The 144,179-nt window shown below is 41.0% G+C and overlaps 3 protein-coding genes across 12 annotated transcripts in view; 2 read left to right on the top strand and 1 right to left on the bottom strand.

Annotated features, from left to right (window-relative positions):
• dyrk1b (dual-specificity tyrosine-(Y)-phosphorylation regulated kinase 1B) overlaps positions 1–42,717 on the top strand; it is a 103,383-nt gene extending 60,666 nt beyond the window's left edge. For 2 of the 3 annotated variants that reach the window (XM_070966141.1, XM_070966140.1), the window contains exons 2-13: positions 14,448–14,614; positions 23,775–23,894; positions 25,900–26,088; positions 26,883–27,030; positions 29,202–29,351; positions 32,086–32,222; positions 34,134–34,280; positions 34,956–35,096; positions 35,526–35,646; positions 37,505–37,687; positions 39,050–39,153; positions 40,809–42,717. In XM_070966141.1, the coding sequence (XP_070822242.1) occupies positions 14,546–14,614; positions 23,775–23,894; positions 25,900–26,088; positions 26,883–27,030; positions 29,202–29,351; positions 32,086–32,222; positions 34,134–34,280; positions 34,956–35,096; positions 35,526–35,646; positions 37,505–37,687; positions 39,050–39,153; positions 40,809–41,324 (2,025 nt within the window). In that variant the 5' untranslated portion in view covers positions 14,448–14,545 and the 3' untranslated portion in view covers positions 41,325–42,717. Of the gene's footprint in view, positions 1–14,447; positions 14,615–23,774; positions 23,895–25,899; positions 26,089–26,882; positions 27,031–29,201; positions 29,352–32,085; positions 32,223–34,133; positions 34,281–34,955; positions 35,097–35,525; positions 35,647–37,504; positions 37,688–39,049; positions 39,154–39,894; positions 40,591–40,808 lie in introns of those variants that run through there. The other variant, XM_070966142.1, reaches the window with a different exon arrangement.
• A 9,384-nt stretch (positions 42,718–52,101) lies between these two features.
• On the top strand, positions 52,102–97,539 carry ppox (protoporphyrinogen oxidase). Of its 4 annotated transcripts, none has more exons than XM_070966149.1 (13): positions 52,102–52,202; positions 62,619–62,705; positions 63,827–63,961; positions 79,467–79,582; positions 89,048–89,180; positions 89,418–89,562; positions 90,257–90,450; positions 91,048–91,108; positions 91,557–91,675; positions 92,086–92,199; positions 96,563–96,712; positions 96,921–96,963; positions 97,043–97,538. In XM_070966149.1, the coding sequence occupies exons 1-13, from the start codon at positions 52,194–52,196 to the stop codon at positions 97,174–97,176; spliced, it is 1,440 nt and encodes a 479-aa protein (XP_070822250.1). In that variant the 5' UTR covers positions 52,102–52,193; the 3' UTR covers positions 97,177–97,538. The 4 variants fall into 4 exon arrangements, with proteins under 4 accessions (XP_070822250.1, XP_070822248.1, XP_070822249.1 ...); XM_070966147.1 differs by lacking the exon at positions 52,102–52,202 and adding an exon at positions 61,516–61,617 and having other exon boundaries at positions 97,043–97,539; XM_070966148.1 differs by lacking the exon at positions 52,102–52,202 and adding an exon at positions 61,516–61,617 and having other exon boundaries at positions 91,048–91,102; positions 91,551–91,675; positions 97,043–97,182.
• rbm42 (RNA binding motif protein 42) lies at positions 96,235–133,920 on the bottom strand. Of its 5 annotated transcripts, none has more exons than XM_070966154.1 (12): positions 133,758–133,920; positions 132,818–132,874; positions 120,181–120,316; positions 119,894–119,963; positions 111,982–112,044; positions 106,854–107,008; positions 102,986–103,156; positions 101,538–101,672; positions 99,998–100,115; positions 99,452–99,549; positions 98,837–98,933; positions 96,235–98,687 (listed from the first exon to the last, which is right to left on the bottom strand). In XM_070966154.1, exons 2-12 carry the CDS (start codon positions 132,871–132,873, stop codon positions 98,575–98,577), a joined length of 1,212 nt encoding a protein of 403 aa, XP_070822255.1. In that variant the 5' UTR covers position 132,874; positions 133,758–133,920; the 3' UTR covers positions 96,235–98,574. The 5 variants fall into 5 exon arrangements, with proteins under 5 accessions (XP_070822255.1, XP_070822254.1, XP_070822256.1 ...); XM_070966153.1 differs by lacking the exon at positions 133,758–133,920 and adding an exon at positions 133,176–133,525; XM_070966155.1 differs by lacking the exon at positions 133,758–133,920 and adding an exon at positions 133,387–133,484.
• Between the last annotated feature and the right edge of the window lie 10,259 nt (positions 133,921–144,179).

Raw genomic sequence — 144,179 nt, 5'->3', positions numbered from 1 at the left:
CAGGAATTCTGTGATCCACAGACAGAGGGAGGTTCCAAGTTGTAGTGTCTGTTAAGTTTGTTGATGAGTTGGCTGGGGCTGATGGAGTTAAATGCCGAGCTAAAGTCAACAAACAGCATCAATCAAAATAGATATGTGTTGGCGCATTCAATGTGGCTGAGGGCCATGTAGAGGGTGATGTAGATGATGTCGTCTGTGGATCTGTTGGACCTGTAGGCGGACTGATGTTGATCATAGACAGGTGGGATGTGGGCTTTGACATGCTGTAACTCCAGTCTCTCCATACATTTCATGATCACCGGTGTCAGGGCCACAGGCCAGTAATCATTCAACCCTGTGATGGCAGAGGATTTGGACACAGGGATTATAGTTGCAGTTTTCAGGCAGGTGGGGACTGTGGCTTACTGCAGCGAACAGTTAAAGATGTTAATGAATACTGCAGCAAGCTGATGAGCTGTGATTTCAGCATCCTCCCTAGTACTCCATCTGGTCCTGGTGCTTTCCTGGTGTTGATGCCACAGAGGACTCGCAGTACTCAATGTTGTTGGATGGTGGGGGGCTGGTCATGCTCTGATGTCAGCTGTGTGTCCTCTGCCTGTCCGTTGTCCTCTTCAAAGTGGGAGAAAAAGGTGTTAAGCTGGTCCCTTGACCTCAGTGCTGAATCCCTGGCCTGAAGTAGTCCTCTGATATTGGCATTAAACCAGGGTTTTTGGTTGGGAAATATTTTCACCTGTTTCCTTGATGTTGCTTTATCCATGCAGAAACTGATGTATGACAGCACAGAGGAGCTCTCCTTTGGTGTCCTCAAAACAGTCCTGCAATTTGTACTGTGGCTTAGACGTGCAGATGAGGGGCTTGTAAGCTGGTGTCAGGAACAGGGAAAGATGGTCTGAGTGTCCAAGGTGGGGGGAGTGGTGGGCTCTGTAGGCTCCAGAGATGTTGGTGTGGACCTTGACTAGTGTTCTTGTACAGGGTTGGGTTGCAGTGGCAGCAGGCTAAGCACTGTGTTCTAGACATCCCTCTCCCCACCAATATTTTGCAACCATTTGTGGCATGTCAATAGGTGAGGGTTGGAAGATAGGTCAACTAGTAAACTGAAAGCTTCGCCTTCCATCTCAGCTCCCTTTTCACCACAACAGTCTGGTATAATGCCAAAGTTATTACTGATGATGCCGCACCAATCTGTCTGTTCATCTCAACTGCTGCATTTTGCTGTCACTCTTGATCCCTAAATACTTTAACTCCTTCACTTGGGGCAGCAAGTCACTCTCAACCCAGAGGGAGAAGTCGGCCATTTTCCCCCGGGAAACCATGGCCTCAGACATGGAGGTGCTGACTCTCATTCCAGCTGCTTCACACTTTGTTGCGAATTGTTTGCAGGCTGAAGGTCACTGTCTAATGAAGCCAACAGAACCATGTCATCTGTAAAAAGCAGAAACTCAGTTCTGATCTTCCCAAACCAGACATTCTCCTCACCACAAATCTGCCTTGACATCCTGTCCATGACTTTCATAAAACAGTATCAGACACACACACAGACACACACCTACATCTCTGGTCTCTTAATGCACACACACCTGCTTGTTCCACTCTGACTCTTTCTGTTTCTCTTTCCGTCTGCTCTGTTACTTTCTTCGTCAGCAGTATATTTTATGAAGTTGCCCAAAAAACACAGCTCATGTATTTGTATTTCTGGAGAGGGTTTGTTGTTATTGACACTCTCTCCTCAGGCTATTGAAAATGATCCAAACAAACACGGTGCACTGACAAGCTTTCTGTAAAGGGGAAATTGTCCGCTAGTTACTCAATCAAGGTGGCGTCATTGTCGCAACAGATAAAAGGTTAAAATGAAACATGCTAAAATCGGCCGTTAATATACCTGGGTGGCCCACCCAATTAAAGTCTGTGTGGAAAACGCTGCACTCCATATAAGGCAATACAATTCAACAACACTGCAAAGCCTCCAAAACGTCTATAGGACTGAGTATGGATTTACTGGAGCACTGCATTGGCTCTGTTGGTTATAGCTAAATAACTGGCAACTTAATTGTATGTCGGAGTCTAATAAGGATAATCCGTTTATCAACAGTGTCAATTACCTAGTTTGTCCACCTGACAGCAGTTTATTTTTACACTGTAAAATAACCAGCTCACTACATGTCTTTGCCACAGTTCTTAAATAATCACATTTAAGGACTGAGGGCTCTATTTTCGATTCTGGCGCGGCGCAAAGTCAGGTCCACTTCACCGATGGGGTGTGGCGGCACAGACTTTGGTATTTTCGTGCACTGCGCCGCCGGCGCATCTACTCCCCCTTCTTATGTCAGTCCCACCCAGCGGCACAACTGGGAAAGAGGGAGGGGAGAAGGCGTGGAGTGGGTTTGACACAGCCGAGTCAAATTTTCACCAATCACAGCAGCTCCTCGCCTCACCTTTAAAAACGCCACTGGCGAGGCGCATGGCAAGTTTCAAGGATGACTGAGCCCGCGCAGGAAAGTGTCCGACGCCCAAACTTCTCCCAGGAGGAGACTGACGTCACTCATGTCTAAATATGAGGTCCTTAGATGGTAAATCCTCGGCCTCCTCCTCCCCCTCCTCCTCATCCTCCTCAAAGCAATGATGTACTCCATCTTTGTAGATAACGTTAAGCATTACAATGCTAACATTTGTATTTGGAATGAAATGACGTGGGTAATAGCGGACAATGATCATCACTTACGTTTTTTTTCCATGTGTCTGTCTCTCTGTCTCTCGAGTGGTCTGAGATAGATGCAGTATATATGCTCTGTAGGATGCCACAGCTGTTTCTGGTTGGCACAGCGACGTTAATTGATTAGTTTGCATCCCTGTTTTACCTGTGTACATTCGGTCAGGGTGAGTGACCATTGCGCTTGTGATGTAGTCAGATGAGATACTGATCAAAATATATAAATATAGGTCTGACTGTATGTGCTGACTCAGATAGTTACATTGAATTGTGGCTGTTGCTAATTATTGACCGCAGTGTGCGTTCGATGACTGACCGAGCACTGCTGAAAACACAGTTAAAACCACGCTGCCGTCTTGTTGAAGGTGTGATATATGGCGTCATCAACCACATTTTCAGTGGATAGCTGTTATCACCTAGCAGCCACCCATCCAGAGGGGTGTCCCCCCTGAAAGACTGTAGGGATGCTAGAATTCGCCAGGATGAATGAGTCATGTGCCGACCCGGGGAAATAGGCATACACGTTTATCACCAGGCAATTTGAGTCACAGATCACCAGACATCCCTGTTTCACCCGTGTACATTCGGGCAGGTTGAGTGACCATTAAGCATGCCGAACACGCTTGCGATGTGGTCAGATGAGATACTGATCAAAATATATAAATTTAGGTCTGACTGTATGTGCTGACTCAGATAGTTGCATTGAATCGTGGCTGTTACTAATTATTGATCGCAGTGAAATGCCAGACACTGTGGAAACCTGCCTGTGAGGTATTGGTGACGTGAGTGCACGACTCCGCCGGTTTACGAAAATCCACTTGTCCAGTGGTGCGCCACTGGTGCACAGAGTTGACCAGGTCTGGGGTGGCAAGCTTTCAGCGCACTTTTGCTGCCAGCGTGGACCGACATGGAACGAAAATCCAAATCCGTCGGCTACGCCGCAGCACCCATCCTGGTGTACCTCTGTGTGCCTTGGTTTACCAAAATACTAAGTGCGCCGTGCGCCTGCCTGCGCTGCACGAAAATACCACTGTGTGGGGTGCGCAGCCTGCGCTGTGCCGGTGGCGGAATTGAAAATAGAGCCCAATATATATTTTTGAATATGATGTGTTTATGTTGAAAAAACTAATACTGTCTAACCTTATTGTGTAATATTTATTTATATATTGTGAACATAAATCCACAGACAGCATCCACAGGTGATGTCTCAAGCTCATGCTCTTGTTCACAATATGTGAACTTCTTTTTCATGTTTTCATTTGAGTCTTCTATTGGTCCAGTACCTGCCTTTCAGGGTATATGGATGTGTGTGACTGCTGTGCATTGTATGTTATTTAACTGTCAAATAATTATCAACCTCAAACATTAAGTATGGGCTGGCTCAGATGTACTGTACTATTTATGCATTACCACTAGGACCTGGTAATCATAGCTTGACCGATACTGGATTTTGGGTCGATGTCGACACCAGCATATGTATATAAACTGAACTTGAGCTAGAACCAAACTAATTTGCATTGTTTGTTTAATATAAATAGCTTAGTGTTCACTGACAAGGTCTGTCAAGTACCTGCATGGTATAGGCAGCTAGTTAACATAGCAAATGAGTATGAGAAGCATGGATTACATGACGGTTGTCACAGGAAAGTAAAAAGTGAGAATATTGTGTATACTTTCCAGCACTGCATCTCACCAATTTCGTAACGATGTAAAATGAAGTCAACACTTAACAAACTCATGTATTTGACAAACTAGTTAGCAACTTGACAGTGAAGACACCACTCCATCCCACCGCCTGTTCAGTTGCGATGCTTATTCTACTGCAGACAGTGCTGAGAGTACTGTAGCAGTGCCCCTCATTTGCCATCATGCATTGTGCTGAGTAATTTGTTTCATTTGTTGTTTTATATTCAAGAATGCAAGTGTTGCTTTTTGTTTGTACACTGTTGCCCATAAAGTTGGAATAATTTTGTTTTCAGACACAATCCTCTGTTTATTCCTATTTAAATGCACTAGTCATCACTTTTGACCAGGTGCAATGATTACATTATGTGTCCCAATTACCCATGTGAAATTAATTAATGCATAGCATTTGTTTGGTGCTATAAAATACAAGATACTTGGTGTATTGTCTGTTTCCTGCCTAAAGCCTGTATGCAATAGGTCCACGTTTTCAGAATTGTCTGAAATACTTTTCAACCAAATTTGACACAAAACCTTCTTCAGCTACGCCTCGTCCAATGCCACTGGCGGTATGCCAGAGTGTGCTTGCACTCCAACAGGGTGAACACAAACAAGGTGATATTGCTGATTTGCTTGGAATATCCCAGGATGCGGTCTGTAAAATTGTCAAAGTTCATAGAGGAGGGTCATTTGAGGCCATGAAAATCTCCAGGAAGACCACGACTGACTACCAGAAGAGGTGATCGGCAACTGCTTGGAAAATGCCATCGTCTGTGAAGAAGACACCATGGCACCAATTTCCTGCCAAACTGTAAATCAAAGGTTGCTTCAGCATTGTTACCAAGACGAGTGACCAAGTGTCCACACCTAAATGTTCAACACAGAGTCGGTCGACTTCGTTAGGCTAGGGAGCATAAAGGATTACAGCTTGAGTATTGGCGACATGTTAGCTTTACAGAGACAGCCGTTATATCCTTAACCATGCAGATGGAAGACAATGGGTTCGGTGATTGCATGGTGAAAACCTTCACAATGACTGCATCCAGAAACCACTCAAGCTGGTTTCAGCTCAGTGATGGTATGAGCCAGTATTCATTATGGAGGAAAGACACCATTGGTTGTGCTGGATGGAAACGTCAACACCTTTGTGCACAGGGACATCCTGGAGGACCATTGCTTCCCACACGCAAGACTCTATGGGAACAACTTTTGTCTACAAGACAACAGTGCTAGAGCACATAGGGCAGCTGTTTCCCTGATATGAACCCTATTGAGCATGCCTGGGATGGCTTAGACCGAGCCATCAAAGAGCCCAGGCTCTGACTGAAGAGTGGGATGCCCTGCCCACCGACAACATCAACAAGCTTGCGGACAGTATGCCACGACGTCTGCACTGATCCTTGTCAGGGGTGGCCATACTTGATATTAGTGACTGTGTAACATTTGTAAGAGTAATATTGGACATTCATAAGCATGAAATCATCATGAATATTTGTTTCCTGTTAAACTGACCAAGGCTGAAGCCTTAATCCTATTGTTTCAATACCCAAATGTTGTTTTAGCCTGACTACAGTTTGTAAAGGTTAATTGTGATTTAGTTTTCATTGTGATATGTTTGGAAGAGATTGATTAATAAAGTTTTCAGAAGATATACACTGTATCTGTCAAGAATAAATCACATTGTCACAATCATTTCATCGAAAGAGGTAAAAAGAATATTTTATTCCAAATTTATGTGCACACTGTATTTGTAATGTGTCTGATAAGAACATTGTGGTTAAGATGGTAGCTGTCATTTTTGTGCTGGTTTATAGATGCAACCATTAGTGAGCTGACTCTTGTTCCCAGCTGAATTTGGCATTATGTTTGAGCTTGTACCTTATGTTGAAAGTCATGGTATGGTTGACATTGCTGAGAGCTGCTTCTTTTGCAGAATACTCTGCTGGACAAAATATGTGACTGTATTATGTACAGAATAAAAAATTATAGGAACTAAAATAACTGGTAACAATACTTGGTACAAAGTAAAGCTGTGGTTTAGTTTTGCTGTTGCTGCTGTTTGGTTTTTTTTGTTGTTGTTGTTTTTTTTTTTGTCATGCCAAAAATTGGGAAAAAATTGATTTTGACCTGATGGTGTTGCCAGAAAAAAGTCAGGCAATTACTTAAGATATTCCAATTCATCTGTAGAGGGACATGAATGTCTTGACCAAATTTCATGGTAATCCCTGCAACTGTTGATAGTCTATCTTTGTAGACCTTAGTTTTGAATTAGGTGGTCTTGACTGTTTCTGTGCATGAGTGATTATTTTGCTGTGAAAGTGAAATCATTGTTATTATTTAATATTTAGCATTTTTGTCATTTTTCTTCTTTGTCTGGAGTTTAAAATGTATTGAAGAGCACTGGCCTGTGTGGAATGAGACTTGGGCCAAGGTAAACTTCAAATATGGCTGAACAATATTTCAGCATGTTTTCAGATTATATGTTTTTTGTCAAAGTGTGTGTGTTGTCCAGTCAGGTCAATTAGTTTTATATAACAGCAACAATATGCATCCAAACATACATATACACTTAGCACTAAACACATTTTTTAAACATGTTCACACACGGTGGTTTGAATCACCTTGACAGCTTCTTCGAAAGAATCCTTTTGCTTTGTGTTTTTTGTGTTGGTTAGTTATCTTCAAAACTAAGTGTAACTGGACCAGCCATGGTAGTGGGTGGGGCATGAAGCCTAAACCAACCTAAAGGTAGCTTTAAACTGACATTGTTGACATATGCCTGGAGGGGATCTGTTAAACATTTGTCCATAGTTTTCAAAGTACAACCCCAACTCCAAAACAGTTGGGACACTGTATATCACATAACGCAGAAAGTGATAACTTGCTAATCCTTTCTGATATATACTCAACAGTAAACAGTACAAAGACAATATATGGAATGTTTTACCTCATCAACTTGCTTTTGGTAAGTAAGTGATTATTCTGAATTTGATGCAGCAGGATATTTCAAACAAGTTGGAACAGAGTCAGCAGAAGAAATTTGTGGAATGCTTCAAAAACACCTATTTGGAGCATTCCACAGGTAAACAGGTTCATTAGTAACAGATGATAGTGTTGTCAATGGGTATGAAAGGGGCATCCTCGAAAGGCGCAGTCATTCACAAGCAAAGCTGGGGCAAGCTTCACCACTTTGTGAAAAACATGATTGTGTAAAGGATATTACTGCATGGGCGGGGGAACATTACATAAAACCATGTAGTTTTTATACTGTACTTTTCATGGAATTGTAATCATGAGTTTAGCAAATAATACAACATTGAATTGTTGATTTGAATTTCTAAATGAGTCTGAAATTCCAGCCCTCTGTATTCGCTTATATCAAACAAAATGAAAGTATCAAACTAATGTTCTCAGCACTGTGTCTTTTGTCAAACTTGGTCTTTACTTGATATTGAAACTGCTCAGACTTAAAGTTGTCTCTGTCTCAGCTTCAATGGTCTTGACTACAGTTGTGTTTAAACAGATTTGTGTGTACACACTGTTGGTAAAGATACCTTTTTCCACGGCAGCATTGTACGACTGTTGGTTTACTCTGATGCTCAGGTACAAACACAGTTAGCTTAGCATCCATCATCTAGCAGGAAGCATTAGTTTCTGCCTGTTCTATGTTTTGCTGGGCTTCCTGGAGTGACACCTCACTGTTACCATAAGTATTGTTTCATCATTGTGTACCAACCCAACACTAATGATGAGATGAAACAGTTGGCATAACTGAGACATACTGAGCACTCATCTGATTGAAGCCAGGAAGGAGGAATGATTGGACAGAAGGAAATATGGATGAAACATGGATAAAAAGAAGAGAGAACCAATTCAGAGGTAGAGAGGTTTGAAAAAGCAGGAAGGATGAGGAAAGAAAGGGGAGGGCGATAGTGGTTGGTAGGGTGGGTTGGGTTGCTAGGGTAGAGTGTGTCAGACTGCGGCTGCAGAGAGCCAGGCCTGCTATTGGAAGCTACTTGCTTAGCAGGAGAGAGGTGGAAGAGGAGGGAGAGAAGTAGCTAATGAGTATTGTGGGCTGGTTGCTGAGACAGCACTAGGTTTATTTATAGAGTGCTGGCCAGCCTGCCCTTAGATACAAACAGCGAATCAGCTGACAGAAAAAGAGGGCGAACAACCAATGGCAGTTTAAGTAGGGGGATGCCAGATTGAGGAAGTGCTGTGCGTGCCTCTCAGTCTCTTAAAGAGACAATGCTGATTTTTCACTACTAGGCAGATGTTCTCCCTCTCCAGCACTGTTATGTCTGTAGACAGGCCAGGACCCAGAGCACTACGACATTCCCAGTGACAATGCTTGCTTGAAATTTTGTTTTACTAAGCTTTGTACAACAGTACTTGATAGTGAAACAATACTTGAAACTGAAATGATTCAGATTCAATACGAGATCCCTAAGAAATATGAAATTATGATCCCATCTTTCGGGTACTTTTCAGTCAGTTGAAGGCTGGTGTGGCTGGTCGGCTGGTTTCACATGAACTATATAATTAAAACAAGAGGGCAGAGGAGAAATGTGGACATACAGTATGCTGTTGCAAAAATGTGTAAGTGTGTATAAAATACATTTAGAATGAAATCTTAGCTATTCATTTTTATACATATCAGGGCAAATCCATGGTTATGTTTATTGGGTAACATGTTAATATAATATGTATCTGCCTTACACAATGTTGGCTAAATTTGTAGTGGGAGTGTGCCTTATTTTACTGGCTCTTCTGTCTGATGCTATAGAACCACTTAAATAGAAAGTATACAAAACTATAGATCCATTTTAGAAGTGATATGTAGCTAGTATCCCTATGTCATTTAGTGATTTATTTTTAAAAAGCATCAGAATAAGACCTCCAAACAAATGTAGTGCAATACATTTGTGATTTTGGAACTATGCTTGGCATGCTGTTTACACTGCTTATCTCATACAGGTTAGCCCCTCATCATCATCCTACCAGCTAACTAGCCAGCTAGCTTATTTGCTAACCTATTGCCTTTTGTACTCCTTGGAGAGGTCTTGGTGTCTGTCACTGACGTGTAGTGGCATTGCTTCTCTCCCAGTTAAAGCTGAGGCTCACATCAGGGAAGAATGCACAAGCACATGCCCTTTAACTATAGACATACAATCCTCTGATTGGGCTATTTTGCCAGTACTTCCACTCAGTGGAGATTCAGACAAATTATGCATTTCATCCTCTCCACTGGCAGCACATTTGACTTACCAGAAGTACTGAACATTCTAATACAGTTTTTAACAAAAAGTATTGGAAAAGAACCAAAATTTTCGTACAACCATGCAACACTACACACAACAGAACTCAAGTATGCACACTGTTCAATATAAAGGTTAAAATTGGCTGAATGTTTCTTAAGGTCAGAAGTAGGGCCTCATTCAATAGAGATCAATTGAAAATGTCAGGGAGTCACTGGGTAGGATAACTGTCTACACTGTGTATGGTGGATAATAGTGCTGGGGAACTGATAATTACAAAAAATATTTTTTCATGTGCACTGATAACATTTGTCCTGGATTATGTAGTAAACTCTTTTTCTTTGGAATAGAAAGCAGTAGTACTGGCCTTGTCTGTCTGTCTGTGTTCAGTTCTCAGTACCAGTGGCGGCTCCTGACAAATTTCTCAGGGGGAGGCAACTGTTGCGATGATGGCTAAGGTGACCCGTTCAATGGGCAAAATAATATTAAATAAATGTCAGATAGCTAACTTTACAGTGTTACATTGTATTGTTTAATTTGGTTTTCCTGTTCAAACAAAATATGGCAACACCAGACATGAATTGTACATACTGTACAGTATTTTTGTATAGCTATATCAAGTTAAATGTCAAGTGTTAAGTGATCAATTACCCTCCATCTATTGTCTATACCCGACTATCCCTTTTCAGGGTTGCAGGGGGGCTGGAGCCCATCCCAGCTGTCAACGAGCGAGAGGCAGGGTACACCCTAAACCGGTCACCAGCCGATTGCAGGGCAGTGATCAATAACCCTCTCACTGAAATCAGGCATGTTCCTGACAAGTTTTCTCTCCATGGAAAGCAAGGCCAATGTTACAGTTGCTAGCCACGTCGATCTTGCAGTCTCCTGAGTCCTGACACGTGTGCGCACTGTGTGTATCGTCCGAGCACGCATCTGTGCATATGACGAAATCACGTTGGGGCAAGCCCTCCGGGGGCCAATAGAAATGAATTGTATGGTCCAAAATTTGAAAAATAGAATCTCACCATGTAAGTCTATGAGAGCGCCTGGGGCGATTTTCAATCTGACTGAAATCACCCCAAGGGGGCGGGGCTTCTGGTTTGGAAAGTGATATTCAGGCTGCTGAATGTCACAGCAATATTCAGGCTGCTGATTGGACAATAATGTTAAGACTTAGACTGGCAAAATAAACTCTTTTCTTTCTCTTTTTCTCGTGTGGCTTAAGGAGGGCAGTGCACGCCCACTATGGGCCAGCAGCCCCTGCTCAGTACTCAAGTAGCTTGAAAATTAATTTCTGTGGTTTGGAGTTCCTAGTTTAGTTTTTGTTTTTTTACTTTAATCTAATTGAATTAGGAAGCGTGGCACAGTGGTGCAGCAGGTAGTGCGCGTGCCTCACAGCAAGAAGGTCTGTGATCCCCGGGTCGGGTGGGGGCCTTTCTGTATGAAGTTTGCAAACTTCACACAGAAAGGAAATGCAATTGCATGTTCTTCCCATGCATGCGTGGGTTCTCTCCGGGCACTCCGGCTTCCTCCCACAGACCAAAAACGTGCTCATTAGGTTAATTGGTCACTCTTAATTGTCCTTAGGTCTGAGTTTGTGCGTGAACGGTTGTATGTCTTTGTATGTTGCCCTGCAGTCAGCTGGCGACCAGTTCAGGGTGTACCCCACCTTCCGCCCAATAACAGCTGGGATAGGCTCCAGCCCCCCTGCAACCCTGAAAGGGATGGTCGGGTATAGACAATGGATGGATGGAATTAGGAAGCTTCATTGTTTTCTGATGTGCCCTCCGACCATCCATATTACAATTGCTGAATGCTGCTTCACAGTAAAAGCTTATATATGTGTGTGTGTGTGTGTGTGTGTGTGTGTGTGTGTGTGTGTGTATATATATATAGAGAGAGAGAGAGAGAGAGAAAGAAAGAGAGAGATAGTATTTTTAAACTGTTGTGTTATATCTGCAGTCAGCAGATTGGTGACATTTGCTACTTAATTTACATAAGTTGGTCCAAGTGTTTTTCACAACATGGGTTCTCCATCATTCTTGGTGGGTAAAAAAAAATACTTGTGAGGTTTTTTTACATGCATTGCTATCAACAGCCAAACAGTATTTCTCATTTCACATATTATGCCATAGCCTTCTTTCATTATTGCTGCCTCATTCTTGACATAAAACTTGAGCGTTACATTAATTTGAGGTTTAGTGATCCGGATGTCAATAGTGATTCATTTGCATGTGCACATTTTGAGGCTCTCCATATGGATTTGTATGTAAGAGGAAGGAAGAAGCAGACGTGTTGCTTCCACGTCTTGCTTTTGCTTGGTCTTTTGATTTTGTCCAGTTACTGGCTTAATCAGGAGCAGATTGGCTTAAATGATAACTTTTTTCAGCAGAGGTTGTCAGTGACACTACAGATGAAGCCCATGTGCTGGTAACACAAACTCCAAAAGGTCCAGATAATAGACTGTTGGGTTATTCTTACAGTATTTGTAGAAGTTCATTACAGTGCTGACTGCATCTGTTTGCAAATGTGATCCAATTTCCAATAACTCCAGAGCTTTGTGAAGTCCAAAAGACAAAATGTTGGAAATGAAAGTATTAATTTCCAGAATTGCAATTTTTATTTAATGAAATGTTTCATTTCAATTATTTTTTTGTTTATCCCTTTTGTTAATGCCTATTGCCCAACCACACGAATATCCACAGCTGGAGCCTGAAAAAGATTACAGAGGCAAGGGCTTGCCTAAGTTATCTGACGATATACCTCAAAAAAGTTATATCTTATTCAACACTTAACAACACATCATTGTTGCTTTGTTAGGCAGTAACTAATCAACTAGTCAAGGCCACACTGCATCCCTTGTTGTGTTACCTGCTCTAATATAGTATAGAGCAGCAATTGAGGCAGAAATGCAAAATGCATCACTTTGAAGCTGAACTGTACATGAGCCTGAGTCTACTTTTATCACTAACAGCTTTAACAGTCTGAACCCTCAGACCAGTGACCTTCAACTACTAGTACATGGGCCACATTCAGCCCACCAAAGTTTCCCATCCAACCCACATAACATTAATTAATGCAGAAAATACGTGCATCTAATGTTACTCACCAGTGGAAAAGGCCCAGTCCATCCAGATCCATCCAGTGTTCGTTGATTAACTTTCCAAACCCAGCCTGGCCTTTCCCTGGAGCCAACCACAGCGCAGTGGCCAGGCTATGAGATGTAACCTTGAGGTAACCCTGGAAGTGTTGGAGTATGGAGTCAAGAGGCATTACTTGGTTTTATTTTTGTTGGCCAGCTGTTGTATTGAGTCTCTGTTGTTGAGATAAAGGCTCTTTCATTGGTAGTTGAACTGTGCATTTTGTATTGTGCCCAGAGAGTATTTTCTAGTTAAGTATCTAGTTATCATTATGCATTTCCCATGTTTTAGTAGACTGTTCATACTGATATAGGCTAATGGAAATAACATAAATTTTGTTTGAAAGTGAAAACCTATTAAACAAAATAATTAAACAATTATAAGCTTGTTAGTTCTACTTTTTTCTTTTTTATAGAGACTAGGGATGCACCGATCCGCTTTTTTCAATTCCGATACCAATATCTAAGGTTTAGTAATCAGACGATACTGATCCGATACAGATTCAGAAAAACAGCTCTGAATTACCTAAAAAAATGGTATGTTTCATTGTGTGGAAAAGACTGGGAGCATTCTTTTGTGCATCAGACTTGACTTAAATATTTCTTTCCTGATTTTTTTTTTCCTTAAACAAACAGATATAAATGTGCTGAGTTATTTATTTTATTTCTGTGCACAACAATCTTAAACAAATAGCTTCTCTAGCTTGGTCAAACAACATGTAAAAAATATATATATAACAAGTGTAACTGCTTCAGTTAGTGCAATTAGGAATATAAAAGGAATATAAAGTGTGCAACAATCTGTCTCCCACTTGCAACGGCATCACTCACAGCGCTGTGATAGAAGTCCCTCGTTGACAATCAGTTGCATTGTATGTGCAATGCAGCCTAAACTACACACTCTCATGCTGTCCATCGCCTTTCGCATGTTGCTGGCATTGTCCCTCAGAATCACATGGACTTTACTCAGTGCACATCAGACACTTCCTTCAGGGTAGCTGCGATCACGTCGCTGGTGTGTGACCCACAAAAGTTTGTGGCATTGAGCATTGCACTGTGTGGCACGTAACTCTCATCCAGCCAGCATGCAGTTAAACTTAAAAGTGAGACGGGACATCCTCTCTGTGATTTTTGTTGCCTGCACACTATTCGGTTTAAATTTTTCACCAATTTTACTGCGCAGGTATTGCAAGTAGCCATCGAGTTTGTGGGCTGAGGTAGTGTGAAAAACGTTCCAGATAGCCGATCCTTTAACTCGTTCTATTTTGAAAACAATGCAGTCTACTCACAGATATTCATATTGTTATAAACCTCAAAAAAACAGTTTCAGTTGCGCTCTTACTTGAAATTATTTTTTCAATAGTTTTAGAGGCCTCTCTAGAGGTAACACAAATGCACAAATCTGACATTGATGTGTTTAAAATGTTTGGTTCATTTTGGAACTTGGTAATGAATAACTTTTGTTGATAGTGCAGTATGTATGACCAATTTGGAAAGTCATGACTGTCATCAGTGACTGTGGTGTGATGGTCATGTGTCATCTGATTTTGTGGCGCAAAAAAAACAAAGCAGCAGTAGCAGTGTTGTATCACAAATAGAGGAAAAGAAAGTGAGTAGAATGTTGGGGTCTCTCTCTCTAATAATCTCTCTCTCTCCCCAGGTGTAAGCAGCTCAGGATGTCCGCCCACCTCCTCCTCCTCCTCCTCCTCCTCCTCCTCCTCCTCCACTGCCCAGGGCTTCTCCCTCGCTGAGCCAGCCATGACCAGCCAGCACACACATACACACCCCTCCTTCAGCTCCATCCACTCCATGGCCGAGCAGCAGCAGGTAAAACAGACAGACAGACAGACAGACAGACAGACAGACAGACGCACGCACGCGCACACACACATACATGCTTTGGCACAGGTGTCACCTGAAGAGATTTTGGGTCAGAGATCCAGTGACTTATTGAAGAGATGACAAATGCAAGAAAATAAAAATCTGTGATTATGACAGCTATGACAAAATGCCATTCACTGTGGAGACAAGGGGATGCCTTTATCAACCATAGTATTCAGAAGAAGAATTTTTACAGATGGCGACGGAAAGGGCTGTCTCACAACAAGGTAAAGCAGTAAAAATAGTCATAATATACTGTACATCTGACCCTGAACATTGATTATTTTAGATTGTTGCCCATATTTCTGTCTGCTTCTCCAAATTGAGGGTGTGCTGACCTCCATTTACTGGAGGCAATACTCTGACTATGCATAAGTACCTCATGCAACCCCACTTCCAAAAACCTGCACTATCCCTTTGATGGTGCTTTCAGACAATGAGTGATCACAGCTCACAATGTCAGTTGTCTATTTTCAACTGGCAGCAACAGGGTGAAATGCTGCCACCATGGCTCAATCCTACCTGTCTGTGCAATACAGGCTGCGACTATTTATTATCTACCCTGCATAATCTCATTTCTCAGCTAAACAGTGAGGGTTGTAATTTAAAACAGAGGACATGGTTAGCAGTATGAAAAATTAATGCAGCAAGTTTTGCTAACTATTATCATGAATTCTCCCAGCCCTGATAATCAGACTCTGAAACTGATGTTGCACCAATACAGTTTTTCCTTGTTGATCTTTTCTGCTGTCAGCTGGTTAAGAGGTCTATTAGTCAGGGAACTCTGAGGTGGTTTCAGTGGTTGCCATGGTCACATAAGAAGTGTGGTGACAAGTTGGAAAAAGTTGAACCATCAGAAACTCTGAATACAATGGCATAGAACTATGCAAATTCTCAAGAGCACCAGCCACCCTCCCTAGCCATGCTGCTACTGCTCCCACTGACCTTGGCGGCATTGGTTATGTTTGCACTGAAAATATGGAGGTGGTGGGGGGAACCAATTGCTCTCTGATAGCACCTTTACACATACGCACACATGTAACAGCTACAGGAATTTCTGACCCTTTTGTCCCCTGTGTTTTTGGTTTTCTCACTAGAGTTGCATGCACACATGCACATGCAAAGAAATCCCTGCCATGTGTAATTATGGTTGTAAAGCTATGATTGGACAGCTGCTGTTTGGAGTAGGGGTTTAGTGATCAGCTCATTCTTACACATTACCAAACAGACACTGACAGCTTTTCATCTTTCTCTGAAAATCATAGCAAACAGCAGCCAATAACCTTTCAGCTTGACATCAGTGAGGTTAAAAATGGTCTATCAGTGTGACATTTCATAAGTCAGTGCACTGAGGGAATGTTTTTTAAACATACTTAAGAATTAGTGCTGTACATCCTATAGAAAATTGCAGTGCAGAGATTGCTCAGCCAAGAATATCCACACTCCTCACCTAGACTCATGAAAGTAGTCACAAGGAGCACTGTGAAGAGTGTTGAAGCTGACTGCCCTGCCTCCTGCACAGGAGGTACAGCTGCAACAGTTAGAGCTCATTTCAAATGCAGAGGGGTGCAACTGTGGGTTTTTTTCTGGAATGCCTATGGCAGAGCTGTGCTTCCTTTATCAAGGTGTTGCACTGCTACTTGGGAAGGTCCATGCCATGGTCCAGGAAAGAAGCTAACTGTAATACCTCAAGTTTGAAAGGAGCAAGGCCAGTTTTCATCTGGGTGCAGGGCAGACTTATGTTCTTGTGGGGTTGGGAGATTGGACAAATATATCAGCTACCTGCAGTTGCCAGTTGTTGTTATTGTTATTTACTTTTGGGGCAATTTTTGTCATTTTATTTTTCCATGATCTGCAGAAGATAAACTAGTGATAGCCAACTTTTTGTGTTTGTGCCGGTTTACTATAATTATTATTGTTTATTCATTTTATTCATTTTCTGGTACAACAGCTCAAATTGCCAAATTGAGCTGTTGTACCAGAATGAGCTAGAATCATGAAACTAAGATAAGATAAGATAGACTTTATTTATCCCACAATGGGGGAAATTCACATGTTACAGCAGCTACAAGACAGAGTGCAAGAAGTCAGAGGACAAGAAGACAAAAAATATTGCACAAATGTTATATACCCTATTGTAATTTACAATATATACGTACATACACACTTAGGTAATCTAAAAAAGATGATTGCACATGAAAACTGAGAGATGTTATGAGGTTATCAGTATAACTTGCATTTGAGTGGATGTTATTGTGCACTGTTATACAGTCTGATGGCTGTGGGCAGGAATTAAAGAAAGAAAGATATCCTTTATTTGTCATGCCACACAGTACATGCAACACATATGCCATGCTTGGTGAAATTCTTCTTCGCTTTTGACCCATCCTTGGTCAGTCCTTCTTCCGCGGCAGACCAGGAGTGGTAGGCTGCCAGCCAACTCGTGTCCAGGGACCCAGTTTCTTTATCGTCACCATTGGTCAGGTGGTGATCTTCATGCCTGTTTTTTAGAGGGGGGTTTCATTTTATGGATCCCCCAGGTGAGCACGGGAGAACATGCAAACTCCACACACAAAGGCCCCTTTCCTCGAGATAAGGGCAGCAGGCACCGAAGGCATGGTGGAGGACACGCCCTCAGCGCCCACAGCGCCCCAGGTGGGAATCGAACCTTCTAGCTGTGAGGCGACAGTGTTGCCTCCGTACCACTGTGCCACTGCAGTAGCGCTCCTTCCTGCACTGGGGATGTAAAAGTCTTTTGCTGAAGGAGCTGCTCAGGGTCCTCACAGTGTGGTGCAGAGGGTGGGAGGAGTTGTCCATGATGAATGTCAGCTTAGCTAACATCCTTCTGTCCACCACCTCCTAGGCCCAACAACTTGAAATGATGTGCAAGTGCTTCCCAAGAATCAATCGGTCAGATGATGGCACTGCATTAAGGCCCAAAAATAATATTTTGGAAAAGCCACAGCCCTCATACCTTAAAGCTCCAGTAGGTAAGATCGAGAAGAGAGCAGACTTAGCCTGAAAATTTGAACCAACACAAGTTTCACGTCACTCCCCCTCCCTCTCCGCTGCACTCATGCCCTGCCTCCAAGCTGTCCTCCCTGCAGCGTTTGCACGGCTGCTGTGACCGCGACCAAAGACACTGCCTGATCTGCAAGTGAATATGTGTTATATAAGTTGTTTGTCTGTTTTAAAATTACAAACAAATTCATCTAACTCAGGTAATATCCTCCTGATATGTCAGCTGGGTGTTAACATTATTGTCAGTTCATAAAGAGTAGGCATATAGACCACCAAAGTTACATTACATTACTGTTGTGAATAGTCAACATTGCTGGCCAACAAATAAGCTGATATAGATCTTTTTGACATGAACAGTAATCTATGGCAATATGTACTTGGTAAAAAAAAAAGAAGACAAAGGAAAATAAAAACACTTATTTCAGTATTTCATGTTTGGAGAGAAGAGAAACGTTCGTGGATATTTCCTAATAACCACTAAACCATGTAGGACAACATAAGCTGTGAGAGCATGGATGACGCTACACATAAATATTATGAGGACAAATACCAAAACGAGACTGTCTGGAAACTTTATAAATGTATTTTCTGCCGTTTTCTAACTAAAGAAGACAACCAGCAACGTTAGCCTTAGCATGAAAAACTAACTCTGCCCAGCCGCTACATCACAGTCACTAACATACTGTACGCGCTGCGGAGTGTTACTGTATCAATTACCGTATTAGCTTTATGGTTATTTCCCCCCGAAAATCAAAATAGAAATCAAGCAGTGGTAAATACCTGTCAAGCAGAAATGTGGCCAACTTGGAATCAGTTTTAAACCCTTTCAGGTCATGTTGCTCTGAAAAGCTACTCCGATATTTACCCCTGTTTTATCTTGGGCTTGATCGAGTTCTTTCTTTTTGCCTGTTTGTCCTCTGCGGTCATCGTCTTTATTGTTGTCCTAGCCGTATATGCTGTTGTTGGCAGCGGCGGTATGGGCAGTTTCTCCTCTGCGGGTGCTCCGCCCTACCTTTCACTAGCCTCCTGACGCCGCTTACAGAGCTGTTTGACTGAGCTGCAGCCGGCAGCATGAGCGGAGGGGGGCGGCAGTTTGCAGTGCATGTGTGAGTAGTGGTTGACAGATGTCAGACACTCCATCAGACACTCCTCTGGCTCTGATTGGTTGTTTTGTCTTGGTCGCGATGGATTCTTGCAAATCGCAGTAGGAGCAGTAGGTGGGACCAATGGAGCAATTTTATTTCACAGATTACATGTTTCATGTACTGCTGTCTGGGCATAGGGACAGTTTTAGCAAATATGACAAAAAAATACTTACATGTTCCCTTCTGGAGCTTTAAGTCTGACTGGCTTGAAATTGGACACACAAGCCCAGCTGAACGTGTTCTTACAAAAAAGGCTCATGGACCAAAAAAGTTTGCCATGATGGATTTCCCACTGTTTTGTTTTTTTGAAAAACAGTAATAAATAAAAAAGCAATTTAATTTAAATTAACTGATTAATTTATCCAGTCATCATAAATCTTTGTAAATGTTTGGGAATAGGCCTACCAAAGAATTTTGAGCCCAACCCATAGGGGGTGCCATTAAGACCGGAAAGGTGTACTTGAAAACCCAGTGTACAGAATTTCATCAGTTTAGGTGTACATGCTTTGGGGGGTAAGTAGTGAAAATCTGATGTGCCCTATTGATTGGTATTGATTGGCATGGCCTATCACATATTTGCACATAACTTGAGATAGCTTAGGGGAGCTACCTCAGATGCAGAACTTAATAAAGCTTAGACTCTTATTCACAACTAAAAAGATCATGTTTACCATGGGTTAGTAAAATAGGCTACAGTGATGCAGTCTCAGTATTGGATTGTGATGGTGGAGCAAAGCTCTGTTTACCTCAGTCAGTCAGTGCTCATTCCAACCGTCACCTCTCCTCACAAGATTTGGCAGTGATTAAGAAAATAAGATGATAGCTGCACATGGCCTTCAAGATGCTTTGTGCAGAAAGCTGCAGGTAATCTCACTGTGCTTGAAAGACTGAGGAGCTGTGACTCTCTCACAGTCTGATGAGCAGATTATGGTGTTTCAGGCAACCAGATCTAACAAACATGCCAACCTTAACTTATGTGAGAAAGGAATGCGAGTCCTTGTGTGTACTCAGCAGCTCATGACTCAAGTCCATCCTCACTGTGGCTCAGCACAGACTGGACTTTGTTCTTTGCCCCTATCTTTAAATCCTTCTCCACACCCTTCAGTGTGAGCAGTGTGAATTGTCAAAATTTATTATTTCAAATGTGGGGAAAAAAGCAGCATTGAAAGGGTTGCATGACTCACAAAAACAGTTTCTTTTGTCCCCTAATTATTGTTTTTTGTTATGTGTTTTTTTTTTTTTTTACCGGGGCAATCTGTTGAAGCCTGACATCTTTAAGTCAATGTCAGCGTTAAAAGCTAGGTGTGAAAATATTCCAACTCTCCTGCTACTTCTCTGATGTTTGCCCTCTCTTGCTCGTCTCACAATTTGGTGAATGAAGAGTTTATTTAAAGTAACCCAGAGTTAGTGATGGTTGTTGGAAGACGAACCAAGAGGTTTTGTTGAGTTTTATTTTATTCTTGTCATATTTGAATGAAGTTTGTTTTAGGATGATAAAATTACTGTTTTTATGAATGGAGTCTGGTGGCTTTGGCAAGAGTGATTTAACGGTTGCTTCTGTTAGACAAAACAGATCTTATTCTTTAACATAGTTCTTAAAAAAAAAACTTCAAAAATTGTTCCCCCCCCCCCCCCCCATTAGTCACCTGGACAAAAAATATGGGAAAATAGTGTACATAATCAGATCATCTGTGACCAGAATTCTTCCAGGACACCAGCACCAACAGGAAATTGCGCATACAACACTTGAAAATGCAATGTCGGTCATTCAGTTCAATTCAATTCAATTCAATTCAATTCAATTCAATTCAATTCAATTCAATTCAGTATACCTTTATAACTCCCGCAAGGGGAAATTCCAACTTATAGCAGCACCAGTAAAAGATAGATTAGATAAAAACAAGTATATACAAAAGAGCGTAATAAAAATAGACATTATCTTAAATTATAAATTGTATTTGCAGACTGTTATGTACAGGATGGACTGCACAGATTTTTGCACCAATTATTGCCCAGATTATTGCACAAGTAATTTACAGATAATTTGCAGATTACTTAGAGCAGTCTTTGTTGTGGAGTCTGACAGGTCAAGCTGAAACGAGTGCATAATTCCACAACACAGTATAGTACATTATTTTATTTATTTATTTTGTAGTGTGTAGGTATGTGGATCTTTTAAAAGACGTTTATATTGAAATAATATACAAGTAGTATGTCTCTTGTATTGACATTCATTCACCTCAAAATAGCACTGGAATGACAAAGTTTAGGTTTTTGCTGCTGATTGAACATTGTTTAGCCTAGAGTCCTTTGTTCCATGGGTTTTCTCTCGAAACATTCAATTTTTTCGACTTTTTTCTCAGTTTTCTCAAAATCCATTTTCAACATCTCATCCAAAATCACTGGTCATCCCAAAACTGAGTCAGGATCATTTACGGACATTGCTATCTTAACTTGTTAACAGAATTTCAATATGTCAATCAGTTTATTAAAATTAGTGATTTTAAAAAGTTTGCAATTAGTCATGAGTGTGATGAGATATCAATGTGAATTTCAAGACACAGGTTCAATAGGTTTTACTTATGTCACGAATCTAAGCTTATTGCGCTCCACCCCAGGTGAGGCCAAAAATGCTATAACTTTGTATCTTGCAATCTGCTGCATGAATTCATACAAAATTTGGTTTGCACGATCACGGGTCAAGACTCAGTCGATGCATAAAATTGGATAATGATTGTTTAAAGTGAGCATGGCTTGTAACAACAAATCTAAATTTCTAGACATTTCACATTCCAAATTTGAAAAACTAAATGTAAATCACACAAAGTTATGTAACACCTATACTGTATCTTCATAAGTATTTGTTCAAATTCTATCAAAATTGATAGAAAATGTTTCAGATTTTGTTACAGTGTTCAGATTGGTCAAATTGTTAAGAATAGAGTTTTAGATTAGGACCCAAGGTGACAGAAACCAAGCACAGACCTAAGAGAGCCATTTAAACAAAATGGTTTAATTCCAACAGAAAATACACAGTACAGGAGTATAACTAACTACAAAAGAAAAACAAAGTCTCAAACACAAAAAGCCCAGAGACAAAAAATCAACTACACTGTGGCAAGCAGGTAGGGAAAAATACAAAACTAGGAACAAACAGGCAACTAGGAACACGGCTAATAACTAACAGACAAACAAGGAACAAGGCTAGGACAGAACTAGGCAAACACACTCTGGAAACAAATAGCTGGGAACAACCGAGACATCTCCGGCATGCTGCTTAAATGGAGAGGGATGATGAGTTGAAAAGTTTCAGGTGCGCCATCTGCCCTGCCTAACAGCCTGGCCATACCTCCACTGCCACTTTTATAAAAGATTGTATCCCTTTTCTAAATTCTTGTGATTTTTGGGGCATTTTGTGATATCCCTCTCTTGTGAGGTTGGTTCCTGGCTCAGGAGCCAGTCGGCAGTGTTGGAGAAGGCATCCTTTCTTGTTAACTGTTTCTTGTTCTTGGGTGTCACGGTGGTATGGTGGCAACACTGTCGCCTCACAGCTAGAAGGTCCCAGTTCGATTCCCACTGTGGGTGCTGGCGGCATGTTCTCCACCATGCCTTCAGAGGGAAAGGGGCCTTTCTGTGTGGAGTTTGCATCTTCTCCCTGTTCACCTGGGGTATCCTCCATTAAAATATATACCCCCTCTAAAAACATGCAAGAAGATCACCACCTGACCAATGGTGACGAAAAGAACTGGGTCCCCGGGCGCGGCTGTCGGCTGGCAGCCCAACCCTAACCCTGCGGAGGAAGGACGGACAATGGATGGGTCAAAAGCAGAGAAATAATTTCATGAAGCATGGTGTGTGCATGTTTGTGCATGTAATGTGTGTGATTAATAAAGTACATTTCTTGTTCTTGTTCTTGTTCTTCTTCTTCTTCTTCTTCTTCTTCTTCTTCTTCTAACCTCTTTGTCTTCTCTTCTTCCTAGGCCTCAACCAGCTAGATACGTTAGGGTTTCATGTTTTATTTGCTCAATCACACACATTTAATTTATCCGCACATTGCATTCTTTACTGAGCAAGCTGAGCTAAATTATTATTATATTTTATCTTAAATTGATAATAATCATGTGATTAGTCTGTCAGCCATTCATCTAAGATTTTCTGTGTAATTTTGGTGAATATTTTAATATTAATATTTTAAGTTGCACTAATGAGAAAAGAACTTCTCGTGTTTCGTCATTTGGCCTTTTCCCCTTTCCGAAGAAGCTCTCCGAAGATGTTTGTTTTTTACTAATTTTTGCTAGTTTGTGGGCTTACTTTTTTATTACTGTATCATGTGAGTGAGAGGAGTGGTTTAATGTGTACAGAGGCACAGGCGGATGCACCTGATTTTCAAAATAAAACTTCTTTCAGACTCTGATGATCAATACTTTTTTTTTTCTAAGTCTCTCCTATGCAGCCTGTTACCAAATGGTCCACGGACTGGTACCGGTCCTTAGCCCGGTGGTTGAGGACCACTGTTGTAGTATGTTTTCAAGTGCTTATTGAGATCATATTGTCGAAGGTTGCCAATTATCTCCCGTGAAAATTTTGGATTTATCTCTCTGCTTAAAGTGCAAAACTGTAAGACGTCAAAACACTCGACAGTGGACTGGCCTAGGGTCAAAATTCTTTCATCTTTTTGATCACTCATGTCATCTGCGTCAATTTTTCCTGTAAAGATCACAAATCAGCCCATAATATGTGTAATGTAGTATATGACTTAAATGTGGAGAATTATTATAATTTGACACAAAATAGGTGAACTGCATGATGTCAGTTTGAATTAATATACATGGAATATACATAGTGTATAAAAATCAGTAATATCATCCTGAAATATCAAAATTTCAATTAATTTAATTCCAATTCCAGACATGTGTATTAAGTGTTGCTGTTTTCTGTAGGTGCTGTCTGATATGACCATACTCCAGCGGAGGATTCCCCCTAGTTTCAGAGACCCTGCCAGTGCCCCTCTAAGGAAACTCTCTGTTGACCTCATCAAAACTTACAAGCACATCAATGAGGTATGTCCCATGAGACAGTGTATACCACACATATTCCCAGACATCTGTTCATGTTTTTTTAAAAACGTTTTAATTACTTTTTCAAGTTTTAAATGTATTTGCCTGTTGTCTACACCGTGGGTGATTTTTGAAGATCCTGAGATCAAACGAAATCTGAGATAAAGCATTATTATTAGTAGGGTTGTCCCGATCCGATCACGTGATCGGAAATTTGGGCCGATCGCGTGACTGCAGACTCTATCGGATCAGACGTTATGTCCCGATCAGGTATCGGATAAATAATATATATACATATGCATATTTATTGTTATCTTTAATCACATTTACAATATATGGGATAGTCCTGTGCATGTGTGGGTTCTCTCCGGGCACTCCGGCTTCCTCCCACAGACCAAAAACATGCTCATTAGGTTGATTGGTAACTCTAAATTGCCCCTAGGTGTGAGTGTGAATGGTGTGTGTATGTGCCCTGCGATCAGCTGGCGATCGGTCCAGGGTGTACCCTGCCTCTCGCCCATTGACAGCCGAGATAGGCTCCGGCCCCCCCGCGACCCCGAAAGGGATAAGCGGCATAGAAAATGGATGGATGGATGAGATAGTGATTAAAAATAAATGAGAATAAAATAGTATTTATTAACTACCAACGTTTACAGGCGCCACAGAACAGCGCATGCGTGGAAAACGGCAGCACGCAGCAGTTTGTTTTGAAGCTTGGGATCTCGAGAGGTGGGAAGGACAAAACTTCTTTTAACACCACAAACTTGATACGACACCTGAATACATTGCACTGCAGTTTACAATACACTGCACTGAGAATATTAGTTAGGAGTGCAGTTCCAAAAAGCACAATACTGGCCTTAGGCTACTTGATAACAGTCACTTTTATTTGCTCATTTGTTTGCATTTGACATTTTGATGCCTATTTTAAGTTAAGCAGCTATTTGTTTTAATACTAGACTACTGAGTCTTTATACCATGGTCTGGGTGAATACTCGATTCTGATTGGCTGCGGGGTGTCCGTTAAAAAGTTCCAGTCAAATAGCCTGATTGTTCTAAATTATTGCGCTGGCTCAAATGCTAGTTGGTAACCGTGGCAACAGAAACTCAGAACATACGTTAACATATGTTGTTTCACAGTTTATTTATCACAACGGCAAGACAGTAGAGGACACACACAAGCGGTAAGAGGTGCACTTGCCCTCTGAAATGATACTTTGTATCACATAACATAACGTTAAGCAATCATCTCACGTCCCTCCCCTGATTAGGCCTAATATAATAGCTGTGGCCGACCGAGCTGCAGGTTCTGTGGCCAGAGCCGGTTACCTTGGCAACGCATCACAACAAGAGATATTAAATAGTCCACTCAGCTGCTTCTTGTGAAAAACTTACGATTTTAACGGTAAAAAACAACATTAACGTATCAATAATTGATTTAATATTTCTTTTCTTTCGTAAGTGACCATGGTATAAGCGGGATAATGCCCTTCGAGGTGTCCATTATCAGAAATGAAAGCGAAGTCCATTCATTCGCGTCAGATGGTTCATGCCTCCGCGTCATCCATTCATTTCTGATAATGGACACCTCGTCGGGCATTATCCCTTATGTAATGTTGCACTATTCCTAATGTGAAGAAAAATTTATTTCTGTGTTCTGTTCTGACTTGAGACTGTAATTCAAGCTACCTCATAGAAGTTTACAATACACTGCACTGCATGCATGCACAATTGTGCATGTGTTATATGTTAATATAAGAGCCATTGGTAAAAAAAATAAGGGACATCCTGGATCTTATTCTTTGCTCTTAATTTGTTTCATAATGTTTTATCAGATCAGCACTCAATATTGGCAGATACTCAAAATCAAATGACTCGGACTCGGGGGCAAAAAAACGTGATCGGGACATCCCTAATTATTAGGCATACATAGCCGTCAGTGGAAAATTTACTCCATAACAGGGTTTACTTCAGGACAATAAAGTTACTACCAACATAAACTCCACAGGTGTACTATACTAAGAAGAAGCGGCGGGCCCAGCAGGTCCCTCCAGAGGACAGCAGCACCAAGAAGGAGAGAAAAGTCTACAATGATGGCTATGATGATGACAACTATGACTACATTGTCAAAAATGGAGAAAAGTGGCTGGACCGCTATGAGATAGACTCGTTGATTGGAAAGGGCTCCTTCGGACAGGTGAGGTTGAGAAAGAAACTTTAATATGAAACTGAATCCACATATATTGCTAGTTTCCAAAATATTCCTCACAGACGATGGTTCCTTATAAATACCAACAGTTTTAGCTGTCTTTAACACTGGAGTACAAAGAATCAACTGTCTCAAAGATTGCCTCTTCAAACGAAACATGTTCTTATGTTTTAATTGATCAATGGGGAAAATGAAGCATGTCTGGAAAAATGACAGTGAATTTCAGTGTATTTGTTAAGTGTTTCAAGTTGCCTACAGTCAGTATCAAGTTGGGAGTCATATCAGTACATTTCTGTGTGCCTTTTAAAGAAACAGTTCAATATTTTGGAACATATTTGCTTTGTTTCTGTGAGTGAGATGAGAGGAGGGTTATCAATCTAATGTCTGTCTGGTAAGCACAAAGTGCGTGTCAGAATGTGTTTAGACTAGCCGAGCAAGCAAGATTAGAAAAGTTCAAAAATACCACAACCAGCAGCTTTAAATCCCACTAGTCAACATGTAACATCTAATTAGTTTTATATGTACATATACAGTAATGTACTAAGAGAAAATTTGTCGTTTTAAAAGGGAGTTCAATTTCTTTCTGGAAGCATTTTTCTGGTTTTCAGGATATATTGAGTGGATTTTACTATTTTTACACATTTACATTATCTCAAAGCAAAATCTATATTACGTACATGTCAAACCAACATTCTGACAGCCTGGGACATTCGGAAACAAAAAACTCTTAGCATATATTTCTATCCTGAATGCAATGGCAGTCTGTTGATGTCTGTTTACAGGTGGTGAAGGCCTATGACCACCATGAGCAGGAATGGGTTGCCATTAAGATCATCAAGAACAAAAAGGCATTTCTAAATCAGGCACAGATTGAACTACGCCTGCTGGAGCTTATGAACAAGCATGACACTGAGATGAAATATTACATTGGTAAGATAAAGCACAGCATACACACACACACACACACACACACACACACACACACACACACACACACACACACACACACACACACACATTTCCTTACAATGAGATGGAAAAGGACAGGGGTATACATGTAAAACCTCATGGATGTTGCTGTTTATGCTACACTTGTAGTCTGCTTACACGGATGTGTTCACACATGGTTTTTGGTACGCAGTGTGTATGGACCTTTATGAACTCGTCGAAGAGTTGTTAGAATGGAATTGTTTGGATGTATAGTTTGTAGAAAAACAAGATATTATTATAATTATGTATTGATCCATTTATACAATGATTGTTTTATGATTAAGTAATGTAGGCATTAAGTTAAATGTGACATAAGTGCCACATAAATTGATATTCCTGTTTATGCATTTCAGCTTCATTATGGAAACGTGTGGGCTGCCATTCAAATTGTGTCATGGAGGAACTTTTCACTTCTTGCTTGACTGACATAGGAGTGTATAGATCCACTGTTGCTCATACACCAGTGGCCAGGCTCCAAAAAATAAAAATAAAATTAAAAATTAAAAATTATATATATATGTGTGTGTGTGTGTGTGTGTGTGTGTGTGTGTGTGTGTGTGTGTGTGTGTGTGTGTGCGTGTGTGTGTGCATCAATTCTTATAGGTACACATAAAGCTTATTTCCCTTCAAAATCAGAAGATGTCCAGCAGTGCTATCAGCTGGACACCAAATATTGATTTGATTTAGATTTCTCTTCTGTCCATTCACTGCATTTTGTTAATTGATGAAAATAAACTGTTGACACTTAGATTTTTGAAAGCATTCTTAGTTTACAGCATTTTTTCACACCTGCCTAAAACTTTTGCACAGTATTCTGTATATATATGTATTTACATATAAATACATATGCACAGTATATGTATGTAGCTAGCTCTGTATTCTCAGTAGCATGTGTCTGTTGTCATCAAGCTACTCCAAACTATTCTGCTCTCATGCAGATTATGCGCAATACTGACAGCTATTGGCAGCTACAGTAACTTGATAAATAGTGATATGGGGCTCTGAATTTAATGAATTGACTGTTTATCAGTCCACAAATCAGAGAAGAATTAGGTTGGAAAATGATTTTTATTTACTGATATTGGTGAAACTGGGCCTAGCGGGGAATGCTGCAGTGCAGCAAGGCTCATTGAACTAACTAGATGATGGCAGCTCCCTCTACTTAGCAGCCATAACTTTAACAACAAAGAGAGCTATGTGTCCATCAGGAAACTCTGTAAATCAACTCATAGTTGAGGCAGAGCAGCCGGAGGACATCAGAGGGGAAAACCAGAAAATATTTTCTACATAAAATATGATTCAGATCAGAGTCTTGTTGGAGCCACACTACATCACCTTGTTACAAAAGTGGTGAGTCTGAAACTGTCTGATATCGAAGGTGTGGGAGCAAGGCATATATAGTCGATCTATGCATGCTTATGTCGATCAGCCAATAGGAGAAAACATGAATGTCAGTCCCCTCATTTGCATAAAGAAATCTAAAAAGGAAATACAGGAATAAATACGTTTGCGCAAATAAATATGGGGAAAATGCAAAGGGATAATGATACAGAAAAGAATATTGATAAATTGAAAAATTAACACATTAATTAATAAAATGTAAAATTATATGGGAAAGTAAATAAATAGGGGAATTAATATTAAGTTAAATAAATTTAAACAGAAATGTAAATGTATCTCACTGTTTTATGAATTGATTAAAGCCTACATTTATTTTTAGTATTTTGATGCATTTAATTGCATATTCATTTATTTATTGAGGCATTTATTTATTTAGTTATTTTTGATTTTAGCAGTCCTCCATGTAAGCCATTACAACTTGCAAATCACTCTATAACCCTGTGTTGTAGAATGCTAAATAAATTAAGCTTGTATCTTGTATAGAGGTATCCAAAGTATTAACAGTATCAAATCTCCCAGTATTGTATTTTTAAATGGCACTTGTGTCTGAAAGTCAAGACTTCAAAAGTGTGCAATTTTCAAAGAAAAACTGACTTTACAAAAATGTACTCTTGCCTGACCTGATTCTTTTCAGTGTATATCTTAACCTTCCTCCTTGTCTCCCATCTGTCTCTCTGTGTGTGTTTGTCTGTCAATTTGTCTCTGTGCAGTCCACCTGAAGCGTCACTTTATGTTTAGGAACCATCTCTGTTTGGTGTTTGAGTTGTTGAGCTACAACCTGTACGATCTGCTGAGGAACACCAACTTCAGAGGAGTCTCCCTCAACCTTACCAGGAAATTTGCACAGCAGCTCTGTACAGGTGTGTGCATGGAAACATTAAGGTCTGATTCAGACTGCACAATATTTTTGTGTGTTCAGATGGTCAGTATGCCAAATTTGGCAATTATAGAGTCATAAATTTTTGCCATGACTTGGCTGAGAGGCATGGTGGACTACAGGTTGGTCCCAGACCAATCATAGTTTGCTACCTTTCACGAACTGTGCAGTGTCATAGGGAAGGAAGTGCTAGGGATCAATTTCTCTTTGTAAGACTTGGTTACAGCCATCTCTGATTTCCTGTTCATCCATTCCATTTCCCTGCAACCAGACGTTACTAAGAAGTGAGCAGCTGAAATGGAGAATTCTGTGCTGGGCACAAGCACATTGGAACCTGTGAGAAGCATTTTAGAATCAGCACATCTATTGTGATGACCGAACATCAGTAACACTGTGTTTTCTTGCTGAAAATAAATCTCAGAGCAGATTTTAAAACACCTGAATGCAATGGCTGCATGGAAAAAAAGATGAGAGTAACATTATGATCCTGTCAGTATTTTCGGATTTTAGACTCTAAACTTTAAACAGCCTCAGAAGTTACAATAGCTATTGAGTTACATACTACACATCTAACTAGTCACAAGTACCTCAGTGAAGTGGCTCATTTTAGTGTTAGACTGCGATATGGGATGACACCCTCAACAACAATCACATTTTGGGTCGAGATTACTTTAGATTCAACTTTATCGTCAGAGTGCAACACAGAGACAACAAAACGAAGTTTAGCATTAACCAGACGTGAAAATAGTCATACAAAAATATAAATACAAGTAGTAGTAGTACAAGCGGCATGAGGTATAAACAGTATGAGGTAGGTGCAGTTAGTGTAAGCAATTTCTATGAAACCATAAAAACATGTGGAACACGGTATGTAAACAAGTGACATGTGCAATAGGTAGTAAGTGGCAGTGCAGTCGGGTGGGGGGGGCTGCTGGTGGACAGAGTTTGGCAGCGTAACAGTTCTGGGGAAGAAGCTGTTCCTATGCCTGTTGGAGTGGGAACAGAGGCTCCTGAAACTTCTACCAGATGGTAGGGGGGCAAACCGTCCATGGTTGGGGTGGGAGCTGTTACTGCTGATGCTGCGTGCCCTTATTAGACACGACTTGCGCTGGAGGTCCTTGATGGCAGTTAGCTGGGCACCAGTGATGTACTGGGCGGTTTTCACCACCCATTGCAGGGTCTTCCGCTCGAAGGCTGTGTTGCTGCTGTGCCATACTGAGATGCATTTGGTTGGATGCTCTCAATCGTACAGCGGTAGAGGTTTACTAGGATTTTACGAGCCAAGTTAACTTTCTTCAGTCCCCTGGTCTTACTGGAGTGTTCTGCCGTTGTGTCCGCTCTGAAGACACGACATCCCTGCAGCTCTATCATGTTGTCTGGAATGGTGTTGTTAAGCCACATTTCACTGAAAATCATGATGTTGCAGTCCATAAACATCCTCTGTGATGTGATCCAAAGTCGCAGTTTGTCCATTTTGTTCGACAGTTGGTTCCGGTCGGCATAGATCAGTCGCTTGGCCTCACTGTCCTGACAATCTCTTGGGGGAGCTGAAGTTTGTCGAATACAATGCTTGTGCATCAAAATCTTAAATCCAAAAGTTGTTGTCTAGTGTAGGAAGCATTCATAAAGCTGTAATGAGTGAACATTACAACATTATAATGAATGAGCAGATTTACTTCTCTATTCAGCCTTTGACATGCCACATGATATGTCTTGTGTTGTATGTCTCAAACGGAGATTTTTCTTGGATATCTAGGAAAATGTCTGGATTTTTCTTAAACCCATTGTCTATTTTTTAAGTGTTTGAAAAAAAAAATGCGCTTAAGAAGTTTGAATTTTTAAGCTAGATGTTGGAAGGTGGCAAATGTGTTGTTAATGTATGAATCAGCAGCTGTTTGAATTTTTTGTCCTTCCACCTTTGTAATATTGTGTCCTTGGAAACTGGACTTACCCCAGTGATTTTCAAAAAATGACATATTTAGACGAAAAGTGAGTGACATTCTTGTTAAGCACCAAATGTATTTATTATCTTACGATTCCTTGTGTACACTCATGAGGCATCCCAGATGCTGTCTCAGTTGTTGTCTACTACAATGGCATAAAACAATAAATTGCTGCACCCAACAGCCATTTTCATTTCCAAATTTTGCTAATTTTGACCTAATTTTGAGAAAATTAGCAAAAGAATTTGAGAGTGAATCTTTGTTTCCGTCCACTGTCACATGCAATTATTGGGTGTTGGTTCACCCAGTAATTGTAATCACTGCATAAGAGGAGGGTGCAACAAGATGATGTAATTAAATCTTCAAATGGAGAAAAGCAATGTAGAAAACACAATGTTTTCTACATTTCTTATTCATTGTTTCAGGTATTAATTTGAGGAACATTACTTCTCATCACTCCAAACAGATCTGATTTTTGCCTGCAGCTAGTTTTCATCTCTACAGTGAATGCAGAGGCTTCAGTGGAAGTCATATGCTTCATGTACATCATTCATTCACATGTCTTTTTCTGTTGCACTTGATTGCAGTTTGCCTTTGTCAATACACAAACTTTTCCACCTCAGCCAAGCATAAAGGTCATATGCTTTGTCATACGTAAATTGAGAATGTGCATAACAAAACAGTGGATAGAACTTTTACAGTCATAGTCATAGTCCCACACCAATTGTAATCAAGTTAGCAATGAAAAAAAGAATTATGTCTTTTTGTCCACAGCGTTATTATTCCTGGCCACTCCAGAGCTGTCAATCATTCACTGCGACCTGAAACCAGAGAACATCCTGCTGTGTAACCCCAAGAGATCTGCCATCAAGATAGTTGACTTTGGATCCTCCTGCCAGCTTGGGCAGAGGGTGAGAAGCATCCACACATGATTTAACACCACACACACGCACGCACGCACGCACGCACGCACGCACGCACGCACGCACGCACGCACACACACACACACGTTGTGTTTATATCACTTGTGGGGACATTACATAGACTTACATTCATTTCCTGGAGCCTTACCCTAACCCTAACCCTAACCCTCTGCTTTCTCCCTACTTTTATTGTCATTTTATCCTTGCTAACCTTTCAACTTCTTTTCTTAAATGATTTTAATTACCTATTATTGATATATTTATTTCACTTACATTAATGCATATATGTGTATAGATTAGATGTGTGAATGTGTGCAGATATGTATGTGTAGGGGTGTTGAAATGTGTATATATGTGGGTGTGTGTGTGTGTGTGTGTGTGTGTGTGTGTGTGTGTGTGTGTGTGTGTGTGTGTGTTTATTTATATAGGTACACATTCTTAAGCATAGTTTTAATTTTCCTCTTTTACACACACACACACACACACACACACACACACACACACACACACACACACATATATATATATATATATATATATATATATATATATATATATATATATATATATATATATATATATATATATATATTATTCTTATTAGTTCTTATTAAAATTTACAAAAGGATTGCTTCCTCATAAAGAGGCACTCACTGCAGCCTGAGCCCTAATTAATCCCTGCTGTTAATAAAATGTGTTTTACAAAACCTTGGGAAATTTGGTGTCATTATTATTGTTATCATTAAAACACCTTTTAGCAAAGAGCAAGCTTCTTTTAGAATTTGTTTTTTTTTTCAAAATGTAAGGTTTTAGACAAAGAACAATAGTATCATGCATGATTTTATTCTTAACCCTGTGTATATATATGTGTGTGTTTTTCTCTTAATTAATGGTTGTTTTTTAGCACTTGCATATATTGTGTGATTTTTAACAGCACTTTTTTGAAAGCACTTATTTTATGTTTTTAGCACTTATGTTTTACTAACCCCTCTTGTTTTATGTCTGACTCCTTACATTCACATCTTAGCACTTATTATTATTTATTCTTTTATTATATTGTACAAAGCTTGCTCTTTTTTAAGTAATGACAGCCTTAAATGTTACAGCAGAGACCCTGGAGAGAGAAGGGGGACTTTGATAAACACACAAACACACATCAAAGATCCTTTGGGCCCCCGAGAGCCCGTGCCCCTCGGAGTGCTCCCCCAAGAGCACTGCGCCCTCATCCAAACCTAACCCTAAACCTAACCATAACCACTATTTGCCTGTTCCTAACCCTGTACCTAATCTAACCTTACCTAACCCGTAACCCTGTCCTCAGTCAGTCTAAAATTTAATGATTTACATTAAGGGGACCTGCATTTTGTCTCCATAAGGGAGGTCAGTCCCCACAATGTGACTGTGTAAACAGATTTTTGTCCCCACAACGTGATAAATACCGGGTCACACACACACACACACACACACACACACACACACACACACACACACACACACACACACACACACACACACACACACACGGAAAGTCAGTGCATCTCTGTGAAAACAAGTTGAAATCAGGTAAGCTTTTGCATGAAGGATTAATATCCTGAATGGTAGTAACAGACTATATCTGACTATTTACACTGCTGCTCTGTGAGGAGAACATGGCTCCTCACGGTGGATAGCTACTGGATAAGCAGGCACCACACCGACAAGTGTCATTTAACTTAATTCAACCTGCAAATGAAATGTGCTGTTAATTATGCAAAATTTGCTCTACAGCACAGGTGAAAAGGTTGGGGCACAAATAGATACAAAGTAAAGCTTCAAGGTGTAATTATCAGTAATTGAACTCTTTACATGTTCACGCAACTTCTTCACTTTGTTCTCTTGTTCATCTTGTTCTCTTCACAGATCTATCAGTACATCCAGAGCAGGTTTTATCGCTCTCCTGAGGTTCTTCTGGGAATGCCGTATGACCTGGCCATCGACATGTGGTCTCTGGGATGCATCCTGGTGGAGATGCACACAGGAGAGCCTCTTTTCAGTGGCTCCAATGAGGTAAAAATACCATGCCACATGCTAGTTAAGTAAGACTGAGCAATGATTCAGTAATATCCTTTCTCAACAGTCACATTTGATTTGCATCGTTTTTAGGCTGTAGTCTGCTGTGTAATTATTCAGGAATCTGAAAGCAGGGTTGTATGCTCTCTCATCAACAGCTCAGATGTGAGCTACAATATAGTTTTGTTTTACATTTATTAATTCAGCTTGTTAAGTGTGTCACAATATCATAGACTTTGTAGAATTGCTGAATATTTGATGTTGATAGTTATAAAAAGCCAATATATTTTCCTTGTTGAAATCGCTTCCCTCTTGCTTCTGCTCTGTTCAGGTTCAGACAAGACCTGTTTAAATAGTGAGAGCATTTGTGCATATGTATGAGCACACACAGGGATTCTTTGTGTCTCCTCCAGTCTTAAAGTCAGTATACTGAAAACTGTATTGTACAACATAGTCACAGTGAGTATATTTGTTTGCAGCCTTAATCCACATGCACTCCATGTACACGAGACAAAGACTGTGTGTGTGTGTGTGTGTGTGTGTGTGTGTGTGTGTGTGTGTGTGTGTGTGTGTGTGTGTGTGTGCGTGTGCGTGTGCGTGCGTGCGTGTGCGTGTGCGTGCGCGTGCGTGCGTGCGTGTATGTGTGTGAATGCATATAATGTGTGTGCATAGGTTGACCAGATGAATAAGATTGTGGAGGTTTTGGGGGTCCCACCCAGCCACATGCTGGATGCAGCTCCTAAAGCTAGGAAGTATTTTGACAAGCTGTCAGATGGTCTCTGGACAGTGAAGAAGAACAAGGACATCAAGAAGGTATTTGATGTCAGATCCATTTACATTTCCCTTAAAAAGTCAACTTCATCTTTAGGCCTGTGTCTTCTAACTCCTGGTGGTAACATGCTATACAACAATTCAATGTGGTATTTCTAGTTATTGTAAACAATATACACACTAATAAACCAGATACAGCTTTTATTTGTGTTTCAAACAATAGTGGGCTATAAGAGAATGACTGAAGTCTGTGTGTGTCTACTCAAGCTGAATCACTTGCTCTGTTACTGCTGCCCAGAGCTTCCAAGTGAAAGTGCAAAGTACCTCATTAAAATATTTGTGTATAGATTTTTTTATGAAAAGCGTAAAGGTTTGTAAAAGACTATGTCAAATGTAAGAACAGTGTTGGAGGATCCTGAATTCAAATTTTCTGTATTTAATCAGTTGTGTCTCTGTTGGTGTGTTTTCCAGGAGTATAAGCCCCCAGCCACACGGCGTCTTCATGAGATTTTGGGTGTTGAGACTGGCGGCCCAGGAGGGCGGAGGGCAGGAGAGCCAGGACATGCCCCCTGTGACTATCTGAAGTTTAAAGGTAAACCAACGCTTTGTATTGATCTGCAGGGATAGTCACTATATTGGTTCACCAAAAATGATTAATTTCTGTTTCTATTTCGAAGATATATTGACATTGATATGAATATAAGCATATATACAGCCAATTCCATATAAATGACTATGAAAATTCCTGTGAATGTCTTGCTATGGCTCAGTAGATAGAGCGGTCATCCACTTATCAAAAGCTCAGTGGTTTGATTCCTGGCCTCGGCAGTTTATGTGTTGAAGTATTATTGGTATTATTGATTAGAATGTACAACACAGAGTTTTCTGAAGGATCTTGTTGGCACATCATACGTAAAAGTAGAAAGATATGATGGAGATGTGGAAGGCTACACCTCATTTCGGCAATAACTGTCCAGAAAGAATAACTATTAACTCTTCGATTGTGTGTGGCAGCAGGAGAGGTGAACAAGATGGTTTAAAATATGTTCACACAGAAGCACACATTTTAAGAATCTGAAACTTTGAAATAAGTTTGAAGGAAGTTTCTAGGTCAAAGTATGTGGTGAAAGTGCCAGTAATGACTGACATCTTAATCCAGTAAAGAGCCACAACTGTTATTGTAGCATAACGTCGCTGTCCGATAAAAAGCATGTATCTCCAAAACTCGTTTTTTTCAGGAGCATGAAAAAAGTGTTTTACTCGTCAATTAACTTACAAATTAAACCCAAAACACAGTAATTAGACACAAGGACTCGAAAAGAAAACCTATAGTTACACGGTGATTAGCAACCCGTTTAGTATTTTAATCGGATTTACGCGCGTTGTTGTGAGTGACATTGGACATACGTGTTTTTTAAATAATGCGTTCCAATGATGTCCGGTCATTTACGAGCCTCGAGTCTCCCATTCATGTCCCACTAAATCCGTAAACTATTGATAGCAGGCTATCCTACATTTCCACATAGCACATTACCCTAATCTAAGATTTTTTTGGTATTCTGTGTTGAAATCAGATTAGTCCATATAGGCGAAGAGTCATCTAATACTGTATTAACGCACATGCATCAGTCTGACTCGGTTCAAGGAAATCACAGAGTTTATCGTCTATCGCTTCACTGCTGCTGACCCTCCTCTCTGCCTCAGCTGCTCTACTGTATTTTACTTTTGCTATTGCACATAGCTCCTCTAACGTGAGAGACATGTCTAGCCTGAAAAGGAGAAAACAGTGCACATAACAGACACATCAGACGTCAATGAATACATCTCGGTCAGTAATCTAACGTAAACAACACTGTCATGGTTATAAAAAGTTTTTGAACGGCATCACTCGATGCAAGGACAACATTAGCCTAGCGTTAGATGCTATAATAAGTCTGCCAAGTACTGACGGTATACAGTCTGTGTTTACGGACATGACAAATCATCTGATATACAGGTAACGCCAGAGGCGGGAGATACGCGCATTGATGGACACTTCTGACACCCAATGGAGATACGTGTTAAATATATGATGTAATAAAACGTCTTTCCATTGGTCACTTGGATCCCCAATGCTACCTGTTGCTGGGGGAGAATGTGAATATTCCTTAGCCAATGGAAAGTCAAAATCGTTAAAAGTGGAGATACGTGTTTTTTATCGGACAGCGACGATAAAGTAAATTTGGTCAAATGCATTATTACCATACGTCAGCAAACAATGTACATGTTGCATACGGTAATGGTAGTTAATGGTGAACCAACTGCTTGAGGTGAGGCAGAAATACTAAATATCTAAACCCAGGAGGGTGCCCCTGGACTCTCTGCTACTTCTGCTTCATGGTGGCATGCTGGCTGCCTATTTTCTGTGCCTACTACAAGATATTATGATCATCATGTTTTTCCTCTTCTAGACCTGATCCTACGCATGCTGGACTATGACCCTAAAAGCCGTATCACGCCATTCTACGCCCTGCAGCACAATTTCTTCAAGAAGACGACCGATGAAGGAACCAACACCAGTTCATCTACATCCACCTCTCCTGCCATGGACCACTCCCACTCAACCTCCACTACTAGCTCTGTTTCTAGCTCTGGTAAAATACACAACATACAGCCTACTCCACACACACACACACACACACACACACACACACACACACACACACACACACACACACTCTCTCTCTCTCTCTCTCTCTCTCTCTCTCTCTCTCTCTCTCTCTCTCTGACTCTTCCCTCTTAATCAAAAGCTCTTTCTATTCTCCTCAAACATAGTGTCAGGCTCCATAAAAATGAATTACCCTCAAAAAGAATCTGTTGTCCTGGATTTTAAATGATTCATTTACCTGACTGGTGTGCAATAATTCAGGCTGCTACAGGGTCACAGGTGCCATGAAAAGGGGAGGTAGAGGGAAATGTGTCTCCTTCGAATGTTAATAACAGTCATGCTGTCCAGTGAAACACCTGAGATGTAAAGGTTGTACTAACTTCCTGCCTCAGAAGCCCAGTTGCTGCCTGTCTACCGGGAGCTTATTCAATACAGTACTATAAATAGTACTGAAAACAGAATGTAGTTGGGTTAAGCCAAACAGGGATGAGGGGATTTCTTTATACCTGAAGGAAGGCAGTTTGATGACCTGCTGCTGCAAAGACCACCAACAGGCTGCCCACCCCTGAAAATGACTATACCCTGGTACAATTCATTTGTGGTGGGTTTATAATGCTATGGTGACCCACCACCGTATCCTGTGTTGATGGATAAATGTCATGTACAAATTCAATAGAAATCAAATAGATTTACCTTCATCACATTGTGATGTAAGATGTTTTATGTCTGATCTGTTTTCAGCTTTCTGAATTTGTTTATGACAGACTACAGCTATGACTGGGCTCCGATCCAATTATCACTTGGTGGGCTCAATGTGACATTTGAGGTTACATAAGAGCTGCAGCGAAGTACAAGCATGACTTGCTGTCAGCAACTGAAAAACACGTTGACTTGACTATTGATTTGATTTTTGATTTGATTATTTCTGGTGGGTCCACACTGTTACTCTGCAGGATGACACATCACACCCAAGCTGTCAAATGAATGAGTTATCTGTCAATCCATACCATATGTGTCCAGTATTACACCTCTTGGTCTGTTTGTAATAAGTGAGTGTGAACACAAAATAGTCCAGAACTAAGCAATATTATTTATTTAATTTGGTCTGAACAAAGAAAACAGAACTTCAGGTGTGACAACCCCTAAGAGAAATCCTTAAAAAAGCAGGAGTGATTCATCCTTGTTCCAGCTGGCACTCTGACTTCTTTACATTTAATGATTAATAGTCAAGGCAGTGTTGAAAATGAAGACAAATCAAATAAAACAAAATTAGTTAACTGTTTTCTGTAAAATATGTCAACTCAATGAACAGTAGTGTGAGTTAAATGTTGTTTTGTTTTATTTCCAGGTGGCTCCAGTGGTTCTTCCAATGACAACCGAAACTACCGCTACAGTAACCGCTACTACAACTCTGCTGTTACACATTCAGACTATGAGATGACCAGCCCTCAGGTACACACAACACTGCATCACTGACAAGCTTTATACACACACACTGGTGTGATGGTTCTGAATCATATCCTATATTACAGAAGTAGGAAACCACTGACCTCGAGGCCATTTTCGATTGTGGGGATGCACTTGCAGTGATGGAGAAGGCCAAACTGGAGCATTATTAACAGATTGAAACATATTAAACTGGATGAGTTGCAAGGACCAATTTACTTGGATAAATGTAATGCTTTGGTGGATTTTGGGATAGGAAGTGTCATGCAGGCAAGTGTTGTGGTGAGTGACCTAATAACTGAGAAACTGAAACCTGATTCAGAAGGAGAATTTGTGACAATGCACCTTGTTGCAGAGCTGCTAGCACTGGATAAAGTAAAATTGTTCTTAAGTGTCAATGTGTCTTACATAGAGACGAAGGGAAAACTTGACTTGGAAACTCAGTGATAGCAAGTGGCTATGTGATTTGGCCTTCGTTGTGGACATTACCAAGTATCTCTGATCTCTGCTCTCAAGTGTTTGAAGTGAAATTAAAGCTTGAAATCTGGAGGTACCCTCCAGCTTTTAAATGGCTGAAGTCACCCCTATCCTTAAAAGCCAGGTCTGAAGCCAGATGACCTCACCAGCTATCTCCAACCTTCCTTCTCCCGGCAAGATCCTGAAAAGAGATGTTGCCTCCCAACTCCATCAGCACAAATCCAACCATGAGCTCTATGAGTACTGGTTCCTGTCATATCTCTCCAACAGGAAAGAGTTTGCCACCATCAGACAGTCCAGTTCCACCCCGGCCCCAGTCAACCAGAACGTGCACCAAGGCTCTGTGCTTGGTCCAGTCATCAATTACCGTGGTCTAAACTTCCACTAACATGCAAATGACCTCAAGCTATATCTCAGCACTAAACTATCCAAGCAGGTTCTCCCACAGCCCCTTATCAATCTTGTCTGCCTGCACAACATAAAAACCTTGATGTCATACAGTCTAGTCAAGCTAAGTGGCAATAAAACTGAACTCATGGTTGTGGCTCCCGGTGCACTCCTTCAGTAGGTTCATTTTCTCCTTGATGCGGATGGCTGCTTCATGTGCGTGTCCCCTTAAGTCTGCAACCTGGGTGTTATTCTGGACTCCACCCTCTCATTCCAGTCATCAAGTCCATCAACAAATTTGCTTTCAATCACCTCAAAAACACCTCCAGGCTCTGGCCATCACTCTCAGATTCTTGGAGAGAGAGTCTTCTATGTGGCAGCCCCCACCCTTTGGAACTACAGCATGATAGCTAATGCAATGGTTAAAAAAAAAAAAAAACCCTCCGCAAAACCCACCTGTTCACCAAGGCTGATGGTCTTAGTTAATGCAGTCTTCCTGGTAATCAGTGCCACTATTATTTTCTGTTCTTGTGCTCTTTGTTTTATCTTCCTCTATAAAACGTCCATGGGTTTCTTGAAATGTGTAACTGGAAGCTATTATTATAATTATTATTTAGTTTCAGGAACTTGTTTCCAAAGCATGTAGAGAACAGTGGAAACAAAAGAAAAAGAGAGACAACAGTATGTGTTATTTTACATTAGGTTTCTTTTTGTTCCTCCATTATAGCAGAGCTGTACTCTCTGTACTGTTAATGTGTCTCACCTCTGTGTTTTTGTCCTGGACTCTCTCCCACTAGGCTCCCTCCCAGCAGCAGATGAGGATGTGGCCAGGCAGTGATGGTGGAGGTGGGGGTCAGGACCCAGCATACACCCAGTTGCTGCTCCACAAGCCAGCTGCCTCCCAACAACACCAGCGCCACTTCCTGGACCCACCACACCACCCCCACCCAACTTACTCCCACCATGGGAATGGTGGGCGTGGCTTGCGGCAGGGTGGACAGACAGGCATCGGTGGAGGGGGGGGCCAGCAGGGATCCTCGCCCCAGATGAGTGACAGCATGGATGTGGGCGTGTCCCTAGGGCTGCACCACCTGGGGGCGGTGTCTTCCATGGAGACCTCTCAGTTTGGCTCTGCCTCCCTGCCCCTCGCTCTGCCAATCGGACTGTCTGCCTTCCGGACTCGGACGGCCCCCACCGCCCCAGGGCCACAAGCCCCGCCCCCTGAGGACTACTACCCTGCCTCCAACAACAATAACCCCGCTGGGGGGGGCAGAGGAAGGCCAGACTCAGATGAGGGGCCAGCCAACTCTTGATAAAACCTGAACCATGCCCTAAAGCCATACAATTTTAACTACAACTACTACAACTACACACATACAGCCAGAGTTCAGAGACAAAGAGGTGAACTTTGTGCTGAAGGAGACAGACTGCAATGAGAGGAGGAGGAGGAGGAAGGAGGGGGGATGCTGGGAAAACTCTCTTTTTATCCTGTTATTGTTTGTTGTCTTTTGTTGCGACTGTAATTGGAAAGGAATGATTGTGACAAGTTTGTTTTTATTAATATTATTATTGTTGTTTAATATTATTTGATTTTTCTTGGGTTTGAGGAGTTGTGTGTTCTACTTGGTAGTTGTTAAAGCCTGGAGAGGAGGAGGAGGATGAAGAGGAAAGAGAGAGGAGCCACGCTTTTCCATCTTACGGCATATTGTGGCTGTAAGTGGAATTAGAGCACATATTCATGTTCATAGTGGTTAGTTGTGACATTAGTATAGTCATATTTACAGCTCCTAGGAATGAGCAGTCTTAGTACACATGCAGACAAACATACACATATATGCATGTGTGTATGTTTGTCTATGTGTGTGTGTGTGTGTATCTATCTATCTATCTATCTATCTATCTATCTATCTATCTATCTATCTATCTATCTATCTATCTATCTATCTATCTATCTATCTATCTATCTATCTATCTATCTATCTATCTATCTATCTAGATAGATACACACACATATATATACTGCTGCATCAAGAAGACAGAAGCTGGTTTCAAAGGGAGAAAGAAAACACCAACATATGATTCAGGACTTCAGGAGTTTGTGTCCTCCCTCTGTTGCTTTCCACTAGGTTGTGACAGAGTATGGAGAGAGGGTGGGAGGTGGAGGGAGGAGAAGGTGACAGGACACTGATGCCTTCCTGGCGCTCATAGGGATCTCCTTATCCTCCTTATCCTCCCTGCGTCCCTGCTCTCTTCCTTCTCTCCTCCTTCTCCTGTTGTGTGTCTCCTCCAGACAGCTCCTCCTCTCTGTGCTGCTAATCACCATGACAACTGGTCCGGATTGCTGCTAAAGATCCAACACAGATCAATAAAGAAATAAAAAGAAATAGAAACAGAAATAAAAAAAAACTTTTTAACCCTTCTGCTTAAGAGAAAAGGATAAAGTAAGAACCACTGCATCTCAATGTATTTATTACTATTTAACATGAAAAAACAAACTGAAAGTAACCCTTTTTTCTGCTCTTCTTTGTTTGGTTGCCTTCTTTCTGCAGGTGAGCTCTGATTGGCTATTGTAACAGTGACAGTAACTGGTGACATGGGAATGCCACCGGTTGTGGGGGCTGGGTGGAGGGGAGGGGTTGGGGCAAAATAAAGTTGGATATATAATAAGAATAAAGAGTATACTTTTGCACACCAAAGTCAAACAAACATCAGATCTCCGCTTTTCTTCCTACTAATCTGATCCATCACCTCATGACTTCATGTCTTATCAGGATGAAGCTCATCCACAGGTCACACAGGATGCTCTGTTGCTCAATTTGTGTCATGCCTTTACCTGCCTGTTGGACCTGTGCAGAGTTTATATTATGGGAAATCACAATATCATATGGAGACCTAGAGTTCAATATTGAATAAATATACAAGTAATCACACGAATAAATACACAAACTATAGTATATCGTGTAACCATGAACCATGATTGGCTCTTATTTTGGTCTGAATGAGCAGACAGTAACTTGCTGTTGTCTTGACTAATAGACAGAAACTGTGGTATCATTAACAGAATTTGGAAAAGAAATTAAAATGAGCTGCAACACACTTACTGTGAAAAGAAGCAGGATGAAAGTACATCATAATAAGATCAGTTTCAAAATGTGTTGGAATAATTCACGATTTCGTCATCATATTTTATGTCTCTTCATATTGTTTCTTTCATATGATCTTATTTGATTTAAAAATGAAACTGAGTGGTCATCATATTTTGAAAAATAGAATGACATTCATCAATCACTGAGTAACTTCAATATGCAAACAAGTGACAATCTGTTGGATTTTGCAACTCCTGTTGTATCTGTTGTCCACTGTTGTCATTATGGAAATCCCACATTTCTGTTTGCAATGACTCCTGTTATGTAGGGTACAACAGCATCAGGTTTACTGGCAAACCACAGGGAGAGCAGTTCATCTTCAAAGCTACAATCCGGAATGCACCAGCAGCATTGTTTATCATAATGGGAGCACAATGAATGTCATTTACAGTAAAAGATAATCCACTGACAGAAAAAGCTAGCTAGCATGGCTTGACTGAGTGATAGTTGCAGAAGTCTATTCAGATAGATTATTATTAATGAAATAACTCTGTCTATCTCTCTATCTCAGATATATCCCAAATATTGTGTGACCCATTTTCCATAAAAGTGTGCCATGTTTCAGTAAGATGCCACTGATCTGAATATTAGTAAGTTGTTGAAAAAAAGTGAAAACTCTGCGTGTGTGCGCGCGCACATGCGTGCATGTGTGTTTTTGCAAGAAAGTCGTACAGTAGATTTTTTTTTCTTTTTTTTTTTTCTCTTTTTTTTTAAAGGTTCTAAGTCATCATTCCTACAGGGTCCTGACAGGGACAAACACACTAAGTTCACAGTGGTCAAGCGAGTCATTTGCTGTTCTAGACTTTCCATATGCCACTATGGTTTTAAAACTGAACTTCTAACAAACAGGGATAGTTTACTACTCTAAAAGCTGCACCTGTGAATGGTAAAGCTGAAGGTTCCAGACTTGTGTTGATGCTTTTAGAGCCTTATTCCATCACTGCAGCTCAGACTAACCTTTGGAAGCTTTGCGATGATAATTTGAAATAGAAGGTTTAGGTAACTTGTCCTTTATAAGAAAATAATCCACACACTGCTAAGATTCCTGTAAATTCTAAATGCAACATTTTGTTCAGATTTACTTTGTCTGGCATCAGCTACTGTACTTCTCCTCCTTGTTCTCTCTGCTCTTCTCCACCCCTCCTACATATGATAAAGAAACAAATTAAGAGACACAAAACAACGACAAACAATGTGCCATTTTGTGCTACTTTGTGGTTGTTTTGCATAACATTATTAGTAGTTGTTTTATGCCTTTTTTTGGGCGTGCATCTCCTTATGGCCATATTGCGTATCTGCAGTCGTTTTGTGTCTCTATGGTCATTTTGTGTCTCTTAATAGTTGATTGTGGCACTTTGTGGTTGCTTTGTGTCTCTTTGTGATTGGCCCACGTGTCCCCTCACCCCTTGGACCCCTGAACCTGTGTCCAATAGGTCCTTTCAGGAATCCATCTATGGCCTCAGCCTTAGTTTTAATATGTGGTATGTTTTATCTCATTAAATATCACATTGATGCCACAATTACTGTATCACAATTTCATCTCATGTCATATTAAGGACTTATGGTTCTGGTGATATTGCTTATAGAGAAGAACTCCTCTTCTTTACCATGAACACACTCAGAGCTGATTATGGTTTGTTAACTGAGACAGTTGGCACCCAGCTCCACCATTGTTGGGCTTAGTGAAGCCAGGTAACCAAAACAGAGATGGATTAAGTTGAACTTGCTCTGTGATGCAACATACATGATGTAAGCATATTTGGCAGTGGCATCTGCTCACACCAGATTTCAGGCAATATTGCCTCTTTTAAATTGTAAAAGCCAGCCAGTTTCATTAAAAGTTAATACTACCATGGATGCATTATAAAAACACATACATCCATGGGCAAAGAAATTCTCATTGATGAATTCAGTTGGAAATAACTGTTTTTTTTAGTAATTGATTGGGTAAATAGTCTGTACAGAGCCAGCTACCGGCTTAGGGGAGTGAGGGCAAATGTAGGACTGTCTGGATAACATTTGATAGAGAATGGAGATGACACACCATGTTTTTAGTGGACGTGCTATCTGACCATCTTATTGTAACAAGCACTAAGAGATCTTTTGTGGCTTGTTGGCAAAGACCCACACTCAGATCTCTCCAAATAAATAAAAGTCCTGCACCACCGATCCAGTACAGTGGATCTTCCTCAGAACTGTTTTCCTCAAAAAATATTTGGAAAAATGGCAAAAGCAATGGATGGGAAAGATGATGGTGTTCTAGTAACTTAAAGTATGAAAGAGCGGAATGTGTAACAACATGCACAGGAAAAAGCAGATCTTGGGAAACAGTGTAATTTAAGTTCAGAGGCTATGTTGAGATGAAAAATGAGAACAGGAAACTGATGAAATGTTTTGCTTCACTCACTTCTGATTCTGAACCTTATTAAATTAATGTCAGTTGCTCTTTGTTCACATTTTGGGGAGAAATTCAGATGACTGTTACTTTTTTTTTGGTTCATTTCAGTATTTTTGAAGTTGTGAAATATTCCTTTAGCATGCCTCCATGGGGGTGACAGCCATGGCCAGAGGCATTATGTTTTTCTATCCCATTCTCATGTATATGATATCTTGATAATGCCTTGAGAGAATCTCTTCAAATTTGGTACAAATATTCACTTGGACTCAAGAATAGAACATTTGTGGTGACCAAAGGTCAAGGTCACTGTGCATCAGAAACGATCCGTGACATTCATTTGTAAAGTGCATGAAATAAAACATTTAAACACCTACACACATTCATAAATAAGCGGAGGCACACAATTTTATGACATTGTTTGCTATTTTAATGAATGAATGTATTTAAACATTAATCCAATCAAAAATGACAAAGAACTAGACATTTCGTTAAGTCACATACAAGTTTAGTATCTTAGAATCAAGGATGAACTGAGTTTGGGGGTCAAAGGCCACTGTGACCACACAAAACACGTTTTTGACCATAATGCAAGAATTTCAATTTCAATTCAATTTTATTTGTATAGCGCCAAAAGTTGTCTCAGGACACTTTCTATATAGAGCTGGTACAGGCCAAGCTCTTTTATCTACAGAGAACCAACAATTCCCTCATGAGCAAGCACTTGGCGACAGTGGCGAGGAAAAAGAGAGAGAGAGAGAGACAGACAGAGAGAGACAGACAGAAATGCAGTCAGAGAGAGAGAGACAGAGAGACAGACAGAAATGCAGTCAGAGTAACAGTGACAGTGGATGTAATAACAGTAGTAGCAGTTGCAGTGGATGTCAGGCAGGGCCAAGGCAGGAAACGTAGTTATAATCCACAATCCAGATTCAGCCACTGTCCATGGGAACCTGCGAGACGACAAAGCACAGAGACTCTGGGGAAGGAGCTAAGTTAGTAACATGCCATGGTAGGACATGAAAGTGTGCAGATGGAGAGAAAGACAGAGGAGCTTGTTGTATCTTTGGAGGTCCCCCGACAGTCTAATCCTATAGCAGCATAACTACGGGCTGGTCCAGGACAAGCCTGAGCCAGCCCTAACTATAAGCTTTATCAAAACGGAAAGTTTTAAGCCTACTCTTAAATCTAGAGACAGTGTCTGTCTCCCGGACAAAGACTGAAAGATGGTTCCACAGGAGAGGAGCTTGATAGCTAAATGCTCTGACTCCTGTTCTGCTTTTGGAGACTTTAGGAACCATAAGTAGACCTGCATTCTGGGAATGCAGTGTTTGAGTGGGGTAATGAGGTACTATGAGCTCTTTAAGATAAGAAGGTGCCTGGCCATTTATGGCTTTGTAAGTAAGGAGGAGAATTTTAAATTCTATTCTAAACTTTACAGGGAGCCAGTGCAGAGTGGCTAGTGTTGGAGAAATATGATCTCTCTTCCTGGTCTTTGTCAGAACACGTGCTGCAGTGTTCTGGAGCAACTGGAGAATTTTGGCAGCCTGATAGTAAGGAATTGCAATAATGCAGTCTGGAGGTTACGAATGCATGGACTAGTTTTTCTGCATCATTTTGAGACAAAATATGCCTGATTTTTGCAATATTACATAGGTGAAGAAAAAGGCAGTCCTTGAAATTTGTTTTACATGAGAGTGAAAGGACATGTCCTGGTCAAAGATAACTCCCAGATTCTTTACAGTGGTGCTGGAGACCAGCGCAATGCCATCCATAACTGCTATGTCATCAGAAAGTGAGTTTCTAAGATGTTTAGAACCTACTACTGTAACTTCAGTTTTGTCCGAGTTTAGCATCAGAAAATTGCAGGTCATCCAGATCTTTATGTCCTGAAGACATGCTTGTAGTCTAGTTAACTGACTGGTTTCTTCTGGCTTCATTGATAAATATAGCTGGGTATCATCTGCATAGCAATGAAAATTTATTGAGTGCTTCCTGATAATCTTTCCTAAAGGAAGCATATATAAGGTGGATAGAATTGGTCCAAGCACAGAACCCTGCGGAACTCCATACCTGACTTTAGCGAGCACAGAGGAGTTGTCATTAACGTGTAGAAACTGAGAGCGATCTGACAAGTAGGATTTAAACCAACTTAGCGCAGTTCCCTTAATGCCAATGAAGTGTTCCAGTGTCTACAGTAGGATACCATGGTCAACGGTGTCAAATGCAGCACTAAGATCCAATAAGACTAGTACAGAGACATCCTGGAAATCCTCAAATAAACTATTTTTGTGTGGAAAGTCACACAGCTGATTAGCAACTGCTTTCTCAAGAGTTTTTGAGAGAAAGGGAAGGTTGGATGTTGGTCTATAGTTGGCGAAAACCCCTGGATCAAGAGTAGGCTTTTTAAGTAGTGGTTTTATCACAGCTACTTTAAAGGACTGTGGTACGTAGCCTGTTGATAAAGACAGATTGGTCATGTCTAATACTGAAGAGTCGGGATGGGATCTAAAATACAGGTTGATGATTTTGATGATGGAATAATGGAAACTAGTTGGTGAAGGTCGACAGGTGTAGACAGTCTAAAACTGCGACAGGCTGAGTAACAGTTTCTATGGTTTCTGTGTTTGAAGACAAAACAGTACCTGTTGATGGCAGGAGCCGATGAATTCTGTCTCTAATAGTTAGAATTTTATCATTAAAGAAGCTCATGAAGTCATTACTGTTCAGAGCTAAAGGAATACATGGTTCAACAGAATTATGGCTCTCTGTCAGCCTGGCTACAGTGCTGAAGGGAAACCTGGGATTGTTCTTATTTTCCTCTATTAGTGCAGAGTAATAGGCTGCGCTGGCACTGTGGAGGGCTTTCCTGTATATTTTAAGACTGTCTTTCAGGCGAACCGAAATTCTTCCAGATTGGTAGAACGCCATTTCCTTTCTATTTTCCATGAAGTTTGCTTTAATTTGCGGGTTTGAGGAGTATACCATGGAGCTAACCTCCTCTGTTAAATTATCTTCTTTTTTAGGGGAGCAACAGAGTCAAGTGTCATACGCAATGAACCTGCAGCACTATCAGCCAGGTAGTCAATCTGGGAGGGACTAGGGTTAGCATAGGAATTTCTACACTCATTATGTCAAAATTTTACAGAAATGGCTCATAGAATAAAATAATGAAGTGATATTGAAAAGGTCAAAGGTCAGCTTCTCTGTGACATCACAATGTCCTGCAGAAACACTTTCCTGGCCATTATAGCATAACAGAAGGGGAAATTGTGATCATATCTCACATTTGGTCAGATACTAAATTGGTGACAACCTTGGGTGCCAACCCTGAGTAGAGCTTCTGTGATGCCGAAGATCTGATGAAGCTCTCGATCAGCCCTCTGTACTTCTCTGTAAACATGTAAAAAATTGTCTCTAAGTGAAGACAGAATGTTTCTTACTGGAAATTATTCACTGGAATCATACATGTCAATGTTGTGGTAACTTAAATTTTGCCCAAAGTCAAATTACATTTGACGTCTTCTTCACATATAGTATATTATATGAGTCTGGACAGACATGGATGTAAACTGCAACTTGGCCAGTTGCTGGAGACATACAACAGTGAGGCAGTAACTCTACCACTCCTGTACTGCTTAACACCAAGAAAAGAAGCAAGTATTTGTTTTGGTGGAGACGAGCCTTGATGCAGTCTTACACACATACCCTAACCAAGTACTTTTGGTGGCCAAACCTAACGTTTTCAAGTAGTGCTTTTCATGTAGTGCTCTGTAGTTCCATACAAATCCGACATCTGACATGTCCGCATGTCTGATGTCTTTAGAGGGAGAAAGACAGCAGTAGTGTCAGTATTAGTGCATAATACGAATTGATTACAACATGGCACTGACTTCACTTACATGTAGCATGTAGCATTTTTTTTTCCAGTGAGTGATGGAGAGAAAAATTTGTTTTACTGTTTTGGAGGGAAGCAGGACTGCTCTCATGACACAGAACACATTTTCAATAGTGTGGAAAAGTAACTAATCAAGTTACTCGAGTACAATTTCGAGGTACTTTATGTAAGTAATTCCACTTTCTGCTGCTTTCTACTTCTACTACACTACATGGCAAAATATTGTACTTTTTAACTCCTCTACATTTATAACTTTAGTTACTGTGCAGATTCAGATTAATGATACAAAATATAATCAGTAATTTACGATGCAATTTTATGGATAAGATGATCCCCAGGGTGAAATTCACAAACGTTTTGAACTGAAAATGTATTTTGATGTTAATATTTTAGTACTTAAGTAAAATTCAGGATGCTTTTACTTTAACGCAATTTCTACACTATGGTATTGTTACTTTTACTTGAGTAAAAGATCTGACCGCTTCTTACAGCAATGTATGTATGCATTAATATTTTACTCTTGTTTCCATGGCCATAATTATGCACATCCTAATGTGAAGACATTCACATAAAATGTGCACAAGTGAATATCAATGAATGTCAGCCACCGCTCTTTTTAAGCCATGAAAGTGTGGTGTGGTGTAAAATTAACAAGGCAACCAATCGCATTCAAAAAAATATAAATTTTATATTTAGGGAGAGGGTAAAGTTTTTTTCTTCAGCTTTTGCTTGCTCTTCAAAGTGACCCATTTTGACCTCCTACATGCAAAGAAAGATAGCAGAAAGCAGCCCAGGAAGTCATGTATTCAAATGTGTTAGCCATGATATCCTTCCGCTACAACAGTAGGAAGAAAAGGACACCTGTAAGAACTCAATAAAATTCACAGGATGATCAATGATTAAAACACCTCCAGACACACACGAACACACACACAGAGTCAACTGCTTATCCATACAATTATGGAAAAAACATTCAAACTCCACACCAAAACTGATTGAGTTGTGTTGTACAGCTTTGATTCATCACTGTATTCTACTCAACAACTGTTAAAAACAAAACTCTGTTCATACACAAGCAGCTGGCCAGAGAGTGTTTTGAAGACAAGGGAGGGTGAATACAATTCTCTCTGCCTTAGTCATTTCCAGTAATGCTCATGCACACCACTAACATACTTTCCAAAATGTAGAAGGAAGTTTGTATGAGTTATTGTTGGTGGGATATGGTATTTGCACCCCACTATGCTTAAGATATACATTTTGACATGTTTTTTGAAGCATATTGCCAGTTTATTAGGTACACCAAGCTAAAACTCATACATTCTAAACATTTTTTGTTGTTAAGTATAATTAGTTTGAAGGATACAGAGAGCCGTTTCTGACAGTTACATACCTTGTTGCTTTGTGGAACCTCTGTAAATAACTTGCTTGTGAGGGCATCAAAGTCAGTCTCCCATTCTTTGACATCAGCGCTTCAACAGAAATATTGATCATCCACAATTATGCTGCTGATCTCATCGCCCGTCATTGATGCACTGTCTATATAACAATTAACGTGTGTAATTGGTAAATTAACTAAGGAACAACCTTCCTTTATACAAGCAAGCCAAGTCAACTACTAGAGCTATTATTCATTGTAGGCTCATTGATTCACTCATTGTGCGTGCTGATATGGTTGGAACTGAGTGTTGGTCATTTTACAAAAGATCTAATAAACTAATACAAACTTTGTCTGCCAACGAGCAGCAACAACTGCAATTAAGTTGAGGTAAATGTAGGCCAACTGATATCTGTTTGTTAGTTCCCTGTAATGAGAATCTAAACTAGCGATTACCTCACAACAAACTTTAACTAAAGTCATTGACCACCATTGAGTAATGGGAGGTCAGCATGCTTTACAATGTCAAAATTGCCATCATTTCATCAATTTACCTGCAGGCGTGCATAGGAAACACTGAATATGCATGGAGCTTGGTGTTGGAGCTACTCAGTGTTATGAAGTAACAGTCATTCCACAACACGCATTACTTCCGCTTTCCGCTTTCCGCTTCCGCATTTCCAACAAAAGTGCTGCAAGTCTCTTTTTCAACGGAGCTGGTGGAACCCGACCTAACCCGAAGTTCTCATAATCAAATCAGGAGCAGCCGGAAGTTATGAGGATCTGCTATATGAAATCTTGAGTGGCAAGAATAGTTAGACAGGGGAAAAATGTGAGATTCATGTGGGTCCCAGCACACTCTGGGGAGACGAGTTAGCAGACAAACTAGTGAACGAAGCAGTCAAAAAAGAAATGGTTTAAGTCAATAGTAAATTCTCAAAATTAGACGGGAAAGGCATAGTGTGGAGGAAAACACAAACTCCACACTAGCAACAGCATTTGGACAATGCAGCAAAAGGCATACATTTAAATATAATACAAAAGAGAGTGGGTATTAAGAAGTAGGGGAAACAAGAGGAAAGAGCCAGTCATACTAAGCAGGCTGAGAATTGGCCACAGGAACCTTAGCAGCACACTCTTCATCATAGGAAAACACCCAACAAGTATTTGCAATCACTGGCTGAGACTGCATATTCTTATATCATGCAGGAAATTTATACATGACAGACGAGAAATGATGATACCATTATGGAAAATAATGGATGGAGGACAACGTTAAAAGTAGATTAAAGCGTGGTGCCAATGTGCAGGGGAGGAAATTGACATTTCGCTTTCTAAGGACGACTGGACTGTACAGGTGGCCTTAAAATGGACCAGGTAAGTAAAACCATAGACATAATATACGTAGACGCCTCATTACATGCTGGAGGGTAATCCAGCGTCGCCGCCATATTGGGTGGGTCTCCGCTAGCACCAGAGCCAACTGAAGTCAACGTAAAGAGCGCAACAATGCCCCTATTTTTTTTTTTTATTTATTTTATTTTATTTAGCTTCCCAGCCCCAGTTACAAGCTTAACAGGGTAGTGTAAGACGCTGGAATGACCTGGAATTTTAAAGCTAACTTTTCCAGGCCTTAAAAAAAAAGAAAGAAGGAGCAGGTATATATGGGAGCTTTGTATGTATGTATGTGTTAAAATCAGTGTATATCACAAACATCAGCAGTTTCAGTCCAGGCTATTATGGAATCTTTGTCATCCTAAAGCTGTGCCCTGCTGAAAAATCTAGTAGAATACCATTAAAAAAAACCATTAGGAACCATTAGGTTACTAATGGTCTAATGGGAATTGGAACCCCATTAGGAACCATTAGAAGAAACCATTAGGAACCTAATGGTACCATTAGGACGTTAAACCATTGGGAACCATTAGGTTTCAAATGTTCTAATGGGAATTGGAACCCCATTAGAAGAAACCATTAGGAACCTACTGGTCCCATTAGGATGTAAAACCATTAGGAACCTAATGGTACCATTAGGATGTTAAACCATTAGGAACCATTAGGATTCTAATGGTCTAATGGGAATTGGAACCCCATTAGAAGAAACCATTAGGAACCTATTGGTCCCATTTGGATGTAAAACCATTAGGAACTTAATGGTACCATTAGGATATAAAACCATCAGAGACCTAATGGGACCATTAGGATGTAAAACCATTAGAAACCTAATGGTACTGTTAGGATATAAAACCATCAGAGACCTAATGGGACCATTAGGATGTAAAACCATTAGAAACCTAATGGTACTGTTAGGATATAAAACCATTAGAGACCTAATGGGACCATTAGGATGTAAAACCATTAGAAACCTAATGGTACTGTTAGGATATAAAACCATCAGAGACCTAATGGGACCATTAGGATGTAAAACCATTGGAAACCTAATGGTACTGTTAGGATATAAAACCATCAGAGACCTAATGGTCCCATTAGGATGTAAAACCATTAGGAACCTACTGGTCTCATTAGAATGTAATACCATTAGAAAGCTACTGGTTCCATTATGAGCTAAAACCATTAGAACACAGGTCCCATTAGGATCTAAAAAAATTAGAAAAACAAATTGAGAAACCTACTTAGAAGCAATAAGAAACCTACTGCTGCAACAGAAATTAGGACTAAAAATATCCTGTTAAAGGTTACTGTTAAATATCCTCAACTGAAAACATACTTAGGAAATACAGAATAGATCCATCTAAAGATTTTCACTGTTTCAATTAAAGTGGGGTTGGAAACTTAATAACAAATAAAATGTACACCACTGTTTATTCTACAACTCCTTTATTTGATGTATTCAGATGTAAATTGACAATATCAACCACTTATTCAAGGAACTGGAACTTAAAAACTAAAAATTGTATTTCTCCATGTGTCTATCTTGTCTGTTAGCGGTACTATCACTTGAGGTCATGATTTCACCTTTGAAACAGGTGAAAAGCTGCCCTTGGGGGCTCTGCATACCATAGTTCTGATAATATTTGTGGACAAGCATTACAGTCTTAATTCAGAACCCCCACTATACAGTGTGTTATTAAGTCAAATCAAAACATACTACAAAAAAAGGTCAATGAATCTGTACCAGAAGTGACAATGCAACGTAGCAGTTAAAGAAGAATCCTCCTCCAAATTGCCAGTAATTAGCTGGATCTTTGGTGCATCTGGGGGTGGGGGAGGGAAAAAGGACACAGTAAGATTCACTGAAAAGTCCTAGTAGGATTTCAATTTGCATTTAATTTGCAGATCTACCATGGCAGAAGTGTAGCAAAAGACAGCCAATTGAGAGGCCTATGTGAGTTGTACCTGATGACTAGTCTGTATTTCCAGCTCTTCCAGCAAAATACTTTTTTGGACTTTTTTTTTCAGCCTTTCAGCCTTACAGATTTGCATCTCAGTCACAATGTAAAGGATAGTGGATTATATTGACTATACTAATAATTGATTAATATCTTGTCTTATATACTGCAGTTGATACTTACTAATGGTGGACTTGTCTCTCTGCTGGGTGCCTGTTCTCCCCTGTAAGCCTTGTTCAAGTGCTTGATCTAAAAAAACACAAGCAAGTTTCTCATCATTAGCAGTTATCAGTGTTGGAAATGGGAATGTAAAAAATATTCAGCAATAAACATAATCACCTTATCATTCACACACACATACACACTGATGCACAGCATTGGGCGACTAGGGGTAGGGCTACACAATTGATAAAAATCTTATCAAAGTCGCAATATAGCCAAGTGCAAAAATCAAACTGCAGAAGCTGCAATTTTTTGATTGATGACATTACAGTCAAATGTGTGACAAAAATGATGCAGAGATGCTCCGGCCTACAAATCTTGTTTCCAGATGTTAGAAAATATGTCAGTTGGGTACAGATGCCAACAAATGTCATATCATTATGATGTAAAAATAATCATTCCCACTAATCAATCTCCGGGCACTTTGGCTTCCTCCCACAGACCAAAAACATGCTCATTAGGTTAACTGGTTACTCTTGGATTGCCTTTAGGTGTGAGTGTGAGAGTGAATGTTTGTCTGTATATGTTGCTGTATACGTTGCCCTGCGATCAACCTGCAACCCCGAAAGGGATAGGCAGTACAGAAAATGGATGGATGGATGAATATTTAATCACAATCACATGTTATCTACCATCTAACCCACACACACCAAAGTTCAGATCAAACCGAAAATATTTCACACCACTGAGTAACTGAATCATATCATGTGTCAATATGTGTTTGGGTGTGAGTGAGAATAGAAAAGGGTGCTACCTGCAGGTTGAATGAAGGCCTGAAGTGGAGTTGCTGAAACCAACAACCCCAAAATACATCACAGCAACTCCCAAGGCAGTTCTGGATCTCAGCAGATGCTGCATTTTCCCTTTTGCAAAGACAGAGAGGACAGAGACAGGACAGGTCATGTTTATCAAATTTCTTTGTTCTACTAAATTCTCAACTAGTTAAAGATAGGGTATGTGATCATACAGGTGCTGGTCATAAAATTAGAATATCATGGAAAAGTTGATTTTTTTCAGTAATTCCATTCAAAAAGTGAAACTTGTATAATGTATACATTCATTTCACACAGACTGACATATTTCAAGTATTTACTTCTTTTAATATTGATGATTATACCTGACAACTAATGAAAACCCCCAATTGAGTATCTCAGAAAATTAGAATATTGTGGAAAAGGTCAATATTGAAGATATCTGGTGCCACACTCTAATCAGCTAATTAACTCCAAACACCTGCAAAGGCCTTCCAAATGGTCTCTCAGTCTGTAAGTAAATATGTAGTTCTGTAAGCTACACACATGTTCTTCCCGTGCATGCGTGGGTTCTCTCCGGGTACTCCGGCTTCCTCCCACAGACCAAAAACATGCTCATTAGGTTAATTGATGACTCTAAAATTGTCCGTAGGTGTGAGTGTGAGTGTGAATGGTTGTTTGTCCTTGCATGTGGCCCTGCAATCGGCTGGCGACCGGTTCAGGGTGTACCCCGCCTCTCGCCCATTGTAGCTGGGATAGGCTCCAGCCCCCCGCAACCCCGAAAGGGATAGGCGGTATAGATAATGGATGGATGGATGTAAGCTACACAATCATGGGGAAGACTGCTGACCTGACAGTTATCCAAAAGACGATCATTGACACCTTGCACAAGGAGGGCAAGTCCCAAAAGGTCATTGCTAAAGAGGCTGGATGTTCACAGAGCTCTGTGTCCAAGCACATTAGTAGAAAGGCAAAGGGAAGGAAAAGATGTGGTAGAAAAAAAGTGTACAAGCAATAGGGATAACAGCACCCTGGAGAGGATAGTGAGACAAAACCCATTCAAAACTGTGGGGGAGATTCACAAAGAGTGGACAGCAGCTGGAGTCAGTGCTTCAAGAACCACCACTCACAGACGTATGCAAGACATGGGTTTCAGCTGTCGCATTCCTTGTGTCAAGCCACTCTTGAACAAGAGCGTCAGAAGCGTCTCACCTGGGCTAAAGACAAAAAGGACTGGACTGCTGCTGAGTGGTCCAAAGTCATGTTCTCGGATGAAAGTAAATTTTGCATGTCCTTTGGTAATCAAGGTCCCAGAGTCTGGAGGAAGAGAGGAGAGGCACAGAATCCACGTTGTCTGAGGTCGAGTGTCAAGTTTCCACAGTCAGTGATGGTTTGGGGTGCCATGTCATCTGCTGGTGTTGGTCCACTGTGTTTCCTTAGGTCCAAGGTCAATGCAGCTGTCTATCAGGAAGTTTTGGAGCACTTCATGCTTCCTGCTGCTGACCAACTTTATGGAGATGCAGATTTCATTTTTCAACAGGACTTGGCACCTGCTCACAGTGCCAAAGCTACCAGTACCTGGTTTAAGGACCATGGTATCCCTATTCTTGATTGGCCAGCAAACTCCCCTGACCTTAACCCCATAGAAAATCTATGGGGTATTGTGAAGTCCTAGTAGGATTTCAATTTGCATTTAATTTGCAGATCTACCATGGCAGAAGTGTAGCAAAAGACAGCCAATTGAGAGGCCTATGTGAGTTGTACCTGATGTACCTTAACCCCATAGAAAATCTATGGGGTATTGTGAAGAGGAAGATGCAAGATACCAGACTCAACAACGCAGAAGAGCTGAAGGCCACCATCAAAGCAACCTGGGCTCTCATAACACCTGAGCAGTGCCACAGCCTGATCGACTCCATGCCACGCCGCATTGCTGCAGTAATTCAGGCAAAAGGAGCCCCAACTAAGTATTGAGTGCTGTACATGCTCATACTTTTCATGTTTATACTTTTCAGTTGGACAACATTTTTAGAAATCCTTTTTTTGTATCAGTCTTAAGTGATATTCTAGTTTTCTGAGATACTGAAATTCGGATTTTCATTAGTTGTTAGTTTAAAATCATCAAAATTAAAGAACTAAACATTTGAAATATATCAGTCTGTGTGTAATGAATGAATATAATATACAAGTTTCACTTTTTGAATGGAATTACTGAAATAAATAAACTTTTTGATGATATACTAATTTTATGACCAGCACCTGTATTCAATAGCATCCATTTTTTATATTCATTAAAATGGTATTTACATGTCGACAGCAGAAAATATCATCTGAGCTCTGAAAAAGGAACAAAACAAATGCGATCTGTAGCTCCTGTAAAGCCCCGATTGAATAACATTCAATTCAATTCAATATACCTTTATTAGTCCCGCAAGGGGAAATTCCAATTTACAGCAGCACCAGTAAAAGATAGATTAGATAAAAAACAGCAAGTATATACAAAAGAGTGTAAAAAACATTATTATTAATAAACATTATTTTAAATTATAAATTGTATTTGCATACTGTTGTACAGGATGGATTGCACAAATTATTTCCCAGATTATTGCACAGGTAATTTACAGATGATTTTCAGGTAAATTATCAGATTACTTTGAGCAGTTTTTATTGTGCGGCCTGACAGCTGGAGGAAGGAATGACCTGCGATACCGCTCCTTCACACACTTTGGATGTAGCATCCTATAACTGATGGAGCTCCTCAGTGCAGTGAGTGTGTGTTGGAGGGAGTGGGAGTCATTGTCTGTCATGGAGGACAGTTTATCTGTCATCTTGCCTGTCATCCTCCTCTTCCCCAACTCCTCCACCTGACAGGCAAGCTGTTCTCCATGACAGACAATGATCATCATCATCTGCAAGTGTTGTTGCCTCTGTAGAATTATTTCACAACTAAAGACAACTAAATGAAAAAGGGATATTTATCGAATGAAATGAATCTGCTCTGATGCAAATGTATCTTTCTTCATCTGTCCATCATTGAATCTTCCATCGTTTCTCAAACAAACAGAAGCACATGGCTCATTATAATGCAGAATGACGTCACCTGTCGACCCTCACGTTGGACATTTAATGATCGATCATCACACGCAGCGCTGATATTCAGATGTTAGTGAGGGCTTAATCCCAGCTGGATTACTCATAAAACGTCGGGTGTTATCACAGTTTGAAGGTCCGTTTAACCAGACCGTTCAAATATAAAACTTTTGGGCAAACAGGAGACAAGGCTTGTTTGTGTTGGACCAAGTGTGGACACAAGCTAACGGTTTACAGCACTGCAAAGTAACGTTACGTCAGCTGTAACGCTAAATTATGTTACGTGTGCTTTGCTGCTCATATCAATAATGCATAAATATCAATAGCAACGTTACATTATACCTGTGCAGTAAATGAGGTTAACTCAGCAACAACCAATGTTAGTAACATAACGTTAATGCTATGACAAAGACTGGCTGCCTGTAAACACGTCAACCTCCGTCTAAACCACATTCCAGATATTAACGCCATGATTCATGACAACAAGCTAGTTAACGTTGTTACCTGTAACATTAGCTAATTTACTTAACAGTTAGCTAGCCTAACAGTTTGAAAACATCATCATTCTGAGTTAGAGAATGAACACAAACATTGCGTTAGGTTATTAATTTACAGAAAATAACAGGGAAATGCTTTCTTACCTGATATCTCCAGGATAACAGTTATAACCGTGAAGTTCACTGTGTGTACACTGTGTCCGTACTCCAGCCTTTTGTTCTCCGTTTAAATTCCACAACTCAGATTCGCTCAAGATAAAAAAAAAGCCAAGCAGATGTGAAATAATCCAGGTAATGCATTACTAGTGGTCCACAGTCAGGACATGTGCTTGCCGAGGTGCGCATGTTACTGGCTTGTTAACAAAGTCGTCCATTGAAGAGGAACGTATTTTTTTAAGCACTGTAACGTAGCGATAGAAAACATTAGCGTTACCACATTTCTTATTCAAACACGATATCACCGTTATAACGTTACAGCGAACACATATGTGTGGTAAGGCTAATGAAATCGTCGTCGTTAGTGTTAACGTTTACAGCTATCAGTATAAGTAAGTAGCTCAGTGTTTACGTAGCCAGTTAGCTTAACGAGACGACTGTCCCTCTTCGTCGTCATAAGTTGAACCAGCCACAACGACGTGCTTCCTTTTCAGATGCTCGTGCATCGCCGTCGTACTGCCATGGGAGGCAGGTTCTGCCTTGCAGATTTTGCATTGCACATGCTTATCTTTTCTTTTGTGAATGCTCCCAAACTTTAAAACTCCGTTACCGGGTAGACATGATACTGGTCTGGCATAACTTCCGGTGACATGACGGCTGACGCCAATTACCATTACTGCGCATGTGCATCAAGGACAGACAGGGAGACAAGGCAGCGGAGGGTACAGCGGCAGTTTGCGAGAAAAACAAAGCTTCAAAAAAATAAACGACGCGCCGATTACTAAATTAGTCGTCAACGATTTTGATAGTTGACACAGTCGTGACTAATCGACTAATCGTGGCGGCCTTACTAGTGGACCAACTGACTAGCGCTGATGATTGTGCGCCCGAACCATTCAAACCTACGTGTTTTCAAAAAGAAGACGTACACAGTTGTCATTGGCCAGTTTCTTTGATGACAGCCACATTAACCAATCACATTCACATAGATAGATAGATAGATAGATAGATAGATAGATAGATAGATAGATAGATAGATAGATAGATAGATAGATAGATAGATAGATAGATAGATAGATAGATAGAATTACAGAGAAAAACATTATAATGTTAATATGGACATAAACTGTTATATAACGAACTACATATTTAATTACAGATAATTACTGTCATTTTACATAAAATTGTATGTATTTTTTCTGAAAAAAAGAGAAATAAATGTATTTGTTATTATTGTCAAAATACTTAAAATACTTAATTTTTTTTTTTTACAGTATAGCCTACACAAAGACCCACTGGAAATCACAGAGGCGATTGCCAAAGAAGGCTATAACATCTGTGTTCCTCCATCACATTAGGAACCATTAGAGACCACTACACCCTGTAGTGACCACTAGACCACTGTATAGTGACCATTAGACTGGTATAGAAACGCCTGTAGGAAACATTTAGACTTCTGTAGGAACCATTAGACTCCTATAGGAACCATTAAGACTCCTGTAGGAACCATTAGACTCCTGTAGGAACCATTAGTAGGGACCAGTTAAAGTCCTGTAGATTTGTGTAGGGGATAATAGAATTCCATTAGAGAAACAAACCGAACCATTAGGAAAACATAAGTAGCCATTAGAAACCATTAGAAACCATTACAAAGCCACCAGGAACCATTAGAAACCAATAGAATATGCCTAATGGTTTCTCTGACTTTTTTCAGCAGGGGCATGAACAGTTGTTTAAATTTAGACACGTCAGGCCAGACGGTGTGTGTGTGTGTGTGTGTGTGTGTGTGTGTGTGTGTGTGTGTGTGTGTGTGTGTGTGTGCGTGCGTGCGTGCGTGTGTGTGTGTGTTTGAAAGCAGCAGTGGACCTTGGGCCGACACACATGATGAGTTGGCCAAAAAGAAAAAACCTTCCTCGTTTCGACAGTTTGTTCAATATGCATGTCAACAGGTTATGCGAGATGTTTTTGTGCGTGTGTTGTGTACGCGCGCACGCGTGCATGTGCCTGTGCTTAACTTTACATTAAATAAACTCAGCGCACAAAAACAGAAATGAAGAAATTCTTGTGTTATTGGTGTGTACAGAAGGGTCATGATCTTGTGTGTGTGTGTGTGTGTGTGTGTGTGTGTGCGTGTGTGTGTGTGTGTGTGTGTGAGAGAGAGAGAGAGAGAGAGAGAGAGAGAGAAATCAAAATCAAATGAACAATCAAACTGTTTCTTTATTAAAATCTAAAATTAATTCTTAATACATTTATTAATATGCCATACCATATGTCTGTATTGTGCTCTTTAACAAAGACAAAGTATTTCAGCATGAAAGCATTTGTTTTTAATGTGTGACAGCGTCCTGTATCATAACTACATCTCTGACGTTTGTAACAAACCAAACCGTGTGAAAATCGGGTAAAAAATTAGAGGAGTAGTGATGATAATAGAAGCTGGGCATACACTTTCCTCTGTAGAAATAAATGCACTGGGGACGCATCGGAGACCCATCCAAGATGGCGGCCGCGAGGAACGTCAGCTCCAATAGGAAGCGGCAGTCAATGAGGCGTCTACGAGTAAAACCAGCAGATGGCAGTAATGCAACATCGTGGATGTCAGCTGCTGTAAAACTCCAAAGAAGAAGAAGAAGGTTCTTATATTCACTTGCCTGGTGAGGTACGTCACAACCGCAAACACGCAGAAGACGGTTTCCAGTCTATGGTGTTGACGACACATTTAAAGGTAACACCGGACTTTTTCTAGTTCTTTCATTATTTTTGGGCTAAATATATCAGTTAAGTGTAGCGATGTGTGTATGAAGGTATATTTGTTTCCAGCTGTCCGTAACATGTTGGTCTGCTTACACGCGACAGTTTGTACTCAGCAGAACCTCAGGTAAATATCCCAGTGTTTTTGCTGTCTCTCTATCCTGAAAGTCAGGTCTATCATAATGTAGCTGTTTTTGTTCCATCTATTTTTGTTGTATTTTGTTAAGCATGTTATCCTGGTTGCCGGCCGATGAAAAGGCGCATTCGGCTAATGCTCACAGCTGTTCCACCAACTTCCATTCAAAAGTCAATCAAAAGTGACGAAGGGTACGCCTTGTCAATAGCTCCTAACAGTGTTGATTCATTAACTAACAGACCTTGCTTAATTCGACAATGCCTTTACATGTACAGCTTCGGGAAAATATATATTGACATTAAGTTTCATGTAAATTCGGTTGGTCAGGTATTGTAAGTGGCGCATTGGAGCAAAAATGGGGGACAGGAGCATCTTTGGTCCAATGAGTAACACTGAGAACAGGAAATTGAAGACTTTTAAATCCAGATCATAACAGAAGTTGTCTCAGGACACTTTCTGTACAGAGCTGGTACAAGCACTTGGCAACAGTGCTAAGGGAAAAACTTCCTTATAACAGACAGAAACCTCAGTCAGAACCAGGCTCTGGGTGGACGGCCAACTTGAAATGAAACATATGCTGAAACACAAAGTGAAGATAGTGTATTTCTGCAGTTTTGAATGGAAAAAAAAAAAAAAATGCCATTGACATTGAAGATACAAGAAAGTAACCCCCCCCCCCCCGAAGCCGGCTGCTGGGTGACAGAAGGAGGCGTTTGATAAACTGTTTTCCATATCCTTATCAACAGGCCACCTTTACCAGACACACCCTGTCACAGCACATTAGCATGCATTCAACTCTATAATCCTCTCACCTTTCCTGTTTTGCTGTTTGCCATCAGCTAATGAGAACCGTTGCAGTCCTTGGAGGGGGGATTGGGGGTTTGGCAGCATCTTACTATCTCTGCAAGAGTCCCCAGGTTACAAAGGTAAAGATACACTTGCATACATTAGCAATAACTGTTTTCAAGTTGTTACCTAAAGCAGTGTGGTTATCAAGGTAAACACAATACATCATATCACATGATCTTCAGTTGTGTCCACTGTGTTCATGTTGTTTCCTACAGTGATTTACAGCAGATGTAGCAACCTCACCTGAAATAAAGACAAACTGTTAGAATACTAAAAACTAATGCACTTTTAAATACTAATAATTTAATGAAAAAGGCAATATGTGCCTTTCGTACATCAAATGATCAATGTGTTCATGTTGTTTCCTACAGTGATTTACAGCAGATGTAGCAACCTCACCTGAAATAAAGACAAACTGTTAGAATACTAAAAACTAATGCACTTTTAAATACTAATAATTTAATGAAAAAGGCAATATGTGCCTTTCGTACATCAAATGATCAATGTGTTCATGTTGTTTCCTACAGTGATTTACAGCAGATGTAGCAACCTCACCTGAAATAAAGACAAACTGTTAGAATACTAAAAACTAATGCACTTTTAAATACTAATAATTTAATGAAAAAGGCAATATGTGCCTTTCGTACATCAAATGTCATATATTTGGTGTGGCTATTGTTTAGACCAGGGCAGGCCAAAATTTGGCCCACTGCGCAAAAGTCGGTCTGCCATAAGGTTCAATTTGGCATGTTACATGTTTCTAACAAAACATTAATAGAGGTTGGGAAATTAACCTCATTTGCCAACTCAATCACTTGGTTACCATCCTCAAAGCCTTTTCAAATGAAAAATCCAAACTTACTGTTTGAAAAACACTTCTGATAAGATCATCATGGCTTGGCACACCATAGTGAGGTGAAGAGGTACTGAATAACATTTGAATTTACTACAAATCTGAAGGGCATTACATCACAACATTACATCATTTGACTTTGCAAACAATGCATCTGTGTTTAAGAGATTTTGAAAATATATTCTGTGATAAAATGTTTTAAACTAAAGATTCACTGTCTTTGACTGGAGCTTTGAACCTGGGATAAGCCCAGGTCTTTTTCAGTGACGAAAGCTCAGGAAAATTAGTTTGTGAACCTTGGGTTTAAAATATTTTATTCATACCAATTCATTTTTTTTTCTCCAGGTCATTGTATTGGAGTCCAGCAGTCGTTTTGGAGGTTGGCTTTGGTCCACCAGGAGGTCAGATGGGGCAGTATTTGAACATGGACCAAGAGGCATTCGACCTGCTGGGGCAGTAGGATACAATACACTCAATATGGTGAGTTCTACCATAGTGCTGCACTATAGTCAGCTGTGTGTTAACTGATGATTTTCTGTAACTACTAGGGTGGTCAGTTTAACGCGTTAATTAGATTAATTAATTACGCTGCAAATTAACGCGCTATAAAAATTAACGCAGCTAATCATGAGTGGCAAGTCAATGCGCAAGCATTTTAAATTTGGCCCTTTGAGTGACCCGTAGGCTGCAGTGGCAGATCGCATCCTACCTGCGCCACTAGTCAATAGCAGGGTGACAACAGACATGGATGCGACACCGGAGAGCGAGGCAAGCCTACTTTGGGACCTTTGAACGGCAAGTTTATTTATAAAAAGAACAAAGATGGGACTATTAACAAGAACGCAGTGATTTGTACCTTGTGTAAAAAAGAATTTTCCTATCACCGTAGCAGCTCCAGCCTGAATTATCATTTAAACGCTAAACATGTAGTTGCTGCTAGTGCCACTAGTGCTACCGTGAGCTCACTCCGCCAACCCACACTTGCTGAGTTAGGAAAACGAATGAGCAAAGCCACGGCAGAAAAACTGACAAACTCAATCACAAAGTGGGTTGCTGCTGATTGCAGGCCGATTTCAATCGTGGAAGACGAGGGCCTAAAAGAGGCGTTTCAGATAACGTCATCTGACTCTAATTTCCAGCTACCGTCGAGAACTACAGTGATGAAAAGAATTCACCAGCTGTAATGTGAATGTCAGTGAATTGTAATGTCCTAGAATTCAAATTCTTTATTTGGGGACCTTTAGCAGATATGAGATTAAAATGCGATTAATTAGATTAATTAATTACAAATCCTGTAATTAATTAGATTAATTTTTTTAATCGCCTGACAGCACTAGTAATTGCTAATTATTGATGATTCCTTTAAAAGCACCTTTTGAATTGAAAAATGTACTAAATACATATATAACAATTACTCATGCAGTACCTGTTCAGAATGGACCGATTGCTTGGCCTCTAGTATTGCTGCTTGCAGCATTCTTGAGGACCACTAATCCAAACTGCTAACATTCAACACTGACAAAGGTTATAAAAACATAAACATGCTCATTAGCTGACTATTGTTAGTGCATGATCATTCACACACCTCCAGTAAATCTAACACACCCATTATCAATTTTATTAGTTCTAGCTGTGTGGCTTACATCATACCATTGTCAACCTGGCATGTTTTTACCCTCCTGTAGTTTTTAATCTTAGGTAGCAAACTCACTTGAGAAGTCTTGTGTTAATTTGCACAATAATATTCAAAGTCACACAGTACTAAGTGGCATACCGAATATGGTGTACTGATAAGTAACAAACCAGAAGACAATGCATTTACTGTAAACAATTTAAACACCTTAATTGCTTTTGGTATAAAAAATTTGTAACTTGCAAAAATGCAGAAAAACAATCAATTACAATTACAATCAGGTAACTTAGATAAGGAATATCTCCATCAGTAAAGTTTCGTCCTTGCACAAAATGTAAATGCAAAGGTAAAAACACAGCAGACAATAAATAGATTATTTAAATAAATTCTTCAATTATATTGCCTGGTTTACTTCAAAGGACACAAACAACTCACTCTTCTTCTCCTCTTTTTCTTTTTAATCTATTTCCACTTTATCATTTAATATTATCTTAACCCTGTAGAACCCAAATATAGAAAAACACACACACAAAAAAAATTGAACCATTAAGAAGTTGTTGTAGGAGGCCTTTGAGGCTGAAAATTAGGTGTTTTGTTTTTTTTAAATATGTTTTTGTAAGTTCTTACAGAAATGTTGTGATATTGCAACATTGGGCTCAATGGTGAGCAGAATCTCCTGTATTTGTGTTCATTGTCTGAACAATACAGAACTAAGGATTCATTTGCAGGGTTTTGCTTTTGTCCCAGAACAGTATAACATGAAAAATAATCTATAATATAATATAATATAATATAATATAATATAATATAATATAATATAATACATACATACCCAACATTTCCTGTATTTCCTTTGTATTATTGTTCACAGATCTTCTATCATTTTGAATGCAATACTCATTTGTATTGGTTGCCAGACCTTTTCGAAGTATTGCAGCGGTGTGTGGAGGAAAGTTGCATCATCTGTGACAGCTGGACCAGAAAAATCAGTATTGGGACTGATAAAATCCGATTTCAATATGAAGTGTTGAAATAGGATTGCACATTGCACTGAAGTAACCTATTCACACATTTAACTGATCACACAATAGTGTATGGCTGACCAATTGTAAACTATGATTATCATACTAATAGGTATGCAGGTAGCCTCCAAAAACACCTTAAATTCCTGAACATCAACACCTGTTCCAGAACAACGGAAAAAAATGCCTTCCCCCAAGCATCCCCCACAACTGCTTTGACTATGAATTGATAGGAACATTTCCTTATCAATAGCCAAGACAAAGGGCAGACATGCACAAACAGAATTTCTTTGTTAGAAAGTCCTGTTTTTGACTACCACATTCACCCAACGCTGTAATATTGCAACAATTACAAAAAACAAGCTCTAAATAAAATGTAGGGCACATTTTACACAATTACTACACATGGACATGTTCTAGACACTGTAATAAACAAAAAAAAAATATTTAAAGCATTTTACTTACTTCAATAAATCCAATCCAGTAAATTGAGGGGATTATGCTTTCTCGAAAATCTGGAGGTTGTGTGACTTCTTGACCTGAGGGCAGGCCTTATATACCCAATAGCATTCTGAGACTGAACAATAGGACCAAATGAGTATGTTAATGTGGTTGAACCAAAAAAAAAAGAAGTCTTTTTGGGGGGATAACAAAAATTGTTGTAATTCTGCAACAGTGGGTCTTACAGGGTTAACTTGAATTACTACCATAACAGGCCTTTCCAACATAAATACCAAAACCAACTCTTCTCTGATTGGTATTTATTATTCATTTTATACCAGTTGCACCTTTTGGTTAAACTGCAAGCTGAACTGAACACTTTGTTCCATGTGTCTGTCTTTCTCTGCTGAGATGCTGTGTCCATACAGGTATTCAGACTTCATTTAATGAGCTTTCACTCATTTATTTTCCTGGCTTTTAGGCAGTGTGCCAATGTAACTGCTCAACTGGTAATGGAAACTGAAAATGAGACTTACAGTTGTCATTGTTTTTGGGGGAAAGGGTTACCTTCAGGTGGTTCTATTTTGATATTTTGATTTCTTTCTTTAATAATGTCTACTCATTTCTGTTATTTTAGTAGTTAAGTATCTTCTCTGAGTTTTAACTCAACTGACATAATTTATGATACACACAAAACTCCCCAAAACATTCAAGTGCTCTTGTGGGCCCTCTAGTGGTCATATGGGTCCCTACTAGGTCTTACACTGTACCCATAAGGGTACCATCAAGAACCACCAAAATTTATTTTGGTGGTTCTTATTTCACCGTAAGTTCATACAGTTCTTAAATCAAGCTACTATAATGAAGAGACAATCAATACAATTAATTAATTTTATTTTTATTTCATAAAATGAAAATAAAGATCTGTCACTCTGGGGCTTTCTGCCTGGCCTGTCTTTTGCCTCCCCGGTCCCTCGCACCAATGAGCCACTTAGAAACTGCCTTCTCGCCATCTTTGCGCGTGATCTGACTTGTCATCGAGTTTTTCTTCAAGCCTCCTGCAAGACACATAATATTAGGTCACTTACTTCATAGTGCCAACACAACTTTGAGTCAGGATTGTAAAGTCAACTATGTTAAAGGCACAGTGTGTAAATTCATGTTCTAACAAATCAGCACTCATTGACTCCTCAAGCAGCCGCAAATGTTCTTCTACTTTTGCAGAAATTCTCTGAAACCTCCATCCTTTCTAAAATAAATGAATGAATGAATGAATGACTGAATAAATGAATAAATGAATAAATGAATGAATGACTGAATAAATGAATAAATGAATAAATGAATGAATAAATAAAATTTAAAGTTTTAGTTCAGTTTACCCCAGATTTTTTTTTCTAATTGAAACAATGCCAGGGCTGTACGATTACTTTTTTAAGTGGTAGCACTGGTGCTAGTAAGAAAAATTTGTAACCGTGTGCTCTTGAGTGGTTGGAACAAAAACCCGCAGCCACATGGCCCTTTGTGGAACAATTTAGAAATGCCTGGTTTAAATACATTTATTTGTTGAACAGCAATTAAGCAGGAACAATATAAATGGGCCAAATTTGGTGATGGGAAGCTCCTTTTACAACACAGTAGACATTATCAATCTTTATTTTCATTTCTCTATACATACAGAAATGAAAATGTGTGTCCTTGTTCATCTTAAGCGGGGACTGTCCTGCATGCACACTGTTTGTAAACATAAGTGGACCAGCTGACTTGACATTGCAATGGTTGAAACTGCCACTCGTAACGTACAATCACTTCCGACTAGCAGAGCAGCTGGATAAATAGACAGTAAACACGAAGCAGCAGGTGAAGTTAGCTGTTTTGTTGGTGTTGTTTCTTTATTCATCCACCTGGCTCAGCCAGTCGTGCAGGGCGCCATGTGAAGCAGAGCGCATGACGCGCACTTCGGCACTAATGACACTGACAGAAACGGCACCGGAGGAAAAGACGCAGACCGCAGACTGATGAGAGATGACAAGTGGCTGGTGTTGCTGCTACAGTAGGCAACACCATGTGTGTTCACTATGTATTAATTTGGTCGCGTGTTTGGTCTGGTGAGCTTTCACAGTGCATACGAACCGCAGCATATTCACATGTAAAGAACGAGGGCCGGTCCGCACCAGAGCTTGTATGAGCTTTCACAGCGGGCCAAACGAAGCGGACTGCCTGTGGTCCGTTAAAGCGGACCAAACAATGACAGAGTTAAGCAACCTTAAAGCTAACACGGAGCAGTTTTACCAGCAACGGACAGTCACTCATTTTTGCACTTCATGATGCCTGCCTGCGCAACTCAATCACACGTGTGCGAGCACACAGCCCTGATAAGTTACACACACAACGCGGTTTCGAAAATAGCCACAGTCCAGATGAGACTCGGGTCGGACCCACAGCCGCCACCGTCAGCACAATCAGCTCAGCGCTGGCCAAGCCGGGCTCGCAGGGACGCAGCTGCTCCAGGCCTCACCCAGATAGTATTTACTTTCCCTCACTAACGTTAGTATATTGGAAACATAAGATACAACACAGGCTTCCAACTATATTTCACCGACTAAACAATTTTAGCAGTCAAATATGGCAGGATCTGTGCTGACTAACTCGAAAAACAAACGCAGTTTCAACCGGGTTAAGCTAACACCAAAGCTACACAGCTAATAGAGAGCTAAGTTCCTACAACCAACTCACCGAAAAAAAAGTCCTTGGTTAATATCATGCAGTACAAGAAATCCCCAGAGGCAGATTCTTACCTGTCTTTCGTCCAATGTCCAAACAAAACAGATCTTGACCGTTGAACACACTGGCAGCAAAGAACAATGGTCTCTCCAGTAGCAAAGGCGGCAAGCGGGGTTGCTAGGCAAAGACGGTTGCTATGGACTGAGGAGGCTTCGGCCAATCACGGGGAACCTGATGCGGCCTCCTCTCAAGCTGGGCGCAGCGTATCCATGCGCCTGCAGTGCCAGCTGCGCGCCCATTTGAAATCATGACCAAAAAAAAAAAAAAAAAAGGGTAGAGGATGTCGCTGAAAGTGTGAATTGCTTACTGGAAGATCGCCATATCCATTTGCTATATTATGTTGGATAATGTGTATTTAAAGACCGTATAGGGGGAAAAACTTCAGGTAAAATATATATATATTTTTTTTTTTCGTGTATGTGTGTGTTTCTGTGATGATGGGCTATCTGAGTGTCTTTCGCTGCTGTAACAAAAAGGATTAATAAAGTTTCTATCTATCTAACCATCTAAAAACAAAATCCATATAAAAAGAAAGTATATCTAGTCCAGTGGCTGTTAAAATATATAAAATCTATGTCTAACATTTTTTTTTTAATTTTGGAATGGTACCCAGATGAAGCCCACCTATTACCCATGCTGAGTTTAGCCCATCTACTGCCCATATGGGTTGCCCATATGGGTCCCAACAAGAAAGCCCACTCTGAGCCCATGCCCAGCTAAAGCCCAACCAGCCCAAGTAAGGCCCATATATGCCCCAACTGGACGTGTTTGTAGGGTAGTAATATTTTGGATTATACTTTTGTAGTTTGCCTCATATAATTTCAAATAATAACTCGGGGATCTGGTTGCCAAGATATTTGATACCATCTGTTGGCTATTTGAACCTGCTCTGTACTTAAATTGTTTGTGGGATTTTACAGCTGATATCCATAGCCATTGTTTTGTCCATGTTAACTTTGTATCCAGAAAAGAATCCGAAGGTAGAAATTAGGGATTGACCAATTATCGGCCTGGATATTCGGCATTTTTTCGATCATCGGCATCGGCCGTTTTTTTCTTTAACCGATAAAATTAATTAATGTATTTTAAAACGCACTCCTTTGGCTCCGATGCAGCCGTCTCTCCGCCTGAAGTCACCATTCTTGGCTGTGTAACAAAGTCCCGCCCACAACCCTCACTGATTGGCTAGATGGCACAAGTGAGTCAGTGACAGCCAATCAACACTGAAGCCTCTACATGCATTGCCACAGACAAGGAGAAGCAGACGACTGCTCCGGTGATCCAGCGGAGGCAAGGCAACAGAGTCAGTCGAAGTTGCAATAAAAACCCTCTATGATGAAGTTTTAAAAATACTACAACCTTATGATCAATATCAGTGATAACATGCAAGGCCAGAGTTGACATTTCACTGACCTACTTGTCTAATCACATTAAGCATACGATGAAAAAAAAAAAGAAAAAAGAAAAAAAAAGATGTAACCAAGTGAACATGACCTGAGACTCCTTACTTAATAAAAAAAAGACATAACGACATACCGATAGGTAGACTATAGCAAGTATAAGGGAGGAAAACCTGCTGAATTCCGCTGTTTGGCTCTGGAGATGAAACTGTTCACAACTTCAACAAGGCTTATACCATGGTCTGGGTGAATACTCGATTCTGAATGGCTGCAGGGTGTCCATTAAAAAGTGTTGTAGGACCCCTATAAAAAAGTTCCGTTCAAATAGCCTGATTGTTCTAAATTATTGCGTTGGTTCAAATGCTAGTTGGTAACCGTGGCAACAGAAACTCAAAATATACGTTAACATATGTTATTTCACAGGTTTTTTTTCACAACGGCAAGACAGTAGACTAGTGGATAATATTTATAAAAACGATTTAGGATAGACTTACTTGCTTGATACATATTTAATGATCAGAGTGAATGGTGGATAATATTTCTTGCAATAAAAACAATTTAGGACTTTGTGGACACTGTGGACTTTGATTCTTTGAAACAAAATCTCGCATCATCCTCTGGACACACACAAGCGGAAAGAGGTGCACTTGCCCTCTGAAATGATACTTTGTATCACATAACATAACGTTGAGCAATCATCTCACTTCCCTCCACTCGCGGTACAAATCAGTGCCGGGCCGGGGGCGGGGCACATGACCGGGCCCTTTAAACCCAATAAAGCTCGTGATAACATCGCTTTACAACATACACATGCCCGCAACAGCGGGGCTTACAAGCACACATACTACATTTTTGACACAAGGCTCTCAAAGCCTTCAGTAAGGCCGGGGCCACATAGCACGCCTGTGCAGAGCGTGAGCGTGGCGTTACAGCATGGTTTTCACTTTGGCGTCCATACAAACGGGTTACAGTGTCCACACTGCCGACATGAGCAGCGTGAGAGTCGTGCGAGTCCTGCGTGGCTGCTGCGGCGCATCAACTAGAGATTCCAATGCTCGCCGCAGTCAAATCAGTATCATGTGAATATTTCACAGCGATTACAATGTCTGTATCTGCATATGTGACACACATGATGAGAAAATACACAATATGAGAGGGACAGAAGTTCTCCATCATCTCTACTCCTTTCCCTCTCTCCCACTCTCTCCTCCTGTAGCTCAGTCCCTGTTCCAGTGCATGTAAAGTAAAATTACATCATCATTTTTGTTATCGATAATGTGAACTCCATGTAAACAGATGGAGCCGGCAGTTGCTACGCCGCTGCAGACATGCAGATGAGATGCAGGATATGTGAATATGAACACGTGCGAGAGACGCAGCAGCTCAGCAATGCCATGCACGAGCTCTAGGTGTGCTGTGTGGCCCCGACTTCAGCACCATGGAGAGCAACGGCGTCATTTTGAAGTCAATCAAACTGACATGAAGTCTGACAAACCAAGAGAACAAAAACATTATGCTACATGGACCCTAATAATAAAACACCACAAATTCGAAACAGTTCAGCACCGCGGATAGCAACCACAACATTCTGACACCCACTTGAACTACTTCAACTAATGAGAGCACAGTAGGCTAATGTATCAACAGCTATAAAGTTTAGTAAAACTGGCACGGCGGCCACATGTTCACGTACAAGCACAAATTCAATATGAAGTACTAGACCTACTCACCACTATTATAAGGGCATACAACGAGCCTTGTGCTCCGCGAACTCGTCCACGATGCGCCGTATGTCCCTTTTCTTTGCTCTCTCATTCTCTATGGACAACATGGCAAGTCCACTCAGTCTCTCCTGTCCCACTGTGCTCCTCAGGTGGTTTTTAATGAGTTTCAATTTGGAGAATGAGCGCTCAGAGGTTGCAACGGTGACAGGAAGAGTTAAAAAAAAGGAGGGCGGTGCAAACCTCACTGAATGCAGAAGTTACTGCTGGGTGGTTGACAATGAGCATTTTTGCCAGATCCACAACAGACTTTTCTTTGGTATCTGGTTCTTGAAAGAGGTTTGAAAAGAAAGCAGCTGGCCAGGGAAGCTGGGGGCAATGTCCCGATTGTAGTGCTCACTAAGCCGCTGGGCAGCTTGGTATAAATCCTCATCCCCTGCTTTCAGCAGTGTGTTTGGGTGAATTGCCTCAAACATCTTCACAGTTCCATTTAAGCTGGTGAATCTTTGGGACAGTTGCTGGATGATGGTGTCAAGACAGGCATTGAAAACATTCACCCGAAAGTTGCTCTCTGCGTCAGTGAGGTGACTGTCCTCAGACAGTTCATCAAAGTGACGCTTAACTTTTCTGGCCCTGGTTGTTTCAAACTGTGTTTGACTTCCCCATTTAGAAGCTAGAGCAAGAGTGGCAGACTTAGCCTCATGAAATTGCTCCCTAAATTCCATCAAAACACTGATGGCATTTTGCAGTAGAGTAGATGCTTTCAGAATGGCCGCGTCCTTTGCTTGCAGTAACTGTGAGGCAGCGTTTATACACTCCAGAATCTTGGTTTGCATGTTGACCAAAAATATGAAAGAAAATTTTCTTATGGCATTCTTGAGTGCACTTGCTTCACCATGCTCATCTTTATTGTCACTGGTCAGAGATATTTTGACGAGGGCTTTTATAATGTCTCCATATCTGTGCCATAACGCAAAAAGCGCATCATGTCAAGAAGACCAGCGAGTGGGACAGAGGTGTTTTAATGTGACATTTCTGCTCCCTGGCGTCATTAACTCAGTGAGGAGCGCCCATCGTGTGATACTGTGACCAAAAAAGTTGTACAGCTTCTCTACAGTGTCATAGAACTGCTTCACTCCAGGGACGTTTTTAACAGAGTCGTTGAGAGCTAGGTTGAGATTATGAGCAGCACAATGAACATAAAGGGCAAGGGGCTCCTTCTCGGTTATTCTTGCCTGTACGCCTGAATACACACCACTCATGTTTGCGGCCCCGTCACAGCCCTGTCCGCGGCATTTTGACAGATCCATTCCGTTTTTCTCTATAGAGCCCAAGATTTGGTTTTCAAGTTCTGACGCTGATGAGCCCACAGTCACTTCAAACCCCAAAAACACTTCATTGATCTGTATATCTGTTGCAATATTGATTTGACATTCTTAACAACAGTAACATAACGGTAAACCTGGCTCAGCGGGTCTATCTTTGACACATCTTGCGTTGTGTCCATGATAATGGAATAAAACGGGGCTTTGTTTATTTCATTAATTATGTCAGCTTTCACACATTGAGATAATATGTAAATAATCTCATCTTGAATCTGGTGACTTAGGTATTTCACTGACCCTTGTGGTCCGTTGATTAGCTCTTTCAAAACAGGGTCGTATTGCGCTAATAATTCAATTATTGACAAAAAAATTTGCCAGCATTTCTCTTTCCTAGAACCCCCCTGTGCCCCCTGAAAGCCAGGTTGCATGAAGCCAGAGTGAGAGTTACATTGACAATGCGTTCCATGACCTGTCTCCAAAACAAGGCTGCATTACGCACATTCCTCCGCGGTCTGTATGTCACCCGTAGCATGAGGAGGAGACGTGCTGCTTTCATTTCCTGTGTCCAGCACAGGTGAGGAGGGGGGGTGCTGGTCAAGCACCAGGTCTGGCTCTACCCTGGAGCAGCTAGCAACTCCTGAGTCCCTAACATCACTGCTATACAGCCGAGACAGAAAGAAGGGGATATAAGCTGGGCTATTAGAAATAACAACCATCAACAGTTTACAACAGCTCACACATTGTTTGTGGTGTAGTGCTTGCTAGAATTGCTACCTGAAAATCTGGCTCCCAGACTGTGCTGCCAGAATTGGCAGGCCTGAATCGCTGCCAACAACAATGTGAGGTTCATCTCCAGGAGGACGAACAAAATATGTGTCCAGTTTTTGTAATTTGGCTTTCCTTGCTTCTTTTTTCCTTTTCTTTGCGCTTTGTCGCTCCACTTTTATGCTTATATGAACTGCCACTCATGTTTAGCTTAGTCCGTAAAAATGCTCCACCTAGCTTGCATTCTGTTGACAAATGACTGATGATGACGTGGTGGACGGTTGATGATGATTTTACCCAAAATACACTTGGAGACAATATCGGCGATCCACTTGTAAATTTGTATGTAATGAAGTTAAATGTGAGAGTGAAAATAAAGCCAGTCATGCAGCACATCATTTTATTCATATTTTGCACCTAACTACCTCACTAAAGTCAGTCTTGTAAAGTTTTTACCAACCATGACTCATCCTGACTGGGTCAACATATATAAGCCCACACATATCGCACGTTAAAAAATATTGTAGGGAAAGGGCCTGGTGCCCCCTGCTTGGAACAGAGAGCTCTCTTTTCCGGGCCTGGTGCCCCCTGCTTGGAACAGAGAGCTCTCTTTTCCGCCCCTGGGCCCCGGGCCGAGGGCGTGTCGCCCTCCCAGCCCCCTTGGAAGCTCCGCCCCTGCTTCCTCCACTGCTTCACGTCAGACGGTTCACGCCTCCGCGTCGTCCATTCATTTCTGATAATGGACCCCTTGTCGGGTATTATCCCTTACGTATTTCATGATGACCCACCGCTACGGTTACTGTTACTTTGGGGGAATAATAAATCTCCTAATGTGTCTCAGCCCGTTTTAAACAACACCGGAGGTGATTCTAGCCTATAAATTGAACAGTACTGCATGCTAACGTGTCTTTGTTTGTTTACAGTCGCCTCTCCCTCGGCGCTCGTGCTCTCACTACACTATGATGCAGCAACGTAACTACTGGTGTTAAATGATCGTCTTTTTGCCTGTCACTCGTAAATCCAGGGATATGAGTCAGGCAGAGAGCACACATCGAGGAGATTATTCTCAGTGTGTTTTATTTTCAATCAATAAATATACTGTCGCCTCTACAACTCACGTGTGTAATGAAATGCTTTTCCAAGCTCGAAGATGTGAAAACTGTGGTGCTGGCATGTCTCCTGCTACTGAATTGGGAGTACTAACTCAGACCCAAATTTCAGAATAGTTCAGTTCAGTTTATTTTGTTGATGTTTCAAAAATTCAGCTATTTTATTTATTTATTTATTCATTTGAGTGAGTTTGAAGAAATGTTGCTGGAAGGCCCCTGCACTTTTTGTTTTAAAAATAATTATATTTAAAGGCATTTCAAGGAAGATTTTGTGTTTGTGTTATTTTACAAAAAGTTATGGTCTTTTTTTCAGTGTACACAAAACAAACAAACAGTATACTGTATTCATTCTAATCCCAGGTGTGTTACTAAATTTTGAACCCAAAATTTTAATTTTTGCTGCAAACGAATATCGATTCTAAATATCGGCTATCGGTTTCACTTGATTATTAATTATTGGTATCTGTATCAGCCCTGAAAAATCCATATCGATTGATCTCTAGTAGAAATAAGGTCTTTTAAGTGTGGGATTGTTGTTGCCAGATCAGTCAAATGTAAGAGCACATCGTCCACATGTAAAGATAATTTGTTGTTCACCATTTATTGTCAGTCCTTTTATGTTATTGTTGTCCCTGATAAGTTGTGCAAAAGGTTCAATACTAATATCAAACAGCAAGGGCGATAGGGGACAGCCCTGTCTGCAGCCACGTTCGAGATCAAATCTATCTGATAATAAAACCATTGACCTTAACGGCAGCTTGTGGATTGGAGTATAATATTTTTATCCACATAATGAAATTTGGACCAAATTGGAATTGCTTTAACGTTTGAAAAAGGTATTTCCATGATACGCGATTAAATGCCTTTTGGTCATCAAGAGACAGTATCATTGTTTCTGCCTCGTTCGCTGTTGGGTGAGACATTAAATTTAGTAGTCTTCTGACATTATCTCCATAATATCTACCAGTGATGAATCCGGTCTAATTGGGATGGATTATATGTGGAATCATTTTATTAACACGTCTTGCTAAGATGGCTGTTAATATGTGTAGGTCTGTATTTAGCAGTGACATGGGTCTATATGATTGACAATTGGTGGGGTCTTTGCCTTCTTTATGTATCACCATTATTGTTGGCTCCTTTTAGGAGGGGGCCATAGTTCTAGATTGTAATGCACAGTGATAGTGAAAGTAGAGATGATATTTTATCTTTAAATTTCTTATAGAATTCATTGATGAATCCTTCTGGTCTGTGACTTTTGTTATTTTTCAGAGTGGAGATTGCCTCTTGTATGTTCATCTAATTCCTTAGCCATGGGTTCTGGTGACTCTGTTAATTTGAAAATTGTGCCACCTCATCATCATCTGTAGAAGTATCTGTATTTTTGTAGAGGAATTTGTAGAATTGTGCAAATGACTGTGATATCTCAGCTGGTTTCCAGACTGTCGCATCATCTAATTTCAGTTTCTGAACTATGTTAGATGATTGCTATTTTTTAAGTCTCAGTGCAAATTATCTACTAGCCCTGTTTCCATTTTCATTGTATTTTTGATTGGTGAACCTCAAATTACCCTCAATCTTTTCAGTGATTAGGTTATTTAAATCTCTACGTGCTTGTTGGAGGGTGTTCAATATTTCAGGGGTTGGTGCTCTCTTATGTCATTGTTCTAGCTGACAGATTTTGTCTTTAAGTCTGCTTTGCTCCACCTTTCTTCGCTTTTTTTTGGCACTTGGATAGGAAATAATGCGACCCCTTAAGTATGCCCACGAAGTTATAACTGGTGCGTGGTCAGACAAAGTGATTGGTAATATCTTTATATCTTCTATTCGATGCAACTCTGTTTTAGGGGTAAAATATAAATCAATTCTAGAGTAGGATGAGTATCTGTGAGAATAAAAAGTAAAATCTCTACCTTTGGGGAATTTGCATCGCCAGATATCCACCAAACCAGCCTCTGCTGAGAGGCATTTCAACATTTTGCTCATCCTGGATACTGAGGTTTTGGAGGGAGGTTGCCTATCCATGCGCTGAGACATAACACAGTTGAAATCCCCTCCGACAAGTAGAATTCCAGAGCTATGCTTAAGTAATGTAGTGAAGATTGTACTAATAAACCCAGGATCGTCCTCGTTTGGAGCATAAATGTTCATAAATGAAACCTGTGTTCCATTGATAGAGTCCACTGAGTTTTGAGGTTCACGTTATTGATGTTTGTGATACCACCAATGGGTTGGGCTCTAAATGCTTGCGTAGCCCTATTTCCAATCTCGGCATGAATGTATGTACCCAGATTTATGATAATTGGACAAATCGTCCAGGTATGGCCATTTTCCTGCTAAGATCTACCCCTGATTAACCCCTGATTTTGGTTGCTCATGTATAATAGAAATGTTTATCTCAGTCCCACGATGCTGTATACCCTTGGTGTTGATAGTCAAAAAAAATTCGAATTGGCAGAAAATCCATAATTTTTCGAATAATTTGGCACAAACAGTGTTCTGCGACTAAAAAACAGGTACAACACAGAAGGGTTCTGCCCCTTCAGGGTACAAACACTAAGAAGCTGGCACAAAAACCATAATGGACCCGATTTGTTTGGATGGAGAAAAATACTGAACATTCAGTTCAGTATTTTTCTTTGACTTTTCAGGAAAGTCAAAGCTAGTTGCAGTGAATGATACGTTTTTAGCCTTCTTTTAAAAATATTTAGTAAGCTGGCTTCTCTGACATCTGTATGTTCTGTGTTCCAGGGCTCTAAGGTGATAATTGACAAAGACTGCATCACCAATTTTCTTTTGGCAATTGCTGGGAACCTCCAATAAACCGACAGCAGATGTTCAAAGTGTTCTTAAGGACAACTAGTGAACAAGTGATTTAGCAATGTAGCTAGTCCATTAAGGGCTTTGTTTGCAAGGAGTACCTTAAAATTCAATTCAATTTTATTTATATAGGGCGAAATCACAGCAGAAGTTGGAAACAGAGTGTTTAGTGGGGTAATAGGGTACTCTGAATACTTTAAGATATGATTGTGCTTGACCATTTAGGGCTTTGTAAGTAAGGAGAAGGTTTTTACACTATATTCTAGGTTTTACGGGGAGCAGATACAGAGAGGCTCGTATGGGAGGAATATAAGCTTTTTTCCTAGTATTTGCTAGAAGCATTTGTGGAGTAGCATTCTGGATCAGCTGGAGAATCTTTTGCAATGTATTGCAGCAGGCTGATAGTAAGGAATTGCAGTAATCCAACCTGGAGGTAGCAAATGCATAGACAAGTTTTTCTGCATCATTCTGAGACAGAATTTTTTTTGTGTGTGTGTCTGTGAATGTGCCTCCAGTGAAAAAGGCAGTCCTTGAAATTTGTCTTACATGGGAGTTAGGACGTTAGTAAGGACATATCCTCTTCAAAGATAACTCCCAGATTCCCTACAGTGGTGCGCTAGGCCAGGGCAGTGCCATTCAGAGTAGAAATATCATGAGATAGTGATTTTCTAAGGTGTTTAGGGCCAGGTCTTATAACTTAAGTATAGTCTGAGTTTAGTAACAGAAAGTTGTCAGTCAACCAGGTCTTCATTTTCATGCTTAAAGTTTAGTTCACTGATTGGCTTCATCCGGCTTCATGGGTAAATAGGGTATTGAGTGTTCCCTAACGGTATTTCCGCAAGAAATCATGTGTAGGATGAACAGAATCGGCCCAAGCACAGAACCTTGTGAAACAGATCTGACTCTGTTTAGTGATGTTTGCTTCGACCCCTTCAACTTTCACCTCATTCAACTGCGTTTCTGTGTAGGTGGACGACCTGGGTCTTGGGGGGGAGATTCTGCCAGTCACCCATGGCAATGTCGCCTCCAACAACAGGTATCTCTATGTCAACAAACGGCTCCACAGGATGCCTTCAGGGATAAGGTAAGACTGGTTGGAAGAGAAAGCTGTTTATGTTTGGCTAGATAGTAGCAAAAACAAATGTTAACACATATGTAGGAATAGGAATTTGATCTTGAGTCATATTCTTCAACATTTCTCATACTCTGCCTTGAGTTTGTAGTGTGTACTACCTTAATTTGATGTTGCATTCGTTGATAAAATGTCGGGGCACCACCTTCCTCAGCTAAGAAGGACTGCAGAAATTAACTGCTATAACGCTGATAAATACTAACGAATGAACTAACGGTAAACCAGTCTGATAACCTGAAGTGTAAATTCTGGATACAGGGATCGTAAATATTCAGTTCAAAAGGACACCGTCTAACCAGGACTTAAATCAAAATATCATTTATTAAGCAGAATTGTGGATAATGGGTAATGTACCATGAACAATAAGACAGAAGATGGGAGGTGATATGACAGAACACACAAGAGACTTATGGCAACACAAGGGTAAATAAATTGGCGATAGTGAGAGGCAGTCTAAAAGGAATAATGGGGACGCGAACGCGGAGTTAAGGGAAAGAACGATTAATGGAGAGAATTTGGACGAATTGACCTACTCTTAACCTCACGGACCAACTCTTATTCAAACCCGCTTAGCGTGCCTACTTGGTTGCTGGCGTCCCGTTGTGCTCTGCTCCGAACTGGCTCGAAGACGTTCCAGATGTTCGTCCGCGGCTCGATCTACTTGGTGGTCTAGTGGAAGGCCCAGACCTCCAAGATGACAAACTGGTGCGGAACGGGGCGTCTCTGGAACTGGTTCGGCGGTCGGTTACAGATGATGGACTGCTCCGGATGGTTGTGAACCGGACCAAGGATCAACAGCTGGCCGCAGGGTTTGGTTCGGTTGAGTCCGTGACAGATTATTTTAGACTGATAGTACAAATTAAGAGTCTCTTCGATGGCCGGTCGAAGAAGGCTACAAAATTAGTATTACTTGCCTAATTTCACTAATGAAAACAAAACAAAACGTTGGGCTAAAGAGGAAGTTAACTTTGAAGTTTACGGCAAATTATAAGAATACGTCTTCTGAAGATTATTTACGCTACCCGGAATGGCTTGGAGTAGCTCGAAGACGAAAACTTAAGGAGCAAAACGGCTGTGCAAAACTTAAGACAAAGGTAAAGAAAAGAACTCAGCTGAGGGTAACTAGACGTGAAAAAAAACAAGACTAACTAACTAACAAAAACTTAGACGGAACAAAAAACAAAACTAAAACTCTACTAAAAGGCTACTAATCTACTAACTGTATCGCGCACTACACGCAGTTTTTAAAGGTCGCTCCGGGGCGTGTCGAAAGGCAGGCCATCGAATCACGTGAGACTCTTTGTGACGCGCGGTGTAATCTTGCCTCATGGAGCTGAACTAATCAAAGAATCATACGAGGGGCTCATCTGCTTCTCACTATGGTCAATCACATATAATTTCAATGACCAATTTTCAATGGCATTTCAACATTGTTTACAGCATGCATTAGACACTTTCTATGGTTGGGTGAAAACATTTAATGATAATCATGGTACAGTTTTATCCCAACAGGTATAATAACTCAATGAATAACTAATACAAAAATAAAGGTAGGAATAAAGAGAGGCAGATTATATCTGTCAAAAATTGATTATCACGATAACGGTTACTTATCGATAAATGTACCAAGTCAAGCATATTCAATCTGACGGTTAGGAAACTCTGGATGGCAGTATAGTTTGTGGTGACAATTCATACAACTTTTATAAAACCGTTAAAATCACAACTTGGTCATACTTCGGGTCAGAGATACGGGAAAAACATCAATATTATGCGTACCCCGAGTCCTGTAAGTCGAAAACATGAAAAGTTAAGTTTGACATAAAATCTGGTTATCTTGGAGTGTTGAGGAAAACACACAAACGTGAGTCTCTAGTTGCTTCAAGGGATGTCCGGTTTACGACCATCAGCATTTGCTGATGTCTGTGGATTCCTCTGAGGCCTGCTATTTGTCTCTTCAGGCAGTCTTGTTGTATGGAGTCCTCGGGCTATTGGGGAAGTAATTAGCATAGCGTGGGACATCCTGATTTAGAGATAGGCGTTGACCTTTTGGCTTTCTTTCTTCAGTGTGTGAGTAAAGTAGTTTACTGAACCAGACTTCCTGTCTCTCTTCGAAATCAGATTGCATTATAGGTAAACCAGGCGGTCTATAATTCAATCGGTTGGCGGGTTTACACCTCCATTTCCCTTGAGTATCACCAGAAAAGGAGGGAAAGAAGGGGTCAGTTAAAGGCCGGTTCTGCTACAAGTTGCTCCATCATTACAGCTTATGTTGTGTAGCTAAGTGCTCTTCAATTCCATGCAGTTTTTATAAATATAAAGAAGGAGAGCTAAAATGACAAAATGACAACACAAGGAGATTAAAAAAAGCTTCTAGCTTCGTGGCTATAAACTAGCAGTAAGAACCAAGAACACTGTTGCTGTGTGTTGTTGGCTGACAAAACAGCTGGGTGTGTCAATTTTTTTCTGGTTTTGTTATTAATATTCCAACTAATATGCTCAGCTTTGACTACTGCTGTAGCACATGTGACAGACTGACTGCCACTGTCATATTATAGTGATACCATTTAAGAAAAATATCAAACTCCCACTGAATAGCTGCAACAGAACATAAAACAGAACATAGAATGTTCAACATTCGTTGATTGTGCAACACAGATTGCACAGTGAAATGCACTTGGTCGTCCCCTAATGCTACATAAGAATTTTTTTTTTTCATGCTGGAGTGCGGATGATGAATTACGGAGTTACATAGCCAGAGGAAAGAAGCTGCTTTGTAGTCGGTAGGTGGTGCAGCATTGGATACTTCTGTTTCACTTGCCAAGTGGTAGCAGGGTAAACAGGCTGTTGCTGTGATGGGTATTGTCTTTTAATATCCTTTGGGCTCTGGGACCCATACCTTATCAATATAAATGATGTTCGGTAGATGTTCTGAGCAGTTTTAATGACCCGCTACAGAGCCCTCCTGCCAGGAGGATTTGCAATCATGGGTGTACAGTGTCAACAGGACGGGGCTGAGCAGAGAGCCATGGGGGCTCTGCCGTTGAGCCCAAATTCAGTTCAATTTTATTTGTATAATGCCAAATCACAACAGAAGTTGTCTCAGGACACTTTACATTTAGAGCTGGTACAGACCATACTCTTAATCTACAGAGACCCAAAAATTCCTCATAAGCATGCACTTGGCAACAGTGGTGAGGAAAAACTTCCTTACACTAGAGTCAAGGAGATGTAATTGTCAATCCCAACTGTCTGGGGTCTGTTTGTGTAGAAGTCCAATATCCAGGTGCAGAGTATACTAGAGCCCAGAGTGCCAGTTTCATAGGGGAGAGTATATTAAATGCTGACCTAAAATCAACAAAAATATTCTGATGGAGGATTTGTTATTTTCAAGGCATGTGAAATGGAGGGCAGCGGAGATGGCATCCTCTGTGGATTTGTTGGTTCAGTCTGTAAACTGGTCAGGGTCCAGCTGGCTGGGATGTTGTCCAGCTTTCAATCTCACTCTGGTGGTGTTTCCTTGTCAATTTCATTGTGTTTGTGATCACCACAACATCAACACAGTTGCTGATGTATGATGTCACTCATGATGTGTATTCCTCAATATTGATGCAGTTCCCCTGGGTGGTGCCATTCTCTTTTTTATTGAAACCCAATAGCATTAGCACTAGTATTATTTTTACAACTCAGTGGAGACATTTTATTATGTAACTGTTGAAAGGACTGAAATGGTAACATGTTAGGCTGCAAAATGGAAATATTTCAGTCTTGTTCAGTCTTCTGTCTTTTCATTGTGTGGTATGGTAAGCACTTCTCAGTATTGGGGTTTAAGAATTAAGATGCCCCTATCTTAACTTGTTATGCCTGGAAAATGACAAATACCTTAACATAAAGCAGGCATCCTAATTTTCATGTGACATTCCATGGCTTGCTGCTGAAAAGCACCTCATATAATTTTGAGTAAGCTAGTTGACTAGTGATTGTGTTGATAGTATGATTGTTTTTTTTTTTGTCAGGGTGGCTCAGAGACTGCCTAACGAAGCAGCAATCAGGCTCAAGGGAATTATATCACAATATAGGCAGGAGCTCAACCATTCAAGGTTTTAAACAAGCAATAAATTTTAAAATCAATTCTAAAACTCAGTGAGAGGCAGCAAAGATGCGCCTAATGTGGTCACCTATCTTAGTACAAGTTGGCAGCAGTGTTATGCATGAACTGCAGTCTGTTGATACCGGAGTAAAGGTCATTGCAGTAATCAAGTCTGGAAGAGATAAAAGCATGGATGACCTTTTCTAAGTCTGCAGAGGAAAGGAATGACCTGATCTTGGTTAGGCATCTCGGTCTGGCAAAGCAAGATTGCACCAGTTAAGTCACCTGAACATAGCATCAAATGACAATTCTGAATCAAACCTAACACCTAGGTTGCGGACATCTTTTTGAACATTAATTAGATAAGGCACAGAGGAGAGATTATTGTCACTAGTGCTGGGGCCATAGGGGGTAGTTATCATTCAAACTCATTTGGATTCAACTGCAGGACGTTTTTGGACATCCCAGTTTTTAATTTCGGCAAAACAGGACATAATACAGGAAACATCAGTGGTACCAGGCTTTAGGACATACAGTTAGGTGTTATCTGCGTAGCTATGGAAATCAGTGTCAAGTCCACACAAGATTTGCCAATGGAAGCATGTATGTGGTGACCCAAAATAAATTCTTGGGGACCCCACAAAATAGAGGAGCACGAGAGAAGAGGCATCAGCATTATAAAGAAGGACCTGTTCACCAGATAGAGATTAACCAATCCAGTACCACATTTCTGATGCCAACATAATTCTTCAGATGGCTGACTAAGACATTATGATCCACTGTATCAAAGGCTGAGTTGAGCTCAAGGAAAATTAAAATGTGTACACGTGTGTTGGTGGAAAGCATTAGATCATTAGTGATTTTGACCACAGCAGTCTCACTGGTGTGTAGGGGCGGAAACGAGAGCTGAAAATTCTCAAAGATTTTACTGTTATTCATAAAATAAATCAGTTTATCTTCAATAAAAATGGCAGTTTGGAGATGGGTCAAAAATTGTTTATAGTTGCGGGATCTAGATAGGGCTATTTTGAAAGGAGGTAAACAGTGGCTTGTTTAAAATCAGAAGAAAAATTAAGAGGACATAGAGTTAATAATGTCTAAAACCTAATTAGAATACAACCTGAAGGGCAGGTCGTTGATTTTGAAAGTGCAACAATGCATTCCAGGGATTTCAGTGACATGTATGATTTTAAAGGTAAAGGGAGTCAACATCAAGCTCTCTGAATTCATTGTTAAAGTGCTGCTGAATCTGCATTGTTTTATTATGAAAGTAACTCTGAAATTCTTCACATCTCTTTGGGGTCCCATAATGTAGGCCTGCATTCTGGGAACACAGTGTTCAAGTGGGGTAATGAGGTACTATGAGCTCTTTAAGATAAGAAGGTGCATGACCATTTATGACTTTGTAAGTAAGGAGGAGAATTTTAAATTCTATTCTAAACCTGCCAGTGCAGAGCAGCTAATATTGGAGAAATATGATCTCTCTTCCTCCTTTGTGTCAGAACACGTGCTGCAGTGTTCTGGATCAAAGTGCTGGAGGCCAGCGCAATGCCATCCACTGCTATGTCATCAGAAAGTGAGTTTCTAAGATGTTTAGGGCCGAGTACTATAACTTGAGTTTTATCTATCTATCTATCTATCTATCTATCTATCTATCTATCTATCTATCTATCTATCTATCTATCTATCTATCTATCTATCTATCTATGCTGAGAACTATAAGTATACACATAGACAAAGCAAAAAATAGATAATAAAAGAGTATTTACAGTAGGAAAGAGTATACAGAAAGAACGTGCTTTGTATATTGAATTAGGTCAACAGTGAACTGCAGTATAAACATGTGTGATCTAACAGGGAGTGAAAAAGTCCAAGGGCCATTCAGAGGGAGGAGTTGTACAGTTTGATGGACAATGATTTCCTGTGGCGTTCAATCTTCCATTTTGGTGGGATGAGTCTCTCGCTGAAAGTACTCACTTGTGCCTGATCAGCACATCATGAAGTGGGTGTGAGACGTTGTCCAAGAAGTCTGTAGCTTAGTCAGCATCCTCCTCTCTGACACTACCGTCAGAGAGTCACACTCCATCCCTACAACATCACTGGCCTTGCGGATCAGTTTGTTGAGTCTGTTGGCATCCGCCATCCTCAGCCTGCTGCCCCAGCATGCAACAGCATAGAGAATAGCACTAGCCACCACAGACTCATAGTAGATCCTGAGCGTAGGCAGATGTTGAAGGACCTCAGTCGCCTCAGAAAATAGAGACAACTCTCGCGCTTGCTGTAGAGAGTGTCAGTGCTCTTTGCCCAGTCCAGTTTATTGTCAGTATGTACCCCCAGCTGTAATCCTCCACAATGTCCACACTGACCCCCTGGATGGAAACAGGGGTCACCAGTGCTTTGGTTCTCCTCAGGTCCACTACCAGTTCCTTAGTCTTTGCCACGTTTAATTGCCGATGGTTCTGCTCACACCATGTGACGAAGTTGTCCACAGCAGCCCTGTACTCATCCTCATCACCCTCACTGATACATCCAACTATCGCAGAGTTAGAAAACTTCTGAAGGTGGCAGGTCTCTGTGCAATAGTTGAAGTCCGTGGTGTAGAGGGTGAAGAGGGAGGGAGAGAGAACAGCCCCCTGCGGGGCCCCAGTGTTGCTGACCACTCTGTCTGACACACAGTGACGCAGGCGCACATACTGTGGTCTGCCAGTCAGATAATCACTATCCAGGACACTAGGGGGGTGTCGACCTGCATAGCTGTCAGTTTGTCACCCAGTAGAGCTGGACAAATGGCGTTAAATGCATTGGAGAAGTCAAAAAACATAACCCTCACAGTGCTCACCGGCTTGTCCGGGTGGGTGTAGACATGATTGAGCAGGTAGATGATGGTGTCGTCAACTCCAAGTCAGGGCTGATAGGCAAACTGGAGGGGGTCCAAGAGTGGCTTGACCATGGGCCGGAGCTGCTCCAGGACAAGTCTCTCCAGGGTATTCATAATGTGGGAGGTCAGTTCTGTAGTACTTTGAGGCCCTGGGCCGTGCTGTCTGTCACAGGAACAAGGCACGATGTCTTCCATAGCATGGAGACCCTCTGGGGACTTAGGCTCATGTTGAAGACATGGTGAAGAACTCCACACAGCTGGGGGGCACAGGTTTTGAGCACCCTGGGGCTGACACCATCAGGGCCTGGAGCCTTGCTTGAGTGGAGTCTCATCAGCTGTTTTCTCACCTGGTCAGCAGTGAAGCACACTGTGGAGGTGACAGGTGGGGGAAGGGTGTAGTCCTCAGGTTGTGAGGACTACAGTCTGTCTGGCAGTCTGAGGTGTGAAGAGGGCTCACGCAGAGGAGTCGAAGGGGGGATGAGCCAGGCCAGAAGTGTCAAATCTATTAAAAATCAGATTCAGTTCACTGGCCCTGTCAACGCTGCCTTCAACCCCTCTGTTGTTGGTTGTTCTGAAGCCAGTGATGGTCCTCATTGCACTCCAGACCTCTCTCAAGTTGTTCTGCTGGAGTTTCCACTCCAGCTTCCTCCTGTATTTCTCTGTAGCCTCCTTGATTTTCATCTTCAGTTCCATCTGTATCGTTCTCACCTCCTCCCTGTTACCAGCTCTGAAAGCCCTCTTCTTCTCATTGAGGATGTCTTTGATGTCCTTTGTCACCCATGGCTTGTTATTTGGATAACAATGGATAGTCCTGGCTGGGACAGTGGAGTCCACACAGAAAATGATATAATCCGTGATGCACTCTGTGAGCCCGTCAATGTCCTCCCCATGCGGCTCACAGAGTGCCTGCCAGTCTGTCACCTCAAAACAGCACTGCAGTGTCCCATATGTCTCCTCTGACCATCTCCTCGCTGTCCTTGTGGTCAAAGGCTGACTCTTCACATAACAGGGAGTGAGGTGCACAAGGTTGTGGTCTGACCTGCGGGGAGGGGGGAGCAGGCCGGCCTCAGTGCGATCAGCTGATTTCTGGAGTAAACAATGTGACCATATGAAGTCGCTGCACATTGGTGCGGTATCCCAGTGAAAGTAGCAATTCCAAAGGGAAGAAACAGACCAGAACTCTCTTGGCCAACATGTTTGGAGAGGGCACAGCTTCAAGATGATGGTCATAAAAATGCAGGTGGTAATAATAAAGAATAGATGCTCACAATCTGCATAGCAATGAAAATTTATTGAGTGCTTCCTGATAATCTTCCCTAAAGGAAGCATATATAAGATGAATAGTATTGGTCCAAGCACAGAACCCCGCAAAACTCCATAGCTGACTTTAGCGAGCACGGAGGAGTCGTCATTAATGTGTACAAACTGAGAACGATCTGACATGTAGGATTTAAACCAGCTTAGCACAGTTCCCTTAAAGCCAATGAAGTGTTCCAGTCTCTGCAATAGGATACCATGGTCAATGGTGTCAAATGCAGCACTAAGATCTAATAAGACTAGTACAGAGACAAATCCTTTGTCTGATGCAATTAGAAGGTAATTTGTAACTTTAACCAGTGCTGTACCTGTGCTATGATGCACTCTAAATCCTGACTGGAAATCCTTAAATAAACTATTTTTGTGTAGAAAGTCGGACAGCTGATTAGCAACTGCTTTCTCAAGAATTTTTGAGAGTAGAGGATTTATTACAGCTACTTTAAAGGACTGTGGTATGTAGCCTGTTGATAAAGACAGATTGATCATGTCTAATACGGAAGAGTCCTTTAGAGAAGCTAGGGACACACTTTTCATCAGGTCAGTAAGTGGTTGTGTTGTAATGGGCTACACTGTGTTGGGAAGTGTTTCAAATATTTGAAACAATGTTAGCAAAAAGTGGCGGTCGGATGGCAGCCCTCCGCTCCTGGTCTGCCGCGGAGGAAGGACGACCAGGATGGGTCAAACGCAGAGGACAAATTTCACCCAATGCATGGCGTGTGCAGCATGTATGTAATGTGTGTGACAAATAAAGGGGATTGTCCCTCTGATTCTTCTTCTTAAAGTGAACATTACAAAAACTCAATCGCTTTTGTAAAGATAAATGTTATGGCAGTGGTGTTGTATTTGGATGATGTTAGATTGTACAGGCATATTGTATAATAAAGTGGCCACTGACTGTATTTTCATCAATTCAATTTGTAAAAGAATGCATATTGATATTTTCTGTGACATAGATATGACTCATCATATATGTTCAATATGATTTATTACAAAAAGACAGTTTTGTAATGAAACATAGTGAAAAGCTGGTAACTACAGAAATTCACACATTATGTTTTTTGTTTTTGGCATTAACTTCTGCTCCATCAGTTTCATCCTTCTCTTTCTGCCTGTCTCCATGTCTTTCTTTCAGTGGACTTTTACGAACTGCCCCACCCTTCTCTCGCCCCCTCCTCTTGAGTGTTGCCATGGAGATACTGGTGAAGAAAGGCAAGGAAGAGGATGAGTCCATCCATTCATTTGTTTCGAGGAGGCTGGGAAAGGAGGTGTGAGAAAGCTCTCAAAACTTTCTGTCAGAATGATCTTCATTTGGGTTTTTATCAAACTGTTGTGGAAAGCAGCATAATGTATACTATGAACCCAAGTATTACCTGAACGGCAGTGTTAATGCTGGATAATGGTCATAGTTTTATGTTATTACATCTATTAATGTTATCAGTAGTATGTCTTGTGACCAAAATTATCGCATTTCTTGCTATTTTGTTCTTCCTGTGTGTGTCTAGCTGGCAGACATAGCTGTGGACAGTTTGTGTCGTGGTGTGTATGCAGGGGACTGCAGGAAGTTGAGTGTGCGTTCTTGTTTTCCTCTTCTCTACAACGCGGAGCAGCACAGAGGTTCCCTGACCCTAGGCATGCTGCTGGGTTCAGGTACGCTGTAGCATTTACTACACTGTTAGGTCCTGTCACCTAACAAGACTTCGTTATTATACACAGATAAGCTTAGGCTTAATTCATTATTTTGTAACAAAATACCCTTCTGTGGAAGGGTACGTGACTGTCCAGTATGTCAAATAGGATGGAAGCAACTTAAATCCAAAAGGAGTTCACTTTAGCGCATTCCAATACTATATGCATGTAAGTATTAACTGAATGGTGTGACTGTAATTCACCCACAATGCAATTTTAGACAAGTTGATGAAAACATAAAACATTCAGTAAAAATTACTTCAAATGTTAAAAACGATAATGATGGTGTCCAGTTAGCTATAAAACAGTTTTCAAGTCGAGAAAATTTGTTATAAATTCCCTCTAAAAAGCAAAACAGTAAGCTTGTTGAAACTTGAGTTGCAACCGATCACATTGAAGCTGCATTAAGCTATAAAATTGCACAAAGATGTAACCAAGATCTAGATTATTTACAAAGTTCCCAACTGTAGTGACTTTCAGATATCAATTACAGACTTTTTTTCTGCGCTTTCCCTTATTAGATCTATTTACTTTATTTGTTACTGTGCTGTATCCTTCTGTACTTCTGAATTTTTTTCTGTATGAGTTTCCTCCTCATTGTGTTATAAATGTACTTGTTATGCACAAGTAAAGATGTATCTGTGAAAACCTCCAGGTCCTACTCCTGTGATACCCCCTGGCCCTCTGGCTCAGAGATCTGTGAAAGAGTCATGGTCCCAATGGTCCTTGAAGAGGGGGGTGGAGTCCCTCCCAGAATCCATCACTGATTACCTACAACAGAGCGGGAGAGTGCAACTTCACAGAGAGGCAGCTGTTAAACAGATTAGTCCTTCAGCCTCTGGTTGGAAGGTTAGTACAGAGACTAAATTACTTTTCCTGAACTTGATGACATGAATGTGATGTTAAGATTTAGCTTGTTGACAATGGTGTGTTTAACTTTAGTCGTAATGAAAATTATACAGACATATTGGTGTAGACTGAAATATGCTAATAACAACTTTTCAGTGGTTTGCCAAACAACCTTGTACAAGATTTCTGCTTCCCAGGGGATGTTGTGCATTGTCTTTGATCCTGACTTTTCTTCTAGTACCACCATGAGGTTGACGTTTTTGTTTTTTGGTGAAATGTCATGACAAATATAGGATGGATTGTGATAAAATTTTGTAGAGACAGTGATCTTGTGAGTACGGTAACCCTAAAACTAACTCTGCTGCGATTGCATCTCCTTCCTTCTCCTCCTTTCTTTTCTCCTTCCTTTGGAATCTACCCTTGAACAGGCCTCAACAGTATTAGTTAAGACATGTCTTCTTGATGGTCAGCAACCATCCATGCCATTTGTTCTATTGACTAATAGAACCGCCATGCTTGAAAAGGAAAAGATGCTTGACTGTTTTTTATATTCTTGTGTTCTTTGGCTGCTTTCATAATAAATGTGTTTGTCAGTAGATTCATTTGGAGGATGGAGTCATTTCAGCTGACCATGTCATCTCAGCATTGCCAGCTAAAGGCAAGTGGTGTTGTAAAAAATATAATTGGAATGTTTTACATGACAGAAACAGAGAAGAATACACTCAGCCCTATGGGTATCAGTCATGTCCCTCAGCTTTCCTAATGTCCCCTGATAAGTAGCAGGAACTAAGCGTACATGAACTTCAGTTGGTACATGTTTACAATCCTTCAATATGTGCTGAAAGTATTTAGTATAGCTCAAAATTATCCAATATAAAAGGTTATTTCAGTATATTAACCTAAAATTGCAATGATAAATGTCTTATGCTTGCTGTTATAAAACAATATTTTGTGGTTTCTGAAATACTAAATGTTTTTAGAACTCCTTCACTATCCACTGGAAAAACAAAAGAAAAAAAAAGTTTTTTTTTGTTGTTTTAATTTTTTCCTTTTCACCCCTCTCTGCCTCACATGAAGTCATTTCTCTGTGTACCCCCCACCCCCAGCCCTCTCCACAGCCCTGCCCTCCTCCTGTCAACCTCTTATCCAGCAGTTGCAGGACATCGACGCAGTGACGGTTGCTGTGGTAAATCTGGAGTATGAGGGTTCCATCCTGCCTGTAACAGTGAGACTCACACATAAAAAAGCACTTTGCAGGGACTATTAGATGACTGTATTTCAATGCGGTACATGTATTTAAAACATACAAAAATAACAACTTGGTCTTTTCATACTGATTAGAAAATTACTCCACTCTACACTGTCATTATTATGAGTTTGTGCATTTCGCATGCCTGCGGTACAAGCACGTTGTTCTTGTCACAAGAAATTCTGTGCTAATCAAAGTGTAGCATGAACAAAATCTTGTAAGGTAGCACGAAGCACATTCTCACCTGTAGAACCATCATTTGCATTCTAATGACCCAGGGACTCCTCCTCAAGTGACAATATCAAGGCAAGCACATAATATTGTGCATGTATAATATTGTTGCTTTTTACAAATGACAAAACAAATACAATAATCTGTGTTTGTAGGGTTTTGGTCACCTGCTTCCATCATCAGAGGATCGTGGTTTACTAGGGGTGGTCTATGACTCTGTTCCGTTCCCGCAACACAACAGGCCTGATGGACAGACTACTAGACTGACGGTACATGTACACACACACTTTCTCTCCCAGAAACGTCTCCTCAGTACTAGTGTCTTTGCCGTTTGTGATTCACCTACTTGGAAAAAGTGTTGCTGACATTTTAATAGTAAAAATCCTGATATGTATTATAACTGTATGAATTTACATTTTTTGTTACACTAAATTGTAGGAAATCACACCCATTTAGAAGCTAAAGTAAAATGTCTTCACCAATAAATGCATCAAATTGATTTTATGCCGTTACAATTAGGGGTGATGATGTAACATATAAATGTACTACCAGCAGAGATGTGTTAAGTGATATAGATTAGGCTCTACTGAGAAGGAATTTTTGTACATGTCATGTGATGTGACAATTGAACAATTAATAACTGCATTTTTTCAACTGCAAACCTTCATATTTTAGAGTGGCCAGACTTTTGCCACCCAGAGTAAATGGCTTGTTAAGGTACAGGCTTCTAAATCCTGTTAAAATGTAGTAAAATGGTATGGAGTCACAAGACTCATCACGGTAAATTAGTTTTAGGTCACCTCACACACCTAACCTAAACACAATTCCTGAGATATTACCACAGTTAAACAGTTATGCAGAATGTGTTTACAAACAGTTACCAATTTATTCATCCATTTAGGAATTTAATATTGAATATAAGTCCAGTTGTCACTTTCCTTTTAGCTCTAGTTTGATCTCCACCATCTCCTGGGAAATTGTCTGGCTCTCTAGCTGGTGAACATAGTGGAGCATTTAGCAACTAGCCTTTAACTCTGTCAGCTGTTTGGTGCTGGGCAGGTAGTGTACAGTGGGTTTATTAGAGTTGTTTCACTGAAAACAGCTGCATGCTTAGGTTGAGAGGAATTGTGGGTGGGGTGGGTCTTATGTCGAAGTCTGTTTTCTTTTCGAGTAGTGATTTTCATAATGGGCTGCACGGGCGCAGGTAGTGCGTGTGCCTCACAGCAAGAAGGTCGCAGGTTCGATTCCCGGGTCGGGCCTTTCTGTGGGAAGTTTGCATGTTCTTCCCGTGCATGCGTGGGTTCTCTCCGGGTACTCCGGATTCCTCCCACAGACCAAAAACATGCTCATTAGGTTGATTGGTGACTTTAAATTGCCCCTAGGTGTGAATGGTTGTGTGTATGTGCCCTGTGATCGGCTGGCGACCAGTCCAGGGCGTACCCCGCCTCCCGCCTGTTGACAGCCGAGATAGGCTCCGGCCCCCCGCGACCCCGAAAGGGATAAGCGGCATAGAAAATGGATGGATGGATGGATGGATTTTAATAATGCTGCCTTCCGTGTTAGGGTTTTTGGGTTTAACTTATGTAAACATTAGGTTATGTTAACGCATTATAGAATTGACTGATTGGGGCTGGCTTCGTTTCAGGTATGTAAGGTGAAACACAGCTCTTCATCTAAAGGGTCCGATTCTCTGTCCTACATCCAGGCGCCTACCCTGCATCCTCTGATACTGCACCTGAATGAACAGCCCTTGAGTCAGGAACAAGATATCAGTCATGCCTGTTACTGACAGCTCTCCTGTAAATGATCTGGGTTCATGGTATGGTGCTAGGATAGATTTAGTGGCTAGGGATAAGCCCCAAGCATCTATTAATTTCTTTAGGCTAGAGTAATTTTTAAGAACCTTTAAAATGTTCACCATACAACACAACTACCTTTTACCATCATCAGAAAACTATAAAACTGAAGGATTGCCCAACACTAATTTCTACTTTATTTGCAATTATGCAGTATATACGCTGCTCAAAAAAAATTGAGAACACTTAAGTGACACCAAAATTCAATTCAATTCAATTCAATTCAATTCAATTCAATTCAATTCAATTTTATTTGTATAGCACCAAATCACAACAGAAGTTGTCTCAGGACACTTTCCATATAGAGCTGGTACAGACCAAGCTCTTTATCTACAGAGAACCAACAATTCCCCCATGAGCAAGCACTTGGCGACAGTGGCGAGGAAAAACTTCCTTTTAACAGGCAGAAACCTCAGGCAGAACCAGACTCTGGGTGGGCGGCCATCTGCCTCGACGGGTTGGGTGAGAGAGGGAGAGCAAGAGAGGGAGAGTCAAACAGACAGACAGACAGACAGACAGACAGACAGACAGACAGAAATACAGACAGACAGACAGACAGACAGACAGACAGACAGACAGACAGACAGACAGACAGAAATGCAGTCAGAGAGAGAGACAGAGACACAGAGATACAGACATGCAATCACAGGCCAGTGACAGTGGATGTAATAATAGCAGTAGCAGTTGCAGTGGATGTCAGGCAGGGCCAAGGCAGGAGACGCAGCTGAAATCCACAATCCAGATTCAGCCCCTGTGTAACCTGCAAGACGACCAAGCACAGAGACTCCGGGGAAGGAGCTAAGTTAGTAACACGCCGTGGTAGGACATGAAAGCGTGCAGATGGAGAGGGACAGAAGGACAGAGGAGCTCGGTGTATCTTTGGAGGTCCCCCGACAGTCTAATCCTATAGCAGCATAACTAGGGGCTGGTCCAGGACAAGCCTGAGCCAGCCCTAACTATAAGCTTTATCAAAAAGGAAAGTTTTAAGCCTACTCTTAAATGTAGAGACAGTGTCTGCCTCCCGGACAAAGACTGGAAGATGGTTCCACAGGAGAGGAGCTTGATAGCTAAATGCTCTGACTCCTGTTCTGCTTTTTGAGACTTAAAGAACCATAAGTAGACCTGCATTCTGGGAACGCAGTGTTCAAGTGGGGCAATAAGGTACTATGAGCTCTTTAAGATAAGAAGGTGCCTGGCCATTTATGGCTTTGTAAGGAGGAGAATTTTAAATTCCATTCTAAACTTTACAGGGAGCCAGTGCAAAGTGGCTAATATTGGAGAAATATGATCTCTCTTCCTGGTTTTTGTCAGAACATGTGCTGCAGCGTTCTGGAGCAAATGGAGAATATTCAGCGACGAATTTGGGCAGCCTGATAGTAAAGAATTGCAATAATCCAGCCTGGAAGTTACGAATGCATGGACTAGTTTTTCTGCATCATTTTGAGACAAATTTCAGAGTAAAAAATTTAAATCACAGGCTGATCCAACTTGCATGAATTTCATCACGGTAACTCAAGATGTGACTCAGTAGTATGCACTCCCTACAACGTCTGGGCATGCTCCTGAGTCAACAGATGGTGTCTTGGTGGATCTCCTTCCAGACCTGGAACAGGGCATCGGTGAGCTCCTGGACAGTCTGTGGCAGTACTTGGTGGCGTCGGATGCACCGATGAATAATCCCATAGGTGCTCTACTGGATTTAGGTCAGGGAACATGAAAACCAGTCAGTGGCATCAATGCCTTTGTCATCCTGGAACTGCCTACGCACTCTAGCCACATGAGGCCGGGCATTGTCTTGCACCAGGAGGAACCCAGGGCCCACTGCACCAGCATAAGGTCTGAGGATTTCTAATAGCAGTCAGGGTACCATAAGCTATGACATGTGCCTCCCCAGACCCTCACTGACCCAGCACCAAACCAGCCATGCTGGATGATGTTACAGGCGGCATAACATTCCCCACAGCGCCTCCAGACTCTTTGACAGCTGTCACATGTGCTCAGTGTGAACCTGCTCTCATCTGTGAAGAGAATGGGGCGCCAGTGCCGGACCTGCCAATTCTGGTGTTCTCTGGCAAATGCCAATCGAGCTGCATGCTGGTGGGCTGTGAGCACAGGTCCCACTAGAGCACATCGGGCCCTCATGCCACCCTCGTGGAGTCTGTTTCTGACAGATGGTCAGAAACATGCACACCAGTAGCCTGCTGGAGGTCATTTTGTAGGGCTCTGGCAGTTCCTCCTGTTCCTCCTTGCGCAAAGGAGGAGCTGGAATACCTGTGCAACCTGACTGGGCCGCAGGTACTGCGTCATGCTACCAGCAGTGAGGTGGTTGTCTCTTTCATTTGCACTAAAGCAATTACAATCACATGTTCTTCTAAATGGACAGATTGATATCCTTGACTTAAGGGACTGTACTGACTTGGGGTTATACTGTGGTGATTGTTCCCTTAATTTTATTATTCGTTATTCATATGATTTTATTACATGATTTGGTTACAGCAGCTTAAATTCAGTCATTGTAATAACTTATACTATGACAAAAGCTCATGATTCTTACATTATCATACTAAGACTTGGTGATAAAAGTCCTTTACTTACAGTTGTTAAGTGTGTTAGGGGAATAGGAATCTCAACCTCTTTTGACAAAACAAAGTGCTGATGCTTGTTAACAACACACAGTAACAGAACAGGTATGCAGTGCTTTACAGTGAAGAACCTTGTTTCTTTCCTGTTACGGGAGTCCACACCTCTGACCTAAAGTCACGACCATGTCCTCTAGGTGATGATGGGTGGGGCATGGTTCCAGGAAGCGTTTGGGGCCCCAGAAGCAGTAACAGAGGAGTGTCTTTTAACAAGAGCCACTGAGGCAGTGCACCGCCACCTGGGAGTCACTACAGCACCCAGCTGGAGTTGGGTAGCTCTACAGAGGGTAAGACAGGATGGAGATGTGTAAAGAAATGGTAACTCGAACTTGTTACCGATACATGTAAAAAATCTACTTCGGATTCTCTGTTGTTATATTACTATAATTAATTTTTGAATTGTTAGAAGTTGTAAATTAATATGCAACTACTGCATCTTATTATATTGTTGATATGTTGTAATAGTGATAAAACTTATTTCTTTATTTTCGTCAGGACTGTATACCCCAGTATTATAAAGGACACTTTCGGAGAGTAGGTGAGTAATGACTTTAACATCTACAAACTGCAAGTTGTCAAGAAACATCAGTTTGAGGCATGACTGTCTTTCTTTCCAGAGTCCATGCGTAGCTTCATAAAGAAGAACAGTCTTTCACTATCTCTAATTGGTTCCTCCTATGATGGGGTGTCAGTGAACGAAGTCATCTTTAGTGGACGGACAGCTGTAGAGGAGTTGTCAATAACTGTTTGATGGAGATGGTCAACACTGGTGCAGTCACTAATGTCATTCTGCAGGCTACATATCAGGTCATTTGTAATAGTTTTAACAGCTTCAAGACCTGCCTGGAAATGTCCAGACTGATCAGTATGGATGCTGAATGGTAAAAGTCTTTTCTTCAGTGCCACTGTGTATAATTAATACTGTAATGTCTACATAATGATATGTAGTATAAGCAGTCTGTGTTCTAATCACAATTTTAGGCCTCACATTCCCAAGTTAATTTAAGGCACATTATCTGGTTCAAGAGGGTGATACTTTTATTATTGCTTTCTGGCATATCTGATTTGTCTACTGATGTGACTTGCCCTTTAATTAAAACCTTACTGTACCTATAAGCTGGTTGTCATGTTCTTTCTTCCTCACCCGTTTATATTGGACAAAGATTGCATGAGTTTTATTACTGACTGATTATGAGCATAGCCAAGGCTCATTGATGTATGTCAAGGCTGGCCATGTGGTCTGATCCAACAGACAAGCTATTGTTGCTCAAATTGCAAAAAAAAAGTCAATGCTGGTTCTGTTAGAAAGGTGTCAGGATACACAGTGCATCGCAGTTTGTTGCATATGGGGCTGCATAGCTGCAAACCAGTCAGGGTGCCCATGCTGAGCTGTCCACTCCCAAAAACGCCAACAATATAGGCATGTTAGCATCAGAACTGGACCACAGAGCAATAGAAGATGGTGGCCTTGTCTGATGAATCACATTTTGTTTTACATCACGTGGATGGCTAGGTGCATGTGTGTTGCTTACCTGGGGAACACATGGCACTAGTATGCAATATAGGAAGAAAAGTGACAAGTCTGATCCATGGAGTCCCCACCTCACATCTTGCAGGACTTCGGCAGCAAAAGGGGGACCAATACAATATTAGGCAGGTGGTTGTTATGCTTGATTGGTGTATGACCTGCATTTATCAAAATCAACTATAGCCAACCATTTGTAGTTAACAACTTTCTGGCAGGGGCCCCTCCCCCCACAGCCAAGCAATCCCAGGATTAATCTTCTTGTGACCCTTCAGAGTTAAGGATAAAGTAAAGAAAAACAACATTTTATAGAACACACATATGCCACTTTGCCTTTTTACTTGTGCAATACTGTGTATACAGTACAGTATAATACAGTACTTTAAATGACCAAATCTGAGAAGTAATTCTCATCCAAAACGAGGCAATGTATGTAAAACCTATGTAAAACGAAAGCATTACGAGGAACACATCAGTAAAATGTCGTGTAGTGACCAAGTGAACAACTTAGAAATGACAGTTTTATTTGGGGGTGGGTTAGGAGCCAACACCTGTATAATCTCAGACTCCCAGTGTTTTTGTCCACAGGGGTACACAACACACACAGTGCCACTTGAATAAATACTATCTGAGGCCTAGTTTCTTCTTCTCTTTGTGTTTCTTGCGAACCACTTCAATGTTGCGGTCCTTCCACATGCTCTTCCTCAGTTTGATGGGACGACTACCAACATACTTCCCTGGACAAACAGAGAGTATGAGGAACATAGAGAGGCAGCAGTTATTAAACTGTCAAAGTCACACTTAGAAGTACCCACTTGCAACATGATCCTATAACTTAAAAAAGCTGGCAGGTGAAAAAAGGTTTAGTGTATCTCCAGAGACTGACCGTTCATCTCTCTCATGGCTCTGACATAGTCATTTGGATCCTTGAAACTGACGAAGCCATAGCCTTTGGTCTTTCCTGTACGTTTGTCTCTCACCACCTGATGACAACAATTTTTGTTACTTCATTTCTGGACCCCACACACCAACCCACACACACACAAAGCTGTATAACCAGAGAGACAAGACACATCAACACCTGCTCTGTTAAAGTGAAGCTCATGAAAAAACTAGTAAGCAGATGTTGAGATCTGATTTTTTTTTTGCCAAACCTCCATGTATGACATGGTTTATCTCCTGGATGATGTCAAATTGGCATGACAGATCTCACTTCACATAGTTTAACCACTCTTACTTTCACAACCGCAATTTCAGCAGTACTTACTATTGCACCCTGCCTCATATCATCACATACAGAATATTTCAAATTAGCCTGGATAATACGGGCTATCTTGTAAGTCAGAAGTGTATACATATGTTTTATTTACCATAATTCATGTGGTGAGTAAAATGTTCAAGCAACTGATAGGAATGACTATTAAGACCAAGGTTAAATTACTTTGAAGACATTAGTGTCATAAATTGATTACAGGGGGTTAAAGAAGAAAATCAACACAACCTTAGCTTTGAGGAAAGACGGGTATCTGCTGAAGGCTCTGGCCAGAATGTCATCATTGACCTCATTACCAAGATCACCGCAGAATATACGGAAATCATCTGCAACAAAGAGAAAACAGAAAACATTCACACAACAATTAATTAAAGAACATTAAAATCCTCAGGTATGTGTAAACATAGCTATCCAATTTTGTTCTAATTCTTTTTGGATTTTGTAAACATTCAGTAGTCCTTGTGTACAGCGAGGAGCTGAGCTATGTTATGTCCAATGTGTGTAGTTGAAGAAATGTGATCAGACCAAATTGAAGTACAAGAAACCATGGTAAAAAACAGATGGCATTGTGTTAATGTTAGCTTTGCTAGGGAATGACTTATCACTGCATCGAGCAAAACAGCTCATGCAGTCCAGCGCCCTGCTCTGCAAGCTTGCACCCAAATTTCAACCTAGTAAAACTTGTGTGTGTGTCATGTTGTGTCTGAAAGGGCCTTAAGGCTGTTTTAACTGAGGACTTTAACACAGTCCTTTGGTGCACGCAGCAGTTTGTACCTGGATCCCACTCCAACAGGCTGGGGTCCTCCCAACTGGTCCCTGCTGCAGTACGGATACACTTCTTCACCTTCTCCACCTTTCCTTTCTTTTTGTCCTCTGTTGCATTTTCCACAGGCTGGAACAAACACATGTCACATGATGTCTTCCCCTATATATCACTGATAGAAATTTTTGGAGGGGAACACTGTATTTTTACAACATTCTGTGCACAGTTCCTCAATAAAATCTGCATTCCCTTGCAATATTTTTGCAATATTTTCTGATCTATCCTTAACAGTATGTTGGCCCCATCCAGTCATAATACAGTGCAAGTTTAGGGGAAAGCTCTGCAGACGCTGCAGAAAGCAAAGATGTGACACCAAGGAACCTGGGTGTGACAACGGATGACTAGCTGTCCTTCATTGCCAATATTGCTCTGACATCATGCTAGTGCAGATTCATTCTCTACAACATCAAGAAGGACAAGGTTATGGTCCAGTCTCTTGTCATATCATGCCTAGACTACTTCAACTCTCTCCTGACTAGCTTACCCACATGTGCCATCCAACCTCTGCAGCAGAATGCAGTAGCTCTGAAGCTGCTGCACCTCCGCACCCTGCACTTGCTACTGGTGGCTACTCAAATCTAATTCTACTACTGTCAGGCTTCTCCCTATGACGTGAGTCCAGCTACAGCTACCACTCAACAATCAAGACGTCCTGGCTCCACAATGGTGGACAAAGCTGCCCATTACCACCAGGACAGGACAAAGAATCTTCCATTGCAGACTGAAATGTTACCTGTTTGGACTACACCTTGGTTAATGAAAACAAAACAAAACAAAACAAAACAAAACAAAAAAAACCCACAAACAAAAAAAACTCTTTCTAAATGTAGCACTTAAATATTTGGTGAAACTGATGTACTTTCATTATTCTTAAAATTTTTGGGTTGTATACGGTTGAACAGGCTAAATTGCTTTGGATAAAATCATCAGTTAAATACGGGTAATGTAACATGGCCATGGTAGCTCTAAGTCCCCCACGGCTTTCCATAATTCTTACAACGGAAAACAGTAATTTTTTTTTTTTTCGGACTAACAATTGATGATACCTAGGAAGGGTCTTGAGTGCAGTTGTGATGATTTGAAAAGACCTATATGTCAAAAAGTATGTTGATGCTTTCCTTTTTTAACATGTCAGTGTCTCCATGCACAAAGCCAAGTCCATAAAGAAAGGGTTTTCCCAGTTTGGTGTAGTGTGGTTGACTAGCTTGCACAAAATCTTGACCTCAACCCCATTCACTTTGGATCTTATTGGCCAACATCACTAACACCATTGTGGCTGAATGGGAGCAAAGCCCTGCGGCCAGGTAAAAAAATCTGGTGGAAAATCCTCCCAAAAGAGCTGATTACTGCTGTTACAACAACTGTTACAGCAACACATTCATGACCCATGGTTTTCAAATGACATGTTGAAGTCTCATTTCACTGCCCTAAGTATAAAGGAAATCATGAGAGCTTCCACAATAGAAAACACACTGCTGCTTTTAACTGTACCTCAGTTTGGGGGGGCTCAGGCTCAGGCATGCTGGGTCCAATGACAGTGCTGCTGTCTTCACACTCCTTCTTGTCGAGTAGACCTGCTGCCATCACTGCTGCCTGCTGCTCTGCAACCCGTGCTGCCAGTTCCTCCTGAAATACCCACAGTAGACACACTCTGACTAATTCATGAATGGGCTATCTGATGGCACGATAGCAGCGTATCTTCATAACAGAGTTTGCATAAAAGTCTATTTTTTCTTATAGTCCTGTGTTTTCTTCTTAAGTACATTACATTTAAAAATACATAATAACACAAAAGTACCCATCTGTTCATGTAGTGATTCTATCACTAGTGTTCAAACACACAGGTCCAGACAACACAAGCTGATTAAAAAAAATACACAGGAGGTGCCTGGGTTACAATTACAATTAGTCATTTGCAGACACTTTCATCCAAAGCGACGTACATATGAATTCACACACCAGTGGCGCAGCCTTGGGAGCAGTTTTGGGGTTCAGTATGTTGCCCAAGGATACTTCGCCATGTGGACTGCCGAGGCCAGGGATTGAACCACCAACCTCATGACTGGCAGATGGCTCTACCTCCTGAGCCACGGCCACCCCAGTTACGACATCCCTGACTTAGGGCAACTTGTTATGAACTAAGCGTACATCACATCATATATTTTGTTGTTCTGTGATACAAACAGCGTTTCGTAAATACAAACCACAAAAGAACTACTTGGCTTAGTGTGCGCATAAGAATACACAAAATGCAGTAATCTGAACAAAGAAGGCCCTCGTCCCAGTTCCCGCGTGCCGCCATTTGTAATGCATCATTCATTGTTCAGTACTTAAGTACATAATACTTGTAATGGGAATTCTTATTATTTATATTCTCTTTACTCAATCATAAGCATTCACTGTCTTAAAGCCAAATGAATAACCATGTCATATGATTAAGTGTGTGCATGTGTCATAATCTGTTGACCATGACACAAAGTATGTCGTTGTGTACTGATTAAATGAACATTTCGTCCTGATTGTACAACACATTATGACATGCCTATTGTGCTGACATTGTTTTGATGATACAACAAAGTCACCCTGTCTACAAGATAATGTACTGTATATAATCTAACAACTTCTCCTGCTCTGGGCCCTTACTTGCCATCTCACGCTCAAGATAGCAAGGAGGGAGACCATCTGCAGGCGTCAGAAAAAACTCTCAGAAAGGCAACGAACCACTTTGTGATTTTTTTAAAGAAAAGTGCCAGAACAGACTCAACTTACATACAAGTTGAGTTACAAAAAAAGCAAAGAATGGATCTCATTTGTAAACCAGGGACTCCCTGTATATTTATAAAAAGAGACAGACAATCAAACAACAAGCTCTCAAAACATGGTACTTTTAGCAGAGCACAAGACATTCTTTTGCTAGACATCAATCAAAATGCAAATACCATTCTGGCTTGTCGCTGAGCTCTAACATCATTTTTTTTATGTCCAGCAGGAGCAGGAGGAGCAGAGTACACAGTTGGTGCTGCCTGGATGACTGATGGTGTCGGTTTGATAGGAGGTGGGGCTCCCTGTCTTGTGGCTGGGGCTGACACCATCGAAACCATATCAGCGACCTGAATGAAACACACCAACAGAAGCAGGGAGCCATGAGAACTAAAGCCACAAAGTAGGTCACAAGGTAACTAGTGTGGGAACAAGACCAGGTTGAAAACCTAGTATATATGGCTGGATCAGTAGGGTCAGTGGTAGTGTCTATAATATGAATGCCCGAATATCAAATATGTTTTCTATGTAGTTCTCCAAGTAATACTTGTTTTTAAGGTGTAGGTTACTTCACAACATGGTTAAGTCACATGTGAATGAAGAAATGTCAGCTCCAAGAACAATACTTACCACTCTTAAGATGCTTTGAAATAGGTTTTATGTTGTTTTCCAGTTTAGTTCCCTCATGGTGAATATAAGGTATTGCACTGTCTGTATGCCAGCTCTACACATATGACATACTGTGATGCACTGAAGGGTGTAGACTGGCAATCTATTTCTCATTAAGTGAGTGTGTGAAAAAACGGCAACAAACAAACAAAAAAAACATTCCATTGTGAAAAATCTTCGTGGACCTGGGCCACTGCACTGAATGTCCCACATCCAGTGCTTCCCCCTAATAATTTAATTGCAAAAACCTGCTTAAGTCAGACATATTTAAATTGCTCCAGTCATCACGTCCACTGAAAATAATTTCTGAGTTAGATTTGAAAATATTCTACTAATATCTCTACACACTGTTTTTCCCCCATTGATCTTCTGGTGTCTGCCCTCTCTCTTGCTCCTCCCCAGATGACGAATTAAGGGATTACTTTGACCAAAGTCAAAAATTTGGGAGCGATTGTTGGAATGGCTAAAGATGAACCAACAAAATTTTTGTGAGTTTTATTTTGTTTCTCTCTTGTTTGAATGAAATGTGTCTTACAGTGATAAAATAATGTCTATAAAGAGAGTCTGGTGGCATCAGCAAGAGCGATAGCAGCTGTTTCTGGTTACACTAAATGGATCTTAGTCTTAAAGGTTTATATCTGTGGGGATCCACAGATACAATAATGTAATATAATAGAAAATTATAATGTTGTCAGAATAAGAACCTGAGCCGAGCGAGTGGGAAAAACAAGCACTTTTAGTGGACTCTGACGGTAGTCAAATGAAGGATTACATTGCAGTTTGTATTGCTGCTTCAGCACTCTCACTCAATATTAATAAAAATTTGCTTTCTCTATTAATCACTTGGACACAAAAATATGGGAAAATAGGATCCATATATAAGATCAAGCTGAAACGAGCTAATAATTCATCAGTAGGGTATAGGACATTATTTTATTTTTTTATCTATTTTGTAACATGTAGGCATAAAGAAAGACAATGCTTATGCTGAAACAAATATACCGATACAAATGGTATGTCTCTCATCATATGGGGTTTGTCCTCTTATGGACATAATACACTAAAATATATGACATACCTACATCCTATGGTCAACACCCATGTGAGACAAATTGCCCTATACTTGCCACTGATTGATTTAAAGACAGGTGTGAATAGGGCTAGACGATAAAACGATAACAATATGTCTTGCGATAGACACGTAATCAATATCAATAAAAATGCATTCGATAACACATTCGATAATTTTTTTTCTTCGTTGGAAGAAACCAGAAGTTGTGAAGCAAGGTTGGTTGCATGAATAAAGGCACCCACTCTCAGGTAACCGAGCAAAGTAGGGAGTAATCACTGATCAGCGGGAGTGACATGCTAACACGCCAATCATGTAACAGTGTCAAGTTCGGTTGCGCCATCTCGTCACATGTTTGGTTCTTTGCGAGGAGTGAGACAAGAAATAGAAAGTGAGTGCAGCAGCGAGCGAAGAAATCATCGATAAACCAGGGAAAGTCAGCTTGCCAGTATGGCAGTTTTTTGGATTTTATAGGTCGGACCGTAGTCAGACCAATGTGGTCTGTAAATTATGCAAGACTACTACAAACTTGTTAACCACCTTAGCCGTGCTCACCCTTTGGAGCGCAGCCGTATTCGCCAACATCCAACAACATCTGCAACCGCAGCACCACCACACAAGCAGCAGACCACCATGCAGAGGTACTCTGCTTCAGTGCCTTACGACAAATCATCTAAAAGGCACAAAAACATAACGGAGGCAGCGGCATATCATATAGCTAAAGACATGCTTCTGCTGAGCACTGTGGAGAAGCCAGATTATAAAAATCTCTTACATGATCTTTTTGAAAATTTTTTATATATTCTTTTTTATAAACACGCTTGCAATAAAAATATAATTGAATAGTTCATGTATGTTTAGAGTAAGAAGAGTGACTAAAGTTATTCATATGTCTAGGCTGGTTTTATAGTTCAGTCAATCTTATTGTGCTGTCTATCATGTTTGTTTGTTTTGTTGTATGTTACAGATGTCAAGTCTACCTCAGTTTGTGCTTTGTTTACATAACACTGCACATATTTGAACACATTTTATTCACCAGAAGGTGAACCAGCTTGTGAACTTCCTGCACTAAACCTGCAGAAAAAAAGTTCTCAGGTTTCTCTCGGTTTACATTTTTACACTTTAATTTACATTTATTATTTGAGTGTTTTCCATGGTTGTGTTGACATTTCCTTTTCTTTTCTGCCTTGATAGCTGAGGGGATTATAATCAGAGGAAGGTTAAATTTAAAATAAAAATGTTTAGATTTAGGGCTGCACGGTGGTGCGGCAGGTAGTGCGCGTGCCTCACAGCAAGAAGGTTGCCGGTTCGATCCCCGGGTCAGGCGGGGCCTTTCTGTGTGAAGTTTGCATGTTCTTCCCGTGCATGCATGGGTTCTCTCCGGGTACTCCGGCTTCCTCCAACAGACCAAAAACATGCTCATTAGGTTAATTGATGACTCTAAATTGTCCATAGGTGTGAGTGTGAATGTTTGTTTGTCCTTGCATGTGGCCCTGCAATCGGCTGGCGACTGGTTCAGGGTGTACCCCGCCTCTCGCCCATTGTAGCTGGGATAGGCGGTATAGATAATGGATGGATAGATGGATGGGTGTTTAGATTTAATGTATTTTTCTCCTGGTCCTTATTTTAAATACTGTAGGTCATAAAAAATATCAATAATTATCGATATTGACCGATATAAAACACTTATATTGTGATACAGTTTTCAGCCATATCGCCCAGCCATAGGTTTGAATGTGATGCTGGCATGTTATCACTTAAATATTGACAATTTTTTCCAACTGACTATGGAGTCATAAGATCAAACATTAATTGACCATTTGATCTCACCTTCTCCACATGTGTTACAGCAGTTCATTTTGTTTTGTTGCATTGTTTTTCCTTTGTCCAGTTCTGACAATAGCTTGCTTACTTTAATCGATCCAAAAATCAGAACCATTCAGACAAAACAAATGTTCTCACACTAGAAACAAACTGAACTGTGGTTCAATTTCATCCAAACTGTGGCCCAGGGAAGTTTCACAGCTGTAATTTTGATTTGAACCAAATTGGCGAAGTCAGAAAGTCAAAACTTAACACAGTAGGTGTGAAAGGACCCTTGAGGTACAGACCTAGTGTGTAAAAAAATTGACACAATAAATTATGTTTAAGTTTACACCTGTTTTATTTTTACTATACTGTTGATAGGAAAGGTAGCTGCTGACAATATTACACTAAGACATAAAGCAATAATGTGAACACAGACCACTGTGTTGAAAAATCTCTTTGTGAATGCAGTACCAACACAGTTTGTATTTTTGAGCTCTCACCTGAGGTGCAGCAGCCATGTGCTGGATGGCCTGAGAAGCAACCTGAGGTGTCTGTCCTTGCATGGTAGGAGGGAGCATCATGGGAGGTGGTGGGGGAGGCCGGGGCAGAGGAGGTGCTACAGGCGGGCCACGCATCATCTGCAACCTCTGACCACCTATCAACAGAGTGCTCACATATTAAAATACACATGAACTAGGGCTGGGCTGATAAAACGATAGCGATATGTCTCGCGATAGACACGTCATCAATATCAATATAAAATGCGTTTGATAAAGCATTCAATAATATTTTTTTTCTTCGTCGGAAGAAACCTGAAGTTGCGAAGTGAGGTTGGTTGCATGAACAAAGGCTCTCGCTCTCAGGTAACTGAACAACGTAGGGAGTAATTGCTAATCAGTGAGAGAGACACGCTAACACGCCAATCATGTAACATTATCAAGTTCGGTTGCGTCATGTCGTTGTCACATGTTTGTTGCTCTGCGAGGAGTGAGATGAGAAATAGAAAGCGCTGCAGCGAGCGAAGAAATCGTCGATAGAACTGGGAAAGTCAGCTCGCCAGTATGGAGTTTTTTGGATTTTATAAGTCGGACCATAGTCAGACCAACGTGGTCTGTAACTTATGCAAGACTTTCATCCTCACCAAGACCGGTAATACAACAAACTTATTTAACCACCTTAGCCGCGCTCACTCTTTCGAGCACAGCCGTATATTTATATATATGTATAAAAAATATTTGGGGAATTTTGACAGAAATACAATATAATGCAAATATAATAATTAAAAGTACAATAAATTAAGTCATGTGAAATAAAGGGGAATGACACAGGCAAGAAACACTGAACATGTGAACTGAAAATTATTCAATACTTTGTATATTCATTTGCAGTATTGCATTCTGCATTACTTGGGTTGTTGCTGACACCTGTTGAAAACTTGATTTCAGTAGCCCCATTAGAAATATATTTACTGACAAAAATTTGATGCGTTCAATACTTATTTTCTCTGCTGGACATGTTATATGTCACTATTCATCCCTATTTGTTTGAGAATAGGAACTATATACGAAAAATTGAAAGGCCAAAATCCATGGACTGACCCATAAGACCCATAAGAAATGCGAATGTATTGTAAGATTGCGCTTGATAAAAAGGAAATAAAAGTTATATAAAATAAATAAGTAATAGGTTCAAACTACAGTAACTGTGATCAAGCTTTTGCTGTATTGACTCTTGGGTTATTGTTAGGGTTCAAGCCCCAAAGAGGCAGAACCAGATTGCATTTGTGCCAGTTTATTACTATTAGGGTTCAGCCCATGAAGGACAGTGTTTCCTCTACATTCATTTAGGAGTGGCGGGCCACCATTCCTAAATCCTGGCCGCTGCTCCTTCAAATTCTTCTTCTTATTATTATCATTTTTTTAATTGTCGCAAATACACCACCTCCGCATGTCTCCGCCTTCACAGCAGAGTCCGACGTTAAATTAAGTGACATCACGTCAAGCTCCCAGGCACCAGGTCAGAGAGTCAGAGGAGCGTCATCTTGGAAAATAGGGCATCAACTTACCGGAGAAAAGGTAGATTTATTCGCTTAAGATAACTCCTGATAGATTTTACAAGTTAAATAGACATTTGCAAAATACTGATGGCCAGCTAATGTTAGGTAACATATCAGTAGCTTAAGTTAATTGGGCCCGGTCCCAACTCTGTTGCTAACGTGAGTAAACTAATAGCATTAAGCTTATAGCTACACACCATGATGTAACTGCTGACTGCATTTTCAGATGAGCTTGTTCAAATATTTCTCTAAGAAGAGAAAGACAGCTGATGAAGATGACGCTAGTCAGTAGTGATGTGTCAGTCGCGAACTAAACGGCTCTTAGAGCCGCTCTTTGAAGTGAACGATCGGAGCCTCCTGCCTGCAAGACAGAGCGAGAGCCGCTTTGGGGGGTTTTTTTTTGAGTTTTTTAAGGTTTTTTCCGTTCAAACCGCATGGTCAACTACATGATGTGTGGTGGCTTCAGTGTGTACGCACTGAGCAGGAGGGGGAGGAGCGGGGGTTACAGGCACGCACGCACGCACACATTCAGCCTTTAAAAACAATTTTCAACTGGCCATTCAATAAATAGGTAGTAAGTAAAATCTGCAGTCAAGTGTCATTTGTTTACGCCGCCACGGCTCACTGGAGAGCCTGCCCCCACTGCTGAAAAAAATCCAAGAAGAAACACTTCAAGGATCAAAACACTATTGTGTTTGTGCCTCTTTACTAATTATTATTATATTATGGACTTTGAGCCGTTTAAAAAGTATTATTATTTTTTTTTACAACTGCATATTCATAGAACTTGTATCAAAACTAAAATGGGCATACATCATTGGAGGACTGACAGATGGATTTCTATTATAAATAAGCCAACAACAATAAACTTAAAATGACCATAACTAAATTAATGATTGTCCAATAGTCATAAATCTTGGTACAAATCTTTAGGTTATGTTTGGAAATTGGCCCACTGAAACATTTTGAGCCTGACCCACTGGGGGCACCTCAGATGAGTTTTGCTCAAATCTGGTTGGGGGACGACGATGACGATGATGACGACAAATGGCTTAAATTGTGAGTGCGGAATTACTGAAATGCTGCAGGCTTTGTGCTAATGAAAGTAGTGTGTGCTTGGCCGGATATTTTGCAAGACAAACGTTTTGGCCTCATCATTCACACAAGTGAAGATTTTTAAAGACTGGTTTCTGTAAAACAGAGAAACAATTGTGTCACACCTCATTTTATGCATGTCCATCGTTGCATTGTGTAATTAAATGTTTAACATTTTGGGTTGTCTTCTTCTCACAATAAGTTGCTGGAATTTTGGCCGATTCTTTTGAGTGAAATGGTGTAACTTAGTCAGGTTCACACTTTTTCAGTTCTGCCGCTTACAGTAATTACCTCACTGGTATAGAGCTCCAAACATACAGTTGTGGTCAAAAGTTTACATATACTTGTAAAGAACATAATGTCATGGCTCTCTTGAGTTTCCAGTTATTTCTACAACTCTGATTTTTCTCTGATAGAGTGATTGGAACAGATACTTCTTTGTCACAAAAAACATTCATGAAGTTTGGTTCTTTTATGACTTTATTATGGGTTAACAGAAAAAGTGACCAAATCTGCTGGGTCAAAAAATATACATACAGCAATGCTAATATTTGGTTACATGTCCCTTGGCCATTTTCACTTCAATTAGGCGCTTTTGGTAGCCATCCACAAGCTTCTGGCAAGCTTCTGGTTGAATCTTTGACCACTCCTCTTGACAGAATTGGTGCAGTTCAGTTAAATTTGTTGGCTTTCTGACATGGACTTGTTTCTTCAGCATTGTCCACATGTTCTCAATGGGGTTTAAGTCAGGACTTTGGGAAGGCCATTCTAAAACCTTAATTCTAGCCTGATTTAGCCATTCCATTACCACTTTTGACGTGTGTTTGGGGTCATTGTCCTGTTGGAACACCCAACTGCGCCCAAGACCGAACCTTCGGGCTGATGATTTTAGGTTATCTTGAAGAATTTGAAGGTAATCCTCCTTCTTCATTATCCCATTCACTCTCTGTAAAGCACCAGTTCCATTGGCAGCAAAACAGCCCCACAGCATAATACTACCACCACCGTGCTTGACGGTAGGCATGGTGTTCTTGGGGTTAAAGGCCTCACCTTTTCTCCTCCAAACATATTGCTGGGCATTGTGGCCAAACAGCTCGATTTTTGTTTCGTCTGACCACAGAACTTTCCTCCAGAAGGTCTTACCTTTGTCCATGTGATCAGCAGCAAACTTCAGTCGAGCCTTAAGGTGCCGCTTTTGGAGCAAGGGCTTCCTTCTTGCACGGCAGCCTCTCCAGTCCATGGCGATGCAAAACACGCTTGACTGTGGACACTGACACCTGTGTTCCAGCAGCTTCTAATTCTTGGCAGATCTGCTTTTTGGTGGTTCTCGGTTGACTCTTCACCCTCCTGACCAATTTTCTCTCAGCAGCAGGTGATAGCTTGCATTTTCTTCCTGATCGTGGCAGTGACAAAACAGTGCCATGCACTTTATACAAACAACTGTTTGCACTGTTGCTCTTGGGACCTGCAGCTGCTTTGAAATGGCTCCAAGTGACTTTCCTGACTTGTTCAAGTCAATGATTCGCTTTTTCAGATCCGTGCTGAGCTCCTTTGACTTTCCCATTGTAGCGTTTGTATCCAATGAGCCCTATTTAAATGGCCTCAGAGAAGTCACCAGCTTCACCAGTCACTCATAATCACTCACAAGAAGTTAAGAGGCCATGCTATGAAGCTCATTTCATTGACACAACTTTCTAAGTCACCAAAATTGCTAATTCATGTAGCTGTATGTATATTTTTGACCCAGCAGATTTGGTCACTTTTTCTGTTGACCCATAAAGTCATAAAAGAACCAATCTTCATGAATGTTTTTTGTGACAAAGAAGTATCTGTTCCAATCACTCTATCAGAGAAAAATCAGAGTTGTAGAAATAACTGGAAACTCAAGAGAGCCATGACATTATGTTCTTTACAAGTGTATGTAAACTTTTGACCACAACTGTACCTATAAAACATATGTAGTTTTTATTTAGGATAATATTCATCACTAAGTACAAAATATTGTCAGTGTCATCAAAATTGCTGTTGATTACAATGTCTTACATTAGAAAAAATTTGAAAACATTGCAACCCTGTAGCTCCACTATCACTTCTTCCTAATGTTTGGAACTATTTGACATCTCCACAGTTCACCATTGGTTAAAAAAAAAAAAAAGGCTCATATGTTTCCACTAATATGTTGTCACAATCCACTCTGGCCCAGGGGGCTCTAATCACCATAGTCACTGACACAGAAGTCGCTGGACAGAAATTGACAAAGCTGACTGATTGGCTAATTAAAATGCTTAACTCCTCTTATGGGGCCATTTTTAATGTTGACAATTTTGCCCTTAAATGAAGCAGCTGAGATATTAATGATATTAGCAATACCTTGATAGGTACTGTCATTGTCATATTCCTACATAAATAATTTGAAGAGGAAATATTGCAAGTGAGTGAATAAACCAGTCAACTAGTCTGTCTAAACGTTACCTTACCAGGTCTCTGCAGAATATGGGGGACAAAAGCCGGTCTCAGCATGGGAGGACGTACTGAAGGGACTGGAACAGACACAAATCACACAGTGAGTGTAAACAATGACATAAATTTTGACCAAGTCTACCCAAACTTTGCAGGTCAATGTATTTAAATATATATATATACTCATCTGAAACGAGTATCCGGATAAAGCATTTCTGACGAGCATGATCATGATACGAGTAAAACTCATCAATATCTGTGCTCGTGCTGAAGGAAAATCCTCATTGGGTAACTGACTGTCTTCAAGCTCTGTGATTGGCCAGTCACACACAGCGCCCGCCCCTCCCTACACAGACACGTCTCCGCAGCTAGAGCTGTGCCCCACTCTCGCACACACACAGACTGTGCTTGGCTTGACTCTAGCTCACGTTGCTCTCTTCAGTACTCCTTAGGTTTTCTTCAGCTCGCCTCTATTTCGGTTTGTATGATATTTAAAGTTACTTGGTGAACTTGTTTCGTAACAATGCAATTTTCTGATGCTAAACTCGGACAAAACTGAAGTTATAGTAGTAGGCCCTAAACATCTTAGAAAGTCACTTTCTGAAGACATAGCAGTTATGGATGGCATTGCGCTGGCCTCCAGCACCACTGTAAAGAATCTGGGAGTTATCTTTGACCAAGACATGTCCTTTCACTCCCATGTAAAACAAATTTCAAGGACTGCCTTTTTTCACCTACGTAATATCGCAAAAATCAGGCATATTTTATCTCAAAATGATGCAGAAAAACTAGTCCATGCATTCGTAAGTTCCAGGCTGGATTATTGCAATTCTTTACTATCAGGCTGCCCAAATTCGTTGCTGAATATTCTCCAGTTGCTCCAGAACGCTGCAGCACGTGTTCTGACAAAAACCAGGAAGCGAGATCATATTTCTCCAATACTCGCCACTTTGCACTGGCTCCCTGTAAAGTTTAGAATAGAGTTTGAAATTCTCCTCCTTACTTACAAAGCCATAAATGGCCAGGCACCTTCTTATTTTAAAGAGCTCATAGTACCTTATTGCCCTACTTGAACACTGCGTTCCCAGAATGCAGGTCTACTTATGGTTCCTAAAGTCTCAAAAAGCAGAACAGGAGTCAGAGCATTTAGCTATCAAGCTCCTCTCCTGTGGAACCATCTTCCAGTCTTTGTCCGGGAGGCAGACACTGTCTCTACATTTAAGAGTAGGCTTAAAACTTTCCTTTTTGATAAAGCTTATAGTTAGGGCTGGCTCAGGCTTGTCCTGGACCAGCCCCTAGTTATGCTGCTATAGGATTAGACTGTCGGGGGACATCCAAAGATACACCGAGTTCCTCTGTCCTTCTGTCCCTCTCCATCTGCACGCTTTCATGTCCTACCACGGTGTGTTACTAACTTAGCTCTTCCCCGGAGTCTCTGTGCTTTGTCGTCTTGCAGGTTCCCATGGACAATGGCTGAATCTGGATTGTGGATTTCAGCTGCATCTCCTGCCTTGGCCCTGCCTGACATCCACTGCAACTGCTACTGCTGTTATTACATCCACTGTCACTGTTACTGTGACTGCATGTCTGTCTCTCTGTCTCTGTCTCTCTCTCTGACTGCATTTCTGTCTGTCTGTCTGTCTGTCTGTCTGTCTGTCTGTCTGTCTGTCTGTCTGTCTGTCTGTCTGTCTGTCTGTCTGTCTCACTCTCCCTCTCTTGCTCTTCCTCTCTCACCCAACCGGTCGAGGCAGATGGCCGCCCACCCAGAGTCTGGTTCTGCTCGAGGTTTCTGCCTGCCAAGTGCTTGCTCATGGGGGAATTGTTGGTTTCTTTGTAGATAAAAGAGCTTGGTCTGTACCAGCTCTATATGGAAAGTGTCCTGAGACAACTTCTTCTTGGCGCTATACAAATAAAATTGAATTGAATTGAATTGAATTGAATTGAATTGAATTGAATTGAATTGAATTGAATTGAATTGAATTAACATATGCGGTACATTTGACAAGACAGAGCTGAAAACGGCTCGTGTCGCGTCGGTCACTGCCTCCACTCCGGTCGGGTTTTTTTTTTAACGTCTGCTTGCTCTTAGTTTGGCTGGTGATATAACGTCAATTGGAAAACTTTGCTCGTACTGAACGCGGTGCTTTTGAGAAGAATACAGTGAACAAGGCTGACATATTATTTCCCTGTTTGCCATCACTGGATGTTTGATGCATGAATCACCGAGTTCACACATATCACTAAAAAATAAACAGTCTTACAGACCACATACACACATATAGCTGAACACACAAAGTAGCCTATATTAATATTTTTATTGTATATGGCTGAATGCAGTAGAGAGTTGGGCGGTATCCAAATTTTGATACCGTCAAACTTTCCCCGCATTTTCCCGGGGTATACAGTATTATCGTGACTAATTAAAAATCACTTTGCAGGGCCGTGTGACAGATGGTCAGTGCTCACGCTAAGAAGCACCAATCCTAATTTGTAGCATACCAGAATGACGGGGAGAAACTCAGTTAAAAGCCTCTACCAAGCATTGCCACCCAAACGAAACATAATTCATACCCCACGAAATTATATGCGCATGTAACGAAAACACGAAAATAGCACACGTCAAAGGTATGGCATCTAGTGATTTTACCACATCACGCAAACTTCAAAAGCCCGGTATCATATGAAAGCAGAGAGTCTAATGATCACGAAAATGTCTGCCTCCTCACTGTGCGACGAAAACTCAGTGAGCTAGCAGCCAAAGAGTAGCAGAAAAAAAACTTTGCTAAATCATAAACTATGTTTTACCTTTGCTGTTTTGTGGTCAAAAGTTATATTCCAGCCTGAAAAAACCCTGCTAATGTCTCCTCCTAGGACTCTGTGTTAGTTTGAGATCAATCACGAAGGTCCTGCTTGTTTACATAAAGAGGAGGTGGTTTCTAGTAGGGTTGTCCCGATCCGATCACGTGATCGGAAAACGGGGCCTGTGACAGACGCCACTGAACAGTGCATGCGCGGAACACGGCAGCACGCAGCAGTTTGTTTTGAAGTTGAGGTGCGTGATATGCTGCTAGGTTTATGTCTGCTGTGTGGAAATATTTCCAAGTGAACGATGAGAACAATTGCGCTGGCTCAAACGCTAGTTGGTAACCGTGGTAACAGAAACTCAGAACATACGTTACCATATGTTGTTTCACAGTATATTTATCACAACGGCAAGACAGTAGAGGACACACACAAGCGGTAAGAGGTGCACTTGCCCTCTGAAATGATACTTGTATCACGTAACATAACGTTACGCAATCATCTCATTTCCCTCCACTGATTAGGCCTAATATAACAGTTGCGGCCAACCGAGCTGCAGGTTCCCTAGTTTCTAGAGTGGAGGGAGCGCTCTTCATGCAATAACCTATCTCTGGGGTTACTTCCTTCTGGAACGTCACTGGTGTTTCTATGGTGAATGTGGATGGGTCGCTGAGTTATTGACCAGCGTAACTATGCAGTTAGTTTCACTGCTCTGTCTCATGAATGAGCAGAGCGCTCACAGAGGACTCTGCGGAGCAGCCCGACGTGTTATTTTACTGTTTTATTTGCATTTCGTCCTTTTATGAGAGCTAAGAACAATAGCAAGCAGAAAAAGGCTGAAAAACTGTTTTCAACAGAGCAGTTTCTCCATATGCTTGAACGAGATAATGGTACTCTGCTCAGATGCACCTTAAAACATCTGTACGACTGCTTGGGTTCATTTTTAGTATGTACTTTTGCACAGTCACCTTTTCCTCGAGTAAAAATTCAACCAGATACATTGAACAGAGTGGACTTCATTTTTGTTATGACGATGCTACAATTATGTTAGACCCCTATAGACCTACATGCGCAGCATTTTTTTTAATGACAGTAATGAAACTGATGCATTGCTATTTTTAGATGCCGCGGGATACCGCCCAACCCTAATGCAGTATCTGATACTCTTACTTTTGTGATCAAAAACATTGATTTGAATCTCAATTTTGAGGCTGTTCTGTAAATAGTTTTCAAATAAACAATAAATATAGCAACTTCTGATCAATCCATATCAATTTCAGACTTAAAATAATATACCGATTGTAGCCCCACTAATTTTAGGCCCCGTCCACTCCGAGTACAGATACCGATACAGATAATTTAGATGGCCGCTCATTCCTTATAAATGTGTGCGTGTGTGTACACACACGTACGTACGTACGCACACACACACACACACACACACACACACACACACACACACACACACACACACACACACACACACACACACACACACAGGAGCTATTGTCTTGATGTCAGAAAATACTGTTGAAAAAGCTCACTGTTTTCATTCCCACCACCCACCTTTTTAGATCAGCTTTTAATATTTGAATTGTTTGGATGTTTTCACTTTTTTGTCTGTTCTTTATGTTTTTATCTGACCCTTCTCCTGTAAAGCTTCTTTGAGCATTGTCAAAAGCGCTCTACAAATAAAATGTATTATTATTATTCTGGCTTTCTTAATAATTGTGAGTGTACTGATGTATGAATCTGGTATTTTGTATAGTACCAAGTAGGGATGAGCGAGTACATCACTATCTGTATCTGTATCTGTTCAGCCATCTAAATTATCTGTATCTGTACTTGGAGTGGGTGTGGTTTAACTGGAAATGGGTGGGGCTTAAATTGGTACATTATTTTAAGTCTGAAATTGATATGGATTGATCAGAAGTTGCTATATTTATTGTTTATTTGAAAACAGCCTCAAAATTGAGATTCAAATCAATGTTTTTGATCACAAAATTAAGAGAACTATTTACAGAACAAGTTTTTTTATAAACTCAGAACATGAATATTCTTAAGTGTATGAATAAATAACAGAATAGCCTCAGAATTGAGATTCAGTGTTTTTGATCACAATAGTAAAGGAACTATTTACAGAACAAGTTTTTTTTTTATTAACCCTCTCCATCTGCATGCTTTGATGTCCTACCACGGCGTGTTACTAACTTAGCTCCTTCCCTGGAGTCTCTGTGCTTGGTCGTTTTGCAGGTTACACAGGGGCTGAATCTAGATTGTGGATTGCAGCTGCGTCTCCTGCCTTGGCCCTGCCTGACATCCACTGCAACTGCTACTGCTATTATTACATCCACTGTCACTGTTACTGTGATTGCATGTCTGTCTCTCTGTCTCTTTCTCTCTCTGACTGCATTTCTGTCTGTCTGTCTGTCTGTCTGTCTGTCTCACCCAATCGGTCAAGGCAGATGGCCGCCCACCCAGGGTCCGATTCTGCCCGAGGTGTCTGCCTGTTAAAAGGAAGTTTTTCCTCGCCACTGTCGCCAAGTGCTTGCTCATGGGGGAATTGTTGGTTCTCTGTAGATAAAAGAGCTTGGTCTGTACCAGCTCTATATGGAAAGTGTCCTGAGACAACTTCTGTTGTGATTTGGCGCTATACAAATAAAATAGAATTGAATTGAACTCAGAACATGAATATTTTTAAGTGCATGAATGAATACAACACATGCAGTAGGAAACTATGAACTACTAAGTATGCATGAACAAGAGTTGTCATACTCAACACAACTTTCTTATATATATACATATATAAAAGAAAGTTGTGGGTTTTTTTTTTTATTTTTATGATCAAACTATTTTTTTTCCGATTATTTATTTATTTTTACTACATAAAGTTCTTGTGTTGATTAAGGTGTGTCTGTGTGTGTGTTCGTGTGTGTGCATGCTATGTAACAGTTAAAATATCTACTGTATTCAAAGCCTATAAAAAGCCTATATACAACGGTTGTAAAGCTGAATTTGTCATATTTATAATATTTATTTTTATGAACAGTGAGAAAGAGTCACTGCATGCAGCCATATACAATAACAATATTAATATAGGCTACTTTGTGTGTTCCGCTATATGTGTGTACGTGTTTAAGTGGTCTGTAAGACTGCTTATTTTTTAATGATCTGTGTGAACTTGGTGATTCATGCAAACATGAAACAGGCAAACAGCGAAATAATAAGTCAGCCTTGTTCACTGTATTCTTCTCAAAAGTACTGCGTTCAGTACGAGCAAACTAAACTGACTTTATATCACCAGCCAAACTAAGAGCGGAGGCAGTGACCGACGCGACATGAGCTGTTTTCAGCTCTGTCTTGTCAGATGCACCGCATACGTGATGAAACAAGTTCACCAAGTAACTTTAAATATCATACAAACTAGTGCTGTCAGGCGATTAAAAAAATTAATCTAATTAATTACAGGATTTGTAATTAATTAATCGAATTAATCGCATTTTAATCTCATGTCTGCTAAAGGTCCCCAAATAAAGAATTTGAATTGTAGGACATTACAAAATTGTAGTGCATGACTAATCAATTGAATACACCAAGAAGAGAAGATTTGATATCCACATTTTTATTGGTGAAGTGTGCTTCATAAATGAAATTCAGATGACGCTATCTGAAACGCCTCTTTTAGGCCCTCGTCTTCCACGATTGATATCGGCCTGCAATCAGCAGCAACCCACTTTGCGATTGAGTTTGTCAGTTTTTCTGTCGTGGCTTTGCTCATTTGTTTTCCTAACTCAGCAAGTGTGGGTTGGCGGAGTGAGCTCACAGTAGCACTAGCGGCACTAGCAGCAACTACATATTTAGCATGGTAGCACGGTTGCACAAGTGGTAACACTGTCGCCTCACAGCTAGAAGGTCCCCGGTTCGAATCCCGCTGTGGGCGCTGGTGGCGTGTCCTCCACCACGCCTTGGTGCCTGCTGCTCGAGGAAAAAGGGACCTTTCTGTTGTTCTCCCCGTGTTCACCCGGGGTTTCCTCCGTAATAACCCCCACTAAAAACATGCACCTGACCGATGGTGACAAAGGAGTACTGGTCCCCGGGCACGGGCGTCAGCGTTGCCTGGTCTGCCGCGGAGGATCGAGGATGGGTCAAATGCGGAAAAAACTAATTTCACGGAAAAGCATGGCGTGTAGTGCAACTAACACCTTGTGTAATGTGATTAATAAAGTACGTTTCTTCTTCTTCTTTAGCGTTTAAATGATAATTCAGGCTGGAGCTGCTACGGTGATAGGAAAATTCTTTTTTACACAAAGTAGAAATCACTACGTTCTTGTTAATAGTCTTAATGGTCTTCTTCTAGTTCTTTTTATAAATAAACTTTCAAATAAAGTTTTTAGAAATAAACTTTTTATAAATAAACTTGCCGTTCAAAGGTCCAAGTAGGCTTGCCTCGCTCTCCGGTGTCGCATCCATGTCTGTTGTCACCCTGCTTTTGACTAGTGGCGCAGGTAGGATGCGACCTGGTCACTCAAAGGGCCATATTTAAAATGCTTGCGCATTGACTTGCCACTCATGATTAATTGCGTTAATTTTTATAGTGCGTTAATTTGCAGCGTAATTAATTAATCTAATTAACGCGTTAAACTGACAGCCCTAATACAAACCGAAACAGAGGCGAGCTGAAGAAAACCTAAGGAGTACTAAAGAGGGCAACATGAGCTAGAGTCTAGCCAAGCACTGGGAGATCAGTCACTGTCCGTGTGCGCGACAGTGGGGCACGTCTCTGGCTGCAGAAACGTGTTTGTGTAGGGAGGGGCGGGCGCTGTGTGTGACTGGCCAATCACAGAGCGTGAAGACAGTCAGTTACCCAATGAGGATTTTCCTTTAGCACGAGCACGGATATTGATAAGTTTTACTCGCATCATGATCGTACTTGTCAAAAATGCTTTATCCATACCGGATACTGGTCTGAAACGAATATTCGGCTCAGCCCTAGTACCAAGCCATGCCATGACATAATCACTTCACCCCTAACTTTAAATGACTGAACAATGATGAACAGAGTATTTACTACACAGTGTTTTACTGCCAAACACCACTTTGTGTATGCATATTAGAGTGTATATTCACCTGATCCCATAAAGGACGGTGGTGGAGGACCAACAAAACTAGCAGCTCTGGCCTCTAATGTCTGCTGGACCTAGGAGAGGAAGACAGAGTGTGAGAAAGAGAGATGGCACAAAGAGCGAGAAAGATAGAAAACAAGGTGACTGGTGTGCATAAAGAACAGAAACGATTTCTCATGAGCTATTGTATTTGGCCATTACAACACATTTCTACAAAGTCATGACTTGTCTCATGACAATGAGAAGTCTAGATTTGCATTACAAACCACATACTACTAGAATGGTGCAAACCTGTCTGTAGGTGTTTGTGCCTATAATGGGTCGCACTACTGGATCCGTTGGAACAGAATGAGCAACAGGTAATGCTTCCAAAACAGGTGGGCTTCCTGATACTGGTACTGGACCACCCAGGACTTCCTGCTCAAAACTACAGCAAGAGAGGTACAGAGACAGACTGGGCTGAGAAAACAAAGCATGACTGAAAAACACAGTAGGCAACAAAAGCTGAACATTAATTCCCTGAGGGTTTGAACATGGAATGTAAGTGGGGGATGCTACATTGCCTATAGTTAATGCACTCAGTTCAGCCCACTTGGAACCCAGTCCAACTGTAGAGAATATTACAGTGGCACAGGCTTATCATCTGATTAATCAAATAATAAGTTGATTACTCATTAGCGTCTGTTCATCTTTTCTCACTTACTGCAAATTGAAAACAGCTAGACAGTTTTAGGTGCTGGGAGGCAAATATATATATATATATTTTTTTGCTGCTCAAATCACTGCAGCAACGGCTATATGCTATCTTTATGCTAACAACAAAAGAAAAACGTTTTTGTTTGCTGGTATAACATAACCCACCAACATCTGTGTGAGTAGTTTTCATAGAAACAGTTTTTATAAGAGGCAAAGTATGTGCATTTTTAGGCCCACCCAATCACAGAGACTGGTTTCTGTAAAACAGAGAAACAATTATGTCACACCTCATTTTGCGCATGTCCATTGTTGCATTGTGTAATTAGCACCTGAAACAATAGCAACACCACCAGATATGGCATGCAAAAGGATGAGCATCCCTGGACAAAATTTCTGATGTTACTGGTCTGTGAATATTTAATGGAGTAGAATATGAACTAATGTTCAAAAGGCATAAATATGGAGCACTCTCTTCAAGATTTTACACAAGATAAGTGTATTTTCTTTGTTTTGTCCTTTCTTAAAGTGGAAAAAAAGGAAAGGAGCATAATTCAAAGGTTTTGGCACCCAAAGAGATCCGTGGTCTCATAACTTTTATCTTACATAGCTTGTTCAGGCTATGGCTTGTTCACAATCACCGTTATGAAAGACCAAGTGATGCACATTTCAGAATCAAAACCAGCTTTATTGGCCAAGTCTGGGTGCAGATACAATGAATTGCATTGCAGTTTATTCTTGTCCTGCTTGGTGGCAGACCAAAACCAGACGATGATGGATGTGCATAGAACAGACTGGATTATCTATAGAACTAGATTAGCAGCTGTTGCGGCAGGTTGAAATTCCTGAGCAGCTTTTTTCCCCTTTCTTGACAATTCAAGTAATTTTTGAAGGCACAGTCATTTAGATGGAGAAGAACGGGAGGGAATTCCCTGAGAAGCTCCAGTGCCGATGGTCAGGTTCTGGATGTGATTTTTCCCAGCCTCACCTGCTGCCTTACCTTGGTAATGATGAACTCTGTCCCCACTTTTGTAGGCCTCTGCCTTAGCCTGGCAAAGCTGCTTTAGCTTAGCTTGAGCAGCCTCAGAAACACTCCAATCAATGCTGTCAAAGCAGGCCTGTAGCTCAAGCTTTGGTCCATCTTTTCACAGTCTTAACTACAAGCTTAGCAAATTTCCATTTCTGCATGCACAGTGCCTTGTGAAAGTATTCACCCCCCTTGGCTTTTTACCTATTTCGTTACATTTAGGGCTGGGCGATAAGATCAATAGCGATATGTCTCGCGATAGACGCGTCATCAATATCAATAAAAAATGCAGTCGATAAAACATTTGCTAATATTTTTTTCTTCGTCGGAAGAAACCTGAAGTTGCGAAGCGAGGTTGGTTGGATGAACAAAGGCACTCGCTCTCAGGTAACCGAGCAACGTAGGGAGTAATCGCTAATCAGTGAGAGAGACACGCTAACACGCCAATCATGTAATGGTATCATGTTCGGTTGCGACATTGTTGTCTCGTGTTTGTTGCTCCGCGAGGAGTGAGATGAGAAATAGAAAGTGAGCACTGCAGCGAGCGAAGAAATTGTCGATAAAACAGGGAAAGTCAGCTCGCCGGTATGGCAGTTTTTTGGATTTTATAAGTCGGACGGTAGTTAGACCAATGTGGTCTGTAATTTATGCAAGACTGTCGTCCCCACCAAGACCGGTAATACCACAAACTTATTTAACCACCTTAGTCGCGCTCACTCTTTGGAGCGCAGCCGTATTCGACAACATCTGCTAACCGCAGCACCACCGCACAAGCAGTTGACCACCATGCAGAGGTATCTGCTTCAGTGCCTGATGACAAATCATCTAAAAGGCACGAAGACGTAACGGAGGCAGCGGCATATCATATCGCTAAAGACATGCTTCACTGAGCACTGAGGAGAAGCCAGGTTATAAACATCTCTTACACGTGCTCCCCCCCCCCTTTTTTTTTGCTTTAAAAAAAAACAAACAAAAAAAAACACACTCGCAATAAAAATATAATTGAATAGTTCATGTATGTTAAGAGTAAGAAGAGTGACTAAAGTTGTTCATATGTCTAGGCTGGTTTTATAGTTCAGTCAAGTCTACCTCAGTTTCTGCTATGTTTCCAAAACACTGCACATATCTGAAAACATTTTATTCACCAGAGGGTGAATCAGCTTGTGAACTTCCTGCACCAAACCTGCAGGAAAAAAGTTTTCAGGTTTCTCTCTGTTTCCATTTTTCTACTTTTTTTTTTTTTACATTTATTATTTGAGTGTTTTCCGTGGTTGTGTTGACATTTCCTTTCCTTTCTGCCTTGATAGCTGAGGGGATTATAATCAGAGGAAGGTTCAATTTAAAATAAAAATGTTTGAATTGAATGTATTTTTCTCCCGGTCCTTATTTTAAATAGGTCATAAAAAATATCAATAATTATCGATATCGACCAATATAAAACACTTATATCGCAATAGAGTTTTCAGCCATATCGCCCAGCCCTAGTTACATTACAACCTGTGATTTAAATGTTTTTTAATATGAATTTTATGTCACGGATCTGCATAAAACAGTCTAAGTTGGTCAAGTAAAACGAGAAAAATATACATTAAAAAAGAATTAAAAAAATAATAAAAAACTGAAAATTGGCATGTGCATATGTATTCACCCCCTTTGCTATGAAGTCCCTAAAGGGTTTTGGTGCAACCAATTACCTTCAGAAGTCACATAATTAGTGAAATGAAGTCCACCTGTGTGCAATCTAAGTGTCACATGATCTGTCAACAATACCACCTTTTCTGAAAGGCCCCAGAGGCTGCAACACCACTAAGCAAGAGGCATCACACCATGAAGGTCAAGGAGCTCTCCAAACAAGTCAGGGAAAAAGTTCTTGAGAAGTACAAGTCAGAGTTGGGTTATAAAAAAATATCCAAATCTTTGATGATCCTCCGGAGCACCATCATCATCATCATCATCATCTTCAAATGGAAAGAACATGGTACCAGCCAAGAGAGGGATGCCCACCAAAATCCTGAAGGAGTAACAGAGTTCCACAGCAGAGAGTGGAGTATCTGTCCATAGGACCACAATAAGCCGTACACTCCATAGAGCTGAGCTTTATGGAAGAGTGGCCAGAAAAAAGACATTACTGAGTGTTAAAAATAAGGAAGCACGTTTTGAGTTTGCCAAAAGGCATGTGGGCAACTCCCCAAACGTATGAAGGAAGGTGCTCTAGTCAGATGAGACTAAAATTGAACTTTTCGACCATCAAGGAAAACGCTATGCCTGGTGCAAACCCAAAAGTGAAACATGGAGGTGGCAGCATCATGCTGTGGGGATGTTTTTCAGCAGCAGGGACTGGGAAACTGGTCCGAGTTGAGAGAAGGATGGACAGTGCTAAATACAAAGATATTCTTGAGCAAAACCTGTTTCAGTCTGTCTGTGATTTGAAACTGGGACGGAGGTTCTCCTTCCAGTAGGACAATGACCCGAAGCATACTGCTAAGGCAACACTTGAGTGGTTTATGGGGAAACATTTAAATGTGTTAGGCAAGGAGTTTTGCCTTGAAGAATGGGCAAAAATCCCAATAGCAAGATGCGGCAAGCTCATTGAGACTTATCCAAAGTGACTTGCAGCTGTAATTGCCGCAAAAGCTACCTCTACAAAGTACTGACTTTAGGGGGGTGAATAGTTGTGCACGCTCAAGTTTTCTGTTATTTTGTCTTATTTGTTATTTGCTTGACAATTACAATAGTAATAAAAAAAAAAATCACATCTTCAAAGTTGTAGGCATGTTCTGTAAATGAAATGATACAAACCCTCAAACAATTCATTTTAATTCCAGATTTTGAGGCAACAAAACATGAAAAATGCCAAGGGGGATGAATACTTTTGCAAGCCACTGTAGGTTGGACGAAGATGAACCAAACAGTCATCAGAGAGCCTCAAGGCTGGAAAGGGGACAGAGCTAGCACTAAATGTGCTGCCTGCTCTTTTGAAGTCCCCAAGAACAATGAGCAGAGAGTCTGGATGTTTCTGCTCCATGTTAGTAATTTGATCAGCCAGGTGTTGTCAATAACGCAGGCCTGAGGTGGAATGTAAAAACTAACCGCAATAAACGAAAACTCCTAAGGTAAAGAAAAAGGTTTACACCTCTCTAGGTGAGGGCTGCATGATTTCTTTCACATTGTGATTTCAAAGTTTTATAACTATTATGACTCCTCGAATCTTGTCCCAACAATCAGTGGCCATGGGCTCCTCAAAGCAGCTGCTAAGCACTCTGAATTAAAACAACTAATGCCCACAAAGGAGAAGAAGGATATAGGAAGATAAAACAATTTCAGGAAGTAATTTCCTCAGTTTGTAATGTAATGTAATTAATTCCAGTTAACAGGAACAGTGGAGATCAAGAATGGAACACCAAGAAAACTTTATGAGAGAACTGCCTTTAGGATTGCTTGAAAGGCAAGTCAAAGCCCCGAGGTGAGAGTAAAAGACCTTGAGAAAGATTTAAAATTGGTGGTGCACTGTTCTAGTGTGACAGATAAATGTTCAAATTCACCAGCCAGTCAATAGTAAATATTTATTTCTGAAAGTCACTTTCATATTTCAACAAGGCTGATGTCACTACCTGATCTGAGAAGCGCATGGGTCAGAATGGTTGGTAATCCTAACCTAAACCAATCCCTAATCCACTAGTGCTTGCACTACTGAGATTGGGAAATTACTCTGGTCAGGCAATGACAGTTGGTGGTAATTCCTCATCCTGTTCCCATGTATCTGTGCAAGTGGTTTAATGTTGATGCTACTGCAGTTCTGTGAGCCAAATGTCTGTAGTTGTGCATGTACAGTTATCAGGGACGGCCAGGCTATGCTGCAATTCCATTTTTTTTTGTTTGTTCTCACTGATGCCTTTAAAGGCTAGTGCAGATTAAAAGACTTGTGCTACAATTTGATTTCAATTCCAAACTAAAACCCTCAAGTCATCACGGACTCTGTGCTCATCTCGTCAGGATGGGTCCTCTAGTTAAAGTAGTTGAGAGTTTTAAAATAATGTTTTAAAATTAAAATATATTAGTGTGGATCCAGCCAGAGTTTGTGTGCCTGTTTGTGTGTGACATGAATTGATGGCCATCACTATTCTACTTGGTAGTTGTGGTCTATCATGCTGCATATACTCCACAAATCCAACACAACGCAATACAATTCCTAAGGAACGGCCACCATATTGGTACAGGAAACCTCACCTCCTAATGCATGTGCTACTTCCACCAAGGCAGGAGATCTAGCCACAATTAAAATGATCATAACTTCAATTTTCTACAAATTTTCAAGTTGTTTGGTTTGTAACAAATGCCAGATATGTATTTATGATACAGGATACATTGTTAAACTATGTTGAAAGGTGCATGCAGGCACTATGTCACATATTGGCGACATGGCTCAGTATGTGAATGCATTGTGACTATTCTATTGCATGTTCTGGAGGGGCTTATTTGTATTAATTTGTATGTTTTATGTTTTTGTCAAGATGTTAATGTCATCACTTCAGCATCATGTGTGCCCTGTGGCTCATGATTGCCAGTTTATGTCACATAAACTGACTGCTCTTGACTGGGACAACCATTTGCCACCACCATTTTGTTTTGCCAACTGTGCCAGAGGCAGCGCCTTCCAGTTGGACCTGCCCACTGTTTATTCAAACTGTGCTATATCAAACATGACCCTGCAAACTTACATGCTGTTTACAGCTGGCTATATGCGATCTGGCTTAGCTAAGCCACCATTAAAAATGCATGACTTTGCAGTTCACCTCATTTTGTGCCACCTTCTCTGTAGAAACTTCCTGTCATTATTTCCATCATATGTGCATTCATAGTTCACAGTTTGAATCCCGAAAAATGCAGCCATCCTCCATTAAAGGACTTATCGCCGGTAATCAATTTCACCTGCGCTGTTTGCATACATTTACTATCGGCCTGCTCTAAAACTCTGACATCTGCTAAATGGCCTTAAGAGGGAGAAACCACAAGGCAATGACATATGTCAGTCTCCCTCTCTTAAAAAATATGATCTGGGGTCACGTGATGGCGGTGAGCTTAGCAGACGCTTTTGCAGGGCTCCGTGCCACTTGGTGCTAATTTTCTTTTATCCTGACAATAACTGGGCGTTTTATGCCATTTTTGTTATGAACACTACAGGCTATGTCCTTGGAAAATTTTTGGCCACAGTCTTTCGACAAAATGGGAAGAACTAGAGGGAATAAAGACAAAAAAGATGTCCCGTCTGAGCCCGGTGACGATACACAAGATGGCGACCAGGCCGAGTTTGAAACCGCGGAGGGACTCGACCCTGCCCTTGCTAAAGCTCTGAGCGTAATGACTTCCAACATTATTAAAGTTATTGATGAAAAACTCAGCCCTCTGACCAAGACTGTCCGCAAGCATGCTACGGAGCTCCAAGCCGCTAGCAAGCGGCTAGATGAAGCAGAAGCCAGGCTGCCGACAGTTGAAAACTCCGCAGCAGCACAGGACCCGAGGATTGTGGAGCAGGAAAAGCAGGTCAGCGCCCTTACAGAGAGTTTGGACATGGCCGAGAACTACAGCAGGTGCCTGAACATTCGGGTCATGGGCTTGGCAGAAGATACGGAGACTGGGCAGCCGGTGGAGTTTTTTGAGTCATGGCTACCCCGCGTCCTAAAGATGACCACCAAGGTCGGCCGCATAAAGCTAGAGAGAGCCCATCGCACTCTGGCACCGAAGCCGGGCCCAAATAGGAGCCCCAGGTTGCTGCTGCTACGATTCCACGCGTTCAGAGACAGAGGCTAACCAGGATGGTGGCTTAATCTACAACGGTTCCAGGGTCTCTTTCTATAGCGATTTCTCCTCGACGGTGATGAAAAAACGCAGGGAATACGATGCGGTGAAACAGCGGCTGCGAGAGCGAGGGGTGCCGTACGCTATGCTGTTCCCGGCTACTCTACAGGTGTCTCACGGAGGATCCAAAAAGAGGTTTTCCACCACGGAGGAGGTATGCGCTTTCATTGACTCACTGTCTGGATGATAATTTTTTGGAGCATGGAGCTCTGTCTGTCTGGTTTGGGACACTTTCTCTGCAACAATCGCAGTTGTTTTTCCCACTCATGCTGGTAAGACATGCTCTGTTTTCCAGACACCGTAACCCACTCTTGACTACTATGCACATTTTCTAACCGAGAGGCACGGCTGCTCGTAACGTGAATGTTGCATTTCCATCTTATCTCGATTACTCCCACAGGGAGGACTCTTACAGTTTTGTTGGCACGCTATTCATCATAAGCTGTCAGTTCGCTCTTGGTCAGTTTGAAAGGTGCTTGTATGGTGATCAGTCCCTGTTTATTTAGGGAAAGACCCTCAATTTGTTCTTTTCTGCTGTACATGTGTTATGCTTGTTCAGTGTGCTTTATGTGCTTAGCTCAAGACATGATGTGTATAAGATCTAAGTTGGGTACCAGTGTGGCATTTTCCATTCTTTCTAAACGTAATTGTCCTATGCATCTGATTATGTGGGTCATGGGATGCATGCACAGGACGATCGAAGGTGTAACCGGCTTCTTATCTTGCTCTTATGGCCAATAGTGTTATATGGCCATGTCTGATTTTAATAGTATTAAGCTTTGCTCTTGGAACATCCGAGGCCTCCAAAAACCTGCCAAGAGGGCAGCAGTATTATCATTCTTGAAAAAAGAAGATGTTTCTATTGCGTTCCTCCAGGAGACTCACCTGGAGGACAAGGATAATGCTAAATTGCAAAAGAGTTGGGTGGGGCAGGTTTTTGCGACATCATATTCTTCCTTTAGTAGGGGTGTCGCCATTCTGTTTAGCAAAAAGCTGGCATTTAGGTCTCTCGATTGTGTTAAAGACAGCCAGGGCCGATATGTAATTGTTAAAGGAATACTTGCAGGAAAAGAGGTAACATTTATGAATTTATATTGTCCCCCAGGCTATTCCCCTGATTTTCTCTCCAAGGCTTTTGCAGTGTTTATGAAACGAGCCTCTGGGGACTCTTTTGTGGGAGGAGATTTCAATTGTCACCTTAACCCCTCTCTTGATAAACTTCCATCTGACATTTCTCCCCCATCTAAGCAAGCGAGGGTGCTCACTAATATATATGTCATGACATTGAATATTCTGATGTGTGGAGGCAGCTCCACCCTACTGATGCAGAGTTCACTTTTTTTTCGGCCCCACATAAGAGCTATACTAGAATTGATTTAATTTTCATCCCCTCCTCAAAAATGTCTCTTGCTTTATCATGTTCTATAGGCAACATTGTGTTATCAGACCATGCCCCCCTTTATTTGGTATATTCTCTCATTGAGGACAGGGCGTTGTCACGGAGTTGGAGATTTCAACCTTATCTTCTCAAAGATAACAAGTTTATTTCCTACTTTACTTCAGAATTTAAGATATTTTATTCTATCAACTCATCATCCACAGATAATCCCTCTGTCCTCTGGGAGACTTGTAAAATATATTCCCAGGGACTGATCATGTCTTATGTTGTATCCAAAAGACGTGGGAAGAATGAACAGTGTAAACTTCTCGAATCTCGACTAGCTGAATTGGAGAAAAATCACATATCTAGCCCATGTCCAGATTTGCTTAAGGAACATTTATCCGCACGTGCTGCATTGAATACTTTTCTGATTCAGGACTCTGAACAGTCCCTTAAATTTGCCAGGCAGAAATTATATGAGTTTGGGGATAAACCTGGACGATATCTTGTTAATCTAGTCAAGAAGAGGGCAGATTCTCAAAATATAGTTGCTATTACTGATTCTAATGGTGTTAGATCGCTCGATACCAGAACCATTAATAAACACTTAACATCATTTCATTCCAATTTATATTGTTCTGAACAGCCTGACGATGCCCTGACCCATATGCGTCAGTTTTTTGCAGATTTGAAACTCCCCAAAGCCACAGAGGATCATAAATTACAACTAAATGCCCCAATAACTAGGGAGGAAGCGCTACTTGCATTGAAATCTATGCCGTCCGGTAAGGCCCCAGGGCCAGACAGATTTGGCTGCGAGTTTTATAAGGAGTTTAGTGATATTCTTTTAGACCCTCTGCTGTCTATGCTTAATCATTCATTTGAAAATGGGATCCTACCTCAATCCCTTAGGGAGGCCAGCATCTCTCTCATCCTTAAAAAAGGAAAATGCCATATAGCTGTGCCTCTTACAGGCCGATAGCCCTACTTAACTCTGACCAAAAACTGCTCTCCAAAATCTTGGCTTTACGCCTAGAGAAGGTGCTGCCCCATATTATCAAGGAGGACCAAACCGGTTTTGTTAAGGGCCGGAACTCCTGTGATAATGTAAGGAGGCTCCTTAACATTATCCAATTAACCCAGAACTCTGAGGACCCGGCCCTCGTGCTGTCTCTTGACGCCGAGAAGGCATTCAACCGGGTCAAGTGGTCGTACTTGTTTTACACTCTGGAGAAATTTGGCCTAGGTGATAATTTTGTGAACTGGATTAGGGTTCTGTATAACACTCCAATGGCGGCGGTTCTGACTAACGGGCTGAGATCCAGCAACTTCCCCCTCCACCGCGGGAATAGGCAGGGCGACCCCCTCAGTCCCTTGCTCTTTGATATTGCTATAGAGCCGCTGGCCCAAGCAGTAAGGCAGAACACTCTAATTTCTGGTATCTTTGTTGGTGAAAGAGAACACAAAATTACCTTATACGCGGATGACATTTTGATACACTTATCGCACCCCCAGACTTCTGTTACCTGTCTGATCAAGGTCATCTCATCATTCAGCGTCTTTTCGGGATAAAAAATTAACTTTGCGAAATCTGGGGCTATGCCCCTGGGGTCATTAACATGTGTTCCCAGTATGGCTGAGCCCTTCCCATTCCGCTGGTCACCCACTGGTTTCATTTACTTAGGCGTGCATGTAACGCCCACTTTTGGTCAGATGTTTAGGTCTAACTTCCCGCCCTTCTTGGATGCTATAAGGGCAGATTTAGACCGCTGGGCCCCTCTCCCTCTCTCCTGGTTAGGTAGGGTTGCTCTTATTAAAATGAACGTCCTGCCCAGGCTGCTATACCCACTGCGAATGATCCCTCTTTTGATATCCAACAGAGTTATTAAGGTGCTTGAAGGCTGGCTTAGCTCTTTCATCTGGAGCAACAGGAAGCCCCGCCTTAAGATGACAAAACTTCAAATGGCAGGCTGTGATGGAGGTTTAGATTTACCCAATCTTAGATTTTACCAACTGGCATCACACCTGCGGGTGATTGTAAGTTGGTACAAGTGTGGTCCAGCCTTGATTTGGCATGACATCGAATCCTCTCAGTCGAAGTGTCCTTTGTTGAATCTGTTGTTTTTGAATAACCTTGAATCTGTTAAAAACCTCTGCACTAACCCTATTACTCTCAGAACCATCAGAGCCTGGAGATCCATTCGCTCTATAGAAGGCCGGGCTCAGTTATCTTCCCCTCTCACTCCCATTCTTGATGACCCAGACTTCCTGCCGGGCTGTGAAGACCAGGACTTTAAAGTATGGGACAGCCAAGGCCTAAAGAAATTAGGTGATTTATTTAAAGGCCAGATTTTACTATCTTTTCAGCAGTTGCAACAGCAATTTGGCTTATTTAACCAAGGTGACTTCTACAGATATTTACAAATTAGAAATTTCATAGTTAAAGATACCACCTAATGACTAATAATACCACTTCATGTGTGGAAAAAGCCCTGTCCCTACAGATTGATAAGAAATGCATCACCGTTTTTATAGAGCCCTAAACTCCAATTCTCTTCTTACCTCTCAAACCACCAAGCAAGCTTGAGAGAAAGATTTAGGCGTTGCTATAGATGATGCTGGCTGGCAGGAAGTCTGGTCTCAGGCTATGAATATATCTGTGTGTAACCAAACCAAATCCACACAGTTTAGAATTGTACATCGCACGCATAACACCTGTTGTCAAGAACAAAATGGATGCTAATATTTCCCCGCTTTGCTGGAAATGTGGTTTTGAGACTGGTAATTATGTTCACTGCTTCTGGTCATGTGTGAAGTTACAAAGGTACTGGTCTGGTATTGTGAATGAACTGTCTGTTATCTTTGGTGTCTCAATACGGATGGATCCTATGTGCCTTATACTTGGTCTCTCAGACGGTCAGATCAATGACAGTAATCACAGGAGACTTTTCAACATACTGACTTTTGCTGCTAGAAAGAACATTCTGCTCTTCTGGATCAAGGATGCTGTCCCAACAAAAAAATCATGGCACAACATTATTATGGACTGCATCCCTAGTGAATATATCACATGCATCCTTCACTCCAAAATAGATGTTTTCTATAAGGTCTGGGACCCTTACTTGCAGCATATTGGGCCCACGTTGTCATCTTCCTTGTTGCGTGGATTTCCCAGATCAGCTTAGCCTGTCTTTGTGACTTTGTTATAAATGCTCACTATCCAACAAGCACCTTGTAGCCTTGTTATGATTGTTTGCTCTGTATTGGTTGTCATCTTGATACTGCCCTGTTATGCTGCAGGAGATTGAAAGGGAGAAGGCAGGATGGGAATTATGCCCACTGTTAGTTATTTATTTTTTATTTACTTTATTTTATATTCACTGTACCCACATGCCAACAATGTTGGGGTTTTTTTGTTGTTTTTTTTAATCGTGTCTGAGATGTTCTGCATTTTGCAAAAATGTTAATAAATATATTAAAATATATATATATATATATATATATATATATGATCTGTTACTCAAGGGATGGGTGCTTTAGTCCTTATACAGACTTACTATTAGAAATGGTTCTTCTCATATCTTTTTATGATTTTCTCAGAGATGGCGATACTTCACAAGACCTCACCATAGCAGCTATAACAATACACAGTACACAAAACTTGTCTATATAAGCACTCCAAGTCTAACAGGGACAGGAGAGGATCACCAATTCTAATTTCTGAAACTAATTCTGCTTTTTGCCCTCTGCCTTCTTTGACATACTAGCTGAGGAGGTGACCTCAAACCAGCCCACAAGAACCTATCTTTGTCACTAAGGAGGGAAAACCCATGTCCCAGGTTTGGTTTGCTTCCTCTGCCAATCCTGCCGGCTTCTACACAAATACACAAGCGGTTTAACAAGTAATGTTATGGCTTAGGGTGGTTTATGTGATTTGGATAGACCTACCAAACAGAAAAGTTTCTACTCACAGAGCCATTTCAGCCTCCATCTCTTTCAGACGCTCCTCTCCTGACTTGAGCGCCATGCTGTGAGACAAAATCATCGATCAAAAAAAAACAAAAAAAAACGTTGATTCAATTTAACTTAATTAACTTACAGGACACTGTAGCAACCGAATACTTGAAGCACGAGAGATAAAATAACCACCAGTTTTTGTTTTTTTTTTAATGTTACGCTACATTATAGCTTTCAACTTCCTTAGCGTCAAATAATTTGATACTGATCAGTAACATTTTCAGTAGTTAGCACTGGGATTTGTAAAGCGCTGTAAACCACAACATTCTTGATCTCAGTTTTTTTTGCATGGTCATGATAGGAAACACTTACCTTAGTATACAATTTCTACGCTTTCGATATGTTTAATTTGAACACGCTAGGGGTTTCAAGTCAACTAATGAGCGTTAGCTAGTACATCAGAAGCTAGCAAAGCTAGCAAGTAACCTAGCTCGATTGTTGGCTAACCACTAACGTCAACAACTACCGCTGTAAAATTCGCTTACTGATTTCTAGACAACTGACAGTTTACTTGGTTACCTACCAGGGATCACTATGTTTAAAAAGTAAACACGTATTAACTAGCTACCGTACGAGGTTTCCTTAACGATATCGTCTGGCATTTCAGGTGTAGCATCATTGGGAGTAATATTATGTGATCCGTCCTCTTTTTCTTCTCTGTCAATGCAGCATTTCTGCCATCTACTGGACTGGAGTCTGGAACCCTAGATCGTTAATACAAATACTAAATCTTCTTCGTTAAACCTGCTTCTTTGAAGTAGTTCATCAAATTACCACACATATATTCTATGATGCCTTTCAACCAAGAGTTTCATAACTACTGTTACGTTTGGCATGCGTCAGTGTCGAAAACAGAAATTTAATTTCCTTATTATGAATACAAAATTCCAGTACCATGTGGTCTTTTAATTCCTCAGGTGGTGGTGGTGCTGGTGCTCCTGTTGTTGTTGTTGCTGCTGCTGCTGCTGCTGCTGCTGCTGCTGCTGCTGCTGCTGCTGCTGCTGCTGCTGCTGCTGCTGCTGCTTCTTCTTCTTCTTCTTCTTCTTCTTCTTCTTCTTCTTCTTCTTCTTCTTCTTCTTCTTGTATTTATTTGGCGATTGGCAAACAACGTTTGGCGCATTACTGCCACCTTCTGAAATGGAGTGTGGGTCTGGACACTCCTACCTCACAGCCTCTTGCTTAACCTAGTTCTCCCAAAAAATAAAAATGAAAATTTAACATAATTCACAAGAATTCTTCTGCCGTATGTCTCTAGTCCTTAAAGGAACTCCCTTGAAGTTGAAGTTGCTGTATTAATTGTTGCCTTGCCTGATTATATTTAATACATGACTCTAACACTGTGATGGTTGTTGTCTTGGTCACTGTGTGTTTTCTCTGGCTGTGTCTCAATTCAGGGGCTGCATCTTTCAGAGGATGCATTTTAAGGCCGATTACATCATAGCGCTGCGCGAAGGCTGTCCCAATTCGTCCAAATTCGAAGGGTCCTCCAAATGCAGCCGATAAATGCGTCCTCCTTTTCCCTGTTTTTGGAGGATGCACCGCTACTATACTTCGCGGCCTGCCATATCCCAAGATGCGTTGCGCACCGATTGTTTTTTTAACAATAGCGACCAACAGCACCAGCAGCACCATTATTATTGTTATTGTCCTTATTATATCGAACAATAATTTTGTCTGTTGACAGAACAGAAAATATGCTTTACATGGTATTTTGTGAGCAAGGAGCAGAGGGCGGAATTTATTAAATCCATGGTAACCGGCTATTTTAACCCATATTAATGTTCATACATAGCTACCATAGTTTGTGGTAATTAATATGTTACATCGGTCACAAAGACTGGACCCCGAACGCAGACACAGAGATGAAAAAGGATGTTGCAAAAGATAACAAAGTTTATTAAATCAACAGAAACAAAAAACAAAAGACTTAAGGGCAGGCCGGCTCTCTGACAGCACGATGAGGCAACCAAGGTACTGTGGAAAAAATGAGAAAGAAAAAACAAAGTTAACAAAGTAACAAAGGAAATCTTACGTGCAGCGAACAGAGAAAGTCTCGAGGAATAATCTCACAAAGAGTACCAAACAGCTAGGAAGCTCTACCGAACGTGTCAGAATAATCTGGCACTGGAGTAGTGAAACTGCCGGGTTTTTATGGAGGAGATGATGAATGAATTGGAGTCAGGTGTGCCTCATCAACTGCCAGAGAGCCAGGACCAGCCACGCCCCCTTGCCACACACCTGAACTGCAAAGAGGGGAGAAACAGAAAGAGGGAGGGAGAACAACAAAAAACAACAAACCAGAACCCAAAACACAACAGAACCTAACATAATATATCCGTTAATAAACGATACCGTTTAGTGACAAACGCTTGCCATAGAAACTATGGGCTGACATATGTCATTTAACCATGAGTCTTGATACTTCTGTATGCTGTAATTTTAATGCTATGTTTTCAAGATCTGAAAAGTGCTTGAATTGAATAGTTAAATGTATACGAACCCTGTAAATAACCCTGACTTAATTCAATAGCCTATTAAAATGTTGTGTTATTAAACATCAGAACCATTTTGAGAAGCCAAAGTGTAATAGATGGAGAAATGAAGCATCATTGGTCTAAGCTTTAACATTCAGTAGAGTTGTCGTATCAACTAAAATTCAGTTGCTCTTGTTTAATCCTCCTTTTCTTACCCTCCCTTCTCCATCCAGACAAGGGCGATGTACTGCTACATAAACATCAGTGTTCCTGTTCTGCTATTATTTTTCAATGATCACCAGACGAGATTTTAGGCTGAGCAGAGAGTCCCTGGCGGTGCTGCTGGAGCTTCTCCACCAGGGGGTATTCCAGAAAGCGGGTTATGTGAAAACTCAGAGTAAGTTAAGTCTGAGATGAGGGAAACTCTGAGTTTTCTGTTCCAGAAAGCGAGGTAACTGAAACTCTGAGTCAGTCACCATGGTAACAGACTCTGTGAACATAACCTGCTCGCTGGCAGGTTTACTTTAAGAAACCCTGAGTTTCTACCTGTCTCCTCCCACGTGAAGAAAGATGGTAGACATGGATTGTCAGTTCATTCCTAATCCGATTGATATCGAAGCCCAACTGATTCGAAACGCTTTACGTCGCGAGAGAATCTTCCGACCCAGATTAGATGTCCCGTCATTTCCAGAGGAATATCTGTCCGAACGCTACCACTTTTCATCAAACGGTATAATTTATGTCGATGACATTCTCCGGCCATACATCACCAACCTCACACACCGCGGACGTGCGCTCACATCACAGCAAATTTTATGCATAGCGGTAGTTTTTTGGACAATATTGAGGATGCAGAGCACTTCAAAAAGGCAACAGTGTGTAGAGCTGTAAGGAAAGTGATCCTCGCACTGAAACGCCTGTTACCAATGATGGTAGTATGGTGACTGATGTAGAAATCATATATTCTTTCATTTTAAATTATGATATACATTCTGCTGCAACCTCAGAATGGGTTCAGTATCTTAATTCGCTGTCATTTTGCAGGGCTTCTAAATGTGATAGGATGCATAGATGGGACACAAATTCCTGATACTGAAAACGAAGGAGACTATGTGAAAAGAAAATCCTTCAGAGCATCAATGTCCAGGTTTATGACCTACCATCTTGAAATGATGTACGTACATGAAAATGTATACATTACAATACACTGTAACTCATGTCATTCTCTGCACTGTGAAGATCATATGTAATGCAGCTTACATCATTACAAATGTAGAAGCCAAGTGGCCCGGCTCTGGAGATGACTCCCAGATCTAGTGGAAGTGTAGTCTGAGCAACAGATTTGCATGAGGTAAGGAAGCTAAAACTTTGTACAAATGTTCTTTGTCTCCCTTTTTAATGTGCTCAAATGTGTCCTCTATAATTACAGGAGTGATGGCTACCTACTGGGGGGTCGAAACTATCCATGTCAGCCCACTCTGTTGACCCCTTACCCTGAGCCTGAGCCGGGGCCCCAACAACATTTTAATGTGGCCCACTGCAGGACTGGAGCCCGGGTTGAGATGGCCATTGGCATGCTCAAATCCTGGTTCCAGTGCCTGCGTAAGCTCAGGGTCACCCAAGAGAGGGCATGTGACATCATTGTGGCATGTGTTGTTGTCCATAATATTGCAACTATTAGAGGAGAGCAACACCCTGGCGTACAAATGAATGACCCTGAGGATGACCATCCCATCCACCCTGCAGACGTCCAGGATGGAAGGGCTGTAAGGGACCTAAACAGCAGAAACTACTTTTGATTAAAACAGTCAAATAATGACAAATTCACATGTGGTTTGGTCTTCTTTATTCCTTAAAAGTACAAAAGCAGCAGTTAGGATTTGTAATATAGTTCCATCCATTAACATATTTCACCTGTGAAGTGCACCCACCTCAACTGGCGTTCCAGTAATAGAATTTCAAGGTCTGTTTTTCTAATCTGGCGATCCAGATAGGCCATTTCCTTTTCACTTTTCTCTTTATGCTTGATGAGGTGGACTCTATACAACTCCTTTACTGGTTACTGGGAAACATATGGACAACATTTAAATCCTGCAGTTCTACATACAGATATAACATGGTATTGACCAAAAATCTGACTGTATCAAGCTGCCCTGTGGAAGTTGATGGACCCTCCTCCTGGTGATGCCCAGCCGTTCTGTTGAAGGACAAGAATGTGCTGGTTGTTTGTCCATTATCTATGCTCATCACTTCAGTACATGTCAAACTCCAAATTCCACTCCAGAATGTAAAGGAATGTAAATGGGCAGAGAACTGCCAGTAGTTATACATAATATTATGTATACACACTTCAGTAGGCCTTTCTGGATCACTCCCTGTGGCAGCAGACAGTGTTTCATCATCATCATCATCATCATCATCATCATCATCCTCCTGTGATGAAGGAAAAGATACTGTTTCAGGATACTTTGGAGGTGGATGTGGCCCTCCACCCGTTTTTCGGGCCTCTGCCTTCTCTCAGCACTTAACTATACTTTTTATTTCTGATTTACTATAGGTAATATTTAGACTGACCTCAGGCAAAATGGTAGCTTCTTTAGCATTCTTGTCTGCCGGTTCGTTTCCTGATACTCCTATATGAGCTGGCACCCACACAAAGGCCTAACCCCAAAGCATTGCAATCTATACACCAACTGCAAAATATCCACTATAGTGTCTTGTCTTGACTTTGAAGACCCATTCTGGATACTTAGCAGCGCAGAGGAGGAATCTGATGCAACTACAACCCTCCTTGGGCAATTATTCTCTACCCAAGAAAGTGCAGTGAGAATTGTTACTAACTCTCCTGTATATACAGCTTGATTGTCATTTAGCCTTTCCCTTCTGCTTATCTTATACCTGGGTATAACAAATGCTGCACCCACTTTGTTATTTTCTGCTTTTGATGCATCTGTACACACTATTATCCTATAACCATCCATCCATCCATTATCTATACCGCCTATCCCTTTCGGGGTTGCGTGGGGGCTGGAGCCTATCCCAGCTTCAATGGGCGAGAGGTGGGGTACACCCTGGACCGGTCGCCAGCCGATTGCAGGGCAACATATACAAACAAACAACCATTCACACTCACACTCACACCTAGGGGCAATTTAGAGTCACCAATTAACCTAATGAGCATATTTTTGGTCTGTGGGAGGAATTCGGAGTGCCCGGAGAGAACCCACGCATGCACGGGAAGAACATGCAAACTTCACACAGAAAGGCCCCGCCTGACCCAGGGATCGAACCGGCAACCTTCAGGAAACTCAGAGTTTCCCTCATCTCAGACTTAACTTACTCTGAGGCCTTCTCTCTGTTGGCTGAGCAGAACTCAATTAAGTGAGATGACGTGTTAAAACAACATGTTGTTAGGGGTTTAAATTACTACTTGAAGTCGCCCCTGAATTAATATTTACTTTGTTTAATAGCCTAAGTCAATAAAAAAAAAATTAAAATTAAAATCAAAGTGAGGTACAATCATAGCCTAGCAAAATATGCCTTACCTTTTTGAATGATGTTTTTATATTTCATTTTTCGCTGCTTCTTTCTCCCCTGTTGGATTGCACCTAAGTGAAAATCAGATTTTATTCCTACTTACATTCATAACTGTATGCTACGATCTTAAGTACAGTTAAATGTTAAGTCAATGGAACAGTACATTCAAAGTTACGCGTTGACTCTTGTAGCAGTTTTCTCCCATGCCGTTTCTCGCTCCTTTGCTGCTGCAGCGGTGATATATTTACGTCGAAATATGTGCTCATACTCCGAATAGGCCTGCAATAAGACCTCCAATTCCATCGAGGTAAAATAACGAACTCTTTTTTTTTTTCAGTTGTCATGGTGACTCGTGGTATCAGGGCTCTATTGATGATAGTGGTTGTGCATGCGCGCAACTCAAGGTTAACATACTCAGAATTGATTGGACTAACTCAGATCAGCTCTTCTGGAACCGGATACTCAGAGTTTCCCATCTCAGAGTAAGTCAACTCAGAGTTCAGGGATAAACTCAGAGTTTGTTGAACCTCCTACCTGGAATGCCCCCCTGCTCGTCTCTCGATCTTGCTCCTCCTGTGTGCTTGTTTCCTGATTGCTGGTGTTTTCACTGTGAGGTTTTTTCATAGTCGCCCTTGGTTAGTATTTTTGTAGTTTGCATCCCAGTACTTTTCCTGGAGAGTTTTGAGTTCTCGTTATTTTGCTACTTTGTTTTTTCAAGAAGTTTAGTTGTCTTTTTCCCTTCTGTGGTTATTCGTAGTTCGTTTTTGCTTGTGAGCATTTTCCCTGAAGAAGGAGATTTTTGTTTGTTCTTTTGTTAAATAAATCTCGAGTGTTTTTTCATTTCTGCATTTGGGTCCTGGCCTTCCTTGTCACCGACTGTAATAAACAAATGCTTTTTGGTCTCTAATGTCTGAGGTCTACACTCACTACAGTAGCCATTACCATGTTTTTTAATTAAAACCAATGTATTATTTAGACCAGTGTGACCAAATCCCATTCTGGATATCATATCCTCCTCCTGTGTCATCCTATATGTACTTCTAGCATTGCCCACATACCTTTGGATGTTATAATAGCCTCTCCTTGCGCTTGCTCTATCCCATTCTGATTGCCACTTTTCCTTTAGCTTGCACTTAACTATACTTTTTATTTCTGATTTACTATAGGTAATATTTAGACTGACCTCAGGCAAAATGGTAGCTTCTTTAGCATTCTTGTCTGCCGGTTCGTTTCCTGATACTCCTATATGAGCTGGCACCCACACAAAGGCCTAACCCCAAAGCATTGCAATCTATACACCAACTGCAAAATATCCACTATAGTGTCTTGTCTTGACTTTGAAGACCCATTCTGGATACTTAGCAGCGCAGAGGAGGAATCTGATGCAACTACAACCCTCCTTGGGCAATTATTCTCTACCCAAGAAAGTGCAGTGAGAATTGTTACTAACTCTCCTGTATATACAGCTTGATTGTCATTTAGCCTTTCCCTTCTGCTTATCTTATACCTGGGTATAACAAATGCTGCACCCACTTTGTTATTTTCTGCTTTTGATGCATCTGTACACACTATTATCCTATAACCATCCATCCATCCATTATCTATACCGCCTATCCCTTTCGGGGTTGCGGGGGGGCTGGAGCCTATCCCAGCTTCAATGGGCGAGAGGTGGGGTACACCCTGGACCGGTCGCCAGCCGATTGCAGGGCAACATATACAAACAAACAACCATTCACACTCACACTCACACTCACACTCACACCTAGGGGCAATTTAGAGTCACCAATTAACCTAATGAGCATGTTTTTGGTCTGTGGGAGGAATTCGGAGTGCCCGGAGAGAACCCACACATGCACGGGAAGAACATGCAAACTTCACACAGAAAGGCCCCGCCTGACCCAGGGATCGAACCGGCAACCTTCTTGCTGTGAGGCACGCGCACTACCTGCTGCGCCACCGTGCAGCCGTATCCTATAACCATAATTATAAATTCTGCAATTATTATATTTGCATTCAAATTTTTGTTCACCCAAACTGTATTCAAGATCACAACGAGAGGGTGACTTAATAAGGTGCATTTATTGCATACAAATGGAACATGCTTGATTACACATTGGCACTTCAACCACACAGTGTGCATTGTTTTGTGCTGCACTTGATTTTTCTTGGAACTTCACCTAGGTATTGTGGTAGGGGATTTCCTACACATAATTGAGATTCTATCAGTTATAAATAATTTAAACATTTTACAAACATTAAACATAGAAGTTTTTTATTTGTTTTTTTTTTTCTTCGAAAAATGACCCCTTAGTGCTTCTAGTGGAAAACTAGCCTATTGTCTGTGTTATTTTCATCATTATTGTTTACCAAAAAAAAGAAACTCAATCAGAACAAAAATATAAGCTAAACAATTGGAAACTTACCATGGGGAGTGTGGTACAAACAAGGGCTGTATTTATGGTTATTAAGCCATTCAGGATCCTAGCCAGATGTTCTGTGTTTAGCTGTATTTTTTTTTGACTGGGTTACGTCGGACCGGGCCGCAGTCAACTGTTGGACGGGCGTTGGCAATTGGAGCGGGGTCACCCGTCGGAGCGTGGCCGGCAGTCTGAGCAGGGTCACCCGTCGGATCGCGGCAGACGGAGCGGGGTCGGACAGGTGTCAGTGGCAGAAATGGTCCTCGAGCAGCCCCCCTCTACACTGCAATCTGCCCCTCTTTCTTCCGTCCCACCTGCACCTGTCATTTTTTTTAGAGTTGCCTCTGTTACTCTCCCTTCATCTATTTTCATTGGCTCCAGAGTCTGGCAGAAAAACTTCTTTATATTGTCTGTCGCCCGTGACATTTTTTCTTTTCTTCAGTGGTGCCATAGTTGGCTAGCTACAAACCTTAAATATCCCATAAAATATGCCCGCGCTCTCAGCAGCGGTACTCGCATCGTTACTAGGCAGCAAAGCAGGTTGACTCATGTTGTGCTGCACAGAGACGCTCCTAAATGTAAATGATTATTGATTTATGAATGAATGGATAGGTGGCTTATTTTTGGCATATTAATTTTTTATTTTTTTGGCCTCGCAGGGGAACCCCTTGGCCTGGCGGCCGCCAGGCCTGTACAATGGTAGGGAAAACACTGCTAGCAGTCAGGACTGCAACAGCATGCAACCAGTAACCTTACTAGGTTCCAACTTACCGTTTTATGGCTGAACTTAGGTCGTTCACCATTGGCTTCAAACGTGGGTCCAACAACTTGCTTGCTAGAACTTCACTTGTCGAAAATTTCAATACAGCTGAATTCTGTGTCTTGTTCTGTCCCGTCTCTTTTCTGTCTCAAAAAGGTCAGAGCTCACCAATGCCACCACTCTGTCCAAGCTGGTATAAACTAGATTTTTGGCGCGTGGTGACGTCAACACGTTGCTATCATGCAAAACTTGATGATATTGAGTTGTCTGAGCTCAATCACATGATTACAATAAATTAGGCTATTAAAAAGTACAGTTTACTCAGACTTCATAATTCATGTTACGAAAAGACACATGTTGAAGTAATACAAACTCAGTTTATTTGAGTAGAAACTATTGATTAGACTTAAAAACACAATTACTATAAGAATGGACTTGAAAAAGTTCACCTTACTCAGAATTAACAAGTAATGTCAATAAATTAGACACATTTAAGTAATATGAACTCAATCTCTTTAAGTTGAATCAAAATCTGGGTTGACAGTGTAGTGTGTCACCTGCGTTTGCCACATGTACAGCACATGACATAAATATACTATAGTTCTGTGGAGGAAACTTCTTCTAAAACAACTAAGAAGGACTCATTTTGATGAATGAATGTTTAAAAATCTTCATCTTAAAAGCACGTGCAAATACACTCGCTTCAAGGTTTCTTAAGTTCTTTTGTAAGGTTTATTTGGTTCGCTTTTACAGAGTATGCTGACTCCTATTAACTGAAATTAATTGTGCTAAGCCGCGATGTGGCAGCTGGAAGCCAGCCACTGGAAGTACAGACTCAAAAAAGATATTGATCATGTCTCACTATGAAAATTATATGAGAAAGGGCATACAGTTGTGGTCAAAAGTTTACATACACTTGTAAAGAACATAATGTCATGGCTCTCTTGAGTTTCCAGTTATTTCTACAACTCTGATTTTTCTCTGATAGAGTGATTGGAACAGATACTTCTTTGTCACAAAAAACATTCATGAAGTTTGGTTCTTTTATGACTTTATTATGGGTTAACAGAAAAAGTGACCAAATCTGCTGGGTCAAAAATATACATACAGCAATGCTAATATTTGGTTACATGTCCCTTGGCCATTTTCACTTCAATTAGGCGCTTTTGGTAGCCATCCACAAGCTTCTGGCAAGCTTCTGGTTGAATCTTTGACCACTCCTCTTGACAGAATTGGTGCAGTTCAGTTAAATTTGTTGGCTTTCATTCACTCTCTGTAAAGCACCAGTTCCATTGGCAGCAAAACAGCCCCACAGCATAATACTACCACCACCGTGCTTGACGGTAGGCATGGTGTTCTTGGGGTTAAAGGCCTCACCTTTTCTCCTCCAAACATATTGCTGGGCATTGTGGCCAAACAGCTCGATTTTTGTTTCGTCTGACCACAGAACTTACCTTTGTCCATGTGATCAGCAGTGTGGGGGAACTACCTTAATTTGATGTTGCATTCGTTGATAAAATGACGGGGCACCACCTTCCTCAGCTAAGAAGGATTGCAGAAATTAACTGGTATAACGCTGATAAAATACTAACGAATGAACTAACAGTAAATCAGTCTGATAATCTGAAGTGTGAATTCTGGATACAGGGATCGTAGATATTCAGTTCAAAAGGACACCGTCTAACCAGGACTTAAATCAAAATATCATTTATTAAGCAGAATTATGGATAATGAGTGATGTATCATGAATAATACGACAGAGGATATGAGGTGATATGACAGAACACAAAAGAAACTTATGGCAACACAATGGTAAAACAAGTTTGGCGATAGTGAGAAGTAGTTGTAAAGGGGATAATGGGGACGCGAACGTAAAATTAAGGGATTAAACGAGCAGTTGAGAGAATTTGGATAAATTAGCAGTATCTTAACCTCACGGACCAACTCTTATTCAAACCCGCTGAGCATGCCTACTGGATTGCTGGCGTCCCGGTGAGTTCTGCTCCGAACTAACTTGAAGATGCCCAGGTGCTTGTCCGTGGCTTGATCTGCTCGGTGGTCCGGTGGAAGGCCCAGGCACACCAAGGTGAAGAGCTGATGTTGGACGGTGATGTCTCTCGAACTGGGT

The sequence above is a fragment of the Chaetodon trifascialis genome, chromosome 7 (assembly GCF_039877785.1).
Source record: "Chaetodon trifascialis isolate fChaTrf1 chromosome 7, fChaTrf1.hap1, whole genome shotgun sequence".
In the NCBI taxonomy this organism is placed as follows: domain Eukaryota; kingdom Metazoa; phylum Chordata; class Actinopteri; order Chaetodontiformes; family Chaetodontidae; genus Chaetodon; species Chaetodon trifascialis.
The sequence above is the reverse complement of the archived record's forward strand: the minus strand, read 5'-3'. Positions and strand labels throughout refer to the sequence as shown.

What these genes read in the sequence shown, in the direction of transcription:
- ppox (XM_070966147.1), top strand. Translation starts at nt 61,594, where the DNA reads ATGGTGTTGACGACACATTTAAAG. An exon ending in AGGATGCCTTCAGGGATAAG is followed by an intron (nt 79,583 to 89,047) that starts GTAAGACTGGTT and finishes TCTTTCTTTCAG; the next exon opens with TGGACTTTTACGAACTGCCC. An exon ending in AGGACACTTTCGGAGAGTAG is followed by an intron (nt 96,964 to 97,042) that starts GTGAGTAATGAC and finishes CTTTCTTTCCAG; the next exon opens with AGTCCATGCGTAGCTTCATA.
- rbm42 (XM_070966152.1), bottom strand. Translation starts at nt 133,465, where the DNA reads ATGCCAGACGATATCGTTAAGGAAACCTC. An exon ending in CTCAGCGACAAGCCAGAATG is followed by an intron (nt 101,673 to 102,985) that starts GTATTTGCATTT and finishes TGGGTATTTCAG; the next exon opens with GAGGAACTGGCAGCACGGGT. An exon ending in CTGAGCCCCCCCAAACTGAG is followed by an intron (nt 100,116 to 101,537) that starts GTACAGTTAAAA and finishes TGTTTGTTCCAG; the next exon opens with CCTGTGGAAAATGCAACAGA.